The sequence below is a fragment of the Elephas maximus genome, chromosome 4, assembly GCF_024166365.1.
Source record: "Elephas maximus indicus isolate mEleMax1 chromosome 4, mEleMax1 primary haplotype, whole genome shotgun sequence".
Taxonomy (NCBI): domain Eukaryota; kingdom Metazoa; phylum Chordata; class Mammalia; order Proboscidea; family Elephantidae; genus Elephas; species Elephas maximus.
The window spans coordinates 182,474,298-182,603,790 of record NC_064822.1 but is presented as its reverse complement, the minus strand read 5'-3'; the positions used below and the strand labels follow the sequence as shown (position 1 = coordinate 182,603,790).

General features: G+C 44.0%; 5 protein-coding genes and 1 long non-coding RNA gene across 10 annotated transcripts; 4 read left to right on the top strand and 2 right to left on the bottom strand.

The window, feature by feature from the left end:
• Positions 1-9,035: 9,035 nt before the first annotated feature.
• On the top strand, positions 9,036-23,849 carry JOSD1 (Josephin domain containing 1). 2 transcript variants are annotated; one of them, XM_049884444.1, is made up of 5 exons: positions 9,036-9,128; positions 9,471-10,303; positions 19,111-19,239; positions 19,404-19,598; positions 20,244-23,849. In XM_049884444.1, the coding sequence occupies exons 2-5, from the start codon at positions 10,119-10,121 to the stop codon at positions 20,341-20,343; spliced, it is 609 nt and encodes a 202-aa protein (XP_049740401.1). In that variant the 5' UTR covers positions 9,036-9,128; positions 9,471-10,118; the 3' UTR covers positions 20,344-23,849. The 2 variants fall into 2 exon arrangements, with proteins under 2 accessions (XP_049740401.1, XP_049740400.1); XM_049884443.1 differs by having other exon boundaries at positions 9,041-9,144.
• Positions 23,850-23,955: 106 nt separating this feature from the next.
• On the bottom strand, positions 23,956-25,569 carry TOMM22 (translocase of outer mitochondrial membrane 22). The gene is made up of 4 exons (XM_049884448.1): positions 25,414-25,569; positions 25,081-25,199; positions 24,527-24,644; positions 23,956-24,310 (listed from the first exon to the last, which is right to left on the bottom strand). The coding sequence occupies exons 1-4, from the start codon at positions 25,528-25,530 to the stop codon at positions 24,236-24,238; spliced, it is 429 nt and encodes a 142-aa protein (XP_049740405.1). The 5' UTR covers positions 25,531-25,569; the 3' UTR covers positions 23,956-24,235.
• A 5,713-nt stretch (positions 25,570-31,282) lies between these two features.
• CBY1 (chibby family member 1, beta catenin antagonist) lies at positions 31,283-47,496 on the bottom strand. 3 transcript variants are annotated; one of them, XM_049884446.1, is made up of 6 exons: positions 47,385-47,496; positions 45,507-45,670; positions 37,706-37,825; positions 33,361-33,466; positions 33,158-33,276; positions 31,283-31,934 (listed from the first exon to the last, which is right to left on the bottom strand). In XM_049884446.1, the coding sequence occupies exons 2-6, from the start codon at positions 45,507-45,509 to the stop codon at positions 31,854-31,856; spliced, it is 429 nt and encodes a 142-aa protein (XP_049740403.1). In that variant the 5' UTR covers positions 45,510-45,670; positions 47,385-47,496; the 3' UTR covers positions 31,283-31,853. The 3 variants fall into 3 exon arrangements, with proteins under 3 accessions (XP_049740403.1, XP_049740404.1, XP_049740402.1); XM_049884447.1 differs by lacking the exon at positions 45,507-45,670; XM_049884445.1 differs by lacking the exons at positions 45,507-45,670; positions 47,385-47,496 and adding an exon at positions 43,049-43,168.
• Positions 47,497-47,831: 335 nt separating this feature from the next.
• On the top strand, positions 47,832-57,811 carry LOC126076057 (uncharacterized). The gene is made up of 3 exons (XR_007517408.1): positions 47,832-48,015; positions 53,811-53,970; positions 56,349-57,811. It is a non-coding gene; the product is annotated as an uncharacterized LOC126076057 (long non-coding RNA).
• Positions 57,812-58,122: 311 nt separating this feature from the next.
• LOC126076490 (protein FAM227A-like) lies at positions 58,123-61,224 on the top strand. Its single transcript, XM_049884985.1, has 3 exons — positions 58,123-58,127; positions 58,213-58,348; positions 60,821-61,224. The coding sequence occupies exons 1-3, from the start codon at positions 58,123-58,125 to the stop codon at positions 61,103-61,105; spliced, it is 426 nt and encodes a 141-aa protein (XP_049740942.1). The 3' UTR covers positions 61,106-61,224.
• Positions 61,019-125,602, top strand: FAM227A (family with sequence similarity 227 member A). Of its 2 annotated transcripts, XM_049884440.1 has the most exons (13): positions 61,019-61,053; positions 62,976-63,077; positions 68,311-68,535; positions 69,344-69,467; positions 72,598-72,705; positions 76,547-76,626; positions 89,850-89,928; positions 93,214-93,308; positions 103,969-104,126; positions 106,974-107,126; positions 112,565-112,739; positions 115,022-115,141; positions 122,300-125,602. In XM_049884440.1, the coding sequence occupies exons 2-12, from the start codon at positions 63,033-63,035 to the stop codon at positions 115,094-115,096; spliced, it is 1,317 nt and encodes a 438-aa protein (XP_049740397.1). In that variant the 5' UTR covers positions 61,019-61,053; positions 62,976-63,032; the 3' UTR covers positions 115,097-115,141; positions 122,300-125,602. The 2 variants fall into 2 exon arrangements, with proteins under 2 accessions (XP_049740397.1, XP_049740398.1); XM_049884441.1 differs by lacking the exons at positions 89,850-89,928; positions 93,214-93,308.
• Positions 125,603-129,493: the final 3,891 nt, after the last annotated feature.

Below are 129,493 nucleotides of genomic sequence, written 5' to 3'. Positions count from 1 at the left end.
GCAAATAATCTGAGAAGCTGAACTATACAAAGAAGAATGTGGCCTCAGGATTGGAGGAAGACTCATTAACAACCTGCGTTATGCAGATGATATAACCTTGCTTGCTGAAAGTGAAGAGGACTTGAAGCACTTACTGATGAAGATCAAAGACTACAGCCTTCAGTATGGATTACACCTCAACATACAGAAAACAAAAATCCTCACAACTGGACCAATAAACAACATCATGATAAATGGAGTTGTCAGGATTTCATTTTACTTGGATCCACAGTCAACACCCATGAAAGTAAAAAAAAAGTCAGGAAATCAAATGAAGTATTGCATTCGGCAAATCTACTGCAAAAGATCTCTTCAAAGTGTTAAAAAGCAAAGATGTCACCTCGAGGATTAAGGTGTGCTGGACATAAGCCATGATATTTTCAATCGCCTCATTTGACTGTGAAAGCTGGACAATGAATAAGGAAGACCAAAGAATTGATGCCTTTGAATTACGGTGTTGGCAAAGAATACTGAATATACCATGGACTGCCAGAAAAACAAACAAATCTGTCTTGGAAGAAGAACAGCCAGAATGCTCCTTAGAAGCAAGAATGCCAAGACTTCGTCTCACGTACTTTGGACACGTTATCTGGAGGGACCAGTCCCTGGAGAAGGACCTCATGCTTAATAGAGGGTCAGCAAAAAAGAAGAAGACCCTCAACGAGATGGATTGACAGTGATTTCAACAATGGGCTCAAGCACAGCAATAACTGTGAGGATGGTGCAGGAACAGGCGACGTTTCCTTCCGTTGTACACGCGGTCACTATGAGTTGGAACCTAATAGACAATACCTAACAACAACATCCTCTGTACATATAAGGAGACCTGGTGCGGTCATCTTTAAACCTTAAATCATCTTTATACTTTAAACCTTAAATAAAAAATATCCCCTGAAGTCTTCTTAACACCAAACAATAGTTTAACTTAACCTGTAAAAAAAATTTCTGCCTTGAGCATTATGCTTTTTTAAGAACTATTTTTCTTTTTCTATATGGGATCAAACTGACAACAGCAACTCTGAAGAACAGATAGGAACCTTGGGAAACAGAGTTTATGTTAATGGGGGAGGAACAACGCAAAAAAGGAGGATGATGACAATGGTTCCACAATTAAGCGCTTGGCTGCTAACGAAAAGGTCAGTGGTTGGAACTTACTAGCTGCTCCGTGAAAGATGTGGCAGTCTGCTCCCATAAAAATTACAGCCTTGGGTGAAAAGACAGGCTACTGACTGGGAGAATATCTTCAGTAACCATATATAAATAAGAATTTAACAACCAAAATATATCTAAAACTTTGAGAACAAAAAAAATAAAAAGACAAACAAAATGGGCAAAGGACTTGATTAGACCTTTCACCAAAGAGGGCATTCAAATGGCCACCAAACAGATGAAAAGATGCTCAGTGCAAATCAAAACCACAATGAGATACCAATCCACTCCCAATAGGATGGTTAAGACTTAAAATAAAAAAGAAAAAAACCCAGAAAAGGATAAATGTTGTCAAGAATGTGGGGAAATTGGAACCCTTATCCATTGCTGGTGGGAAAGTGAAATGGTATAGTCCTTGTGGAAAACAGTGCCATGGGTCCTCACAAAACTAAAAATAGAACTAGCACATGAACCTGCAATTTCACTCCTAAGTGTATACCCAGAAGACCTGAAAGCAGAGACTCAAGCAGAAACTGCACACCAATGTTCACTGCAGCACTACTCACAATAGCCAAAATGCAGAAACAACCTAAATGCCCGTCAACAGATGAATAGATAAATAAAATATGGTACATACAATGGAAAAGTACTCAGTCAGTTGGAGAAATGAAATCCTGATATATGCTACAATATGGACAAAGCTCCAAAACATTATGCTGAGAGAAATACATTAATCACAGAAGAACAAATATTGTATGACCTCACTTACATAAAAAGACAAGAGCAGGCAAAAATATAGAGACCAGAGTTTATTAGTGGTTACAAGGGGAGGGCGGGAGGAGGAAAAGGGGGGCTAGTGGTGATGGAAAAATCATATTAAGGGTAGGTTTGCACAGCCGATTGTTGTAATTGCTGTCAAGAAGCTGTACACCTATAAAAGTTGAATTGGCAAAAGTTGTGGGATATAATTACAACAATGACCAAAAAAAAAAAGGGGATGGCTGCTGAGACTGCTTACATACAACCAAACACCTCATGGGAATTGGTTTCTTGGTTTAGAAGTTTAGGGTCATGGTTTCATGGGACATCCCAGTTAACTGGCCTAATATGTTTAGTGCTTCTGATCTCTATCCTAGTTCGTTGAGTACAGCCGGGGGTCTGAGAAGCTTGCAAGTGGCCTTTCAAGGTAAAACAACTGGTCTCTATTCACCTGAAGCAACTGAGGAAGAACAGTCAGAAATAGGAGAAGGATATGGAATGTGTAGCTAATTGCCTACATAACAACTGCCACCTTTGCCATGAGACTAGAGCTGGATGGTGCCCAGCTACCATTACCAAACGTTTTGATCAAGGATTCTGTAGAGGAATCTTGATCATAAGGGGAAAAATACAAACAGAATTTCAAATTCTTATGGACTGCCGACTTTCTGGAGCCATGAAGGCTGGATCAATCCCTCAAACTAATTGCCCTGTTGTCATCTTTAAACCTTAAATCAAAACTATCCCCTGAAAAACCTAGAAGGAATGGATGAATTCCTAGAAACACACTACCTACCTAAACTAACACAAACAGAAGTAGAACAACTAAATAGACCCATGACAAAAAAAGAGATTGAAAAGGTAATCAAAAAACTCGCAACAAAAAAAAGCCCTGGTCTGGACGGCTTCACTGCAGAGTTCTACCAAACTTTCAGAGAAGAGTTAACATCAGTACTACTAAAGGTCTTTCAAAGCACAGAAACGGATGGAATACTCCCTAACTCATTCTATGAAGCCAGCATATCCCTGATACCAAAACCAGGTAAAGACACCACAAAAAAAGAAAATCACAGACCTATATCCCTCATGAACATAGATGCAAAAATCCTCAACAAAATTCTAGCCAATAGAACTCAACAACATATCAAAAAAATAATCCACCATGGCCAAGTGGGATTTATACCAGGTATGCAAGGATGGTTCAATATTAGAAAAACAATTAAGGTAATCTGCTATATAAATAAAAGACAAAAACCACATGATCTTATCAATTGATGCAGAAAAAGCATTTGACAAAGTCCAACATCCATTCATGATAAAAACGCTCAGCAAAATAGGAATAGAAGGAAAATTTCTCAACATAATAAAGGGCATCTATACAAAGCCAACAGCCAACATCCAACATCATGTAAACGGAGAGAGCCTGAAAGCATTTCCCTTGAGAACGGGAACCAGACACGGATGCCCTTTATCACCGCTCTTATTCAACACTGTGCTAGAGGTCCTAGCCAGAGCAATCAGGCTAGACAACGAAATAAAGGGCATCCAACTGGGCAAGGAAGAAGTAAAATTATCTCTATTTGCAGAAGACATGATCTTATACACAGAAAACCCTAAGGAAACCTCAAAAAAACTACTGAAACTAAGAGTTCAGCAGAGTATCAGGTTACAAGATAAACATGCAAAAATCAGTTGGGTTTCTCTACATCAACAAAAAGAACATCGAAGAGGAAACCACCAAATCAATACCACTCACAGTAGCCCCCAAGAAGATAAAATACTTAGGAATGAATCTTACCAAAGATGTAAAAGACCTATACAAAGAAAACTACAAGGTACTACTGCAAGAAACCAAAAGGGACGTACATAAGTAGAAACACATACCTTGCTCATGGATAGGAGGACTTAGCATTGTAAAAATGTCTATCCTACCAAAAGCCATCTATATATACAATGCACTTCCGATCCAAATTCCAATGACATTCTTTAATGTGGTGGAGAAACGGATCACCAACTTCATATGGAAGGGAAAGAAGCCCCGGATAAGTAAAGCATTACTGAAAAAGAAGAAGAAAGTGGGAGGCCTCACTCTACCTGATTTTAGAACCTGTTATACGGCCACAGTAGTCAAAACAGCCTGGTACAACTAGTAGAACAACAGATACATGGACCAATGGAACAGAATTGAGAATCCAGATATAAATCCATCCACATATGAGCAGTTGATATTTGACAAAGGCCCAGTATCAGTTACTTGGGGAAAAGATAGTCTTTTTAACAAATGGTGCTGGCGTAACTGGATATCCATCTGCAAAAAAATGAAACAGGACCCATACCTCTAACCATGCACAAAAACTAACTCCAAATGGATCAAAGACCTAAACATAAAGTCTAAAACAATAAAGATCATGGGAGAAAAAATAGGGACAATGTTAGGAGCCCTAATACAAGGCAGAAACAGACTACAAAACATTACTAAAAATGCCAAAGAGAAACCAGATAACTGGGAACTCCTAAAAATCAAATAGCTATGCTCGTCTAAAGACTTCACCAAAAGAGTAAAAAGACCACCTACGGACTGGGAAAAATTTTTCAGCTACGACATCTCCGACCAGTGCCTGGTCTCTAAAATCTACGTGATTCTGCTAAAACTCAACCACAAAAAGACAAACGACCCAATTAAAAAATGGGCAAAGGATATGAACAGGCACTTCACTAAAGAAGACACTCAGGCGGCTAACAGATACATGAGGAAATACTCTTGATCATTAGCCATTAGAGAAATGGAAATCAAAACTACAATGAGATTCCATCTCATTCCAACAAGGCTGGCATTAATCCAAAAAACACAAAATAATAAATGTTGGCAAGGCTGTGGAGAGACTGGAACACTTACACACTGCTGGTGGGAATGTAAAATGGTACAACCACTTTGGAAATCAATTTGGCGCTTCCTTAAAAAGCTAGAAATAGAACTACCATACGACCCAGCAATTCTACTCCTTGGAATATTCTAGAGAAATAAGAGCCTTTACGCGAACAGATATATGCACACCCATGTTTATTGCAGCACTGTTTACAATAGCAAAAAGATGGAAGCAACCAAGGTGCCCATCAATGGATGAATGGATAAATTATGGTATATTCACACAATGGAATACTACACATCGATAAAGAACAATGATGAATCTGTGAAATATTTCATAACATGGAGGAACCTGGAAGGCATTATGCTGAGTGAAATTAGTGAGGTGCAAAAGAACAAATGTTGTATAAGACCACTGTTATAAGATCTTGAGAAACAGTTTAAACTGAGAAGAACACATTCTTTCGTCGTTACAAGAGGGGGGAGGGAAGGGGGTGGGAGAAGGGTATTTACTAATTAGATAGTAGATAAGAACTACTTTAGGTGAAGGGAAGGACAACACCCAATACAGGGGAGGTCAGCACAACTGGACTAAACCAAAAGCATATGTTTCCTGAACGAACTGAATGCTTCTAAGGTCAGCAAAGCAGGGGCAGGGGTTTGGGGACCATGGTTTCAGGGAACATCTAAGTCAATTGGCATAGTAAAATCTATTGGGAAAACATTCCGCATCCCACTTTGAAGAGTGGCATCTGGGGTCTTAAACAGTAGCAAGCGGCCATCTAAGATGCATCAATGAGTCTCAACCCACCTGGATCAAAGGAGAATGAAGAACACCAAGGAAACAAGGTAATTACGAGCCCAAGAGACAGAAAGGGCTACATGAACCAGAGGCTACATTATCCAGAGACCAGAACTAGATAGTACCCGCCATAGCAGATGACTGCCCTGACAGGGAACACAACAGAGAACTCCTGAGGGAGCAGGTGAACAGGGGGATGCAGACCCCAAATTCTCATAAAAAGACCAGACTTAATGGTCTGACTGAGACTAGAACGACCCCAGTGGTCACAGCCCCCAAACCTTCTGTTGGCCCAGGTCAGGAACCATTCCTGAAGCCAACTCGTCAGACATAGATTGGACTGGACAATGGGTTGGAGAGGGATGCTGATGAGAAGTGAGCTACTTGGATCATGTGGACACGAGACTATGCTGGCATCTCCTGCCTGGAAGGGAGATGGGAGGGTAGAGGTGGTTAGAAGCTGGCAAAATGGTCATGAAAAGAGATGGTGGAAGGTGGGAGCGGGCTGTCTCATTGGGAGGAGAGTAATTAGGAGTATGTAGTAGGGTGTATATGAGTTTTTGCATAAGAGACTGACTTGATTTGTAAACTTTCACTTAATGCACAATAAAAATTATTTAAAAATAAATCCCCTTAAGTCTTAACACCAAACAATAGTTTAGCTTAACTAGTAAAAGAAATTTCTGCCTTGAGCATTATGCTTTTTTCACAACTATCTATATGGGATCAAGCTGACAACGGCAACTCTGAGAAACAGACAGGAACCTTAGGGGGCACAGTGTATGTTAATGGGGGAGGAACAACTCAAAAAAGGAGGATGAGAATGGTTGCACAATTTGAAGAATGTAATTAATGTCACTGAATAGTACACGTAGAAACTCTTGAATTGGTATATGTTTTGCTGTAAATATTCTCAATAACAACAAAAATTACAGCCTTGGAAACCCTATGGGTCAGTTCTACTTTGTCCTGTAGGGTTGCTAGGAGTTGGAATCAACTAGACAGTAACAGAGTTGGTTGGATCCTCTATATGAAGGAGCCCTGGTAGTGCAATGGTTAAGCACTTGGCTACTAACTGTAAGTTTGGAATTCAAACCCACCCAGCAGCTCTGTGGGAGAAATAATCTGGCAATCTGCTTTCATAAAGATTACAGCCAGCTCCATTGTTACACGGGGCCCTTATGAGTTGGAATCAACTTGAAACAACGATCCTCTATATGGAGTCCCTGGGTGGCTCAAACAGTTATGCACTTGGCTGCTAACCCAAAGATTGGCAGTCTGAGTCCAGCCAGAGGGACCTCAGAAGAAATACCTGGCAATCTACAATCATTGAAAGCCCTATGGAACACAGTACTCTGACACACACGGGATCGCCATGAGTCAGAATCAATTTGACGGCAACTGGTTAACCCCTATATTCCTCTATCCAGTTCCATGAAGTAGTTAAAACATTAAGGTTTGCCAGAAAAGTCAAGTATCAAGGATATTTAGCATCTACCCACTAGTTCCCCAGAAAGAGTTTAAGTTCAGAATGTGCTATCTGACACTTGATGGTGGGCTAAAAAACAGGCTTTTTCTCCTCTATAGGGCTTGGCCGAGAAAAGATATTCTCAGAGTAGGTGCTTCCTGAATCAAATAGGGAAGTCCAAAATCACATTTTAGAGGAAATTCCCTACCTATCCTAACATCCCCTTTTCTGAAGACAGGCTAGAGCCGAGGTTTGAATTCTGGATCAGGGGCTATGTGATTTCTGAGGTTTAAATCCATCTTCTAAAAAAATGAAGTACCTACCTCATAGGATATTGTCATGTGCTATAGATCCTGGCTCATGGCAACCCTACAAGACAGAGTAGAGCCTACGCATAGGGTTTCCTAGGCTATAATCTTTATGAGAGATTGCCAGGTTTTTTCTCCTGAGGAGCTGCTGTGTGAGTTCAAACCAAAGACCTTTCTGTTAGCAGCGCAAAGCTTAAGCATTGTGCCACCAGGGCTCCTTACCTCATAGGATAAAACCTGTTGCTGTCCAGTCGATTCCAACACATAGCCACCCTACAGGAGAGTAGAACTGCCCTATAGGGTTTCCAAGTAGCAGCTGGTGGACTGGAACTGCCAATCTTTTGGTGAGCAGCCGAGCTCTTAACCACTGCACCACCAGGGCTCCCCTCCTAGGATAAAAAAAAAAAAACCCACTGCGGTCGAGTCGATTCCGACTCATAGCATTCCTATAGGACAGAGTAGAATTGCCCCATAGTTTCCAAGGAGCACCTGGCGGATTCGAACTGCCGGCCCCGTAGCACTTAACCACTACCCTATCAGGGTTTCCCCCTCCTAGGACAGTAAATGACTCAGCATACGTAAAGAGGTTGGAACAGGGCTTGTTGCACAGCAAAGCCTCAACAACTAATCTTAGGTAAATACAGCTGTTACCCTTTGATGGGTTTGCAAATTACAAAAATTTAAGAAGAGAATTCCGAATTGTCTGCATCACGGCAGAAGACCTCCCAAGCTTGAGCCGAGCGTTAAGTGTTGAGTGTAATGGCGTTAACAGATGTGCTGGAAAAGAATTACAGAAATGACTGAGTTGCAAGTACGATTCCTTCTTTTATTTTTTCAGCTTTGTGTACAAAAATTCAAAAGGGCAGCTAAGATGATTAATGAATATTTGCTCTAATGCCTTCCACATGTCCTAGGGGAAGATAAAGGGAAAAAATTAAACCCACGGGAAATTGCAAGTAGTTCACCTTCCTCTGACACACACAATGAATGCACTTTGCTAGTCCTCCAGCAAACGGAAAAGCTCTGTGGCAACCACGGGGCGACCAGCGGGGAGCCCGAGGTCCAGAGGTCTGTGTGCAAGGAATCGGAATTCGACACCAAGGAACTGAACCGGGACACCGGGCGAGGCACTTACCCTCTGCGCTGACTGCAAGTGCGGGGCGGTGGGGCCCACTAACCAAGACATTTCCGCCCGACGGCGTCAGTAAAGGGCTTTAAAACCACCTAGTGAACGGCACGTTAGACAAACATAAAACGTCAACAGGGGAATAGCGACCCCAGGCTTGCCAAAGCACTTCTGCCCGAGAAGACCGGCCCCGAGCGAGGGGAAGGGTGAAGGAGCCGCGAACGACGGCCGCAGGCGGGTTCCCACCCCAGAAAAGCGCCGAAGCTGCGGGGTGGCCGACCGACCGGCGGCGCCACGCCCCTGCCCAGCCCCGGACGCCGCAGCTCCGCCCCCAGCGACCCCCTAGCCTCCGCACCCACCCCGGCTGCCGGCCGAGGCCGCCCGCGCCCGACAGACGCGTGCCGGTCACCGCCCAGACGCCGGCGCCACTGACGTCAAGCTGACGTCAGACGTGACGCCGCGGCGGGGGGCGGGAGCGGGGCCGACGCAGGAGGGCGTTTCCGGAGCACGCGCTGGGCGAGGGCAGCCGACGTCGGGTCCAGGTGCGCGCGTGCGCGCGCGTTCGCCCGCCCGCCCGCGCGCGCGGCCCAGGTGGTGGCTGGAAGCTCCAGGTGGCGGCGGGTATCGGTGAGGGGGCGGCCGTCGGCGCGTCCGCGAGTTGGCCCGGGGAGTTTGGGGGCCGGGGTGGGGGAGTGGCGGGAGGGCGCCCCGGCTGGCACTCACGTGACGGGCGGGGAAGCTGGGTGGGGGCGGCGAGCCGGGGGCCGGTCCCTCCGCGCCCGGGCCTGGAGGGCGAGGCGAATTGTCCGGCCCCACCCCTCGCGGGCCTGCCCGCCGCCGCGCCGGACCTTCCCTCGGGCTACGGCCGCACCCGCCGCGCTGCGTCCCGGGCCAGCCCGGCCCTAGGCGGCGCCCTGGGCCGCCGGGGCTGACTGGCGTTGTCTCCTCCCCAGGACCGCGTCGAGGGGCCAGAGACCGCGCTTTCCGACGGAGCCACGCCCGCCTCGGCCTGCGCCCGGCGGGGCTCACCGGCCCCGCGGAGATGGAGAGCCGCCCCCGGGGCTCCAGCACGGCCCGTGACCCCGCGCTGGCCGGCCCTCGCTAGCCCCTGGGATTCGGCGTTTCATCCACCACCTAGGCCTTGTTTCCTGGGTCAGTGGTGTTGCGGTTCGAAAGAAATGGAAGAAAAGGAGCGATGTGACCGATTCGGTTCAGTCCACTTGCTTTGAGGCCTGGTTGGCGTTTGCAACGAGGAAAACCCAATAAGAAAATCGTGGTTTTTGGAGGGGAGTTGGAGGGTAGGGTGGGGGAAAAAAGAAACAAAGTCTTAGATTTTGTATTTTTTTTTTAACTCTGCGTTTTGGCAGTAGTAACGAAATAAACTAATCCAAAGAATTATTTTTTCTATTGAGAAGAGAAAAGGGGATTTTTTTTTTTTTCTTTGGATTCCAACCTCTTCTCTCAGTGACAAAGCATAAATCATGGACACCAGAGAATAAGGTGGACCTCAGGAACCCTGAAAAGACCGAGAAGATTACATTCTTCCTCGGGGGGTGAGAGTGGGGTATTTTCAGCCCTCTCTGGAATCTAAAACGAAAAACATGAGTTGCGTGCCATGGAAAGGAGACAAGGCCAAATCCGAATCATTGGAGCTGCCCCAGGCAGCACCCCCACAAATCTACCATGAGAAACAGCGCAGGGAGCTTTGTGCCCTTCATGCCCTCAACAACGTCTTCCAGGACAGCAACGCCTTCACCCGGGAAACACTGCAAGAAATTTTCCAGAGGTAGGGGACCGTTCTTGGCGTCTTAATCCTTAAGATTTCGGAATTTCTGTGGGTGGGGCCTGTCTCAGTTTCATATACCTACAGACCAACAGGCGTTAGTAGCCAAATGTTATTAGCAGCTATAAGTGACACACACAGGGGTGGGAAGGTAGTACTAATCACTACCGTTTATTGAGCACTCACTATGGGTTAGGTACAATGCTAAGAGTCTCACTTGTGTTATCCCACAGGATCCCCCAACAGTCCAATGGAATCCATTGTATGTCTTGTTTCCATTTTAGAGGTAAAGACAGGGCTCAGAGGGGTTAAGTAATTTACCTAAGGTAACACAGTAAGAGATGGAGCTAGGGTTGAATGCAGGTTTGTATCTGGGCTGTTGACCACTATGCTATAATGCTTTTCGCCCTGCGCCCAAGGAGGTTATGCTCTAGAAGGGGGACAAGTTATGTACTCAGGCATCTGTATTGAAAGGTGGAATGTGGTGGGGTGCCACAAGAAGAGTATATACACGGCGCTTAGCTTCTCTGAGAGGCCGTGTGCTGGCCTGGATGCTTTTCATACATTGTTTTGTGTAGCCCTTTCAACATTCGTTTTACTGTCATACCATAGAAACAGGCGGAAAGGTCAGGTAAATTGTCCAAATGGCTTTAAAGTAGCAAAGATGTGATTTAAAGCCAACTCCAGATGCTCCTCCCATTTTTACTTTATTCTAGATGACCTTTCATATCCACTAGAAAGCCAGATGTCACCCCACAGGTTGATAGAAATTCAGGTTTTTTTCCTCTGCTTTGATTTCTTCTCAAATTTTTCATCAAAGGGTTTGAGAATTAGTGCTGCAGTTTCTGGATGGACACAGCTACATGTCTGTAGCAACTTTGACTGTGAGCTTGTCTGATCATTCCAAGTAGAAAGGGTTGGGCCTGCTCAGCCCTCAGTGCAGAGAAGGCCACAGAAGGGCCCCAGCAGCACATGTTGGCAGTTCCAGAAGACTTTTCTGACTCCCTTCACTCGGACGTGAAATGATTGCCCCACAAAGACCTGAATTACAGCAGGAAGCCACCTGTTTTGGGTGCTGTCTGAAGCACAGGCGTGGACCATTTACCCTGCAGGAACTGTAGGCTTTCTCTCAAAGGAACGTGAAGCCCAGTGTGCTGACAAAACTAATGGGAGCAGTTATTTTCACATGCCAGTAATAACAAGTGATAGCCTTAGCCGGGCAAGTGTGGCCCGTGCATTGTGGTCGTTATCAGGCAGTGAGTAGAATTAACTCTCTTCAGGAAATGGGGCCCTGGGAGGCAAGAGAGTTGGTCTCAGGTAATCAAGTCATGTTAGCTGAAAGGAGTAGGAAGGAGGACCCAGTCCATTAAAAGAAGGAAAGGATTCACAATAAGTACTTAAGTGTGCTTGGTACCTTGTGATACGTAACAGTCTTAGAACAGCACTATCAATGATGGCTCCCTCTCTCCGCGTTTTGCATTGAACGAAACTAGGATTTGGTTGAAGTTGATTTGCCCAGTTTGACTAGTAAATCAGTGTCAGGCAAGATTCTGTGTATCCAGTTCTGTCCGGTAGAAAAGTTTCTCACGTCTGGAAAATTGGCCCCTGACCTGACAAGGGGGATAATCACGACGATGACTAACACACGTGAACACTTACTCAATCCTCACGCCACTCTTAGGAAGCAGATTCTGTTATTTCCCATTTTCCAGATGAGGAAATCATGGCCCAGAGAATTGATAGAGCTGTTAATCGCAGGATTTGGATGCAGGCTTTGTGAGTCCAGGGCCTGCCCCTCGGAGGGCTCTGCAGCTCCCTGAGTATTGCAAAGATTTGTCAGAGCCCTTTTACCGTCAGTAGCCATTGACCCTGCTAATAACAGCAAGTTGGGTGCAGGACTGAAGATCTGGGCTGTGATCATGAAGCATTTGTGGGTAACAGCAGGAGTCTTTCCGCCTGTTTTCCCTGGACAAAAGAATGCTAAATATTCGCTAAACACCCACGTGGAACCAGGGTTCTATTCCAGGCTTTTAAAAGCTTTAGCAAATTGTTTTGCTCTCAATCCCTATCTACAAAATGTAAAAATCCCCTTCAAAGTAAAAGCAAACATATGTAAGAGATACTCTGTCCCAATCCAGAGTGTTTTGTATGGACAGGTAGGAATGAAAAAGGAGTGGGGAAGGGATCCAGAGGACAAAGGAAAGGGAGAAGAGGGGAGGGAGAGAAGATGGAATTTTTTAAACGTTTACTAGCTTCCGCCAGTGTGCCAGGCACTGCTAGGCTCTGTAGGGAAAACAAGCTGAACAGGACTCAGCCTCTGAGAAGTGTATTTCAGGGCTTTGTATTGGTTAGGCCTGGAAAATTGATTTAAGTGGAGTTAAAAACCCAGACCAAACCCAGTGCCGTCGAGTCGATTCCGACTCATAGCGACCCTATAGGACAGCATAGAACTGCCCCATAGAGTTTCCAAGGAGCGCCTGGCGGATTCAAACTGCCGACCCCTTGGCTAGCAGCTGTAGCACTTAACCACTACGCCACCAGGGTTTCCAAAGTGGAGTTAGAACCATGGAATTTGCAGCAATTTTAAAAGTGAAAAGATGATCAGTTTGGAGCTTAACAGAAGAGCAATGCTGGCAAGCTTAGAAAATTTTAAATTCCCAGAGCTAAAGTTTGATGATTTTATGAAAATGTGACTGATAAATGGTAAGATGGGGAGAATAATGATGATTTGCGCCACTGGTTGAGAAGAAGTTCATTCTAGCAGTTGAATTTTAGCCAGATTAGAAAAAAAAAATTTAGCCAGGAGAAATACAAAAGCAGGGTGGAGTTTCAATACAGTTGTGGATGTGAGATGACTCATGCTTGGAATAGAAATGAATAGGAACTTAGAAGCTGACAGACTTGGTAGCAACAAAGAGATAGGGAAGGGAAAAGTTAGGTGTGACAGAGGCTTTTGAAGATAATGGTCACTTCTGCAGTAATAGCGGAAAAGGTCATTGGTTTGAAAGGGATCAGTACTCAGCATGTGAAATTGAAGAAAAGACCAGAGAATCTGGGCAGGCGTCACAGAGCTTATTCCAACTCTCAGTGACCCTGTAGGACAGAGTAGAGCTGCCCCATAGGGTTTCCAAGATTAGTCTTTACGGAAGCAGGCTGCCACATCTTTTTTCTGCTGTACCCTGCTGGTGTATGGGTAAGGATGTTTTATCTCATACGTTTTATCCTGTGTATATGTCTGTCAAGGACCCCTAGTGGCACAGTGGGTTAAGCACTCTGCTGCTAACTGAAAGGTCAGCAGTTCAAATCCACCAGCCACTGGTGGGAGAAAGATCTAGCAGCCTGCTTCCATAAAGATTTACAGTCTTGGAAAGTCTATGGGGCAGTTCTCCTCTGTCCTGTAGGGTCGCTGTGAATCAACAGCAACGGGTTTGGTTTGGTTATATAAGTTGGAAAACCAAGGGGACTTAGAAGTCAAATGATACAGTAGCAGCTTTGTTGGGTTGTTTTGGAAAGCCTCAGGCCCCAAACATTTTCACTAGACTCATCCTAGTTTTTCAGTGACAAAATGTTCTTGTAGCCACCTAAGTGTTCCTCTCCCAAATAAAATAGCTATTAAAGCCTAATTAGAAGAAAATTAGCTTGGTACCAGGGGAAAAAAATCTGATTAGCATGGGAAGAGATGAAGGGATCACGGATGTTAGTGAACAACCAGCAGTTGGCTACGGAAGGGAAGTCCTCCAGCCTCCCCATTAAAAGGTCACTGAACAAGTAGATGGGGGGAGTTGTGGTTCAGTGGTAGAATTCTTGCCTTCCGTGTGGAATACCCGGGTTTGATTCCTGGTCAGTACGCCCCATGCACAGCCACCGCCCATTTGTCATGGGAGGTTTGTGTGTTGCTATGATGCTAACAGGTTTCAGCAGAGCTTGCAGACTAAGACTGGGAAGAAAGGCCTGGCAACCTACTTGGGAAAATCAGCCTTGAGAAACCCTATGGATCACAATTGTCGGATATACAGCCAATCAGTGGGGATGGTGCGGGACTAGGCAGCATTTTATTCCATTGTGCATTGGGTTGCTGTGAGTCAGGGGCTGACTCAAGGGCCACTAACAGCACTACAGTGAGCAGGTAAACCAAACCCATTGCTGTTCAGTCGATTCGGACTCATTGCAACCCTGTAGGACGGTAGAACTGCCCATAGGGTTTCTAAGGAGTGGCTGGTGGATTCGAACTGCCGACCTTTTGGTTAGGAGCTGTAGCTCACCATAGCTCGTAACCACTGTGCCACTAGGGCTCCAGTGAGCAGGTAGAAGGGTCCAGATTTAAAGGTATGGTGGTTGTTAATTGAGAAAAGGTATATCAGAGTATTAGCCTCTAAGATGTGAGTTCTCGTGTAAAACATGTAGTTATGGTAACAATAGCTGTACCTGCAGAGTGCTCACTGTGTGCCCAGCTCGGTGAAGCCTGCTTTGCCTGTATTAACTGATTTAAAAACATGTCTGGAAGTTCTGAGCTATATTTCCATGTTTTTTAATGTCACAATCTCTTCAGATCTGATAAAAAGGAAAATCTTTTTCTGGGGGAGAGAGGAATCTTGATGAAATGTCTCCCCATCTCCCTTTTCATTGAAATCCAAAACCATCATCGTAGCCAGACAGTGGTAACAACAAGAGAGGAGCAGGACTTACTTGAGGGCATAGGCATTAGTGGAGAGACCCAGACTGAGCCTGTCTTCTCACTTTTACATCACTTTGCATCTCGTGGTCCCGACCTCTGGCTGTAATGACAAAGAGAAGAGGCTCCACGTAGCCCGAGATGTCTATGGAAATGACTCAGGCAGCCCTGCACAGGAGTTTGCTAGGGAGTCTCAAGAAAACCTTCCCCTGGAATCAGTAGGGTTCCTTGAAATTTCACAGGGACAGGTCATTGTGCTGAAACCTCCAAGAGACTGCCCAGTCTAGTCTTAACCAGCAGTGTGACTGCAGTTTGCTGTAGTGCCTCTGCACCTCAGGTTCCTGATGTATAATACGGGCCTAATAGCTGTGCAAGATTGATAGGAGGATTAAGTGATAAAGCCCAGAAGAGTAGCTAACACAATGGGTACTTGATAAATGTTTAATTAAAAGCAAGTCCTGGGGTATTGGGTGTGCTGGATTGAGCCCACTTATGGAAATGATGACTCCTCTACAAATGAGATGAATGGAAGTTACTCTCAGCTTTTCCTCAATTGATCACAAAATGCTATGGGTTGTCAGCACATGTTATTAAGTTGCCAGTGCCTAGCTGTGAGGGATACAGAGTAGAAAAGCCATCCCCTTTTGCTTAAGGACTTACTGTTTGGTTGGCCATCTATGAAGTAACTGAGCTCTTCAGTGGGCCTATAAGGAAGGAATCATTCTCATTTTTATAGATAAGATCACAGGCATAAAACTTAAATCTCACAGTTAGTGATGGTGGTGCTTGGATTCGAATTCAGATTTGTGTGGTCTTTCAAATCTCCCTCCTTTTTCTGTTACACAGAGGAATCAGGAAAGATTCCATGGAAGACATCATATGTGAGGTTGAGCTTGAAGAAGCTACAGGATTTGGCTTGGAATAGGAGATAGCATAAAAGAATAAAGGCCTAAATGATCATGGTCCCCTGAAGTACACTGAGCCTAGAGAGAGGAAACAAGGCAGGCCAAGTGAGTGGGGAGGTTTGGGGGGTGACCCACCAGGCAGTTGGCCCCAGCGTCAGTTCCTACATAAGGAAGTAAACTGATGCCTGTGTGTTTGGGGAAGGTGAATGTGGCAGGAATGTGTAGGTTGAATTAGTGGAAGGAGTTTGGAAGCGAGGAGATCAACCTGTTTCAAAAAGTCCGGGTGTCAGGCGAGGGACTCCAGCTAGGGAAGAGGTAGTAGGAATAGACAGGAAAGGATCTGAGATGAAAGATGAAGGACAGGGAAGAGAGATCCTTGGAACACTCGTCCTGTCAAGGGCCCCTCAGAAACATGTTTATGTGGTCAAATATGTTTGGAAACTGAAACATATTACAGCCCCCCTCCCGGAGACTCAAAGTGAATATTAACATACTCAGGACTTGCAGAATTGCTGCAGGAAACCTGCTTGATTACTTAATTCCTTCAGCCATTATACTAATGCTTTCTGTGGCGCTCTGTAAAAGTGCACAGAGCCGGTCTCTCTGGGAACACACTTGAGAAAGTGCTACTTCAAGGTTTAGCCTGGCGTGGGGAGTTACATGGTGAAAGGAGGTGGAAGACTCCGAGTTTTCATTGTAGGAGCCTTCAGGCATGTATTGGTCCAAGACTTGATTGAAGATAATGGGAAGCCACTGAAAAGGTGTTGAAGGTAAGTTTGCTGTATCTTGAGCTAGTGTTTTTTTCATACGCTTTCTCATTTAATCCAAGTGGCCAAGAACCCACTGAGGGCCTTTGTCCTATTAAGCCACTTTTTAGGCCCAGGCCCCAGGGACTCAGCTGTTGCTTCTGGCCTTTTCCTTTATCATCCTGCCGTCCCCACCCACTCTGATTTGTGGGTCGTCGCCATAGGCAGCAAACACAACTTTGGACTCAAACAAAGCTAAGTTTGAATCCTAGTCCTGTCTCATGTAAGGTAGGTGATTAAGAGCACATTGTTTAACATCACCAAACCTCAATTTTTACATCCATAAAATGGAAGTAATAATCCCTACCCTCATAGGTTTATTGTGAGGAGTAAATGAGATGCACGTGATGAAAACATCTGCCAGCGTGCTTGGCACAGAGGTTTTCAGTAAGTGGCAGCTATTATTACAGGTAAAGTTTGGTGCAGAGTGGAGTTTAGTGTTCTCAGATCACCCTCCCTTGCTAGTTGTGGAGACAAGCACATCTTTTTCATTTTAAGGGTTTAGTATTAATATTTACAGGCAAAGAAATAGAATAGCAAAATAAACATGAGTAACATTTTAACAAGCATCCTTTGAGCACCGATCACATACCAGGCCCTGGTGATACTAACAAGGTAGACAAGTCCCCTGCTGCCATTCTGGTGTGGGAAAACAGACATGGAAAAACATGTCTGGTAGTGACAAGGTCTGTAATTCACTCGAAACAAGTTGACGTAAGAGGAAGTGAGTGGGAAAAACTTAAGGCTGGGTGGTCAGAAAAGGCCTGTCTAAAGCAGTAACATTTGAGACTCAAATACTACGGAGCAGAGCAAGCAAAGATCTAGGGAAAGTGCATTCCAGGTGGTGGGAACAGCTGGCGAATGCAGAGGCCCTTAGGTGAGAATGAGGTTTGTGTGTTCAGGAACCAGAAGGAAGGTCGGTGTGGTAAGAGGTAACAGAGGAGTCAACAGGCTCCCCAGCAGCGTTGCCAGCCAGGGGAGGGGATTTAGATTCTACTTAAGTGCTTTGGGAACCATTGGAGGGTTTTAAGCAGTGGCAGGAGTATGTTTTGTGTTTGAAAAAGAATCAGAATGGCTGCTGTGTGTAGAGAAGTTTAAAAAAAAGTGCTCTAAATTCTAAAGTTTTCTTAAGTTTTTAGGAGCCCCGATGACCCTATGGGGCAGTTCTGCTCTGCCCTACAGAGTAGCTGTGAGTTGAAATCGACTTGACAGCCATGAGTTTGTTGTTCTTTTTTGGTGGCACACTGGTTAACAGCTTTACTGCTAACCAAAAAGTCAGCGGTTCGAATCTACCAGCTGCTCCTTGGAAACCCTGTGGGGCAGTTCTACTCTATCTTGCAGGGTCACTATGAGTCAGAATCCACTTGAGGGCAGTGGGGTTTTTTTTTTTTATCCTTGGCCTGAAGCCATGATTCTCCTCCAGAGATGGCATTTAGTAACCTCCTGGACATCTGCCCTCCGCTTTTATTCCTGAGGGAACTCATAACATCTCCCCTTCGCACGAAGGTAAACGGCACGCTGACCCTTCTTCCTTTGGGATGGCCTTTCCTTAGACGCTGGGCTGATAAGTCCATGAAGGCAAACAATAGAATTGGAGTTGTCCTCAGCATACACCTTGTCTTGAGATGAAGCGACTTGGCAAAAAATGTCTCAAAGCCGGGTAGGCAAACAGGACCGCAGTTGAGTTCTGTGTTGCACAAAATTTTTTTTCAATTGATCATGTGTGTGTTTAATTTTTTTTAAATATCGTGTAAGTATTATACGAACACAGACATACATGTGTATGTTTGGAGCGTCTTTAGGTGGGTCGTGCATTTTCAGTTGACATAGGCCTCGCCAGTCTTTATTGCTTTACTCTGTCCCCAATTCATAGATGTGTATTACCTGCCTTAGGCCCCTCTAGGCCTTGGAGTATTTAATGATCACAAGCGTGCAAGCCTTAAGTAGGAAATGCTTAAACTGTAAAAAAAAAAAAAAAAAATGGGAGTAACAGCATTTGCTACCCGTGCAAATGAAAATGTCAAGTGCTATTTTCCAGTGTTTAAAAAAAAAAAAAAGGCTTATATCAAAGGCAGGAAGCTAAGCAGTTGGGGGAAGAAGACTGTAGAAATGGATAGGCTGGGGATTTGACAAAGGAGACTCCTCCATGGTACGTGCTGTGTGTCCGTTGACTGCACTGTAGACACGCTGAATGGCAGGCAGATAGGCCCCACCCATACTGAGGTGTGTTGCATAAAGAGAGGTAATTCCAAGAACAGCTGGAGCAGACTACGAATTACTCTGATACAAACTAGTTAAATGGCACCTGAATGAGGGGAAACTAGCTTCTAGGGGTAGTGGGATATGTGCTGCTTCTGTCCTGGTAGTGCAGGGCCAGGAGGGGTTACACAGACCAGTGAGTCTCAGTCCTCTTTTTTTCATGTTTAGGTTGTCTCCAAACACGATGGTGACACCCCACAAGAAGAGCATGCTGGGAAATGGGAACTACGATGTGAATGTCATCATGGCGGCACTTCAGACCAAAGGCTATGAGGCCGTTTGGTGGGACAAGCGCAGGTAATTCAAGCCAGGCTTGACTTGGAGCACGGTATGGGTGTGGTGAAAGCCTTCAGTACTGGAATTCAAGGCATGAGTGGGGAGGTAACTGATTTGTAGCTTTACAGCCAGGGAACCTTGGGCAGTGGACTGCCTTGGAACCTAACACCCTTCCTCCTCTTCAGGGATGTCAGTGTCATTGCTCTCACTAACGTCATGGGCTTCATCATGAATCTGCCCTCCAGCCTGTGCTGGGGTCCATTGAAGTTGCCTCTGAAAAGGCAGCACTGGATCTGCGTGCGAGAGGTGGGAGGTGCCTACTACAACCTCGACTCCAAACTCAAGATGCCTGAGTGGATCGGAGGCGAGAGTGAGCTCAGGTAGTCTCCAGTGCTGTGGCTAATGTGCTGGGCTCCTTCATTTTGGTATTCTGAGGAAGTTGAGGTCATCTTTCATTTATTTGACAAAAGAGAGACAGTAATGATATTTCTGTCTCCTTGGATCATTTCCCTACCTTAGAATCGTAGGGTCTCAGACTTAAAAGACCCTCATCTTAGATGGACCATTAAGACTTTAAGTCCTTTTGGTAGGAAAGTTCTACAGGGCTTCTGGTCTGGTAGGACTAGTGTTGTAATGTTCTCCGCACTTAAACAACTGCAGCAAGATAGTTGCCAGTTCAGAGAAAGGAAGACTTATTCAGGTCAGAGCAGACTAATTCTCCCAGTGACCAAAGAAGGAACTTTTTTTGTTCGTTTCAATTAGAAGTCCTTCACTTTAGAAGACTTCGAGCTCTGTTCTTCACAGAACCAGTTACCATTGGCAAAAATTCAGATTGGAAATCTAGCTGGATAGATTGGGTGTTAATCAAATGCAGAGCCCGGCAAGAAGAGATGGACTATTAGAGTGTTTTTAGGAGCACAGTGGGGCATAAATAATGGAGTTTCTGCTGAACACGTAGCCCTGAGTGTGGAATTCTCAGCTTCACCAGCATTTCCTTTTCTCTTCCATCTGCCTTCTTCCCATAGGAAATTTCTAAAACATCATTTGCGAGGAAAGAACTGTGAACTCCTGCTGGTGGTACCAGAAGAGGTGGAGGCCCGTCAGAGCTGGAGGGCTGACGTGTAATGCAGTTCTACCCAACCTGCCCCTCACCTCAGCCCCTTAAGCCTCCGTGATGTGCTGTGGCCTACACAGCCTGCCTGCCCTTGCCACTTCCCCAAACATCTCGTCGGGATTTCCCCCCCAGATTTGACAGTGCAATAGGACAGAAGTGTGGACTGTTAGAAGAACCACCACCAGCGTTACTTGTTCCTGGGAAAGGAAGGTAGGAGCTTTGTGTGCTTAGGGCAAGCCATTGAAGACCCTTGGTTTCAAGACAGAGAAAGAAAGGTGGGTCCTAGTTTATTTTCCCCTTTCCTGTGAGGACTTGACACAGGTTCTGCTGGAGTTAATCATGGCTGCTCCAGACCCACCTGGAGATGCTGCCTCCACTTTCCCTTTCCTGCCAAACCAACGGGTCTGAAGACATAGTACATCCATAGCCCATGTGACCAGCTCAAAGGACCTAGAGCATTGGGGTGTCTCAGGAAGCCATCTCTAAAACCCTAGCCGTGGTACAGCATGCTGTCTCCAACCCTTAATGCCACCCCCTTTTTATCCCTTAACGGGACCCCCATGTTTAAGGGTCATTTATGGCCATCTTTGGAGTTCTATAAAAAAAGTTCTCCAATATTCTAAGCCGGGTGGTTGAATCCTGCAATATTCTAGCTTGACAGAGGTGAGATAGATACCTAAGAGGACATGGCTAAAGCCAAACTGGGGCAGGCATGCACGGGACAGCTTGTTTTCAATGGCTCTCAGTCCGGTTTTGTTCCTACCATTTCACTACATTGATTTAGAGGGCCCTAGGGCAGAAGAGTTGGAATCAACTCGACAGCAGCAGGTTTGGTTTCAGGTTTTTTGGGGGAGAAGACAAGGCAAAAGAGCACTTTTTCCCGTTGACCCACTTTGGGAAAATCAGAAAAACGTATGTCTACCTTTGAGACCAAATTCCACTCCGTTGGGACAGTAGGGTGAGGGAAGTATCGTGAAGATAAGCCCCTTAGAGTTTAAGAGCAGATAAAATTGGTAGAAGTCCTAGGCTGAGGAGGTCGGGCTCACTTTAGTGACAAGAAGCAGAGTCCTCAAGTTGGATGGTTATGTGCATTGTTACAGGACCTGGGTTTGTCATCTTTCTGGAGGTTCCTTTGCAAATCAGAGAATTGACCTGCCCCCTACCTCTTTAAATGTTGTAGGCCGCTGTTCCTGTAACTTTGGAAAACAAAAGAGATGGGGAAATAGGTATGGCACCACTGTGTCGCCAGCGGTGTGGCTGCATCAGGCAGATAGGCAGGCAGGCGGACCTGTCCAGTCCTCACAAATCAATGGTCTTGCCAGGTCTGGGAGCTGTCCCACTGGCCAGACTTCTTGTCAGCAGCAGAGCCAGCCCGGGGCTTGCACGTCGAACCTGAGCAAGATTAGTGGGACAAAGCTGAGGCTTTCTCCCCACTGTGACTGGAGTGCATGTTTACACCAGCACTTTTTCTGCACATGTTATCTTCAATCCAACGAGGCCGTTTTTTATGCTGAGTAACAGAAGCCACCAAGCGGCTACTGCATTACGTCCTCCCAGCAACTGGCCGCAGTCTCTTCTGTACCATTTTCTATACCAGACCTGCTTGGCACCACAGGGAGCTCTCTACCCCCGCACAATGACATTCCAACCAGCACCGGCCAGAAGTTACAGCCAACCTTGCTGATTGTCACAAGCAGGACCTTGGGTCCATCGGCACTGTATGTGATAGCAAGCCATTTCTGGGTCCACTGGCACTGTATGTGATAGCAAGCCGTTTCTGGGTCCATTGGCACTGTTCGTGATAGCCATTTCCTGGAAAGAGGAAGAATTTCCTCCCCACAAATCTGCTTGGGCCTGTGTAAACGGCACCTCAATGGAGTTCCACACACTTGGAGTCCACGAGTCAGTGGGCTACGCAAAGACACTTAAATGTTTCAGGGCTGGTTTCTCTGTTCATATCCAATTCTGGTGCTTAGGAACAGGGACCCATGCTGATGCCCACGGGCAAAAAGCCCCACTTCCTTTAAGGAATGGAGCAGGCCTGACCCTGATGCCCAAGAAGGGGCCACCCTAGGCTTTTTGTTTTTCTTGCTTTTATTCCTGTTTTTGTTGTTGTTGGCCTTGTGCTGGGTTTGTTTACAAAAGATGTATTTTGTTTAACCAAATATTAAAAATGGAAAATTCCATACATAAATCTCCTTCCTTGTCTGCCTGAATTATGTAAAGAAAAAAATAAATGTTAGCATGATACTGCTTTAAAAAGAACTCACTACCATAATAAGTCGTCTTTTGTAGGCTTATTGGACTTTAATCAGACTTTTCACCTGAAAAATCCAGAGACAAAATACTTACTTTGACTCTTAAGAAGCCTCTGGGGCATTTTTCAGTTTGCTTTTATTTACAAAAATGAAACCTGACATTTGAAGACCCCATCTACAAGTTGACTACCAGCTTTGGCTGGTGACTAGTTGTTTTTCCTTAGTTAACAAGTGCATCTGAATGGAGGGCCTAGATTATCCCAGAACCCAGGTATACAGCAGGGCCTTGTGACTGTACCACCTGGATTTGAATCCACATCCAGCACTTACTGTGTGGCCTTATGCAAAGTACTTAACCTTTCTGTGGCTGTTCTGTCATCTCTGAGATAGGACTACTGCTAAATTGTATTGTCCTGATACATCACCTACATAAAAGGCTTAGCACTACTCCTGTATGTGCTCAGTGAATGTTACGTTAAATAGACCGTAAAATTCAAAGATAACGGCTACAATTGGATTTATCAGTGGCTCACCTCAGCAGTTATTTTAATAAACTAGGTCACAACAAAGTTCTACTGGCAGGTCCCCCAGACTAGAAATCAGCACTGTCCATCATTCTTTATAAGTACATTATAATTGTGCCATGTCATTGTAGACTACACAAGCACATGGACTCACTCAACTCTCTGTTTTAGGCTAGTGGGTCTAAAAGTGATCGCCTGAATTCAGGGCAAAAATTATTAGAGGAAGTTCTTGGCTAACAATTTTCTTCAGAGATTTTACTTTTAGGAACTTAACTAACATGGGCCTCAAGGGCCAATGATGTTAAGATGGTGGTGCTGGCTTTGGTGAGAAGAAGTACAAGAGGCAGTGCAGGTCTTTGCCCTCCAAAGATGCTTTGTGAGCTAAAGTGGCAGGAGCTGGTTGGTCTAAGTAACACTGAGGCATGTACCACAAGCATATGGATAACACTTTCAGTTGGAATCGTTTTTAATATTTAAATACAAAAAGTGAGCACTGACTTTTTTTTTTATACACACACACAGTTTGAACAGCCAAAATGTGCAGGGGAAACCAGCTCCTGCTGTCCCTGTCTCCATCCTGTGGTCCAGGCTGCTGCTGGCCCTCCCTCCACCCCAGCACACAGAAAGATGCCCAGTGGCTGATTTGGCTACACCTATAATGCATTTTGTCTGTTCATACTGTGTGCGTGTCCTTCCCCAACATCTCCATTCTGGGGAAAAAAAAAAAAAAAAGAACAGTCACCAGTGGTCAGGAGTACACTCCTCCCACTGGCATCAGTTTCTACTGCACAATGGGAGAGTGAGGGGCTCTTCCAGAACAACTAGGAGCAATTTAGTGAGGGGTGGGGTGGCGAGTAACCGTCTGCACCGCTGCACTCTGGTGTCAGAGTGAAGGCAGAAGAAGTAAGTCAGGACAGAGTGAGGGCACAGTCAGGACAGAGTGAGGGCACAGTTGCAGATTGGGAGTCCGTGAGACAGTAGGAAGCATTCTTCCCATCAAGTTTAAATAGATCAATGTGCCAAAGTTAAAAAAAAAAAAAAAATCCAAATAATCAGCAGTTCAAACACTATTGAATTGCAAACTTCTCCCACCAAGACAGCTCAGATATAGCAGTGACAATCTAGATTTTTCCAGGAAGTGAAGGTAGAGCCCCTGGCATTCCTCCTGACAGGCCTGTGTTGGGCCCTAGAAGTATCTGTAAAAGAAGAGGAGGGGAGTTAGTGGATTGTACAAGTCTAGGAATCTCACTTACAGCACAGTAGATGCAAGAACAACACTGAGAGCAGAGGCAGGTACTTAAAAGAGCACGAATGGTCTGAATCCCAGCCCCTACCCACACATTACCCAGATGCTGGAGAAAGAACCGATTTGTTTCTCCACCCCTGGCAAACAGCCAGGGTTCTGGGCTCACCTGTCGCTGCTGCAGTTGCTGCTGTTGCTCCATTTGCAACTTCTCTGTTTCAAAGACAACAGGAAGAACCAGGATCATAAAGGAGGTGGTCCCGATCCATAAGGCTGCCCTAGAAAACCTGCAGAGGGAGGGTAGCATGATGGAGAAACACAAAAACTAGTAACCAAACCTCTCACACCCTACATACTCCAATGTTTTTGACAAGGTCTACACGCCCCCTGGCACTACACTCCGGCCATAAACAGGAGGAGCAGTTCCAGTAGCATATAGTGACAGCAATTAACATTCTGTGTGCTTCTACTTAAAAAGCTACTTATAATCAGCTCTGATAATCTGAAATGATCCTAATAATGATCCTGCCAGGTAAGAATCCCCACCCTTACAGAAGAAGAAATTGAGACCCAGGAAGGTTACGATACCACCGGTCCAAGGTCAATCAATCAAAGGGAGCAGGCTGGTCTCGAACCGAGCTCTGCTGCCTCCAAAGCCCGTGTTCTTCATCAGCACCAGTTACCCCATGCACACCCCACAGTGTCTTGGCCTTCGTCCCTTACCTGTACATTTTCTGAGCCACAAAGAGGGAGAGATCAAAAGTGGCTCCGGCCGCGGACCGGACCCTCTCCGGGAACATCTCCGTCAGACCCCATAGTCTCTCCGACAGGGTCTCATCTAGCTGTGGTGGAGGAGGCGCGGGTCTTGGCCGAAGCAGCGGCAGCCGCCCCTCGACCCCAGGGGGGGCCCTAACCCCGCCTCCGCTCCGACCTCTCCGGGCTCAGCGACGCGCCTTCGCCCGGATCCGGCAGCACGCGGAGCCCACATCCCCGGGCGGACCGGCTCCCCGCCCGTCCCCTCACTCCTCGCCTTGCAGTCCCGCGGGGACCCAGTACCTCCTCGTCGTCGTCCTCTTCCAGATCCTCCTCAGTCTTCTCGGTGTCGCCTTTCGGGAGCAATTCGTCCGGGGACACTGGCACCCCAGGGCCAGCAGCAACTGCGGCGGCGGCCATGGCTCTAAGGGACACCGGAAGCGGAACATAGGAGACGAGCGAGGAGGGAAGCGCGGACAGAATTGCCCTTCCGGGAACCGAGAGGCGGGGCGGGGAGACAGCGCCGCCGGAGGTCTTCAAACTTCTATTAGCCAATTGTGACAGCTGCCTAATCGGTGAAACGGGAAAAAAATTTTTTTTTTTTTTATTTTACCCAGTGTCTCAGATTTAATTAGGCATAAAACATACCTCTGTGAGTCAGAATGGACTCGACGGCACACACCAAGAAATTGCCGGGTCCCTCCCTCAATAATTCTGTTCAGTGAGTTTAGGGTGGGCACAGAAAAAAAATTTTTTTTAATTGGGCTTTAGGTCTGCTTTTTAACAAGCCTCCCTAGAATCAAACTTTGACATTGATCCAGTTTCATTTTTCTGAGGGGTGTGTTTACTGGGAGGAATACGTAAGATCTGGAGGCTTATTGGTCTTTTAAGAAGCCCTGGTGGCCCAATGGTTAAGTGATCGGCTGCTAACTGAAAGGTGGAGGTTCCAACCCACCAGCAGCTCCAAGGGAGAAAAGACCCCGAGACCTGCTCCTGTAAAGATTACAACCTAGGAAGCTCTATGGGGCAGTGCGACTCCATCACACGAGGTTGCTAGGAGTGGGAATCGATTCAAGGCACACAACACGGGTCTTTTGGGAAAACAAGCAAGCAGTCCAATGTACTGAAAGGTAGGCTCTAATACTTAAGTACTTCTGTATCAGGCACTTTCTAAATGTGGGTGTGTGTGATGCTCATTTAATCCACAAAGCAACCCATTCGGTAGGTACAATTACCGCTATTTTACAGACTAGGAAATTGAGGCACAGTACAGGGTTGCTGCAAGTATTTCTGGTTGATTTCTAGAAGTGGGTTTATTGGCCAAAAAGAATGCCCATTTAAAATTCTGCTAGGTATTAGCTAATGGCCTTCACAAGAATAATGAAATCATAGGCTTTCACAATAATACATGAGAGTCCTTTTCCCCACACCTTGCATTGGATATTACCCATTATTTTTACCTTTTGACTATATGATAAATGGAAATGCATCTTTTTATAATGTACCCCCATAAATTGTTGACATACACCTTTAGCTAACTGACCATGGATCAGAGGATCTCAGAGTTAGCCAGGCCAAATCCTCATCAAATGTGTGATGGTCACTTAGCAGGGAGTCTCAATCCTCTGTTCACACACCTTGGAGGTGACTGAGGGTGTGTGCACTTCCTCCTGATATAGTCCTTTTCATCTTTGGACAGGGCAAAGTTATATAAAGCTCAAAAACATGCAAAATCAGTCTATGGTGTGAAGTCAGGATAGTGATTACCTTTGAGGAAGAGGCAAGGGGTAATATTTCAGAAGGGGGCAGGAGAGTAGCTTCCAGGGGGCTGAAAAACTTTTCTATGTCTTACCCTGGGTGATGTTTACATGGGAATGTTCATTTTGGGTAATCATCAAACTGTACGTTTATGAATTATGCTCTTTTTTGCACATGTTAAATTTAAGATTTTTTTTTTTTTTTTTAATGTAGGCTAGCTCTACATAACACAGTGGCTGCAGTACTGGGCTCAAACATACCAATGATTGTGAGGGTGATGCAGGACCAGGCAGTGTTTCATTCTGTTGTTTATAGGGTCACTATGAGTCGGAACCAACTCAATGGCACCTAACAGCAACAGCTCTACATAAATGCAAGGGCAGCTAAAGGGTCCAGCCTTGTAAAAATGGTGGCAAGGGGTCATCAAACCTCCTCCAACCTCAAAAGGGGGAAAGAGAATCAAGATCACCAGCCCAAGGCTGATTCCTATGAGGCAAAGGTCAGACATACCTCCACCCTCCAAACTTTTTACCAGTCCTGACACCAACTGTCCCTCCAATGGCACTCTCTACTTCTCTGCTGGGTTTGCTAATTCGTTGCAAAGGCCACACAGCACTCACAGATCATACTCATGATTATGGGGTTTATTTAGGAAGTAACAAGTTAAAATTGAGGATCAGGAATGACTGAAGATAACAGTTCTTCAATCAGGACAGCCTCTTCTCAGTCATGCTCACAGGCAGGCCTCTCTCTGGCCCTCCACTCCTTGGCTTGGGCTCTGCCCTCATCAGTCAAGTGTTACAGAGCTCTTTAGCTCCACCAATAAGTGCTAAGGGGCACTCCACTCCACCAATAAGCCTTGGCCAAAGACAATCAGCTCTCCCACTCTGTGAGTCAGCACACCTACTGTAACCACCTTGCTCCATGGGCCAGGAAGCCCACTGCACTGTCTCATGCCTGTCTCCTTGCTCTGTTGCCGCCACTTCTCTACCACCACTTCTCACCATCTTGCGTCGTCTCTGGTGTTACAGCTGTCTAACTTCTAGGTCTAGGAGGTTCTCAGTGCAGGGACCCCATGTCCAATGGACATGCTTCACTCCCGTCTTCTTATTGGTGGTAGTGAAGTCCCCTCTTTTGGCCTCTGGGATGATGTCACCCCCACAAGGGTGACATGGACCTTATTTGCACTATAAGCAAACCATCTAATCCCCTTGGTGGGCCACAAACACCTTATTTGCACAGTCCCACCCAATGATTCTGTGGAAGTTACAGGACCATAGCAAGAAAGGCCATACAAAAGTGATCAATCATACCACAAACACCCGTGGCTTTTAGTTCTTTTGTGGGGTCTTTAAAAAACTGCTGGAACATCAACACTTATGAAGATAGAGAGGGCAATCTTACGTGGAAAGCACAGACATCATGACTTCAAGTGCAGAAATCACACTATTAACGTGAACAAGCACTGGGAAAACCTTAGCCAATTAATTTTCTTTATATTCACTGGGGATTGGAATGTGAAAGTTGGCAATAAAGAAGAAAGATTAATAGTGGGAAAAGATGGCCTTGGTAATGGAAATGACACCAGAAACTGCATGACAGAAATTTGCAAGACCAACGACCTATTCATTGGAAATACCTTTTTTCAACAACATAAAAAGCGACAATACACATGGACCTCGCTGGGTGAAACACACAGGAATCAAATAGACTACATCTGTGGAAAGAGATGATGGAGAAGCTCAATATCATCAGTCAGAACATGGCCAGGGGCTGGCTGTTGGATGGATCATAAATTGTTCATATGCAAGTTCAAATTGAAGCTGAGGAAAATTAAAATAAGTCCACAAAAGCCAAAGTACAACCCTGAGTATATCCCACCTGAATTTAGAGACTATCTCAAGAATAGATTTGACACACTGAACACTAATGACCAAAGACCAGACGAGTTGTGGAACATCATACATGCAGAAAGCTAAAATGGTCATTAAAAAGACAGGAAAGAAAGCAAAGACCAAACTGGATGTGAGAAGAGACTCTAAAACTTACTCTTGAATGTCGAGTAGCTAAAGCAAAAGGAAGAAATGATGAAGTAAAAGAGCTGAAGATTTCAAAGGGCGACACAAGACAACAAAGTATTATAATGACAAGTACAAAGACCTGGAGTTAGAACACCAAAAGGGAAGAACACACATGGCATTTCTCAAGCTGAAAAAAAATTCAAGCTTCGAGTTGTAATACTGAAGGATTCTATGGGGAAAACATGGAACAATGCAGGAAGCAGCAAAAGAAGATGAAAGAAATACATAGTCACTGTACCAAAAAGAATTGGTCAACAGCCGGTCATTTCAGGAGGAAGAATATGATCAAGAACCAATGGTACTGGAAAAAGAAGTCCAAGCTGCACTGAAGGCATGGGCAAAAAACAAGGCTCCAGGAACTGAGATGTTTCAACAAACAGATGCAACGCTGGAAGCACTCACTCGTCGATACCAAGAAATTTGGAAGACAGCTACCTGGCTAACAACTGGAAGAGATCCCTCTTTGTGCCCATTTCAGAGAAAGGTGAGCCAACAGGATGTGGAAATTATCAAACAATATCATTAGTATCACATGCACGCAGATTTTAATTCAAAAACCACTGCACCAGTATATCGACAGGGAACTGCCAGGAATTCAAGCCAGATTCAAAAGAGGACGTGAAACCAGGGATATCATTGTTGATGTCAGATGGATCCTGGCTGAAAGGAGAGAATACCAGAAAAATGTTTACCTGTGTTTTATTGGCTATGCAAAGGCATTTGACTGTGTGGATCATAACAGATTATGGATAACATTGCAAACAATGGGAATTCCAGAACGCTTAATTGTGCTCATGCAGAACTTATACACCAACCAAGAGGCAACCGTTTGAACAGAACAAGGGGATACTGTCTGGCTTAAAGTCAGGAACGGTGTGGGCCAGGGTTGTATCCTTTCACCATAACAATTCAATCTGTATGCTGAGCAAATAATCCGAGAAACTGGACTATATGAAGAAAAATGGGGCATCAAGATTGGAGGAAGACTTATTAACAACCTGTGATATGCAGATGACACAACCTTGCTTGCTGAAAGCGAAGAAGACTTGAACACTTACTGATAAAGATCAATGACCTATAGCCTTCAGTATGGATTATACCTCAACATTAAAAAAAACCAAAAATCCTCAAAACTGGCCCAATAAGCAACATCATGATAAACAGAGAAAAGACTGGAGTTGTCAAGGATTTCATTTTACTTGGATCCATGATCAACACCCACAGGAGCAACAGTGAAAAAATCAAACATATTGCACTGAGCAAATCTCCTGCAAAAGACCTCTCTACAGTGTTAAAATGAAATGATGTCACTTTGAGAACTAAGGTGCACCTAAGCCAAGCCATGGTCTTTTCAATCGCCACATATGCACGCGAAAGCTGGACAATAAATAAGGAAAACTGAAGAAGAACTGAGGCCTCTGAAATATGGCGTGGACGAAGAATACTGAATATACACACCATGGACTATTAGAAGAATGAACAAATCTGTCTCGGAAGAAGTACAGCTAGAATGCTCCTTAGAAGAGAGGATAAGGAAACTTAATCTCATTTACTCAGGACATGTTATCAGGAGGGACCAGTCCCTGGAGAAAGACATCATGCTTTGTAAAGCAGAGGGTCAGCGAAAAAGAGGAAGACCCTCAATGAGATGGACTGACACAGTGGTTGCAACAACGGGCTCAAACATAACAATTGTGAGGATGGCACAGGACCAGACAGCGTTTCGTTCTGTTGTACACAGGGTCGCTACGAGTCAGAACCGACTTGATGGGACCTGACGACAACAAAAACAAGGTCAAGGGCAGAGCTACAATTATTCTTTTCTTCTGCCCAGCCCCCTAGTAGCCTGTAAGCATGGACTACAGCAGCAGCTTCCATCTGAGGCTGTCACCCAGCTCCTCTCTTCCCTGTGGGCTGTGGAATCAGACAGGCTTCCACTCCTCACCCTCAGTGCCCATTGACTTTGGGCCCTTCTTACTGACTTTGGCAGACCCTCTTCTCCAGCCAAGAAAGTCCACTCACACTGACTCAGGCACGTATTCCCAGTCTAGGATCCAGCCCCAACCCAGCCTCTCGGTCACCACCACGTCTGGGTCAGTCCCAGCTCCCCGCAGGGGGAGGGCAGGGGAGTCTAGGCAGAGAGCACCTATTTCTGTACCAGGTCAGCCTGTGCTATGGGCCAGGATGCTGGAACATTCTTCCACGAGGGCAACGTTTCTCCAAAACCTTGAAATTCTGTCTTTACATGGAGCAACACAAGCTTGGACTCCAGGCTCCATTTGCTTCTTCATGAACTGAAACTTCTTTTTTCACTCACTTTGGTGACAGAGAGATTCATTTAATTTCATTTAATAGAAAAGAAATATCATAAACAATAAAGTAGCACAAAAAAATATAGTTGCCATGGAACGCTGGTGCCTACTGAAACAGCAGAGCCAGAGGAGGTCGTGGATCTGTGGAACAAGTATTCAGCCTGCGGGACTGAGGACCGGAGGCACCGCCCATACGACACCTCCTGCTGTACCCCAAGCACCAACACAAGGGGTGATATGATGAACTCCAGCTGCTTCTGCCAATGGGGTCTGTCCAATGTGGGTGAGTCTGGGGAGCACCCGAAAGTTTAACATCACCCCTGACATCCCTGATCCCTACACAGTGCACTGAGAACACATTTCTAGTTATTGCCTGGCCTAGAATCTTGGTTCCTCAATTATGTTATCACCTTTCCATTGCCAACTCAAGGGTACTGGTGCCTTTTGGCCTCATTATAAGATACTCTCTCCCAGGACCTACTCCACTAGTCTGGCTTAAAAAACAAAAACAAACCCTCAGCCCCTCAGCTACATCCTACTTCCCTGATCAGTGGGTTTCTCCCCACATTCCTAACAAATCTCTTTGGGGTCTTCATTTCCTCCTCCGGCTGACACTCTTCAGTTCATCCAGTTCCTTCTCCATCAGGTGGGATTCAGCAGTGGTCTCAGAGAGCTGAAAGTAAAGCGGAAGGCTGTTATGAAGAAGGACATTTCTGGGCTGTGTTTTGGGTTGCCGAGGCCTTCTGGCATTTCGCTAGCACTGGCAGCCTCCATGATGGGGAAGCCCTTTGTAACTGGGCAGAGTGTAACCACCTGGTGACCCAGGGCCACAGTACTTGAGAACATTGACAATCTACCCCTTGACATTTTCATCACCTACTATTTTTTTTTTTTTTTTTTTACTATTGCATGGCTCTGCATTAAGGAGGCCTCGGAGGGTCAGAAAGGCAGACGTTGGTGACTCTAGAACTAGAGGATTACAGTCTAAGTTGTTCTGGGCTACAGCTCACACAATCGCCATTATACGATTAGGAAAAGAAAACGCTTAAAAAAGAACGTCACTTTCTCATCGGGATCTTTCAGTGGACTTTGGAGTAGAAGGTGGATAACACTAAAGAGAAGGATGGGGAGACATAAAATAGAAGTCAGCTTACTGGGAAATACGAGCTATGAACTGATTGAATTCCCATGTAACATTCCCACAAAGTGACTATGATGCCCATTTTATTGCTGAAGAAACTAAGTCAGAGAGCAGTGAAGTAATTGCCTAAAATCACAGTCAATCAGTGGAGGAGCTGGGCTGGGCACCCAGGCAATTTAAGTTCCAGAATGAATACCCCTAACCACGGCAATGTACACTGTCAATCAACCTTAGCACACCTCTAGGCCCAACAGGTTGCTGCATTTTTTAAAAGCTTCAAAAACCACCACGAATGCAGAGCGTGCCCTCCCACAGATCTGTGCCAGGTATGAACTCATGCCTACATGGTATGGGACACCTGCAGTTCTTTAACAGACTGTACCCTCTCCTTGGAATTCCGTCCTCCCAACCTCCATTCCTGCCTTTATCCTTCAAAAGTCTGCTCAAATATTCCTTCCTCTGTGAACCCCTTTTCGGAATTAACTTCTCTCTATCATGGGCTTACACCAGACCCTGTACAGACTCCAACTGTTGCCCTTAATACAGGCATTAGAGTTATGCTACTGTCCACCTCCCCACTAGGCTATGAGCCCTTGAGGACAGGGACTGAGTTTTACCTGTTTTTGTATCGTTGGATTCAGAGTACAGTGCCTGGGCAAATGGACACTCAAATGGATAGCAGCTGAATGAAATGACTCAAGGTGGGCCTTCCCCAGAAGAAAAGCCCAGGCGTCCCTTCCCACCCACCTCCTCACCATGTCTAGCAGGATGTCCACTTTCAGCCGCAAGAGATTGTTCTCTTCCTCCAACTGCTGGTTCCGCCTGCGAAGGCGCTGAGCCTCCCTCCGGTCCACACCTGCACTAATCCCAGTGTCTGCAGGAAGGCAAGAACTGGGAGTGACAAAGGGGATTTCATTCCACAATCTGCTTTGACAAAAGGGCAGGAAATGGAGCCCACCTGCTATCCACTGGCCATTCTCAAACTTGAGGCTTTGCCCTGCCAGGTTCATGGTGGGTGTTCCGTAGTCAAGGCCCAGTTCAACCTCCCGGGTGGACCGGTCCAGCTGTGGGGAGACACCGCGTGATAGCTTCCAAGGGCCAGAACATGGGCTGTGTCCAGCTCCTTTTGTCCTAACTATACGATCCCAGAAACACATTCCTTTTCTCCAATCACTATTTTGCACATTGAACAATTTTTTTAGAAGGTCAGGAAATCAGATAACGCACAAAAAAACTTTTAAACTATGTGAGAGAAGAAATGTACCATTTTATATAACATATATTTTCCAAAAAAACTATACATACTGACATTTGTAGAGTGAATTATTTTGTATCTACTGGACAGTTTAAGGGATCCAAATCTATAATTTTAAAAAGTGAAAATCTTTTTGAATGTAATAGGCCCTTAAATTATCACTTGCTTAATATGATGCAATCTGTGTGCTGAACAAACAACCCGAGAAGCTGAACTATATATGAAGAACGGGGCATCAGGACTGGAGGAAGACTAACAACCTGCCTTATGCAGATAACACAACCTTGCTTGCTGAAAGTGAAGAGGACGTGAAGCACTTACAGAAGATCAAATATGACAGCCTTCAGCATGGATTACACCTCAACATAAAACAAAAATCCTCACAACTGGACCAATAAGCAACATCATGATAAACAGAGAAAAGACGGAAGTTGTCAAGGATTTCATTGTACTTGGATCCACAATCAATGCCCATGGAAGCAGCAGTCAAGAAATCAAACAATGTATTGCATTGGGCCAATCTGCTGCAAAAGATCTCTTTAAAGTGTTAAAAAGCAAAGATGTCACTTTGAGGACTAAGGTGCACCTGACCCAAGCCATGGTATTTTCATATGTATGTGAACGCTGAACAACGAATAAGGAATAATTGACACCTTTGAACTGTGGTGTTGGTGAAGAATATTGAATATACCATGGACTGCCAGATGAACAAACCTGTCTTGGAAGAAGTACAGCCAGAATGCTCCTTAGAAGCGAGGATGATGAGACTTCATCTCACATACTCTGGACATGTTATCAGGAGGGATCAGTCCCTGGAGAAGGACATCATGCTTGGTAAAGTAGAAGGTCAGCAAAAAAGAGGAAGACCCTCAATGAGATGGACTGATACAATGGTTGGGACAATGGGCTCACGCATAACAATTGTGAGGATGGTGCAGGACTGGGCAGTGTTTCGTTCTGTTGTACACAGGGTCGCTATGAGTCGGAACCAACTCGACAGCACCTAACAAGAACATGAAGTGGCAAGGGCATAGAGCTCTGAAGCCCAACTAGTAGCGGCTATTGCTTTTTAATATGTATCAACACAATTTACATATTCATTTACACAACTTCCTTGCCACCACCTCAATCAGGACCAGGTACTGTGGATATAGAGCTGGCTACAACCACCTCTGCCTGCAAGGAGGTTTCACTCCTTCAGGTTAGACCTGGGCATCTCAAAAGGAGGAGCCCTTCAGGTATGTGTGGGATGTAAGGCCTTCTCTAACCATCCCATTTAAGATGAGGACACCCTTCCCATCTCCCTACCCCAGACCTACGCTTTCCTTTTCTCCATAGCAGTTATTACCATTTGATGTAAAGTTACTTGCTATTTAATATATATTCCTATTTGAATATATAAATTTTCTGTCTCCTTCCATTAACATATGTGCATCACAAATGCAGGGATTTGATTGTTTTTTCCTCTCTCCTTAGTCTACTTCTCTATATTCAGTGCCTCTAAGGGTGCTTGGCACATAGCAAGTTATCAGTTAATACCTTCTGAATTAATGAAGAGGGAAAAGCATGGTAGGCAGAGGGACTAGCATGCACGAAGGTGGGAGAGTATGATGTCCCTGTGGCTGAAGCTTAAGGTGTAGAGGGTGGGGGCAGGAAGGAGAGCTGGGAAGAGCCTGTGAGGGGCCTTAGGACCACCTTGTTATGGATTGACTCGTGTCCTCCAAAAAGGTGTGTCAACTTGGCTAGGCCACAATTCCCGTATTGTGTGGTTGTCCACCATTTTGTCATCTGATGTGATTTTCCTATGGGTTGTAAATCCTACCTTTATGATGTTAATGAGGTAGGATTAGAGGCAGTTATGTTAATGAGGCAGGACTCAATCTACAAGATTAGGTTGTATCGTGACTCAGTCTCTTCTGAGATATAAAAGAGAAAAGGGAGCAGAGAGACAGGGAGACCTCATACCACCAAGCAAGAAGAGCCAGAAGCACATGTCCTTTGGACCTGGGGTCCCTGCGCTGAGAAGCTCCTAGGCCAGGGGAAGATTGATGACAAGGACCTTCCCCTGGAGCTGGCACCCTGAATTCAGACTTCTAGCCTCTTAGACTGTGAAAGAATAAATTTCTCTTTGCTAAAGCCATCCACTGTGGTACTTCTGTTATAGCAGCACTAGATGACTAAGACAACACTCAAGATCAAGGACCTTGTCCCATAGTAATGGGGAGCTAATAAAAACCACTGGTTACCATACAAGGCACTGTAGAGGTTTATTCCCTACCATGGTATACACCTACCTCTGGGGATGTGTCAAACCCTCTAGATGGAGGGCTGACTTCATGCCACTGCTCTTACACTCTGTGATTAGGACATGGGATGTCTCAGAGGGACCATCAGGCACCAGAAATTGAGAGCCTGGGCCTCTGCCTGGCCTGCTTCACTGGATGCCCAACATGGTCACAGTGGGGCTTCCCCCCCATGATTTTGACTAGGGACTGGAGACGATGGGCTCAAAGACCGAAAGGCCTGGGTGAATGCTCAGCCCTCACAGCCCCACGCCCCTCACCTTCTGTTAAGGACTTCTAGAAAACATCAGGGAAACCAGGCTCCATGACTTCTTGGCTTAGACTGACAGCCTGAGTGTGTGAGAGCCACATGGGCAGGTAGGATCACAGCGAACATAAAGTACCCAGTACTTGGTCACAGCTGCTCTAAAGACGTCTCTGTGTGTGTGTGCACGCGTGCTCATGCACGCATGCATGCATCAAGGGGTGGAGATGGGGGGGCCATCTCACAACTAGGAATGGAAATTGATTTGGATGTGGTCTAACTTCAAACTCCTAATTTTTAAAATTTATAGAGACTGTACATTCAAATAGACAGTAGGTCGCTTTGGAAGGCTATCATTTATCCCAATGCTATTGCCATTGCTCCAAACACTGCTGTAACATCTCTTTTGCAACTACCTTTGAAGCCATGGAATATCCTCTGGAATGCCCTTAATGGTGGCAAATTACCATCCTTTGAGAATAAATTTGATTCATGGAAGTAACTAAAATTAATTCCTGGCTAAGCCTTGAGAATAAAGTAAAAGTCAAATTGGATATTGTTTGGGGCCAAAAACCATAGTGAAATTGACTCTCTTATTAGGTTCTTGCACTGGGTCTGGGTATTAGGTTCTTGAACAATGTTGTTGTTGTTGTCAGGTGCTGTCGAGTCGATTCCGACTTATAGCGACCCTGTATACAACAGAACGAGACACTGCCCGGTCCTGTGCCATCCTCAAAATCATTGCTATGTTTGAGCCCATTCTTGCAGCCACTGTGTCAGATCATCTCATTGAGGTCTTCCTCTTTTCCCTGACCCTCTACTTTACCAAGCATGATGTCCTCCTCCAGGGACTGGTCCCTCCTGATAACATGTCCAAAGTATGTGAGACATAGTCTTGCTATCCTTCCACTTAAGAAGCATTCTAGTTGTACACCTTCCAAGACAGATTTGTTCGTTCTTTTGGCAGTCCATGGTATATTCAATATTCTTCGCCAACACTGCAATTCAAGGGCATCAGTTCTTCTTCAGTCTTCCTTATTCATTGTCCAGCTTTCGCATGCATACGAGGCGACTGAAAATACCATGGCTTGGGTCAGGCGCACCTTAGTCCTCAAGGTGACATCTTTGCTTTTCAACACTTCAAGGAGGTCTTTTGCAGCTGATTTGCCCAACGCAATGTGTCTTTTGATTTCCTGCCTGCTGCTTCCATGGGTACTGATTGTGGATCCAAGTAAAATGAAATCCTTGACAACCTCAGTCTTTTCTCTACTCATAATGTTGCTTATTGGTCCAGTTGTGAGGATTTCTGTTTTCTTCTTGAACAATAAAAAACCAGTGCCGTCAACAGGTCCTGACAATTTCCAAATTAGAGTTCAGAAATATGTTTTCACCGATAGCAATGAGATGAGTTAAAAGGATGCCCTGAGGACCACACTTTGCACCACAGACCAGGCCTGCCACTGCAGGCATCCACTGTGCTGACCACAATTCCAATACTCACAGAGTGAAGGTTGGAGAGAGAAGCTGACTTCCGAGGAGGCGTCTTCTTCGGACTGAACGTATTCCCAAAGAGAGGCATCTTTGGCCTGATGAAGGAAAGGTCAATCACTGCTCCCTTCTCCTAGAGTCAAAAAAAAAGTCAAGGATGGAAAAAACTGGATTAGTGACCTTGTGCCATTTTCCTCAAATCATGGAGACATATACATTTTGCCTCACGGCTTTGTCTGAGTATAAACTATTACCAATCTTGACAATATCTCAAGTGTGTTGACTGCTCACTATGCACCAGGTGGTATGCTAAGACCTTTACATGCAATATCTCATTTAATTTTCATGCAACCCTGTGATTAGTGCTTATTATTATCCCCATCTGACAGGACATGTGACATCTCATCTAATCCTCACATAACCTGGTGATTAGTGCCGGTTATTACATCCATTTGACAGATGAGGTTTAGAAAGACTGAGATCATAAGTGCGAGATGGATTCGAACCCAGGTCTGTCCAGCTCTACCGTGTGTTAACCACTATTGTCCAGTGCCTACCCTGCCTGTCTTAAGTTTTGTCACGGTTGGCATCAGCAGATGTGTAGTCTACAGCAGTCAATGCAATCCCTCCTATTCCTGCACACCATAAAAATTACACCTGGAGCAATCGCCCTGCATACAGTCCATTTTAAAGAAATGAAGCCTTGCTGATATTTCACTCCAGACTGCTAACAGTGCCCCTCACTAGGTCATATGTCAGAAGGCTGCCTGTCCCGTATGGTGAGGTGTCCGGAGGAAAGGGGGAGGTTCACAACGTGGCAGAGCTGACAATGGCTCCTCATCTATACATCTGCTTTCTGCATACTGCGACCTAGTGCAATTCACGAAGGCACAGTTAAATAAATTTACTGACATCACCCAGTTTTTCTCGGGGGGTGTGGGGAGGTAAACTTTTTTTAAATCAGTGTTAACAGACCTACAGAAAAGTACACAGATCTTAAGTGTGGCTTGAGGAGATTTTACTACACGCATATACACATACACCTGTGTGATCACCGTCCAGATCAGGATACGGAACATTTCAGCACCCCACAAGCCTCGCCCAAGCCCTTTGTGTCCATGGACTTGTATAATATGTCCTCTTTTACTTCTGGCTTCTTTGATTCAACATATTTGTGAGATTTCTTTCTTTTTACTCAACATCATGTAGTTGTAGTTTGTTCCTTTGCACTGCTGTAAAATATTCTACTGTTTAAACACACCACAATGTATTTATCCACTTTACTGATGACGGACGTTTGGATGGTTTCCAGTTTTCAGCTCTTTTAAATAGTGCTGCTATGAACATGATTAGCCATGTATTTCAGTACACACATGTACACTTTTCTGGTTCTCTGTGTAGAATTGTTAGTCACAGGGGATTCATACATTCAGATTTAGTAGATACTGCCAAACAGTTTTCCAAAGTCATTGTACCAATTTGTACTTCTACAAGCACCGTGCAAAAGATCTTGTTGCTCCACAACCTTGTTAACTTTTGGTATTTTCTGTCTTTTCCTTTTATCCATTCTGGCAGGCGTGCAGTGGTATTGCACTGTTTGTTTAATCTGCTTTTCCCCGATAACTAAATTGAATACTTTTTCACATACTTATTGGACATCGATAAAACCCTCTTTTTTGAAATGTTCAAGTATTTTATCATTTTTTTTTTTACCTATTTGTCTTTGTTTTCTTATTGATTTGTAAGGGTTCTTTATATATGTTGGATATGAGTCCTCTGTTAGATATATGTACAGCACTGAAAAATATCTTTTCTCAATCTGGGGCTCACCTTTTCTCTTCCTTATTGGTTTCTTTCGACTAAAGAAATTCTTAATTTTAATTAAATCTAATTTATCTATTTTTTATAGTGTTTTTGTGTCCTATTTAAGAAATTTTTGTCTGCCAAAGAGCATAATGGTATTATATTAACTTTTAGAAATGTTATCAACTTTCACATTTAAGGCTATGATTCATCTGGAATTTTTGTATATTGTGTGAGATACAGGTCAGGGTTCTTTTTTCCCATATATTACCCAATTTTAACTTAAAATACAGAAATAGCTTTAAAAAATAAGTATATTTTACTTTCTCTTCTAGAGCCACCCTTTAAAATCCTCTGTTCAGCTCTTTTACATCAACATTTCTTCCATTCGTTTTAGCTACTCTACGTTCAAGAATAAATTTCAGAGTCTCTTCTGACATCCATTTTGGTCTTTTTTTTCTTTCCTGTCTTTTTAATGACCTTTTGCTTTCTTCAGGTATGATGTCCATGATGTCTTACCACAACTTGTCTGGTCTTTTTGGTCATTAGTGTTCAATGTGTCAAATGGGATATACTCAAGGTCATACTTTGGCTCTCGTGGACTTGTTTTTTCTTCAGTTTCAACTTGAACTTACATATAAGCAATTGATGGTCTGTTCCACAGTCGGCCCCTGGCCTTGTTCTGACTGATGATATTGGGCTTTTCCATTGTCTCTTTCCACAGATGTAGTCAATTTGATTCCTGTGTATTCCATCTGGTGAACTCCATGTGTATAGTCGTCATTTATGTTGTTGAAAAAAGGTACTTCCAATGAATAAGTCATTGGTCTCGCAAAATTCTATCACGTGATCCCTGGTGTCATTTCTATCACCAAGGTCGTATTCCAACTATTCGTCTTTTTTCCAATTTTTACATTCCAATCACTAGTAATTACCAATGCACCTTGATTGCAGGTTTGCTCAATCTCAGACTGCAGAAGTTGGTAAAAATCTTCAATTTCTTCATCTTTGGCATTAGTAGCTGGATTATAAATTTGAAGAACTGTCGTATTAACTGGTCTTCCTTGTACTGTGTGGATATCATCCTATCACTGACAGCACCGTAACTCAGAAGAGGTCTTGACATCTTCTGACAGTGAATGCCATATTGTCCCTCTTCAATCTGTCATCCCCGGCGTAGTGGACCATATGATCGTCCAACTCATAATGGCAATACCAGTCTGTTTCAGCACACTAATGCCTAGGGTATGGATCTTTATGCGTTCCATTTCATTTTTTATGATTTCCAATTTTCCTAGATTCATACTTCATACATTCCACATTTCAATTATTAATGGAAGTTTGCAGCTGTTTCTTCTCATTTTGAGTCATGCCACATCAGCAAATTAAGGTCCCGAAAGTTTTACTCCATCCACATCATTTAGGTCTACTCTACTTTGAGGACCCCCACGTGCCTGTCAAGTTTGTTGTACTAGGGGGGCTTGCGTGTTGCTGTGATGCTGGAACCTATGCCACTGGTATTCAGATACCAACAGGGTCACCCATGGCGGACAGAGTTCAACTGAGCTTCCAGACTAAGACAGACTAGGGAGAAGGACCCAGCAGTCTACTTCTAAAAAGAATTAGCCAGTAAAAATCGTATGAATTGCAGCAGGACACTGTCTGATATAGTGCTGCAAGATGAGCCCCCCAGGTTGGAAGGCACTCAAAAGACAACTGGGGAAGAGGGTCCTCCTCACAGTAGAGTTGACCTTAATGATGTGGGTGGTGTCAAGCTTTTGGGATCTTCGTTTGCTGATGTGGCACAACTCAAAATGAGAAGAAACAGCTGCAAACATCCCTTAATAATCAGAATGTGGAATGTATGAATCTACGAAGACCTTCAACGAAATGGAGCGATACAGTGGCTGCACCAATGGGCTCAAGCATAACAACAATTGTGAGGACGGTGCAGGACCAGGCAGTGTTTTGTTCTGTTATACATAGGGTCACTATGGCTTGGAACTGACTTGATGGCACCTAACAATAATAACAACAACATACTTGAGAATTAAAAAGGAAAAAGAGCCAAACCCATTACCGTTGAGTAGATTCCGACTCATAGCAACCCTATAGGACAGAGGAGAACTGCCCCATAGAGTTTCCAAGGAGCACCTGGTGAATTTGAACTGCCAACCTTTTGGTTTGCAGCCATAGCACTTAGCCACTATGCCACCAGGGTTTCTTAAGAATGGACTGCCATAAAATCTATCATATTCAAATACATACAATGGTTTGTAATAATGAATGAATACACTACTTTGTGATGCTCATGGCAACACTGCGTGGTTCAGAAGTGTTTCTTAAGTGTTTTATATGCATAAAACTAAAAAACCAAACCCAGTGTTGTCGAGTCGATTCCGACTCATAGCGACCCTATAGGACAGAGGAGAACTGCCCCATAGGTTTCCAAGGAGCGCCTGGTGGATTTGAACTGCCAACCCCTTTGGTTAGAAAGGTAAAATATATACTGTATACTAAGACAAACATTTGACTAATTGATACTAAATAAGAACCATATGTACCTGTTCTGTTGTTGTTGTTAGGTGCCTGTTCCAACTTACCTACCAATTTGCCTTAAAGACAGATTTAGGAATGGATCTCAATCGTAACCCAGGGACTGCCTGTACTGTGCCCCTGATCAGAATGATTAGTAGTGGTAGCTGGGAACCATCTAGTTCTTCTGGTCTCAGGGTAGATGAGGCCATGGTTCATGCAGACCACCTGTAGACTAGTTTCTTCTTTGAGTATGGGTTTCCTTCTTTCTCTTGCTCCAGATGAGTAGGGACCAGTAGTTGTATCTTACATGGCTGCTTACAAGCTTTTAAGACCCCAGTCACCAGTCAACCAACCAACTCATTGCCATCAAGTCGATTCTGACTCATAGCGACCCTAAAGGACAGTAGAACTGCCCCACAGAGTTTCCAAGGAGTGCCTGGTAGATTCGAACTGCCAACCTTTTGGTTAGCAGCCATAGCTCTTAACCACTACACCATCAGACACTACTTACCAATGTGGAACATGAAATCAGGTTTTATATCAAATATTGTTAAAGATAACTCATAGAATGAATCCATCACTATTAGCAAAATATGTATCCAACAAGAAAATGAAGAAAAACTAGTATGCTGTTTTCAGTTATGCCAAAATTAATTTCACTAAAATTAATGACAGACATTTAGAAGCTCTTTTAGGGATTTTTTGTGGCGCAGTGGTGAAAAGCTTGGCTGCTAACCAAAAGGTCGGCAGTTCGAATCCACCAGCTGCTCCTTGGAAACCCTATGGGGCAGTTCTACTCTGCTCTATAGGGTCGTTATGAGTCAGAATTGACTTGATGGCAATGAGTTTTTTGTTCTTTTACATTATACGGCACAGAAATATACGTATATATGATTTGTAAATAAATACAAGGATACTGAGGGCGCGTGTGCTCATGATATTTTTATCAGGTAGGTATGTGTTTATAATTAAAACAGTTTGGCCCTGGGCACAACAATTCGGGGCTTGAACAAACCAGAATGCTTCCAGCTTGGTGGTGGAGAAGACAGGGGTGGGGACCAGGATGTTGCAGGAGTTTGAAGTGTGCCACCATGTCATCTGAAACACACAGGAAGGCCCTGGGGCATAGTTTCTGCTGGAGAGGAGAAAGGTGGTGGTCATACAGAAGATGGAGGAGAATTACCTTATATCTGTAGAGGACAAAACAAGAATGAAACAGAACAATACCCAGGGAGAAAGATATTAACTCAAACAAGAAACGGCAAAGTACCAAACACTAATGAATATCACTGCCTGTATACCCATCATGGGCTGGGCCCTATGTTGTACATATTTTATGTATTTCTTTTATTCCTCGCAGCAACCCTGCAAGTAGGTATTTTCCTATTCATATTAAAGATGAGAAAACTAGGGCTTGGAGAAGATAACCAATTTTCTCAAGGTCCACAGCCAGTGAGTAAAGGAGCTAAGCAAGACTCCTAAGCCCATTAAAAAAAAAAAGACTCCTAAGCCATCCTTCTTCCTAGGTACCATACCACCTCAGGAAGAACTTTCTTACATTCAGAGCTAGCCTGTCCAAAGATGAAAAGGGCTGTATTGAGAAGGAGGTGTAACACCTACTCCCAGAAGTAGTTAAGCAAGTGGAAGACTCCTTGCTGTGTTGCCACAGGGTAAGGATTTAGACTGTCCAATCCCAAGATTCCTTGATCCCATGGTCAGTTGGCTAAAGCAGTATACCAAATTACCCTTGTATAAAAACTTGAAGGGCATGTGATAAGAAGCACCATTTTCATGCTGGATATTGGCAAATTTTTTTAAAAAAGGGTACCATTCAATGCTGGTGAGGAGGTAGGCCTTAGGAAGGCCTGCTTGCAAGGTTAGTCCTTGGCTGGTTCTGGGAACTTGAACTTCAGGAAGGTCCTTGCCATTCCCAGAATTGATAAGAGTGCTCACCGTGCCTAGACTGTACAAACAGCGGTTTATGTTGAACACCTGCTTTCCTTCTGGGAGTTTGGAATCCTGGTATGTGCTAGGCAGAGGGTGCCTAAGGGACCAGGCCCCAGTTAAAATTCTATGCACTGAATTTCTAATGAGCTTCCCTGGTAGAGATTTCACCCGTTTTCACAACTCATTGCAGAGGAATTAAGTGCATCTTGTATGACTCCTCTTGCCTGGTTTCCTCCAGACTCAACGCACCTTTTCCCGTTGCTGACTTTTCTTTGTGTCCTTTCACTGCAGTAAATCGTAACTGTGAGTGAGATGATATGTGGTGTCCTGTGAGTCCTCCTAGTGAATCATCAAACCGGGGTGGTCGTCCTGACCCCCGACATAGTGGGGAAAAGACACTTTCATTTACCATTGGTGGAAACATAAGACGTTATAATTCCTTCAAGGGCAATTACACAAAAAGCCTAGCAAAATTTTAAATATGCCTACTTTCTGACCAGCAAATCCATGTCTAGAGATTATTCTTCAGAAGCACTTGTGCATGTTCACACAAATGTTCGCTCTTGTTAATAATACTGACAAACAAGAAGCAATGCAAAACGTCTACACCAGTGGTTGGTGCAGCCAAATAAACTGGGATACATTCTTATAATGGAATACTAAACAGTCATTAAAAACAATGAGATAGCTCTATATGGACTGACCTGAAAAAACCTACAACATACGCCCTAACTTTAAGAAAATGAGGGGTGCAACAACGTATATAGTATAATTTCATACGAGAAGACACAAAGACAAAAGTGAGAATTTACACATGCGCATAAAAACAACAAAGACCTGGAAGGATGCACCAAGCTGTTTATAGTGGTTAAATCCAGGAAGAAGAGTAGGATAATGAAGTCCAGTGGGACTGCCATTTTTATTTTTATTGTGCTTTAGGTGAAAGTTTACATCTCAAGTTGTTTTCTCACACAAAAATTTATATATACATTGTTATGTGACCCTAGTTGCTATCCCTATAATATGACAGCACACTCCCTCTTTCCAGCCCAGATTTCCCATGTCCATCCAATCAGCTCCTGTCCCTTTCTGCCTTCTCATCTCACCTCCGGAAAGAAGCTGCCAATTTAGCTAAGAAGCACACTCTTCACGAGTATCATCAAATGAAATTGCCATTTTTTATAGGTAAAAGATGGTCAAATAGTGGGAATTTCATAAAATATAATATAATGCTAAATTATTTATATTAAAGAAATATACTGGTAAGATAATATTTCATAAGTGCGTTCTTGATCCAGAATGGAGGCCCTGGCTAAACACTCTCTGGTCTCCTTCTTCGGCAGTTGGCTAAGCCTACTCCAGCTCCTTTCTTATCACTGCTGGGCTCCAACAACACATACCCAAATGCCAGAAGCCCCGAGATGCCTAACACTTAGGGATGACACTTTCTTCTTGGGTCTGAAGAATTATTCAAAATACCCAATTCCAAAGAAATCCATGAAACCTAGCTAACCCACCCTGCTTACCATACATAAGCCGTCTCCTACAGCTCCAGCTTGCTGTTATCCTGTCCCCAGGTGCAACCGCCCGTGTGGCCCTGTGTAGCCCAGCGTGGCAGCCTTCTCTCGTTTGGAGCTTTAGTAGCCAAGAGTTCTCCCTTTCATCTATCCGAGGGACTCTGTGTTGCGTCCTGCCATCCAAAGAATCTATCATCAAACCTTGTAGTTAGGTGCTATCGAGTCAATTCCCACTCAGAGCCACCCCACGTGATAGAGCAGAACTGCCCCACAGGATTTTCTAGGCTGTAATCTCCGCAGGATCAGATTGCCAGCTCTTTCTCCCAGGGAGCCACTGGGTGGGTTTGAATCACCCACCTATTAGATAACAGCTGAGTGCTTAACCGTTGTACCACCAGGACTTCTAATATAATTATAAAATACTTCCGGATTTAATGACTTTATTATAATGACAATATATTCACATATTAGTTACGAAAACAAAACAAACAAAAAAGAGATAAAAAGCAGCCCCTCCAAGCATTTGGAGACACTGGAAGAAGAAAAAATAAGCCAAGTTGTTCCTGCCCAAGCCTCCGATGATGCTACAAGCACTATGCCTGAGCACATCACCTGGACACAAGAGACCAGGTTCTAGGCCTGGTTCTGCCCATCAGTTGCTTGCTAAACCTTGGCCAAGTTGCTTTATTTCTCTGGGTTTTAACTAAGGCACTTGACTCATGACCTCATTAATTCTCATAATCTTTAAACCAAGAATTGTCTTCCATGTATCACAGTTGAGGAAAAGGAAGGTCTGGGACTCTGGGGCCTTAGTGTCCCTGGGAGTCCCTGGGTGGTACAAACGGTTAAATGCTTGACTTCTAGCCAAAAGGTTGGCAGTTCAAACCCACCTGGAGGTGCCTCAGAAGACAGGCCAGGCAATCTGCTTCCGAAAGGTCACAGCTTTGAGAAAACCCTATGGAACAGTTCTACTCTGCACACGTGGGATTGCCAGGAGTCAGAATTGATTAATGGCAACTAACAACAACAACGAAGCATGGGCCTGAGGGTCCCAGCTATTTAAAAAGGGCCCAAGGCAGCCTTCTTTTGGTGAAACTCCCTGGGGAGAGAGGGCTCAGCACAAAGGATGTGAAGGCAGAGGAGAACACCTGGGTTCCAACCATTAGTCTGCCGCTCAGACTCCAGCACCTATCATCTCTGGGCCAAGGCCTCTTCACTTGTAATCAAGGATACTCATAGACCTGACTCACAGGTTGTCATAGTGCTTTATAAAAACCTGTGGCATTTAATCCTCACAACCACCCTGGGATGCAGGTCAGGTAAATATTCCATTTACACATCAGAAAACTGAGGCTTAGAGAAGTCAAATAACTTCCCCAAATCACACAAGAAGGTCATGGAATGAGGCTTCAGCCAAGGTCTACTCCTATCCTCCGAGAATAATAATCACTAACGACAGTGACCCTTTACAGTTTGCAAAGGGTCACAAAATGCATTGCCTTATTTTAATTCTAATAAGAAGGCAAAGGAGTAGTTTTTGATTTTCATCAAATTCTCAAAGGGATACGTGTCTCGCAAAGGGTTAAGACCAGCCAAGCACATGCCTCGGGTCACCCAGGGCTGTCGGACTCAAGGAAGGTTGTAAACAAACGTTCACGTACAATCGGGGGAGGAATTACCGTGCCATTTTACAATCGAGGAAACAGACCTAGAAAAGGGAGGTGATGGGACCCGGCCTCCGCCCCCTTCCTCACGTTCCCCTGGCCCTCCAGCTGCGGGGAGGCCCTAGATAAACTGAGGAACCTTCTCCCGCGGTGCCGGGGCGTCCCACCCCTCCTCTGCCCCTCCGGCCTCGCTGCCCCGGCGGCGCCGAGCTCGGAGACGTACCTGACGCTGTACCAAACGCCACGGTCGAAACCCAGCCGAGACCTCGCTCGAGGACCCCACCAGGGTCCCCCATCAACCGGCGCTCCCACGGCTGCCCGGCCTCGCCACCGCCCGCCCACCGCGCCTGCGCAGCCTCGACCATCACAGAAAGTGGGGGTACCCGGCGCGGCGGGGTCTCCGACGCGTGCCTGCGCGAGGCACCAGAAACTCCCGCAGGCTCCCCGAGACGTATTAAACGGCGTATACAAAGGCAGTGCCTCGCGGAGGCTTTTACATGCCCCATATTATAGGTCGGGACGAGGAGCCATCCTCGCCCTCCCCACAAATCCATTGGTCTGGTCCCTACAGCCCGCGGGGCGGCCCGTCACCGTGGTAACGGCGTCTGGCGGACGCCACCGTGGCGCCGGCGGGCCCATTGTTTTGGGAACGTGGCAGTTGCGCCTGCGTTGCCTTGAGAACGCCGGGACTCACAATAGCAAAATGGGCCTCTCCCTGACGCCTCCCCTCCTCCTCATCCTCTCTGACCAAAAAGCAAAGGGCACCAGCCCACTTTCCAGAAGTTTGCAGGGTCCCCTGAGGGACCTGTGGCAGAACCGGCCCCGAGGTCGTCGGATCCCGCCAATGCTTTCAGGTAAGACGGCTGCACTGACGGACGAGGACCCGCCTTTCTGCCTTGGGCAGCGCGCGGGCTGCCCGCGGGCCTGCCCCCTCCCTGCGCCCCGACTCGTCGACTTCTACAGTCTGGGGAAACTGAGGCACAGGGGTCGTTTCAAGGTCGCATAGTGAACAAACAACAGAGAACTAACTACTCAAGGATCAGCTCCAGAACTCCTAAAGCCTAACAATGTGTATTAGTACCGTCTGATAAATAAACTCAGGGTCATTTATTTTTTCGTTCAAAGGATATTTACTGGGTGCCTAGTGGATGCACCAGCTCGTCCATCCAGTGAGGGACAGAAGCCCAGAGTCTCCTGGTTCCACGTGCAACTACAGCACACTGCACTGAGGAGAACGTTCCACGTCCTGGAACCAAAATCGGCATGGCCCAGCCAGTGCTGTCCCGTAGAAATGTCATGTGAGCTGCCAAAAAAAAAACACCAAACCCACTGCCATCAAGTCAATTCGGACTCACAGGGGCCCTACAGGACAGAGTAGAACTGCCCTGTTGAGTTCCCAAGAGGCGCCTGACAGATTCCAACTGCAGATCTTTTGGTCAGCAGCCTTAGCACTTAACCACTACACCACCAGGGTGAGCTACAGGTCATTTAAATTTGTCTGGTAGCTACATTTTAAAAGGAAAAACAAAAAAGAAACCTAAAAAAAACAGGTGAAATTAATTTGAATAATGTCAAATCAGCCCCCAACGCATGGCGACCCCGTGCACAGTGGACTGAAATGCTGCCAGGTCCTGTGCCCTCCTCATGGCCGGTTGTGGATTGGACTGTTGTGATCCATAGGATTTCCGTTGGCTGATTTTTGGAACTAGATCACCAGGCCTTTCTTCCTAGTCTGTCTTAGTCTGGGAGCTCCACTGAAACCTTTTAAGCACCACGGCAACCACAAGCCTCTGCTGACAGATGGGTGGTGGCTACTCGTGAGGTGCGGTGGCCGGGAATCGAATCTGGGTCTCCTGGTTGGAAGGCGAGAATTCTACCACTGTGCCACCACTGCCTGCTCAGGCAGCTTCTAATAGGGGAGGCTGTAGGACTTCCCTTCTTTGGTAGACTGCTGATTGTTCACTTAACTGGGTCAAAATCCACTATTATGTCATCTCATAGCACTGTGTAACTTCGAAGCAGTGGTCGCAGTTATAATTGCATAATGATTTGTATAATTTTTGATTATTGAACGTCTCACCCACTAAACATAGCTCCATCAGGGCAGGGGTCATGTGTGGTACAACTCACCCTTCCTTCCCCAGTACCAGCACACTGCTGGCATCTGGAAGGCACTCAGTTAATACTCATTGAATGACTGAAAGTTAAACTAGATACAAGCGAATTCAAACCCAAGTCTGTCTTTAAACAGGGGACACTTGACCATCAGCTGCCAGAGTGTGTGTGCTCCTTGAGAGCAGAAGGTGTCTTATTCTTCCGCTCATCTGCCCCTGGCATTTAGCACAGTGCTTGGCACAGGGTACCCAGACCCGCACAGAGTAGATACTGTTGCTTTACACAAATAACGCATGCCTTCTATGTTTGTTTGCCAACCGTCCTCCCCACCACCCAGGTACTTTCATAAGCCCTGCTATGCCAATTTTTTTTCTTTTTTTACATGTTGCTGTAGAAAATTGGCATAGCGCACTTACGAAAATACCTCGAGGGGGGAGGGCACAGCTGGCAAACAAACATAGGAGGTGCACATTATTTGCATAAAATACAGTATTCAATGAAGGTTCATTTTCTCCCCTCTTCTTTCCCACCCAAGTAGTGACAATAAAAACTTATCTTTTTCAAAGAATAACCAAAAAACCAAACCCAGTGCTGTCGAGTCAATTCTGACTCATAGTGACCCTATAGGACAGAGTAGAACTGCCTCATAGAGTTTCCAAGGAGTGCCTGGCAGATTCGAACTGCTGACCCTTTGGTTAGCAGCCGTAGCACTTAACCACTCTGCCACCAGGGTTTCCTTTCAAAGAATATTTATCCTAAAATGATGTGAGGAAAAATTCAGAATGGAACAGAGTGTGCGTTTTAAACACTTCTCTCAAAAAAACATGATATTTATACAAATGGCCAATAAGCACATGAAAAGATGCTCAACATCATTAGTCATCAGGAAAATGCAAATCAAACGCAGTAAGATGCCACTTCACACCCGCCAGGATGGCTATTATATTAAAAAAACGAAAAATAACAAGGGTTGGTGAGGATGTGGATAAAGTGGAAGCCTCCTCCATCGCTGGTGAGATTGTAAAATGGATTAGCCACTGTGGAAAACAGTTTGGCAGTTCCACAAAAAGTTAAACGTAGAACTACCTTATGACCTGTATATTGCACACCTGGGTAAACACCCAAAAAATTGAAAGCAGGGACTCAAACAGATACTGGTACACCAATGTTCATTGCAGTGTTATTCACAACCCAGGTGTCCACTAACGATGCATGGATAAACAAAATGTGGTATATCCATACAATGGAATATTATTCAGCCATAAGGAGAAATAAAATTCTGATATATGTTACCACGTGGGTGAACTTTGACAGTATGCTAAGTGAAATAAGTCAGACACGAAAGGACAAATATTGTATGATCTCACTAATATGAAATGTCTAGAAAAGGCAAATGCATAGAGACAAAATAGATTAGTGATTTCCAGGGGCAGGAGCACTAGGGAAATGAACAGTTATTGCTAAACAGGTACATACTGAATTTTTGCTTGGGGTGATAAAAAACTGGAAATAGTGGTGATGGTTGCTTAACGTTGTGAATGCAATTAACGTCACTGAATTGCACACTGAAAATGATTAAATTGGAAAATTTTATATTATAAATACTTTACCACAGTAACATTTTTTTAAAAGCACAATATTTAATTCTTCCATACTTGGTATCGTTAGTGCCATCGAGTCAGTTCCGACTCACAGAGACCCTTTGTACTATGGAATGAAACACTGGCCAGTCCGGTGCCACCCTCACAATTGCTGCTGTGTTTGAGTCCGTTGTTGCAGCCGCTGTGTCAGTCCATCTTGTCAAGAGTCTTCCTCTTTTTTCCAGACCCTCTGCCTTACCAAGTATGATGTCCTTCTCCAGAGACAGGTCCCTCCTGCTAACATGTCCAAAGTACATGAGACAAAGTCTCGACATCCTCACTTCCGAGGAACACCCTGGCTGTACTTCTTCCAAGTCAGACTTGTTCAGTCTCCTGGCAGTCCATGATATATTCAATATTTTTCACCAACACCACAATTCAAAGGCGTCAATTCTTCTTCAGTCTTCCTTATTCATAGTCCAGTTTTTGCATGCATATGAGGCAATTGAAAATACCATGGCTTGGGTCAGGAGCACCTTAGTCCTCAAAGTGACGTCTTTGCTTTCCAACACTTTGAAGAGGTCTTTTGCAGCAGATTTGCCCAACGCAGGATGTCGTTTCATTTCTTGACTGCCGCTTCCATGGGCGTTGATTGTGGATCCAAGGCACGAGTAACAGCATCGAGCTAAAGCAAGAGGCTTCTCAGCCAGGTAGCCCTAAGCCTGGCTTTTCGGGGAATGCTGTAGCTTTGGGGTCCTGCTGGGGAGTGAGGGAGAGGAAAGTGAGGAGCCCTAAAGAGCTCCTGCCTCCTTTTTACTCCCAGCCCCCTTGCCTCTATGGCTAAAGGCTAGGAGCAGGAAGGAAGAAATGATACTGAGCTGGGTCTGGGCCAGGTTTTGCTATAATCCAGCAAGCTTGGGACAACCCAGGATGGATAAATAACTTCTTTGGACTAGGAAGGAATGAGGTGAATGAGTCTTTGAGTCAAATATGGAGTGAACCTAGTCCTTAAGGAGTACTTTGCTTAGTGGAAAAAGAAATTGTTGTTGTTAGCTGCCATTGAGTTGACCCCCAACTCATGGCAACCCCACCCACGACAAAATGAAGCGCTGCTCGGTCCGGTGGACCAGGGTGTTGTGATCCATAGGGTTTTCATTGGCTGATTTTTGGAAGCAGAAGCAGGTAATTCCAATTTAATATTGTAAGTGCTGTAATAGAGTGATGAAAGCAGAATCCTGGACTTGCACAGAGGGAGAGTTGGACTAATGGCCTAGAAGAATTCAAGAGGGCTTTCCAGAAGATCTCTCACCTGGGCTGAGCGTTGGATAGAAGTTTATAGGGTAGGGGAAGTAGTGAGGAAGGGCAGTCACAGCAGAAGGAACAGCCTGTGCAAAGGCATAGAGGAATGAAGAGCATGGCGTGGTCAGGGACTAGGAAGAAGTTCACTGGGGCAGGCATATGGGATGCATGGCTGTGGAGAAGAGGGCAGAATAGAGGGCATGACCCAAAGGAGGAAAGGAGAGTGTGGTGAAAGGGCAACTCAGTTAATTTTGCTGCTCAATCTGCCTTCTCTCTCTCTTTCCATTAGGGGCTTCTTCAGGGCAGGATCTAAGTCTTTTACTACACTATAACTAGGCCTGTACCCCTCTGGCTGTGGACATGTAGGGTCCACAAATGCTGATGGACTCTCAGTCCATAAGCAAGACCCCAGAAGGGCAGTCGGGCCAGAGTGTTCTAAAGCCAGGGAGGAAGAGGCATGATGGGGCCAATTTTCTGAAGCCAGCAGAAAATCTCAGGTCGATCAGGAGCCTCATGCTGAGAAGATGAAGTCAGTATCATGGAATCACAACACCTCAGAGCTGGAAAGGGCCTCGTTGTTGTTGTTAGTTGCCATTGAGGCAGCCCCTGACTCGTGGAGACCCTGTGCACAATGTAATGAAACGCTGGCCAGGAATTGGACTGTCGTGATCCATAGGGGTGTCATTGGCTGATTTTCAGAAGTAGATCACCAGACCTTTCTGTCTGGTCCACTTTAGTCTCGAAGCTCCGCTGAACCCTGTTCAGCATTGTAGCAACGTGCAAACCTCCACTGACAAATGGGTGGTCGCTGCATTTGAGGTACTTTGGCTGGGAATCACACCTGGCTCTTCCATGTGAAATGTGAGAATTCTATCACTGGTCCACCAGTATCCCCAGAAACGGGTCTTAGGGTCGGTCACCTGATCCAAATCTCTTACTTTACATTTGAGGCCCAGAAAGGCAAAGAGATTTCATTTCTAGTTTGGAAACTGGCTTACTGGGTAGTCTAGAGCCCTGGTCTTTTCAGGACTCTAGTCTCATTAAAATTTTCTTTTTTAATTTTATTTTGGTAAATATATATAACATACAATTTTTTATTTTTAAGTGTACAATCCCATGATACTAATTACATTCGCCCTATTGTCCAACTATCACCGCTATCTGTTTCCAAACGTTTTTCATCACCCCAAAAAGAAACTCAGTACCCTTTAAGCGATAACCCCCCATACCACCCTCCCTGCAGCCCCTGGTAACCAGTAATAAACTTTTGTCTCTATGCATTTGCATATTCTAGGTATTTTATATACGTGGGATCATACAATATTTCTCCTTTTCTGTCTGATCTAGACTCCTTATTTTTAAAACTAGGAGAATTTTCACACTGCAGGGCATTAGCAGGTAGAAAGAACAGGCATCTATGCCTTGAAATTCTCAGTTAAGAATGGCTTCCTCAGACAAAAGCCTTTATTCTCCATATAACATGTGGCATCCATCTTGCCGTCAGCCCCACTTAGCAGGTGGGAGTGGTTGGTCTTTTCCACGCAAGTTTTCCAAGAAGGTTCTGTGCTATTTGTGATTTCTCAGGACTGATTGAGTGCACAAGGTGGGAGTGGGAAACGAGAGGTTTTTAAAAGTGGAATCTTTTTGTTTGACAGTTCACAAGAAATTGGACGAGGGCACATTTCAAGAAGATGGATATCATCAATGTCACCGCCTTGCCCATGATACCAGTGGAGGAGAACTTGGCTGTCTCTCACACTGTGCAAGATGCGATGAAGAATGCTGTGAGGAAGGATTTAGAGAAAAATCCACCCTGTATCCTTTCAGTGCTACCATCTGCAATCGAGACCAGTACACCTAACTCACGTCATAACGTGTAATCAGTGCTCAAGTTTGTACTTTATTTTTCCAGTTGCTGCTGAGTCTATTCTGACTCTTGGTGACCCCATTGTGTCAGAGTAGAACTGTGCTCCATAAGGCTTTCAATGGCTGATTTTGTGGGAAGTAGATCACTAGGCCTCCAAGGTACCTCTTGGTGGACTCGAACCTCCTGCCTTTCAGTTAGCAGCAGAGTGCTTTAACCCTTTGCGCTACCTAGAAAAAAAGGGATTCCATTAATTACTAACCCACTCCTTATACATTTATTAATGTGTTTTTACCTTATTTAAGCCCTACCTAGCCTCTAAAAATAATTTTAGAGACTGCAAAGGATTATTTGACTTGAGTTCGTTTTACTAAGATAATCAGAAAGCACCCAAAAGAAAGATGTCTTGGAACTATTTGTTGAAAGAATGAGAAGGAAAAAATGCTCTTTTTTTCATTGTCTCCCCTTTCCCTTCTACCTTGCAAAGAATTATATAAATAGCAACTAAGAAGGCACAGTTCAGCCCTCTGCCTTCAGACAAGTGAGCTTAAGACCCAGCTTTTTTGTGTTTGCTTGACCGTAGTTGACCTCGTCTGTTTTCACCTCCCAGCCCCTCTGCCTGGGCCAAGAGTTTGCCCCTTCTGGCATTATCCAGGCTCTACCAGCATCTTTCTGCCCTGCCTCCGCTGATTCTCATCTCATTTCTTACCCTGAATCGTATCCCAAGGACCCACAGAATCCATCTCTGGAGGACCTAAGAGCCCATCCAGCAAATACCGCTCTCAGGTTGTAAATGATGCCAGGTCTTTCCAGCTCATATAGAGCCCATTTATTTGAAAGTCACACTGCTGCCAGCCAACCTGAAGGTATCGCTTCACATCGCTTCACCTCCCCCTGCCTCTCAGGAACCCTTCTCAAGAGGAGGCAAGGTGTCATCCCACCAGGGTCCACTTCAGATCTCACTTTGCTGGACCTTTTTCTAATGTCTTCTCTTTCTTCTTAATCCCACACTCATCTCAACCTGGTTGATCCATTTCACTTTCTATGATTGCTCATCTTCCTTCTTGTTTTCTTCATTTTTCAAGTATCCTCTGATTCGTAAGAACACTTAAGGTAATGGAAGTAAGGGGAACCTTGCTTCATGTGAAGGGAGTGAGAAGTGATAGGATTATGAGCTTTTGCAAAGGATTTACTCCAGACCAGTTGAGGCTAAGACAGAAAGAAATGCAAAGGTAGAGAGGGGCCATAGAACTGAGCGGAGATTTCAACAGTGACAGACAAGGTCAAGATACCCTTTGACCCAATAATCCATCACCTGAAAATCTTTCTTAAAGAAATAACCCAAATTAGGGAAACAGCTCTCTGCTTGACAGTGTCCATCACAGCATTATTTATAATTGCAACAAATTGTAGACAGGTTACATATTCAGTAGTCAAAGGACCATTAAGTGCATCCAGGTGCATTCTTATAATGGATTATTTTAATGTCATCTAAATAAATTAATTAATTATAACGCCATTTTCACTATGAAGATTATTTAGCGACATGGAAAACGCCCATAATAATGAGTGGACGAGAAGTCAGAGTATTAAAATAGGCATACACTGGGATTATAATTATGTAAAAAAGCATATGTATTAAAAAAAAAATTCTGGAAGGAAATGTCCCCAAATCCTACAAGTAGTCATAGTATTATGTGCGGTACTTTTTTTTTATTTTTACAGTGAAACCTGTGAGAGCTGGAACTTGACAGGACTGCCTTGTTTTTCTGGGTCTCAAGTTTTCCACCTTTGACAGGGTGCAGTCTTACCACTTTTCTATCACTCTCTATTAGTGAAAATACTTGAGATTTCCTTTTCTGACAGGTTTCCACCTTATACAGGTACCCGCTTTACTGTATATTTTCCAGAGTGTCTATGTTGTTGCTGGATGCTGTCAAGACAATTTCAACTCATAATGACCCCCTGTGACAGAGTAGAATTGCCCCATAATGTTTTCTTGGCTGTAATCTTTATGGGAGCATATCACCAGGCCTTTCTCCTGAGGAGAGAGAAAGGTGGATTCCAACTGCCAACCCTTTGGTTAGCAGCCGAGTGCTTAACCATTGCACCACTAGGGAAAGTGTCTATAATATGGCTAAATTTAATTTAGGGTTTGTAAAGTAACTGATTTAAAACAAGATAAAAGAAATATGAGTGTTTACAAAGAAATAACTGAGTAGAGAGGCAGTGCAGAAAGGGAATGGGCCCCCCTCCTGGGCAGGCAAACCCCATCCCTGTTCTGTGTGATCACCATCCAGAGAGTTTCCTGAGCTGGCCCACCTCCCAGCATGCATTATTGGTTCCATGGACCAAGTGAACCAAAGGATTGCTGAAGTACATATGAGTCCCAACCTGCTGGCCACCATCCTGGTGAGTTATGGGAGCTGGGGCTGAGGCAAGGCTTCCTGGAAGAACAGGGGGGAAATCTGTTGGTCCAAATGAGCAAAATCTCATCTCCCCACCCTTGGGATCATCAAGGTGTTGCGGTGCCCTGGAGACCTTCCATTTATTTAAAAGTATGTTTGCACAATTGACATCTCAAAGTGAACTTTGATTCACTTCTATGAAAAATATAAAACAAACACAACCCTCCAATAATTAATACACACACATCCACCCATTTGTTGGAAGACAGGAGTTACAAAGGTTAAACGAGTAGTAGTTGTGTAGCACAGCTCCCACAAGGTGGAAGAACACTGGCATGGATCCTCTGTACATACCTTTTTGGCTGCCTTGGGTTTTGGCAACAGCATGTATTTGATTTTTATTTTTAATTGCACTTAAGCTATCTGAGGCATAAGTCGAAAAATCTCCAAGATAACAGTTGAGAATGAGAGCCACAAAGCAATGCCAACCAACCCACAAGTCATTACTAAGGACTGCCGGTATCATGATCTGTTGTTCAGAGGGTCAGTCCCAGGATTGCTCCAATTGGAATGGACTTTAAAACTCAGCTAGTTGCCCTACCTCACTCCTGTAGTAGAGGCTCCCACACATGGCAGCTGTGAGGATAACAGTTATAATGATGAAGAGACCATAGGCAAGTTCACTCTCTAACCTGTGTGGGTTTTTCATTTACTCCCGAGGTCCCTCACTGGCAGTCTGTGGGCCAGTTCTGGGCTTGCTGTGTGTTTGGTTTGTTCTGCACCTGCTGGCCCAAGCAGTCTTTGGACTGGGGTCTGCATTTCCACATGGGAGTCATGAGCTGGAGCAGAAGAGCAGTGGCTCTCTTTATCAGAGCACAAGCTCTGGAGTTTGCCACAGTCTCCACCACTCCCTGTTGCTTCCTAATATAGAGGTAAAGTGTTGGTTGCCATTTTCATCTTAACATCCGGTCGGCTTCACTCATTTTTGTTACCAGACACAATGAGAGGAACTCAGACTAGATGAAAACAGTCTTTTGGGCACCAACCAGAGAAATGGCCTAGTCCCCAGGCCCCACCCCTCCTCCAGGATTTGCAGTAATCCCTAATGCCCCGTTTCTTTTTGGTTTTTGAAGGCAATTGAGAGATTTGAAATGGAGAAGAAAGCTTTAAGAGAGAAAAGTCGTGGCATCTCGGGAGACAGAGGCAAAAAAACCTTTTTCATAGCCTGATGGTGTTTTTGTGAGATTTGGGGTTTTCTTTTAGATTCTAAAATGTGATTGAGTAGGAATCCAAAAAAGGGCGGAGGGTGGATTTTTGTCTTCTTCCGAAGGAGTCTTAAATCTGACTTCTTGACGTTGAAAGAGGGAGACTTCTTGACAGAGGAAGGAGGGAAGGACAATAACATAGACCACCTACTGTGTGCCCACGTTGCACCAGGTGGTTTCACACACGTAGCCTCATTAAATCTTCATAATATCCCTGGTGATAGGTATCACTGAATATATTTTATAGGTGAGGAAAAGTGTATTGGGGTGGGGTGGAGTAACTTGCCTAAAGCCACGCAGCTTGTTTGGCGCAGGTCCTGGGTTCAAACCCAGCTCTGACTCCAAGGCCCATGTTGTGCCAACCCTCCTTGCTGCCTCTCTGGATCAAGCAGTATAATCCAATAAAGACTGGAATCTTAATAAGTCAGTAATGTAGTTGGGATCTAGTCAGACTAGTGGTCCGAGTGTCCTCCGGCAGCTCAGGCCTAATGAAAAATTTTTAGTTATAATGACCACACAGCAGTGAGCAGACCCTGCGGTTACTCACATCTTACTTCCTTCTCCGTTCTTCTGCAGACAAGATTGTCAAGAGTCAAATAAAGCTGCCCCGTGGAGGTTCAGAAAACAAGATTGCCAAGTCTTTCATTGGAAAGAGAGTAAGAGATCTCTTCCAGCATCTGTTTCTGACTGGTTTCTGCTGGGCATGAAAGACATTTTATTCCTGGGGATGGGATACTCGGCTGGAGATTGTGCGGGGGAATCACAGAGTTCCCTTTTTAAAGGATCTTCGTGTACTTTAATAACTCCAGAATTTCTCAAAAGGGCATCACTGACCTCAGCCTCAGAATGGGGTATGTTCCAGTAGTCATTTGTCTGTGGATCTTTAGAACTTGGTAGGTGTTTCCCCTTAGAAACCATGAGTTCAGAATCGGCTCACACAGAGCCACAGTGCTGCCCAGCCCGGGGGCCAGGTTCACTCAGTACTTTCCTAAGCAGCTTTTCCAAGTCACGCCCAGTGATGGAGACATCCGTCACTGCAGATGCTGCAGGTAGCTCAGAGTCAGGAGCAGTTAGATGGTTCGTCCGGTGTCATGGTCTGTTTTTGCCAGAGCCTGGCTTCCTGGGAGCCCAGGTCCTCAGCCTGCAGGGCCAGGCTCTCTCCTGCAGCAGGCTGGCCCCACCTGCCAGTCACGCAGTTACGATCTTCCTAAGCTTGCTTTCAGTTTTAAAGGGGAAATAAACTTGTCACCAGGTCTTATGTATTCAAACCTTTGAATGCAAGAGACTATGAAACAATATACTATCGTTATTCTTTTTTCACCTTTTAGTCTAGGAGATACCAAAACTACATAAAATCTAAGGGCTGAGAGTCTGTCTTGAAACTGTCATACTCATCCACTGATTGTGGCTGGGGACGTTTACATGTCCCGCCCAAGGTGGCACAGCTAGTAAGTGATGGAGCTGACGTCTGAATCCAGGTTGTCTGATTCGGAGTCCATGCAATTAATCACTGGAAATGATTCTTCTGTTGTCAACTGCCATAACCCAGCTAGAAAGTAATTCAGCATATCCAGGTGTTTCCTTTGGGTGCCTTTGGGTGATGGTAATTGGTTTCCTCTTTCTACTTTTCTGTATTTTTAGATTTTTATAGTCATATTTTAAAAAATAATTAATTTTTTAATAAATTTATTTTTTGTGGTTGAAAATATACATACATAGCAAAATCAATTCAGCATATTCGACATGTACAATTTGGTGACACTGATTACATTCTTCAAGCTGTACAACCATTCTCACCCTCCTTTTCCAAATCTTTCTTCTAACATTAACATAAACTCACTGTACCCTAAGCTTCCCGTCTAACCTTTTGAGTTGCTGCTGTCAGTTTGATTCCATACAGATAATTCTTTGAAAGAACACAATGCTCAAGGCAGAAAGTCTTTACTAATTAAGCTAAACTATTGTTTTGTTTAAAAAAGTATAGTCATATCTTTTTATTCTAAAATCAATTTAATGATATACATCAAGAACCATAAAGACGATCATAACTTTTGACCCAGTAATACCATTTTGAGAAATCCATACTAAATAAACCAAAAGAAGGACAAACTCTATGCTCCAAGTTGTTAATGGTGGTAATATCAACTGGAAGAAACAAAAGTTGCTTTATCAATTAAAAAATTGAAAAAAAAACTGTTGTTGTCGAGTCCGTTCTGACTCACAGCAATCCTATAGGACAGAAGAGAACTGCCCCATAGGGTTTCCAAGGTGCAGCTGGTGGATTCAAACTGCAGACCTTTTGGTTGGCAGCCATAGCTCTTACGCACTGAGCCACCATAAGTAAGCGAGTAGTTAAATTATAGCACATCTTAACAGGATATTACATTATTCTAAATGATAATTTTGAAGGCAGCGTAGCTACATGAAACATCTAAGGTTAAGTGGATAAAGCAGGATGTGAAATACATGTATATTTAGATTGAATTGCATCTACGGATTTGTATGTATTTGTTCAAAGACTGAGAGGGAAAATACAGTAAAACCTGCAAAAGCTGGCATCTATGAACTCTGTTGGAGAAGGAAAACTCAAATATTTTCCACTGTTAGAGAGTGCTAGGAAAGTGATAAGACTGCACCCTGTCAAAGACGGAAAATTTTCAAGACCCAGAAAAACAAGGCAGTCTCGTCAAGTTCCAGCTCTCGTGGGTTTCACTCTACAAGTTTGTAATAGAATCAGGTGTTTGGTCAAGTGCTGGGGCCATGATCGTCCTCTTATGTTCTAAACGTTCTGTTGTTGTCAGGTGCTGTCGAGTCAATTCTGACTCATAGCGACCCCATGTGACAGAGTAAAGCTGCTCGGTGGAAACCCTGTGGGGCAGTTCTACTCTGTTCTGTAGAGTCGTTGTGAGTCAGAATTGACTCGCCAGCAATGGATGTGGTTTGGTTTAATCTTCCACAGGAGCAAATTGCCAGGCCTTTCTCCTGTGGAGCTTCTGGGTGAATTTGAACTGGCAACCTTTTAAGATTGTTAAATTGTCTCCCTAATAAAAAGGGGAAGATACCTTATCGTTTGAAACGGTCAAAATGATGGAGCCCATTTTCAGATTCTTCTTCTTTGCTTCCCTTAGAAAACAGCAGATAAAAATCTGCTAGTGGAGCTGTACCAGTATCCTGAATTTAACAGCTCCAGGCCAAACGAGCTTCCGAATGGGGTGCAATTCTGTAACATGATAAGCAACGTGATCCGGGCTGAGAAGAACCCCCTTACTGGCAAGGCAAGCAAAGAGAAGAGACAGCAGAAATCTGCGAAGCGCCAGCTGTGGGCCGGGCTACAACCTGGCTTTACAGCAACCCGGGGCAGGTACCACCGTCCCAGTTTCATACCCGAAGAAACTGAGATTCAGAGCAATTGAGTCAAACTTCCCTGTGGCCACACGGCTTGCAAGGCACGGAGTTAAGATTAGAGCCCAAGCCTGGGTGCACTCTGCAATGTGTGCACTTTCCACCAGGGCAGTGGTTTGCAGGCTGTTCTGACTGAGTGTCCCGTTGTTGTTGTTGTTTTTGTTGTTAGGTGCCATAGAGTCGGCTCCAACTCCTAGTGGCCTTGTGTGCCACAGAAAGAAACATCGCCCAGCCCTGCCCCACCCTCCCCATCGTTGCTATGTCTGAGCTCACTGTTGCAGCCACTGCACCACTCCACCTTGTCGAGGGTCCCCCTCTTTTGGGCTGACCCTCAGCTTTACCAGGCCCTTCCGATCATTCACGGGTATTTATAGCTGCTGCTTCTCGTTTTGAGTTGTGCTGCATAAGCAGATGAAGGTCCAGAAAGCTTCACTCTGTCCCCATCATTAAAGTTGGCTCGACTTTGAGACAGCGTCTCTTCCCCAGTTGTATTTTGGGTGCCTTCCAACCTGAGGGGCTCATCTGGGAGAACTATATCAGGCAGTATTCTGTTGCGATCCATAAGGTTTTCATTGGCTAATTTTAAGAAGATTACCAGACTTTTTTTCCTTGCCTGTCTTAGTGTGGTAGCTCCACTGAAACCTGTCCACCGTGGGTGACCCTACTGGTATTTGTAATACCAGTATCATAGCTTTCAGCATCATAGCAACACACAGGCCACCACAGGTATAAGTAGGAATAAATAATGAATAACTAGCACAGTTTATCTAGTATTTCCTACGTGCCTGACACTATTCTAAGCCCTCTGCATGTATGATTTAATCATCACAGCAGTCCCTGAGGAAGGGACTATTTTCAGTGTCTCCATTTTCTGGATGAGGAATTTGAGCACTGAGAGGTTCATTAACTTTGCTCAGGGTCACACAGCTAATAGGTGAAAGGGCTAGATTTGAATCCAGGCAGTCTGGTACCGAAGTCTATGCTCTTAACCACTCTAGGGCACTGCCTCTCCAAAGAAGCTTGAGGAATGGTGACAAAGACAAAGCCGCTTGCTAGTGAGGGCTACATGCTTATCCATGCAGGGTGCCCCAGCTTCTCCAGGACCCCAGGGGGTGCCAGGGAGTCTTTCCCCTTGCATCCAGGGGGATGGTGAGAGCGAGATCTCTTCGTCTTCCTAGTGGTAAAAGGAGAAGCAGCCTGTGTGGTGTCTCTGGAACCAGGCTGCCTGCATTTGAACCTCCTAGCCAGTGGCAAGTTCATGATAATCACTCAGTGAATGTAACATCTTATTACCCTGGTAGTTTTAGAGTCTTAAAGTCTTAAGACTCCAAATCAGTCTTAGAAGAAGTAAAACTAGAATGCTCCTTAGAACCGAGGATGGTACGAGTTTGGGTTGCCTCCTTAGGACACACCATCAGGAAAGAACATTATCATTGTTAAATGACATAAGTTTGTTGATGTTAATTGGCTGTTAACTAAAGGGTAGGAGGTGAGAGGTAGAGGTAGCTGGCCTGGAGCAGCCGTACAGAATTATGGCTTCTGATCCTGGCCCTGCCACTTGCTGGCTGTATTACTTTGGGGAAGTTCCTTCATCCCTTTGGTCCTCAGTTTTCTCGTTTGTGAAATGGAGATAATACATGCGAGTATTGTGGGAGTTAGATGAGATTATGTAAAAGCTTAGGTTGTTTGTGTGTTTTAAGTGGATTCCACAGCATATTGACCCCAAAGATGGCTAGCAGGAAGATGGTATGAGTTACCAAGTCACGGGACACAGAAAGACAGGGTTTGAGGGCAGATGATTATGGGTCTGACTGGGGCTCCAGGTGAATTTTAGAGAATGAGCAATAACAACAATAATAATGTGAATTTTTTTTTTTTAAGTCTTTCTGTGCAGATAAAGAATTAGAGAAGTTTCTCTCTTCTCCTTCCCCACGAGCCATGTGGCTGGATAGCTTCTGGTGGGTCTTTCATGAAAGGTACCAGGTAAATGCAAATCTGATTTTCTCTCCATTGGTTAAGCTACGCTTCTACAGAACAAATTCCATCCTCTATAACGTGGGCTATAAGCCCTTCTGATCCCATGGACCACCGCAGCAACCTCATCTCCCACCCCGCTCCCTCCCCACCCTTGCCTCACCCGTGCACCCTGTGCTTGAGCCATTCCACAGTGTCCTGCAGCTCCTCCCATGTCCCATTCTCTCCTGGCCTCTACACTGCTGTACACACCGTCCTTTTGACCTTTCATCCCCACCCTATCCCTGTTCACCTTCAGAACTCAGGCCAGATGTCAGGCCCCCTCACTCCCCACTGGGGTATGGGTTCCCCTCCCCAGCCACCACCCTAGTCAGTCCCTGACCCCTCTAATGTGCTTTCACAGCCCACCCTTCTTGGATAACAACCACGACCCTCTGCACCTGCTGCTATAATGGTTGTCGTCATTGCCCCTTTCTCCAACTTGACTGTGAGCTTTTCAAGGCTAAGGGACCATTTCTTGTTCATTTTGTTTTTCTACCCTTGGTGTCTACCTCAGGTTCTCTTGTGAAAACTGCCATAATGTGCTCACTGACCCGTTCTATAAGGAAGTCAGGGTGATGGCATGCTGGGTGGAGTCAAGCTGAACCCGTTCTGCAGAACTGTGCAGTGCTTTCTTCATTCCCGGCTCTCTCTCATCAGCTTCTTCACTGTAACTCAGCCTTTCTTCTCCACGTAGGAGAATTTCTTCCTTGCCTAGGAACCACTGAGCTTCGTATTTAGATCTTCTGGAATCAAGCTGCCTTGTTTTCATTTTATTTGTGCATGACAACACTTGGATTATAATATCATACTTTCCCAGCAAATGTCTACCAAATCTCAGTTTTGGAAGAGACTTTAGAGATCTATTTTCTAGCTGTCTACCCAAGGGCCAATAGATATATTTTTTTATGACAGTTCCCCATCACCCACCTTTTTTCAGCTTTCTTTCCTAGCACAGATATTTATTAAATGCCCAGTGTATGTAATGGTTAAGAGCTTGGCTGCTAACCAAAAGGTTGGCAGTTTGAATCCACCAGCTGCTCTTTGAAAACTCTATGGGCAGTTCTACTCCGTCCTGTAGGGTCCATATGAGTCAGAATTGACTCGACAGCAACAGGTTTGATTTTTTTTTTTTGTATATGCCAGTAAGGCAGCTGTAATCAAGACACGCAAAGTCCTTGCTTTCATAGAACTGAGTAAATAAGATGATTTCTAATAGTGGAAAGAGCCTGGAACTAAGACTGGTTAGTGTGTGTCATGGATTGAATTGTGTCCCCCAAAAATATGTGTCAACTTGGTTAGGCCATGATTCCCAGTATTGTGTGGTTGTCCTCCGTTTTGTGATTGTAATTTTATGTTAAAGAGGATCAGGGTGGGATTGTAACACCCTTACTAAGGTCGCATCCCTGATCCAGTGTAAAGGTAGTTTCCCTTGGGTGTGGCCTGCACCTCCTTTTATTTTAGAAGAGATAAAAAGAAAAGGAAGTGGGCAGAAAGGGAGTGTCTTAGTCATCTAGTGCTCCTATAACAGAAATACCACAAGTGGATGGCTTTAACAAAGAGAAATTTATTCTCTCACAGCCTAGTATACTACGAGTCCAAATTCAGGGCGTCAGCTCCAGAAGGCTTTCTCTTTCTCTTTCGGTGCTGGAGCAGGGTCCTTGTCATCAGTCTTCCCTTGGTCTGGGAGCATCTCAGCACAGGAACTTCAGGTCCAAGGGACGCGCTCTGGTCCTGGCGCTGCTTTCTTGGTGGTATGAGGTTCCCCAGCTCTCTGCTTGCTTCTCTTTCCTTTTATCTCTTGAGAGGTAAAAGGTGGTGCAGGCCACACCCCAGGAAAACTCCCTTTACAGTGGATCAGGGATGTGACCTGGTAAGGGTGTTACAATCCCACCCTAATCCTCTTTAACATAAAATTACAATCACAAAACGGAGGACAAACACAGAACACTGGGAATCATGGCCTAACCAAGTTCATACACACATTTTTGGGGAGACATAATTCAACCCATGACGGGGGGGGACCTCATACCACCAAGAAAGCAGTGCCGGGAACAGAGCCCATCCTTTGGACCCAGGGTTCCTGTGTGGAGAAGCTCCTAGTTCAGGAAGATTGATGAGAAGGCCGACAGAGAGAGAGAAAACCTTCCTCTGGAGCCGATGCCCTGAATTTGGGCTTGTAGCCTACTGGACTGTGAGAGAATAAACCTCCCTGTGTTAAGGCCATCCACGTGTGGTATTTCTGTTGAAGCAGCACCAGATGACTAAGACAGTTTGGTGGTGAACGAGTGGGCAGCTTCTTTGAAACCTGAACAGAAGTGACCAGCCGTGTGAAAATCTTTGGGGAGAGCGTTCTAAGTAAGGGAAACAACAAGAGCAAAGGCCCTGAGGAGGGAAGGAGCTTAGCATTTTCAAGGAGCAGTTTAAGGAACTCCCTAGGGACTGCCAGTATGGGTAAAAAGGAGAGTGGAAGGTGAGGTAGACAGGTAGGCAGGTGCTGGAGGCTGACAGGTGGGCAGATGCTGGCCAGAGTGGGGAGCTGGGGTTTTAAGTTTGTGTGATAAGTAAGGGGCAAATCCTGTCTTTGTCGCCAGTTGCACAGTAAGAACAGCATGAATCCCGTCTTCAGAATGTGGATCGGATTGATCCAGCCTTTGTATTCCCACTTTTCCATCCTCATCACCAGCTGCCCCATGGCACTCTCTCTCTCTCTCTCTGACCCTAGCCACCCGAAGCCAAGTCAGAGCCCACAAGTTAAAAGGACACCGTCCTTCAGACTGCCAAATAGGCAGATGATACCAGCTGTAAGTTTGGGGAGTCCATATGATACCCCAACCTTCTGACCTGCTGGTCACAATTTTGGGGCTGGTTTCTCACTACCTGTTCAGGATACCAGCCACAAACTCAGGAGTTCACACTATACTCTTACTTTCTGACATCCTGGCTCCCACTGCCCCTTTGGGTTCAATAATTTGCTGGAACGACTCACAGAATTCACAGAGAGTGTATCATACTTAAGGAGCCCTTGGGGGTGCAGTGGCTAAAGCACTCAGCTGCTAACCAAAAGGTCAGCGGTTCGAACTCACTAGCCACTCCATGGGAGAAAGATGTGGCAGTTTGCTTCTATAAAGATTAAAAGCCTTGTTTTTGTATGAGAGACTGACTTGATTTGTAAACTTTTACTTTAAGCACAATAAAAAAAAAAAAAAAGATTACAGCCTTGGAAACCCTATGGGGCAATTCTACTCTGTCCTATAGGAGCACTATGAGTTGGAATCGACTCAATGGCAGTGGGATGTCATGTATACGACTACAGATTTATTATAACCAAAAGGGATGCCAATGAAGAGATGCATAGAGTGAGGTCTGAGAGGATTTCCAGCGTGAAGCTTCCATGTCCCCAGAGACACACAACCTTCCTGAGAACAGATGTTCTTGCCAACCAGGAGGGCCTCCCCAACAAGGAAGCTCTCAACCAGGAAGTTGATCTGAGCCTTAGGGTTCAGGGCTCTTATTGGCCTTCCACGGTTATGATAGATTACATGATACCCCCTGAGGCTACTCAACATTGGGTCCCCAGGTGAGCCCCCCACTCGTCAGCCTCAGGTGTGGTCTGGCTCTCAGGAACCCAGAACAAAGGCCAAATTGCCTTCTGTACCTCGCAGTATGAGAAACCATTGGAGGGTTTTTCCAAGTGATATAATCTAATTAACATTTTAAGAAGATGACTCTGACTGCTCTGGGCACCAGCAAAGACAGAGAGGACAGTTAGGGATTGACTCTTGGGGTCCAGCAGAGCAATGCTGGTGGCTTGGATTAGGGTGGCAGTAGTGGAGATAGCAGCTAAACCTTATATAGCACTCACTGTGTACGAAATTCTATTCCAAGTACTAAGATATTTCTGAATACATCAAATCTGCCACTAACCCCATGAAGTAGGTTCTATTTTGCAGATGGAAGAACATACAAAGGAGTAAAGTAACTTGCCCAAGGTCATAGAGTTGGGAATTGAACCCAGGCTGTCTGGCTCTGAAATCCATGCCCTCAAGTATCATGCTATGCTGGTCTGCCTCTTGCTCACTGTAGCCATCAGTTTGGGGATATAGCTTGGGGGTAGAGCCAACAGGACTTGATGACCCATGGGCTGTGGGGATAGGGAAGTGGAGTGCTCTAGGTTTTGGCCTGAGCACGCACTTCTTTCTCGGGAGCTTTGGGAGCTGGTCCATGTCAAGTGGCTGGTTAAGGGCAGGACTAAGAATAGAAAACACAGAATCTTATGACCCAGAGTCAGGGATCTTTCTTCAGCAATATTCTGCCTCTACGTACATTCTTTATAAACTCTATAAAACAAATGAGTATATTATTTCATAAAGCGTAAAAAGTTAAATATCTTTTTTTAATTGTGCTCTAAGTGAAAGTTTACAATTCAAGTCAATTTCTCATACAAAAACCTATACACGCATTGTTATTTGACCCTAGTTGCGCTCCCTACCATTTGACAGCACACTCCTCTCCACCGTGTATTTACCCAGTCCATTCAACGAGCTCCTGTCCCCCTCTGGCTTCTGGTCTCTCCTCCAGACAGGAGCTGCCCACATAGTCTCATGTGTCTGCCTGAGCTAAGAAGCACACTCCTCAGCAATATCATTTTATGTCTTATAGTCCAGTCTAATCTTTGTCTGAAGAGCTGGCTTCGGGAATGGTTTTAGTTTTGGGCTAACAGAGAGTCTGGGGGCCATGACCTCTGGGGTCCCTCCAGTCTAATTCAGACCATTAAGTCTGCTCTTTTTATTAGAATTTGAGGTCTGCATCCCCCTTTTCTCCTGCTTCATCAGGGATTCCCTGTTGTGTTCCCTGTCAGGGTGGCCAGGCATCATCTAGTTCTCCTGGTCTCGGTCTGATGGAGTCTCTGGTTTATGTAGCCCTTTCCTGTCTCTTGGGCTAGTATTTTCTTTGTGTCTTTGGTGTTCTTCATTCTTCTTTGCTCCAGGTGAGTTGAGACCAACTGATGCATCTTAGATTGCTGCTTGCTGGCTTTTAAGACCTCAGACACCACTCACCAAAGTGGGATGCAGAACTGAGTTTAAGTATCTTGAGAATAAAATTCCTAAAAATGAGAGAAATACCAGTTTAAGAACCCCAGCCCCTTGGCTGTTTCCACAAGGGACAGTAGTAACTCCTTTCCCATTTTTATTTCCGGTAGCCAAACAAGGAGATCCAGAAGAAGCTGTTTGACCGGATAGCCAGAAACTACGCCCGTCTTTTATTTAATGAGCCCAGGTCCCACTACGAAGAGGCTCTCTTAAAAGTGAGCATCAACCACTTTAGAAAAAGAAATCACATTAGACGTCTACTTGCTCTGGCACCAGTGGGTGTCCTTTCTAAAGAACAGCACCAACAGAAGCTCCTTTCCAAAAAGGAGGAGTTAGTAAGTTGTGATTTAAATGTACACTAATGTGAAATGCAGCCGTTCCAAAAAAATCAGGTAGATCTATATGTTACTGATTGAGAAAGATGTAATCATATCATTTGGATGGAAAAAAGCCATTTACTCAATTCTATGTTCACTCATCCCTCTTTTGAAAAAAATATAAATATATGTGTAAATGTATATGTATATATGTATCTGTGCCTACAAATAGAAAAAAATTTACCAAACTCTTAGCAATGGTTATCTCTGGGGAGATAGGTGGCCTCGTCAGGGAGAAATTGCTTCCCTTTAGAACAGGAAGCAGCATGGTGTTGGGTAAAGTTTGTCAGACAACAAATCGCTATTGAGTGCTTACTGTGTGCAAGGCACAGACCTAGAAAGAACAAAGATTTTGGAGTTAGATCAACTTGGGTTTTGAATCCCAAAAAACGGAATGGTAACTACGAAATAAGATAGCATTTGTAACGACCTGACACATACTAAACCAAAATATAAATAAATAAAACCAACCCTGTTGCCGTCGAGTTGATTCCAACTCACAGCAACCCTATAGGACAGAGTAGAACTGCACCATGCAGCTGGTGGATTCGAACTGCTGATCTTTCAGTTAGCAGCCAAGCTCTTAACCACTGAGCCACCAGAGCTCTTGGCACATAGTAGGCTTCCAATAATTGTTAGAATTGTCCCTTTGGTTGGTATTTTATAAGAAAGAAGAATCTTACCACAGATCCTTTCTGAGGTCAGGGGCTCTTTTCCTTGGTGTAGAAATATCAAAAACCTTGATTGAGCTCTGCTTGCCCCCCAGAGGTTGCCGAGCCTCCTGAGCAAAGGCTTGTACACCAGCTTCTGCTCCTGCTTCCCACAGTCCTTGTTCAACACACACGAGTTCAAGACCGACATCTGTAATACGATGAGCCTGTGGATTTCAGGTGAGAGGTGATTTCTTTCTACTGGGGAAAGCAATTCTGGAAACAAGTTTTCCAGCTGAGCCCGGGTACGTGATTGCCTTCATCAAAACAATCTTCCTTTTCTCTCCTTCACATTAAAGAAAGTGAAGTGTGTAGTAGAGCCCCAATTTTCTACTACTTCAGTTTTGAGACATTTCTTCCCAGTCCCCCTTTTGCACCCGGAGACATCTGCAGGGAGCCGGGGTCCTCTACTAACAAGATCTTGGTGTTTTAGCACAGCCTCCTCAGTTAACCATCTGGTGGGGTCTGATGGAACCAGAACCCAGGAACTCAAAAACAGTATGCTGCTTGGATAATCCCACCCTTCCACCTCCACGTGACCCCAGGTGGCCCAACTGTAGTCACTCCCCTCACTTGGTGCCAGCTTGACGTTTGTTTTTACTACTCCCTTCCAGTCACTGTCCCTGCATCCCCCTTCTCAAGTTATTAAAAGCTATGATTAAACGAACAACCCAATTAAAAAGTACACAAAAAACCTGGACAGATACCTCACCAAAGACATACAGATGGCAAATAAGCAAATGAAAAGATGCTTCGCCTCATATGTCATTAGGGAATTGCAAATTAAAACCACGGAGAGAGAGCACTACACACCGATGTGAATGGCTGAAATCTGAAACACTGACAACACGAAGTGCTGGCAAGGATGTGGAGCAAATAGGAACTCTCATTCATGGCTGCTGGAAACGCAAAATGGAACAGCCACTTTGGAAGCCAACTTGGCAGCTTCTTCCAAAGCTAAACACAGGCTAACCACACAATCCGACAGTCGCACTCCTAGGTATTTACTGAAACGTGTTGAAAACTTCTGTCCACACAAAAACCTGCACACAAATGCTTATTGCATGATGGCAAAAATTGGAAGCAACCAACACGTCCTTCAGTAAATGAATGGACACACGAACTATAATACATCTATATAAAAAACCATGCTCAATACACCAACTTATAGTGACCCTATAGGGCAAAGTAGAACTGTCCCATAGGGTTTCCAAGGAGCAGCTAGTGGATTCGAACTGCTCACCTTTTGGTTCGCAGCCAAGCTCTTAACCACTGCGCCACCAGGGCTCCGCATCTATACCAGGGAGTATTATTCAAGATAAAAAGAAATGATGAAAAGACATGGGGGGACCTTAAATGCATGCTGCTAAGTGAAAGAAGCCAGCTGGAAAGACTACATATTGTAGGATTCCAACTACATGACGTGGGATGGGGGGAATGGGGAGGGGAGAGGGATGAATAGGTGGAACACGGGATTTCTAGGGCAGTGTAACTATCCTGTGTGAGTCTGTAAGGGTGAGTACATGACATTATGCATTTGTCAGGACCCATAGAACCTGCCAAAACAATGAGTGAATGCTAATGTAAACTATAGATTTTAATTAATAAAAATGTATTATCTGCTCATCAGTTGTAACAAATGCACCACCCAATGTAAGATTTTAATCAGAGGAGAAACTTTGGACAAGGGGAGAGGGAGTATTTGGGAACTCTGTACTTTCTGCCCAATTTTTCAGTAAACCTAAAAGTGCTGTAAAAAATAAAGTCTGTTAACTTTTTTTTTAAGCTTCAGTTTGTTGAGAGGTTCCTGTGTACTAGGTGCTATGCTAAGTAAGTGCTTTTTACCCACCCCATCGTGGCAGGGGTCCCCAAGGCCACCCCCATGTTCAGAGAGTCACTGGAAGGACTCACAGGATGGAGCACACAGTTTTACTCACAGCTAAGATTTATTACCGTGATGTCATAAAGGTACACAGCTGGATCATAAGGGAAGAAGACAGGTGGGGGTCTGGAGGAATCCACGTGTGGGCTTCCTATGCTCTCTTCCTCCCGTGAGGAGCCACGCAGTGCACTCTTCCCCCAGCAACAAAAATCAGAAACATATGCATGATGCTTCTGCCTGGGGGAGCCCGTTAGAGATTCAGCGCCCAAGGTTTTTTTAGGGCCTGGTCACGTAAGCACCTTCTGTCTAGTGTGGACCCAAATTCAGGCTCCCAGAAGGAAAGCAGGTGTTCAGTATAAACCACATCATTTGTACACACAGCCTAGACAGAGTGAGCCACTCTTACCAGTTACAGGAAGTTTTATGTCAGTGGAGGGAACTGCTTCCCAGCCAAGGTTGCAGACACCAGCAAAGGCCAACCTTGTAAGCAGGCTTTTGTTAGGACAGCTGTCTCTGGCCTGCTGTAACTCTTTTCTGCACACCCACTTAATCCTCTTAATGTGCACTCCCTGCAGTGGAAGGAAGGGAAGGTTGGGAGGCTGAGGATCAAAGAAGCCCAATAGCCAACAAATGTGGGAGCAGGTATTAAAATCCAGGTAGTCTGACTCCAAAGGTAGGCCTGTGACCGCTATGTCATCCTGCCTCCTGTTCTGACTCTCTTCTCTTCCTCCTTTTTGTCCAAAGCAGAGCCCCCTTCCTCCAACTCATTCCTGTCTGTTTATTTTGCGCAAGGGAGCCAGCAGCTTTGCACAGCTGCTCATGCTTTTCAAGGAGGCCTTGGCCTTTTCCATCCTAAATAAAAGAACCGAGGGAGAAAGTAGCAAACCTCTAATGTCTGAGGGTCCAGATTCCAAAAAGCCAGAACCCCGAAACACATAATTTCCTTAAAGGAAGAATATTAACACCATCAGATATTCGGGGGAACCTATTGCAGGCACTTAGCTAAATGTGATAATACAGTCAAAAAACATTTATTAAGCATCTGTTTATTATGTACCATGTCCAATACCAAACCCTGGAGATAAAGAGGAAGAAGACCCAGCCCCTGCCTTCAGGGAGCTCAGAGTCCAGCAAGAGCAGAGAAGGTGGATAGGAAAATAAATAATTACAATGCCTTCACATTTGTATAGCACAGATAGGCAGGCAGGCATCATTATCCCCATTTTCCAGATGAAGACGCCAAAGCGCTTTATAGAGGAAGTGTCTTGCCCAAAGCCACAAGGCCAAGGTGGGGCAGAGCTAATACTGAAGCCCAATCCGACTAGGACCAGCAGGGGGCGTCTCAGAGGCCTCTGCGGTCCTCTGTCCTGTTTTTGCCTCTGTTCTCTTTTGTTTAAATATTCACTATCATTCTTGACCCCCCGTTAGGTATATATCCTTGCCCGCAGAGCTATAACGACTGGGACTACTCGGAACTGGACCCAGAGAGATTCCGGAGAGAAGAATTAATGTTACAGAGAAAAAGACTGATAAAGGGTAAGATACCAGTGTGGACTTCTGCCCCTTTTGCCCCCTGCTGCATCTAACCACTGTCTAATTGAGGCAGGGAAGGACCTTGTAGATAAGTCCTCAGGCCAGGTTCTCTCTCACCTACCCCAAACTAGCCACCAACATAACTGAAATGTAAATGTTTGTGACCTGTAGGTAGAGTCGGCACAACATAATTGTTAGGCTGTCGGGGGTGGAATTTTGTAATAGTGGGTGCCAGGTATTGGGTGTCTACCCTGTGCTAGGCACTGTGCTGGGCTCTTTAGCCTTTCTATTTAATCCTCACAACAACCAGCTGAAGAGCACATTCTTATTAAATCCACTTTACAGATGAGGGAACTAAAGTTCAGAGAAGATAAGCAACTTGCCCAAGGTGACTTGTTTATTTCGCTCAACAAGCACACAGTGAGTGCTGTGTGTCAGGCACTGTGCTGAACGCCAGGAGGCAAGCACAGCTCCCGCCTCGCAGGCAGCACAATTATACTACAGTGGATTGGGCACCGTGACAGGGGACACAGGGTGCTGAGGCAGTCCTGGGAAGGCACCCAATCTAGCCCTGAGAAGGCCGGGAAGTGACATTTAAGCTGAGTCTTGAAGGGTAGGTGTTTTAGGCAGTGACTAGAGGGAAGGATGTCTGTTTCAGCCAGAGGGAACAGCATGTGAGATGGGTAACCATCCCACAGATGTCTGAGCTAAGATTCAAACTCAGGACTGCAAAGCCACAAAGACACACTTGTGGGCTAGACAGGTGTTTTCACTAGCTGGGGGTAGTCTGCCCCTTTTTATGGGGTACCCACGAATGCAGCAAACCCCTTTAATGGCCAATAATCTAGGACTCAGGAGGCAGACAGCATCTGGCTAATGAAACCCCCTAGTGATATACAGGACACTTGGGAGATGGGAGTGAGGGGCTTATTTTTTTCTTAAATATAGTGAAAACAGTTCAAATTGTCAATGAGTCTGAACACATAGCTGTAAGTCTTATTGGCTAAAAAAATAATGCTAATGCATACTGATTTTTTTCCTCTGAGGCAGCCACTGTGTTTGAGGCCCTGTTATGTCTTTTATATCACTAGGTGATTTCATTAGCCAGATGCTGTATGTCCATTTTACAGACGAGGAATTGAGGTGTAGAAGCGTTAATATGCCCAAGGCTGCCTGGCACAGTTGAGGAGCCAGAATTTTGCCCAGACTACCTAATAAACCTCATGCTTTTGTCAGTCTTTGGCCTCTCTGACCAATTAAGCCATTCTTCTCCCTGAGTCTAATATGCTTGGGGAAACTAAGGACAGTCAGCAGGAAGGAAAGACACCCTAAGAGGCAGGAATGTCTCATGCTGGGGGGAGCATTTTCTCTCTGGAAGGGCCCTGGCAGAGCTGCTAGCTTGCTCTCCAGAAGGGCCTATGTTGGCTGGAAGGTTGGATGAGATGCCCCCAGGGTTCCCCCTCTGGAGGGTAGGAACCTATGTCATGAGGCAAGTATGAGCGAGGGTTGCGGAACTGTGAAGACGGACTATGAGGCCATAAGGGAGATGGAAGCTCATGGAAATCTGAGTGCAGAATCAGAGACAGTCAGGCCTGGGGGAATGAGAACTGGGTTGGGGTCCACATTCTCACAACTCTAAGCATCTAGCATCCAGCATTTGCAGATATTCCATTGAGAACTAGGAAGTCAAAAGGAGGAGCACGTCTGGGGGAAAAGGCCACAGGTTCAATGTAGACCTGACAAATTTGAGGTGATGATAAACATCTTGGTGGAGATGTCCACTACACCCTTGGCAATGCCGTAGGAGAGAGGTCAGGGCTGGGAATCTCAATTGGGAATTTATTCAAATAGATATGCTTGTTGGAATTATCTCTAGATGAGAATATCAAGGAGTCAGAGTGTCGAGGAGCACCTACCTTTAGGAGGTGGGAGAAGAAAGAGAAGCCAGGGAAGTGGGAGGAGTCCAGAGAACAGGGCCATGGCCAAGGGAGGCTTTAACAGTGGATGGACAGCAGTGCCAGCTGCTGTAGAGAGGACCTCAGAAGCAAGGCCTAGGAAGAAGCCATGGGATCTTGAAGTTAGGCCATTAGTTTTATATATGCTTGTGTGTATATGTGTGCGTATTTGTATACACACACAGAGCTTCAGCAAGGCGTAATTCACATACCATAAAATTCACCCCTTTAAAAGCGTACAATTTAGTTTTCTTTTTTTTTTTTTTCATGTGTTTACAAAGTTGTATGGAGTCCCTGGGTAGCACAAACAGCTAAGCACTCGACTACTAGCCGAAAGGCTGGCAGTTCAAACCCACCCAGACTCTGTTTCACAGTGACCCTATAGGACAGAGTAGAACTGCCCCGCAGGGTTTCCAAGGCTGTAAACCTTTATGGAAGCAGACTGCCATGTCTTTCTCCCATGGAGCTGCTGGTGGGCTCAAAACGCTGACCTTTTGGTTAGTGGCCAAGTGCATAACCACTGTGCCACCAGGGCTCTTCCAGCTCCTCCTTCATACAAGCAAACATAGCTTGGAGAATGGGGGAGGGGCTGTGACTTCAGCAGCCCAGCCCCTTGAGGCCTCTCCCCTCTCTTGGCTCCCTGGATGAGGAAGCAGGCTGTTGGCCTTCCTCTCTCTGCCCACAGCGTGGCAACCTTCTGCATGCTGAAGACCGTCTGCAGCCTTGCTGCTCAAAGTGTGGTCCATGGACCAGCATCATCAGCCTCACCCCAGATCAGCTGAATCAGACTTTGCAGTTTACCAAGATCCCCAAGTGGTCTGTTTGCACATTCCAGTGTGAGAAGCCCTGGTTGAGGGCACAAAGGAAGAGAAAACCTGGCAACCCTTGGGGAAGAGTATGGCTGCTGTTATTGCCTAGGAAGTATAATGTTGTTTTTGGGGTGGTGGTGGCAGGGAGTCGATTCTGACTCGTAGTGACCCTATAGGACAGAGTAGGACTACCCCATAAAGTTTCCAAGGCTCTAATGGGAGCTGCTGGTGGGTTTGAACCACCAACCTTTCAGTTAGCAGCCAAGCACTTAACCACTGTGCTACCAGGGCTCCTTAGGAAGTATAACAGCCGCTCCTTAGTCAGGGCAGACACCGTAGGCTTTTATATGCTGCTTTTCTAAGCATGCGCCTTTATTGACTCACTTAGTGTGCTGTCCTGGTAGTCACCCTGCGCTGAGTGGAAACAGCCTAACCCATGAATTATTTTTAAAATGTAATGACATTGTAATGAATATTAAATGTAATACCTTATGAGATTGGTAGATTGTTACTTTTAAGCATTTTATCTAACATTTATTCATTTCAGTTTTTCAGCGTTTTGAGTTTTTGTTTTTAAACCCCAAACTTTTTTTTTTTTTTCATGTGGGCCGAGCACAGGCCCTGTGCTGGGGCCCTGCTTACATTATGTCCTTGGCTGCTAATCAAAAGGTCAGCAGGTCAAGTCTACCAGCTGCTCCTTAGAGCAGTTCTACTCTGTCCGATAGGGTCGCTATGGGTCGGAATCTACTTGACGGCAATGGGTTTGGTTTGGTTTTTTCAGCCCTGTGAGGTAGCAAGTGTTCAGTCCCCTTTAACAGGAGCATGAGACTGGATCAGAGAGGTCAGCTCACTTGCCCAAGGGCTCTCGGCAGGTGGAGTCAAGATAGAGGCCCTGGTGTGCCTGAGGCTGGTCCTGCGCCTGCAGCTCTAGCTGTTGCTGGTGTCGCCCTGCATGGTGCAGGTGGTGGGAGGGGGACAGTCTCCACAATGGGAGCATTCCTCCAGGAAGCCTCCTGGTCTGCAGTCGTTGTCATACCTACAGTAAGAAGGAACTGAAGAACAGTCTTTTCTCTTCCCTAGGAAGGGAGTTTTCTTTGTTCATTCATAAAAGACTCTCCTGCCCGAAGACAGTCTGTGGCAAGAAGTTCTGCCGCACTCAGGTAAGTGAGGAGGTGCAAACACAGACCCCATAGAGCCCCGTGAACTCCAGAAATCCTGGGGTCTTCTGGAACTCAGTAACTTCCCGTCGCTTCCACACCTCTGCGCCTCCTTGCTGCCACCATCTTAGCCGCCCCATCAATGCTCACTGGCAGTGCTCCGATGTGCAGTGAGTGAGGGAGCACTAAGGGTGACGGAGAAATGCCCTGATGGGAGGAGAGGGGAGAGAAGCCAGCCTTTAATCGTAGGCTGCAGCACAAGGTGTTTTTATTATGTTTTTTTGTCAGTCAATCCTCGCTCTAAGCCTGAACCCTGGAAGGCATCCCTGACACCTACTTCCTCCTCTGCCCTGTTGATGTTACCTTCTGCCCACCTCCCATACCATCACTTCTCTCCATTCCACGCCCACCCGCCTGGTCTGAGCTCCTGTAACTACTGCAGGGGCTAACTGGTCTCCCCCTTCCTCTCTAGGACTCCTCCAGTCTTTTCAAAATGCAGATCAAATCACACCATCCCATCACCACCTGACCCTACCGTACTCCCTCCACCCTCAGCACCCCCTTCCCCAAATAAAAAAACACCTTCCAGAACGCACCCTGCTGCCTGGAGGACAGACTGACCTGCAGGCCCTGCCTTGTCTGGCCCAGGCCCAGTCTGCCTTCCCTGGCTGTCTGGGCTCCAGCCAGAGGGCCCTTCCTCCTTTCAGTTCCTTGCATGTTCCACACCCCATCCCCGTACATGGCCTCAGTGTCTGCCCCTCTTGCCCCAGGTAAGTTCCCCACCCCACTGCCATCCTCATTGTTAGAGGTTCTTCCCAATTCTGGCTTCAGAGAGGACACACTAATAGCTTGAAATCAGCCACACACTACAAATCACGATTTGTTTTTTCTGGAAAGCGGAAAAACATAAATGGGTGGGGTTTGGCAAAAAAATCCTGTCACCTCTCCTGTCATGGCCTCACCGGGTGAGGAATGCTTGATACCTAGCCCCTGGCATTGCAGTTCACCTGGATAACAGCAGTCGCCTTCCACCAGGGCTCCCGTCCTTGACTCTTGCCCCTCTGTCCCATCTCCACACGGCAGCCAGAGTGATCTTTTAATGTACACCAGATGCGGCTGTTCTCTGCTTAAAACTCCTAGTACCTTCTCCAGTGCACTTAGAATGAATCCACACTCCTTAACCTGACTTGAAATGGCCTGCAGTCCAGCCAGCACCTCTCTCCAGCCTCCTCGTATCCACTGTCTGCCTCGGTACCGGACATCAGCCCAGCAGCCTTTCTTCTGCCTCTTGGACACCCGAGCTTATGCCCTGCTGGGCCTCTGCCCTGGCTGTTGCCTTTGCCTGGAGTGTGTGCTTCTCAGAGTGCCCGAGGGAGTGGCCAGCTCTTTCTTGCCCTTCAGATCCCAGTTTCACCATCCACACCTTGGAGAGGCCATCCCTGACTCCCCAGCCACTGTCTATCATGCCACCTATTTTAATTCTTCTGTAGTCCTGTAGGGTCGCTTTGAGTCGGAATAGACTCAACAGCAACGGGTTTGGTTTTTTTTTTTTTTGGTTTATAGCCCTATAGTGTCTCTGAGCTGGAATCGGCTCGCCGGCAACGGGTTTTTTTTTTTTCTTTTAGTGCTTATCATCCCTAGGTGGTGCAAACGGTTAACATGCTCGGCTGCCAACTGAAAAGTTGGAGGTTCGAGTCTACCAAGCCGTACCTCAGAAGGAAGGCCTGGTGATCTGCTTCTGAAAACTCAGCTATCGTGATCCCTGTCAGAGCAGTTGGTGGTGGTAGCCGGGCATCGTCTAGTTGTGCTGGACTCAGTCTGGTGGAGGCTGTGATAGTTGTGGTCCTTTAGTCCTTTGGAGTAATCTTTCCCTTATGTCTTTAGTTTTCTTCATTCTCCCTTGCTTCAGATGGGGTGAGACCAGTGAATTATCTTAGGTGGCTGCTCACAAGCTTTTAAGACCCCAGACGCTACTCACCAAACTAGAATGTAGAAAATTTTCTTTATATGCTATGTTATGCCACTTGGGCTAGATGTTCCCTGAGACCATGATCCCCACATCCCTCAGCCCAGCAATGTGGTCCCTCAGGGAGTTTGGATGTGTCTATGGAGCTTCCATGACCTTGCCTTGGACAAGTTCTGCTGGCTTCCCCAGTATTGTGTACTGCCTTACCCTTCACCAAAGTTACCACTTATCTATTTAGTGTTTTTCCCTCCCACCCCTTCCCTCCCTTGTAACCATCAAAGATTACTTATTTTTGTGTGTAAACATTTGAGTATAAACCTATCAGTTTTTATAGTAGTGGTCTCATAAAATATTTGTCCTTTTGTGACTGACTTAGCATAATGCCCCTTAGATTCATCCATGTTGTGAGATGCTTTGCCAGTTCATCATTGTTCTTTATTGTTGCATAGTACTCCATTGTACATATGTAATATAGTTTACCCATTCATCCATTGATGGGCACCTAGGCTATGTCCGTCTTTTTGCAGTTGTGAAAATGCAGCAATGAACATGGGTGCGCATATGTCTATTTCATGTGAAGGCTCTTATTTCTCTGGGATATATTCCTAGGAGTGGGATTGCTGGATCATATGGTATTTCTATTTCTAGATTTTTAGGGAACCACCATATCATTTTCCAAAATGGCTATACCATTTTGCATTCCCACCAGCAGTGCATAAGAGTTCCAGTCTCCCCTCAGCCTCTCCAACGTTTGTTATTTTCTGTTTTTTTTTATTTCTTCCAGTATTGTTGGGGTGAGATGGTATCTCATTGTGGTTTTGATTTGCATTTCTCTAAAGGCTAGTGATCTCGATCATTTCCTCATGTGTCTGTTAGCTGCTTGAATGTCTTCTTTGGTGAAGTGTCTGTTCATATCCTTTGCCCATTGTTTAATTGGATTATTTGTCTTTTTGTTGTAGAGATGTTATATTTTCCTATAGATTTTAGAGATTGGATCTTTGTTCGATATGTCATAGTCAAAATTTTTTTTCCCCAGCCTGTAGGTTCTCTTTTTTCTCTTTTGGTGAAATCTTTTAATGAACATAAGTGTTTAATTTTTAGGCGATCCCAGGTGTCTGTTCACTTATTGCAACTCGAGGCTTGAATTTTTTCTTCAGTTCCTTCAGCTTGAGAAACACCGAGCGTGTTCTTCCCTTTTGGTTTTCCATCTCTAGCTCTTTGCACATGTCATTATAATACTTTACTTTTTCTTCTCGAGAAGCCCTTTGAAATCTTCTGTTCAGTTCTTTTACTTCATCAATTCTTCCTTTTACTTTAGCTGCTTAACATTTGAGAGCAAGTTTCAGAGTCTCATCTGACATCCATCTTGGTCTTTTCTTTCTTCCCTGCCTCTCCAATGACCTCTTGCTTTCTTCATGGATGATGTCCTTGATGTCATTCTACAACTCGTCTGATCTTTGGTCACAAGTGTTCAATGTGTCAAATCTATTCTTCAGATGGTCTCTAAATTCAGGTGGGATGTACTCAAGGTCATATTTTGGATCTCATGGACTTGCTCGGATTTTCTTCAGTTTCAGCTTGAACTTGCATATGAGCAATTGATGGTCTGTTCCACAGTTGGCCCCTGGCCTTGTTCTGACTGGTGATATTGAGCTTTTCCATTGTCTCTTTCCACAGATGTAGCCAATTTGATTTCTGTGTATTCCATCTGGCGAAGTCCATGTGTATAGCAGCCGTTTATGTTGGTGAAAGAAGGCATTTGCAATGAAGAAGTCATTGGTCTTGCAAAATTCTATCATTCGATTGTTTCTATCACCAAAGCCATATTTTCCAACTACCGATCCTTCTTTGTTTCCAGCTTTTGCATTCCAATCACCGGTAATTATCAATGCATCTTGATTGCATGTTCGATCAATTTCAGACTGCAGCAGCTGATAAAAATCTTCTATTTCTTCATCTTTGGCCCTAGTGGTTGGCGCATAAATTTGAATAATAGTCGTATTAACTGGTCTTCCTTGTAGGCGTATGGGTATTATCCTATCACTGACAGCATTGTACTTCAGGATAGATCTTGAAATGTTCTTTTTGACAATGAATGCAACACCATTCCTCTTCAAGTTGCCATCCCAGCATAGTAGACTATATGATTGTCCAATTCAAAATGGCCAAATACCAGTCCATTCCAGCTCACTAATACCTAGGATATCGATGTTTATGTGTTCCATTTCATTTTTGATGATTTCCAATTTTCCTAGATTCATACTTTGTACATTCCAGGTTCCAATTATTAATGGATGTTTGCAGCTGTTTCTTCTCATTTTGAGTCGTGACACATTAGCAAATGAAGGTCCCGAAAGCTTTACTCCATCCATGTCATTAAGGTCGACTCTACTTTGAGGAGGCAGCTCTTCACCAGTCGTCTTTCCAGTGCCTTCCAACCTGGGGGGCTCATCTTCCAGCACTATATCAGACAGCGTTCTGCTGCTATTCATAAGGTTTTCACTGGCTAGTGCTTTTCAGAAGTAGACTGCCAGGTCCTTCTTCCTAGTCTGTCCTAGTCTGGAAGCTCAGCTGAAACCTGTCCCCCATGGGTGACCCTGCTGGTATCTGAATACCGGTGCCATAGCTTCCAGCAACACAGCAACACGCAAGCACCCACGGTACGACAAACTGACAGACACGTGGGATTCTATGGGGAAAATATTAAATGACGCAGGAAGCATTAAGAACGATGGAAGGAATACACAGGGTCATTATACCAAAAAGAATTAGTCGATATTCAACCATTTCAAGAGGTGGCATATATGATCAGGAACCGATGGTACTGAAGGAAGAAGTCCAAGCTGCTCTGAAGGCTTTGGCGAAAAACAAGCCTCCAGGAATTGATGGAATGTCAATTGAGATATTTCAACAAACAGATGCAGCGCTGGAGGTGCTCACTTGTCTATGCCAAGAAATATGGAAGACAGCTTCCTGGCCAACTGACTGGAAAAGATCCATATTTATGCCTATTCCCAAAAAAGGTGATCCAACTGAATGTGGAAATTATAGAAAAATATCATTAATATTACACTCAAGCAAAATTTTGCTGAAGATCATTCAAAAGCAGCTGCAGCAGTGTATCGACAGGGAACTGCCAGAAATTCAGGCCGGTTTCAGAAGAGGATGTGGAACCAGGGATATAATTGCTGATGTCGGATGGATCCTGGCTGAAAGCAGAGAATAGCAGAAGGATGTTTACCTGTGTTTTATTGACTACAAAAAGGCATTTGACTGTGTGGATCATAACAAATTATGGATAACACTGTGAAGAATGGGAATTCCAGAACACTTAATTGTGCTCATGAGGAACCTTTACATAGATCAAGAGGCAGTTATTCAGACAGAACAAGGGGATACTGAGTGGGTGTGCGTCAGGGTTGTATCCTTTCACCGTACCTATTCAATCTGTATGCTGAGCAAATAATCCGAGAAGCTGGACTATATGAAGAAGAATGGGGCATCAGGATTGGAGAAAGACTCATTGACGACCTGCATTATGTAGATGACACAGCCTTGCTTACTGAAAGTGAAGAGGACTTGAACCACTTACTAATGAAGATCAAAGACCACAGCCTTCAGTATGGATTACACCTCAACATAAAGGAAACAAAAATCCTTACAATTAGGCCAATGAGCAACATCATGATAAACGGAGAAAAGATTGAAGTTGTCAAGGATTGCATTTTACTTGGATCACAATCAACACCCATGGAAGCAGCAGTCAAGAAATCAAAAGACACATTGCATTGGGTAAATATGCTGCAAAGGACATCTTTAAAGTGTTGAAGAGTGAAGATGTCACCTTGAAGACTAAGGTGCGCCTGACCCAAGCCATGGTATTTTCAATCGGATCATATGCATGTGAAAGCTGGACAATGAATAAGGAAGACCAAGGAAGAATTGACAGCTTTGAATTGTGGTGTTGGTGAAGAATATTGAATGTACCATGGACTGCCAAAAGAACGAACAAATCTGTCTTAGAACAAGTACAACCAGAATGCTTCTTAGGATGGCGAGACTGCGTCTTACATACTTTGGACATGTTGTCAGGAGGGATCAGTCCCTGGAGAAGGACATCGTGCTTGGCAGAGTACAGGGTCAGCGGAAAAGAGGATGACCCTCAACGAGGTGGATTGACACAGTGGCTGCAACGATGAGTTCAAGCATAACAACAATTGTGAGGATGGCTCGGGACCGGGCAGTGTTTTGTTCTGTTGTGCATAGGGTCGCTTTGAGTCGGAACCGACTCGACAGCACCTGACAACAACAACAACCCATTTATCTAGCTTATCTTCTGGTATTTGTGTATTGTTAGTTATGGTTTGTATTCTGTTAATGTCGTGTATTAGGGCCTCTAGCATTGACCCTATTTTTTCTTCTGTGATCTAAATGGTTTTATATTTAGGTCTTTGATCCATTTTGAATTAGTTTTGGTGTATGATGTGAGATATGGGTCCCGTTTCATTTTTTTGCAGATGGACATCCAGTTTTGCCAGCACCATTTGTTAAAAAGTCTGTCTTTTCCCCATTTGATGGACTTTGGGCCCTTGTTGGAGATCAGGTGAGTGTAGGTAGATGGATTTATATCTGGGACTCAATTCTGTTCAGTGTGTCTGTCATTGTACCAGTAAAAAAAACCAATTCAGTGCTAACAGGCTGTTTTGACTACTGTAGCTGTATAGTAGGTTCTGAGGTCAGGTAGTACAAGTCTTCCTACTTTATTCTTTTTCTTCAATAGTGCTTTACTTATCTGGGGCCTCTTCCCTTTCCAAATTAAGTTAATGATTAATTTTCCCATCTCTTTAAAGAATGCTGTTGGGATCTGGATCAGAATTGCATTGTATTTGTAGATTGCTTTGGGTAGAATTGACATTTTCACAATGTTAAGTCTACCTATCCATGAATGATGGTATATTTTTCCATTTATGTAGATCTCTTTTGGTTTCTTGCAGTAGTGTTTTGTAGTTTTCTTTGTATAGGTCTTTTATGTCCCTGGTTAGATTTATTACTAAGTATTTTATTTTTTTTAGGGGCCATTACAAATGATATTGTTTTCCTGATGTCCTTTTCATAGTTCTCTTTATTGGTATATAGGAATCCAACTGACTTTTGTATGTTTATCTAGTATCCTACTATTCTGCTGAATCTTTCTATTAGTTCCGGTAGTTTTCTCATGGTGTCTTTTGGGTTTTCTCTGTATAGCATCATATTGTCTGCAAATAGGGACAGTTTTACTTCTTCCTTACAAATTTGGATGCCCTTTTATTTCTTTTTCTTGCCTTATTGCTCTAGCTGGAACTTCCAGCACAATGTTAAATAGGAATGGTGATAAAGGGCATCCTTGTCTTGTTCCTGTTCTCAAGGGGAATGTTTTCAAGCCTCTCTCCATTAAGAATGATGTTGGTTGTTGGTTTTGTATAGATGCCCTTTATTACATTGAGGAATTTCCCTTCCATAGCCATTTTATTGAAAGTTTTTATCAGAAATGGGCACTGGACTTTGTTGAATGTAGGGCCCCTACTTATTACAGACTGGGTCATTTATTCATTTAATAAATATTAAAGATCTTAGTCAAAGAAGTCCTCTATAAGGAGAAATCATCGTCAGAGTTCTTCATCGCAAACAGGAGAATCCACCTTAGCTGATGTAAACAGAAAGGAACATCCCAAAGAATATTAGTGGTACACAGCACCCTCTAGAAGCACCAGTCCATTAGTTTCAGAGGCTACGTATGTTGCCCAAACCATGACACTCCTGCAAAGAACACTGCTGTGCACCAATGTCATTGGGAACAGGATGCTAAAAGTTCCACACTGCTTTACTTGAAAAACCAGTTGCTTCTGCAACAGTCTCTCCAAAAACTGGAGTCTGAAAAAAAAAAAAAAAATACTAGAATCTGCATAGTTCCCACTTTTTTACATTGCTCATTTCTATCTTGAAGTCTCGTGCAAGTGCAGTACATTTGAAGGGTAGAGCCTAGGTTGAATGCCTGTACCCCAGCCACAAGGAAAGCTGGAAGAGCAACTTAAGTCTTGTACTGTGAAGCATGGGTCTCATAATATGGAAAAGGAAGAACGTTTGGAACATACATGTGCTAAATATCTACCCCCATTGAACAAAAAACCCACTGCTGTCGAGTCAATTCTGTCTCATAGCAACCCTGTAGGACAGAGTAGAACTGCCCCATAGGGTTTTCAAGGAGAGATCTTTTGGTTAGCAGCTCACCTCTTAACCATTGCACCACCAGGAGGTGACATTTGAGCTGAAAAAAAAAAAAAAAACAAGGAGTCAGCCATCAGAATAGTGAATGGAAGAGCCTCTAGGAAGAAGGAACAGCATGTGCAAAAGCCCTAAGTCAAATAAATAAAAAGCTTGGCCTTGGCATATTCAGAGAACAGAGAAAAGGCCACTGATACTGGATCCCATGGAGCGTGAGGAAGAGAGGCAGGAGTTGAGGCTGGGGAAGTAGGTGGGGCCTGGATCCTGCAGAGTTGTGAAGGTCATAGAAAGGAGTATGGATATAATTTAAGTACTGTGGAAATCCATTAAAATAGATGACATGATCTGAGTTAGGTTTTTAAAAGATCACGCTGGCTTCTGAGTATAGAGAATGTATTGGTGGGTCATAGAAGACCAGTTAGGCTTAGTTTAAATAAGAGAAAGTGGTGGTAGGTGGTTAGAAGCAGACAGACCTGAAATGTATTTTAGAGATAGCTTTAAAATACACTGAGTGGGCTTTGGGAGTGAAGAGGAGAGGCGAGGAAATAAAGGAAGGAGTCAAGAATGAGTCCCAGCTTTGTGGCTTAAGCAGCTAGATGATGCCATTTTCTGAGATGGAATGCACAGAGCTTGGGGAAGGGGAAGGCTGTCAAGGGTTCAGTTCTGAACTTGTTAACTTTAAGATGCCTGTGAGACATGGAAATGGAGATGTCAAGTAGCTAGTTAGATATACAAGACTAGGCTTTGGAGGAAAGGTCTAGGTTAGAGAGAGAGACAATTTCTACCTCAGCGTTATAGATATATGATGAAATATGGGAAATGAGAATGAATGGCTACCGTGGAGCCGTAAGAAAAGGTAGAAAAGTAGACTAGGCTTGGTGCCAGAGACCTAAATCTCCACCTAAGTGATGTTACCTATCAGTTGCGTAGGTATGAGCAAATCTGAGCCTCTGTGTTCTTATCTGCAAAACGACCATCACAACTGGTACTAGCTCTTACAGATTCAATCTCTGTGTCCCATAGATTGTTGGATAGTCATGTCCTGTCATGACGTCTAATAATTTTAACCAGAATTTTGCCAAGTTCCAGAACGTGGGTACGTTAAGGGTCATAACTATAACAACCCAGATTCCTCCAGCTAATTTGTATACCTGTTAATACCAGATCTGCCAAGCCCACTGACCTTCCAGACATTCCTGGGTATCTCACGTTTGCTCATACACAGGTGATATCTCACATTTTGATCAAAAACAGGCTCCCTCTGCTATTCTGCCCCCATCCCACTCGAGCCCTCAGTGTGCCAAATCTGAGCAGTAGGGGGACTGGGTGGGGTAGATTGCTGCTTCTTCTCTGTGCTGTGGTGGGTCAGGGTGTCCCAACCCAGAGATAGCCACCCTTTGCTCACACACCTGTAGGGTGGTTGCTGGTAACAACATGAGAGGATAAATAGGACAATCCTTTGTAAGTTGAAGAGCATAGTCTTCATGAAGAGTCCACCTTATGTAGGCCCTGCTTGTTTTCTTTGCATATATCCTCTTTAGTCCTCATGGAATCGACTCAACGGCAATGGGTTTGGTTTTTTTTTTTTTAGTCCTCACAAAGGAGCCCTGGTGGTACAGTGGTCAAGCACCCAGGTGCTAACTGAAAGGTTGGTGGTACGAATCTATCAGCCACTCCACAGGAGAAAGATATGGCAGTCTGCTTCTATGACGATTTACAGCCTTGGAAACCCTATACATAGTGCAATTGTACTCTGTCCTATAGGGTTTCCATGAGTCAGAATCGACTCAACGGCAATGGGTAGTCCTTACAACATCCCTGCAAGCTCAGTAATTATTATCTTTATTTGACAAATGAAGAAACAGACTCAGAATGGTGAATAACTCACCCAAGGCCGCACAGCTGACTTCACCGGGCATCAGAAAGCTCTCAGTCCAGGCTTTTTATGCATCATCATGCTGCCTCTCCAAATAACAGGATGCCTTGTTAATAAACCCAAGCCGGCCTCCTTGTGTTTATTCTCAGCTGTACTACAGATCTCTCCGAAGCCTGTTAAGAATGAGCATGGAGGCTTCATTGAACCCTGGGAGTGTTTCCTTCTAACAAATCCAGTAACCATCTCACATTTAAAGATCAGTAGCCTTTGGACAACCAGCTGCATGATGTATGGGGAGTCCATTCTGCTTTCTCCTGCCCATTCAAATATCACATTTCTATAAAAGGAAAGCGGTTGTTGTTGAGGCTGGTGGACTGTTTGCCTCCCACATGGTAGGCCATCTGTTTAACAACTGCCAAACTCCTACTCATTCTTAAAGACGGAACCAAAGCGTCTTCTCTCCTTGGAAGCGCTCCAGCTCTCAGAATCAAGCATTCCCCACCCTGGCTTCCCATAATGTTCTGCTCATTCTGCTCTTGTTGTTGGGTGCCATCGAGTTGATTTTTGACTCATAGTGACCCCATGTGACAGAGTGGAATTACTAGTGGCAGAGCACTAGTTCCTCAATATCTACTCTCCCTTTGATCGACAGAAAGAGCACCTCTGTCAAGAATAGGTATACACACAGAAAGCAACATACTTTGATGGTTACCAGGGATGGGGGGGGTCACTTGCTAGATAGTAGACACTTGGATGAGTAGACACTTCCCCCACAATATGGGGGAAGTCAGCACAACCTGACTAAGGTAAATGAAGACACCAAAAGGTATGCAAGAATAAAGGACAATTATGGTCAATGCTAGAATATAGAAATTTTGCAACAGCAGTGATAATAACCAAAAATATGTGTGTGGTTACATAGGTAGATATGTATGCCCTATGTGTATATGTGAGTACCTGTGCATATATAGGTATATCCGTATTTTTTTTTTTGTAGGCATAAGTATATACATGTTTGAGTGTGCTGCATATATATCCTTATATATAATAATATATAATAAAACACAGTTATGGAGACTTCCTAGACATATCCAGACATTTTATAGGATTGGTTTACTGGGTTACAGAGATTGGGACCATAGTTTCATGGGACAACTCGGTCAATTGGAAAAACGTAATATGTAAAGATAATGTACTACATCCTAGTTTGGTGAGTAGCATCTGGGGTCTTAAAAACATGAGAGCGACCAACTCAGGTACGACTATTGGTCTTTTCCAATCTGGAGCAAAGGAGAATGAAGGAAATCAAAGACTGAAAAAAAAAACTAGTCCATAGGACTGATAGCCCACGTGAACTACGGCTTCATCTAGCCTGAGACCAGAAGAACTAGATGGTGCCTGGCCACCACTACCAACCGTTCTGATCAGGGACACAATAGGAGGTCCTAGAGAGAATAAGAGGAAAATGTAGAACAAAGCTCAAATTCCTAAAAAATTCCAGACTTGCTGGGCTGATGGAGACTAGTGGAGCCCCCAAGACTATTGCCCTAAGATACTCTTTTAACTTAGAATTGAAACTACTCCCAGTGGTCACCTTTCAGCCAAATAATAGATTGGCTTATAAAATAAACAGTATCACCCGTGAGGTATATATTCCCTTAAACAGTCAACTATTTGAGACCAAATGGTCAACATTTACCCAAAAACAAAGATGAGAAGGCAAGGAGGGCAGGGAAGCTAAATCAATGGAAATAGAATAAACAGAATAGAAATAATGAGAATACTGACACATTGTGAAAATTTTAACCAATGTCATGGAACAATTTGTATAAAAATTATTAAATGGGAACCTGATTTTCTGTGTAAACTTTCATCTGAAACACAATAAAATGTTAGAAAACAAAGAAAACCAAAGAGCACCTCTGATTTTTAAGTGTGCGTACACATGGCCAGTGTACAGATTACATTTCCTAGCCTCTGCTATATATATGTATGGCTGTGTAACTAAGATCCAGTTAAAGTCCATGTGCCATGTGGCAGTTTCTGGGAATCTTCTTTAAAAGACAGCTGGTATGGACCCTTCGTCTCTTTGTCCTTTCCTCCATCCTGCTGTCTGAAATGTGTGATGACTGGAGCTCCAACTGCTGTCTTGGACCCTAAGGACAAGGGCCCCACCTTAGGAAAGGTGAAACTGTGAGCTGGGAAAAGTCAGAGTCCCAAAGGACTTAGTAGAGTAGAACCAATGTTATGAGCCTGGATTGCCTATCTTCAGGCTTTATGTGGGAGAGAAATTTCTACCTAGTTTGAGCCACGGTTGACTCTCTGTTACTCACATCAAACTTAATCCTAACATATTAATGCTCTAATAAATATGTGATACTTTCTTTTCACACCTTAGTGTGATTGTCAGGAGTCCCTGGGTGGCACAAGTGGCTGAGCGCTCAACTGCTAGCTGAAAGGTTAACATGCCTGGTGATCTGCTTCCAAAAGGTCACAACCCTGAAAACCATATAGTGCAGTTCTGCTCTGCATAGATGGGCCTACCATGAGTCAGCATCAACTCCATGACAATTAACAACAACAATGTGATTGTCTGTTTACTGTGATCTCCCCCTGCTAGTCTGGGAGCTCCTTAGCACGGGGACTAGATGTCATTTTGTGCCCAGTGCCAGGCACCTTAGTAGTTGTTGCTCAATTAAAGGTTTACTGGAGGAGGCATGGTGAGAGATTGCATGAACAATGATAACAACTTTTAAGAAGTACTTATCATGAATAGCCACCCTTCTCGGTGCTTCGGATGCATTAGCTGACTTCATCCTCACAAGAATCTGACAAGGAAACCAAAGCAGTAGAGGGGTTCAGTGACTTGCCAAAGATCAGCAGCTGTTGAGTGGCTGAGCTGGGACTTGAACCCCAGCCTGCTACAGCCCCCGGCCCATATGTTTTCCAAATCAGCTGCTTCTCTCTGCTGTGCTCCCAGGTGGAGGTGGAGTTTTCAAGCTGTGCATGTACTTTGCCATGTACTCTTCAATCTAAGAAATTGCATGTATTACTTTTTTTGTGTTCCTCTCATCCTCTCACTACTAGTTTTACTAAGTTTTTCTTCTTTTTTCTTCCCTTGAGTCTTCTTGTGTGAGTGACAGGGGCTCTTCATATAAGAAGAGTTCAGGAGGAAGCTCACAAGCACAGAAGACTACAAAAGGTACATTGACTACCAAAAAGGGACATGTAGGCTTCTGACTTTCCTATTGTCTCAAAAACTCTGGTTTCTCAGGTGTGTTTGAACATAAAATCGCCACCCTAGTTTCCACAAGTAGTTCTAGTCTGGGTCTTGCCCCAAGGGACAAGGGAGTGTAATTGTCCTTTCAGTTCAGTAAGCATTGATTAAGTTCCATTTTTGTGATGGTGAGTTCAACACAGTACTAATAGCTGTAGGGAAGAGAGGTTGTTGGCACTGGTAGAAAATAAATTTAAGACAGGATTGCTGCTCCCCTCCCCCACCAGAAACCAGCGTTTATTGAGGTAGGAGCTCTTAAGTTATCATTCGAGGCAGTTCACACATGCCATCATTATTCCCCAAAATTAAACTATCCTTTCTCTTGAGGGAGCTATGGAGGAGATTCAGAGAAGTCAGTCACTTCCCCAGAGTTTCCCAGTGGTAAGAGGCGCAGCTGAAATTGGAATTCAGAAGTCCGCTCTGCCTCTCTGCTATCCATTACAACCAGCATCCCAGCCACTTTCTGCATTTCTTAGAAACAAGCACAGAGATTCCTGCTCTTTGAGGAAGGAAGCAGATATCTCAGAAGAGGTGAAGGCCTCATCGGTGGCCTCAGTGTCTATCCACCTGAGAAGTCTCAGGACTATCCTTAACCTCTGGAGACCATGTCCAATCACTCTTCAGTCTGCCTCCCCCAGGTTTCTCAGGGTTGACCCTTCCTCTCATCCACATTGTTTTAAAAGCCACCACTTAGCAAATACTTGATCGTACCGTGTATAATCTCATAGAATCGTCATGACAACTCTCTCAGATTATTGTTGCTGTTAGTTGCTGTTGAGTCAACTCCAAGTCACAGTGACTTTATGTATCTCAGAAGGAAGTGTTGCCCGGTCCTGTACCATCTTCATGATCACTGGTATGCTGTAGCTATTATGTCAGTCTGTCTCATGGAGGGTTTCCTTGTTTTCGCTGACCCTTTACTTTACCAAACATGATGCCCTTTTTAAGTGATTGGACTGAAAGGTACTATTTATTATCCCCATTTTACAGATGGAAAAAATGAGGCATAGAAATCTTCCCCAAGATTACACAACTACTGTCTTAGTCTTCTAGTGTGGCTATAATAGAAATACCACAAGTGGATGACTTTAACAAACAGAAGCTTTTTCTGTCATAGTCTAGGAGGCTAGAAGTCTGAATTCAGGGTAACAGCTCCAGGGGAAGGCTTTCTCTCTCTGTTGGCTCTGACAGAAGGTCCTTGTCATCAGTCCTCCCCTGATCCAGGAGCTTCTGAGGGGTAATATTGTAGATTGAGTCCTGCCTCATTAATATTGTAGATTGAGTCTTGCCATATTAACATAACTGCCTCTAACCTGCCTCGTTAATATCAGAGAGGTAGGATTTATAACACATAGGAAAATCCCATCAGATGACAAAATGGTGGACAATCACACATCACTGGGAATCATGGCCTAGTCAAGTTGACACACATTTTTGGGAACATAATTCAGTCCATGACCTAGGATCTGTTAGATCTGTTTCTGTCTGCACCTGGTGCTCAGTTCTGGACTTTATGTTGCCTCTGAGTTTAGGGGAAACCCTGGTGGTGTAGTGGTTAAGTGCTACGGCTGCTAACCAAAGGGTTGGCAGTTCGAATCTGCCAGGCGCTCCTTGGAAACTCTATGGGGCAGTTCTACTCTGTCCTATAGGGTTGCTATGAGTCAGAATCGACTCGACAGCACTGGGTTTGGTTTGGGTTGGTTGATACAGGAGGAAAATAATCCAGGAAGCTCATTGCCAGATGATTCATATTTTGAGTTCTGGTTTCCTTCTTCAATTCATCTGTTACCATTTACTTTTCAGAGTCTTCAAGTAGCTACTCCACGTAGTCTGTCTAGGGTTTTCAGGTGCATTCAGTGGGAGATAGGGTGGAATGTGCTTACTCCATCTTAATTGGAACTGCAGCTCTGATGAGAGTTTTTTGGTCCCCTCTTTTTTTCTTATTTTTACTTCATTTTATTCTATATTTTGAAAGTTATATGTATAATTCGTTGTAGTGGTTCTCAACCAGGGGCGATTTTGCACTGCCCCCCCCCCAACCCAGCAGACATTTAATAGTGTCTGAAGACACTTTTGGTTGTCATGTCAAAGGAAGAGTTTGCTACCGACATGTAGTGGGTAGAGGTCAGAGATATGGCTAAACATCCTACAATGTACAGGACATCCACCCGCAACAAAGATTATTTTATAATCTCCTTTAGCATTCCCTTTATCACAGGTCTCTGGGTAAGTTTCCTTGCTGTTGTTTTAGGTGCCATCAAGTCAGTTCTGACTCATAGGGACCCTGTGTACAACAGAACAAAACACTGCCCCACCCTGCACCATCCTCACAATCATTGTTATACTTAAGCTCATTGTTACGGCCACTGTGTCAATCCATCTCACTGAGGTCTTCCTCTTTTTCACTGACCCTCTACCAAGCAAAATTTCGTTAGTTTTTGTTTTTCTGCAAATATCTTTATTTCATCTTTATTCTTGAAAGATAGTTTTGCTAGGTACACAAATCTAGCTTAACAGTTTTCTCTCGAAATTTTGATTATACTGTTTGATTCTCTTCTGTCTTCCACTGTTGCTGCTGAGAACTCTGCTGTCATTCTAATTGCTATCCATTTATAGGTGACTGTTGTTTTCTCTCTGCTTATCTTTAATATCTTCTCTATTAAGCCTTTCTTTTAGATAAACCAAAAATTGTGTAAGAGTTGGGTCCTTTTTTTTTTTTTAATTGATGTGGCTCAGCGTTTTAAAAACCTTTTGATCTCTCCTTTCTGTTCATCATCTATACTGTATCCTGTAGAGAGTTCTATCATGGCACCTGAGTCAGTGTTCACTCACTATTTACGTGTCTTTTTCTCTCTCATGAAACTGTGAGTTCCCTGAAGTTAGTCTACTTCCAGCACCTAGCATGGACCCAGCACATAGTAGATGCTTAGTAAATGTTTGTGGATGAATGAATAGATGGATGGATAGATAGAAGAATGGACAGATAAATAAGTAAAGGGACAAATATATGGTTGCAGGTGTATGTCTGGTTAAAATGCAAGTGATATTGTATGGATTTACCTGCACTGTTTCCTCTAGCATCTTCCAGTGATCTGAATACATTTTCAGACTAATGGGAAGATGAGATCTACCTAATGCTTTTTCCCATCACAGCTGGAAAGCTCCAATTGCCTTTGTTTTATTTATTTATTGCTAATATTCTCTTGACAGAGCATCACCGTCAAGCAATGATCTTGAGGAAAGTTACAAATCAAGTCAAGAGAATATCAGAAGCAAGGCAACATGAGGCTATGTTATCTAAACAGGTGAGGACACGACTGGAAATTTAAGAGTGGAGGTAATTTAAAAGAGGACTGATGTGGCTAGAAAAACTAGCTCTGTAAAGACGTCAGGGTAAGAATTGGGGTATTGCTGATAGTAGATGCAAGGCAATCTAAGAGTAATTCCTAAGGTAGGTACAAGTCAAGAGAGCATTTTGTCTGGATTTCTTCAGAGGTTTAAATTTACCTGCTTGAAACTCAAAACCCAGGGTGCGATGGAGAGAAAGAGAGCGCTGCCAACTTCTGTCACTCAGTTTCTTTATTCCTCTGAGCCTCAGTTTCCTACTCTAACAAAATGGGACAGTAATTCCTAGATGAGTCAGTTTGTTTTACTGTGGGGGCTTGTGTGTTGTGATGCTGGAATCTATGCCACTGGAATTCAAATACCAGCAGAGTCACCCATGGTAGACAGGTTTCAGCTGAGCTTCCAGACTAAGACCGACTAGGAAGAAGAATCTAGTGGTCTACTTCTGAAAAAAAAATTAGCCAGTGAAAACCTTATGAATAGCAGCCAAACATTGTCTGATATAGTGCAGGAAGATAGTCTCTCAGGTTGGATGGCACTCAAAATACAACCAGGGAAGACCTGCCTCCTCAAAGTAGAGTCAACTTTAATGACACGAATGGAGTCAAGCTTTCGGGACCTTCGTTTGCTGATGTGATATGACTCAAAATAAGAAGCAGCAGCTGCAAACATCCACTAATAATCAGAAAATGGAATGTGTGAAGTATAAATCTAGGAAAATTGGAAGTTGTCAAAAATGAAATGGAACGCATAAACATCAATATCCAAGGCATTAGTGAGCTGAAATGGACTGGCACTGGCTGTTTTGAATCAGACAATCATATAGCCTACTATGCCGAGAATGACAACTTGAAGAGGAATGGTGTTACATTCATCGTCAAAAAGAACATTTCAAGATCTATCCTGATGTCCAACGCTGTCAGTGATAGGACAATATCCAAAAGCTTACAAGGAAGACCAGGTAACGCGACTACTATTCAAATTTACACACCAACCACTAAGGACAAAGACGAAGAAATTGACTTTTACCAACTTCTGCTATCTGAAATTGATCAAACATGCAATCAAGATGCATTGGTAATTACCGATGATTGGAATTTGAAAGCTAAAAACAAAGAAGAAGGATCAGTAGTTGGAAAATATGGCCTTGGCAACAGAAACAACACTGAAGATCGCATGATAAAATGTTCAAGACCAATGACTTCTTCATCGCGAATATGTTTTTTCAACAACGTAAATGGTGACTCTACACGTGGACCTCACCAAATGGAATATATAGGAATCAAATCAACTATATCTGTGGAAAGAGATGATAGAAAAGCTCAATATCATCAGTCAGAACAAGATCAGGGGTAGACTGTGGAACAGACCATCAATTGCTCACATGCAAGTTCAGGTTGAAGCTGAAGAAAATTAGAACAAGTCCGTAAGAACCAAAGTATGACCTTGAGTATATCCCACCGGAATTTAGAGACTATCTCAAGAATAGATTTGACTCACTGAACACTACTGACCAAAGACCAGATGAGTTGTGGAATGATATAAAGGACATCATACACGAAGAAAACAAGAGTTCATTAAACAGACAGGGAAGAAAGAAAAGACCAAAATGGATGTCAGAAGAGACTCTGAAACTTGTTCTTGAACATTGAGTAGTAAAGCAAATGGAAGAAATGATGAAGTACAAGAACTGAACAGAAGATTTCAAAAGGCAGCTCAAGAAGACAAAGTGAAGTATTATAATGACATGTGCAAAGACTTGGAGTTAGAAAACCGAAAGGGAAGAACACTCTCAGCATCCCTCAAGCTGAAAGAACTGCAGAAAAAATTCAAGCCTCAAGTTGCAATGGTGAAGGATTCTATGGGGAAAATATTAAGTGACACAGGAAGCATCAAAAGTGGATGGAAGGAATACACAGAGTCACTGCACCAAAAAGAATTGGTTGACATTCATCCTTTTCAGGAGGTAGCAAATGACCAAGAACCAATGGTACTGAAGAAGAGGTTCAAGCTGCACTGAAGACACTGGCAAAAAGCAAGGCTCCTGGAATTGATGGAGTTGATGTTTCAACAAAAGGATATAGCACTGGAAGTGTTCATTTGTCTATGCCAAGAAATTTGGAAGAGACTTCTGGCCAACTGACTAGAGGAGATCCATATTTGTACTCGTTTTGAAGAAAGCTGATCCAACAGAATGTGGGAATTTTTAAACAATATCATTAATATCACATACAAGTAAAATTTTGCTGAAGATCATTCAAAAGCAGCTGCTGCAGTACATCGACGGAGAATTGTCAGAAATTCAGGCCGGATTCAGAAGAGGACGTGGAACCAGGGATATCATTGCTGATATCAGATGGATCCTGGCTGACAGCAGAGAGTACCAGAAGGATGCTTACCTGTGTTTTATTGACTATGTAAAGACATTTGACTGTGTGGATCATAACAAATTATGGATAACATTGTGAAGAATGAGAATTCCAGAACACTTCATTGTGCTCATGAGAAGCCTGTACCTAGATCAAGAGGCAGTTGTTCAAACAAAACAAGGGGATACTTAGTGGTTTAAAGTCAGGAAAGGTGTGCATCAGGGTTGTATCCTTTTACCATACCTATTCAATCTGTATGCTGAACAAATAAACCAAGAAGCTAGACTGTATGAAGAAGAACGGGGCATCAAGATTAGAGGAAGGCTCATTAACCACCTGTGATATGCAGATGACACAGCCTTGCTTGCTGAAAGTGAAGAGGACTTGAAGCACTTGATGATGAAGATCAAAGACTACAGCCTTCAGTATGGATGACACCTCAACATAAAAACCCTCACAACTGGACCAATAAGCAACATCATGATAAACGGAGAAAAGACTGAAGTTGTCAAGGATTTCGTTTTACTTGGATCCACAATCAATGCCCATGGAAGCCACAGTCAAGAAATTGATGCATCGCATTGGGCAAATCTGCTGCCAAAGACCTCTTTAAAGTGTTGAGAAACAAAGATGTCACCTTGAAGACTAGGGTGCACCAGACTTAAGCCATAGTGTTTTCAGTCACCTCCTATGCATGCATAAGCAGGAGGATGAATAAAGAAGACCAAAGAAGAATTGACGCCTTTGAATTGTGGTATTGTGGCAAAGAATATTGAATATACCATGGACTGCCAAAAGAATGAACAAGGAGAGGCAGGGCCAAGATGGCGGAGTAGCCAGATGCTTCTGGTGATTCCTCTTACAACAAAGACCTGAAGAAAACAAGTGAAACGATCATATTTGTGACAAGCTAGGAGCCCTGAACATCAAAGGCAAAGTTAGAAAATGGACTGAGCGGCAGGGGGAGGAAGAGACAGTTCAGAAGCAGAGAGGAGTTGCCAGACCTGAATTGCCGGGAACCCTCAGGCATCATTCCCTGGAGCAACCGCAGCAGCGCTGGTGGTAGCATCCTGGATGCAGTTTCCTCGGGAGAGACAGCCAGCTGCACAGCCTGCTCACACCTCCGGAACCGAGAAGAACAGTGCTCTTGGCAAAAGCTAAGTACTTGCATATATTTTACCGTCCCCCAGCCCCCAAGCCGTCTTCAGTGGCCGTGGATTTTCCTGGGCCTGCTGAGCGCTCTGAGCCATTCTCCCGGCCTTGGAGAAGGAATAAATTCACAAATGGGGGAAAAAGATAATTTGCCAGCTCCACTAACCTGGGGAACTCAGGACAGAATTGGCTCCTGTCCAGGCATAAATGGTCCATGGACTTTGAATACCTTTCCCACCTGCATGGACCTGTGTGGGCCTATTTCAAGAGAATAGGCCCTTGTTGACAGACTGCAACTGTTTCTCCATTCTCGACCTTGGGTTCTCTATTACCAGATTTCCTGTTCCCTCCTGCCTTCTAGTCCTTGCCCCTGGGCTGGTGTGCTGCTTCAGTCTTGTTTTGTTTTAGGGCCTCTGTAATCTTTGGCTGAAGGGTGACCCTCAGGAGTGACTTCATTACTGAGCTGTAAGGGTGTCTGGGGACCATACTCAGGTTTTCTCCAGCCTCTGTCATCAGGCCAGTAAATCTGGTCTTTTGTGTGTGTGTGTGTGTTAGTTAGCATTTTCTTCTATGTTTTTCCCTAGTTCTGTCTGGAACCCTCTATCCTGATCCCTGTCAGAGCAGTTGGTGGTGGTAGCTGGGTACCATCTAGTTATGCTGGACCCAGTCTGATGGAGGGTGTGGTAGTTGTGGTCCATTAGTCCTTTGGACTAATCTTTCCCTTGTGTCTTTGGTTTTCTTTATTCTCCCTTGCTCCAGACGGGGTGAGACCAGTGGAGTATCTTAGATGGCTGCTCACAAGCTTTTAAGACCCCAGGCACTACTCACCAAAGTCGAATGTAGAACATTTTCTTTATAAACTATGTTATGCCAATTGAAGTAGATGTTCCCAGAGACCTTGGTCCCCACAGTCCTTAGCCCAGCAATTCAGTCCTTCAGGGAGTTTGGATGTGTCCATGGAGCTTCCATGACCCTGCCCTGGACAAGGTGCACTGGCTTCCCCAGCACCGTACACTGTCTCACCCCTCACCAAAGTTACCACCCATCAATTGTCTGTTTACTGTTTTTCCATCCCCGCCCCTCCCCTCCCTCATAACCATCAAAGATTCTTTTTGTGTGTAAACATTTTCATAAGTTTTTATAGTAGTGGTCTCATACAATATTTGTCCTTTTGTGATTTGATTTATTTCACTCGGCATAATGCCCTGCAAGTTCATCCATGTTGTGAGATGCTTTGCAGATTGATCATTGTTCTTTATCGTTGCGTAGTACTCCATCGTGTGTATGTACCATAGTTTGTTTATCCATTCATGTGTTGATGGGCATCCAGGTTGTTACCATCTTTTTGCTACTGTGAACAATGCTGCAATGAACATGGGGGTACATATATCTATACGTCTGACGGCTCTTATTTCTCTAGAATGTATTCCTAGGACTGGGATTGCTGGATCGTATGGTATTTCTATTTCTAGCTTTCTAAGGAAGCACCAGATCGTTTTCCAAAACATTGGTACCATTTTGCATTTCTACCAGTAGTGCATGAGAGTTCCAGCCTTCCCGAATTGGCTGTATTCTTTTTTTTCTTTTTGTCGTTGTTGCCTTTTTTTAAGTTGTACTTTAGATGAAGGTTTACAGAGCAAACTAGTTTCTCATTAAACAGTTAGTGCACATAGTGTTTTATGACATTGGTTAACAACCCCACAACATGTCAACACCCTCCCTTCTTGACCTTGGGTTCCCTATTACCAGTTTTCTTGTCTCCTCCTGCCCTCTAGTCCTTGCCCCTGAGTTGTTGCACCCCTTTTTAGTCTCATTTTATTTTATGAGCCTGTCTAATCTTTGGCCAAAGGGTGAACCTCAGGAGTGTCCGAAGGCCATACTCTTGGGGGTTTCTCCAGTCTCTATCAGGCCAGTAAGTCTGGTCTTTTTTTGTGAGTTAGAATTTTGTTCTACGTTTTTCTCCAGCTCCGTTTGGGGCCCTCTATTGTGATCCCTGTCAGAGCAGTCAGTGGTGGTAGCCGGGCACCATTTAGTTGTACTGGACTCAGTCTGGTGGAGGCCATGGTAGATGTGGTCCATTAGTCCTGTGGACTAATCTTTCCCTTGTGTCTTTAGTTTTCTTCATCCTTCCTTGCTCCTGAAGGGGTAAGACCAGTGGAGTATCTTAGATGGCCACTGACAGGGTTTTAAGACCCCGGAAGCTACTCACCAAAGTAGAATGTAGAACATTTTCTTTATAAACTGTGTTATGCCAATTGAGCTAGATGTTGCCAAGACCATGGTCCCCATGGCCCTCAGCCCAGCAATTTGGTCCCTCAGGGAGTTTGGATGTGTCTATGGAGCTACCGTGACCTTGCCTTGTACAAGTTATGCTGGCTTCCCCAGTATTGTGTACTGTCTTACCCTTCACCAAAGTTACCACTTATCTATTATCTATTTAGTGTTTTTCCATTCTAGCCCCTCCCCTGCCTTGTAACCATCAAAAATTGTTTCTTTTTGTGTGTAAACCATTTCATGAGTTTTTATAGTAGTGGTCTTATACAATATTTGTCCTTTTGTGATTGACTAATTTCACTCAGCATAATGCCCTCCAGATTTATCCATGTTATGAGATGCTTCACAGATTCATCGTTGTTTTTTAGCGTCGCATAATACTCCGTTGTGTGTATGTACCATAGATTGTTTATCCATTCATCTGTTGATGGGCATCTAGGTTTCCATCTTTTTGCTATTGTGAACAATGCTGCAATGAACATGTGTGTGCATATGTCTGTTTGTGTGATGACCGTTATTTCTCTAGGATATATTCCGAGGAGTGGGATTGCTTGAGCGTATGGTATTTCCATTTCTAGCTTTTTAAAGAAATGCCATATCACCTTCTGTAGTGGTTGTACCATTTTACATTCCCACCAGCAGTGCATAAGATTCATTCCTAACTTTTTTTTTTTAGGGGCTATTATAAATGGTATTGTTTTCCTGATTTCCTTTTCATCATTCTCTTTATTTTATTGGTGTTTAGGAATCCAACTAATTTTGTATGTTTGTCTTGGGTAACCCAGTCTCTTAAAGTGTAAACAGCAATTCTTTGGTAGGATTTACAGATTTCAATAGAAGAACAAATTCTAGATAAAACTTATTAACTTGCCAGAGTCTCAGATGGAAGAATCTCAGACCCTCTGACAAAACCTGACCACCAAACAAGAGTTCCCCAAAGAGGAAAGAAAAGATAATGCAAATATTAACTCATTTTCCCAAAGTCATCATTGACATTCCAAATTACTTTTGGTATATTCAGTTTACTGCATTTTTTGAAGATGAACCCCAGACCAGCATCCCAGTAGGGTGAAGCTCCATGCCCACTTCTCTTAGATGCCAAGGTTTCTATTCCCTTAGGTTGAAACTTCGGTTTCTGAAATTCCTAGCAGGGAGTCTGCTGTGGGGTTCGGTCAGTGTACCTACGTTGCATGAGAGTTTTCTTGTGGCTGGTGCACAGCCTAACGCTCTGGTCCATCTCATGTCCCAGCTTAGCCTTATATGAGCTTCTTCTGTTGGTAGTAAGTACCCTAGATGTCCTTAAAGTGCCCAGTTCATGCCCACACATTTTTGTGGCTTAAAAAACTGGATTACTTTGTAAGAACCATACAAAACCTAGTTTCATTCTTTCTGAACCTAGTTCATTCTGCCGGCTAGAGATCTCATCTCTTATAATTTACAATGAATTTCAATTAAGCAGCCAAGCTGCAAGACAAAATGTGGAGCTGAAGACCTGAAAGTTCTTACCACGGCTGCATAGAGACTGAAGAGAAACAGGGCACAAAAAAGAATGCTCTATGGTATGGGACCAGTTCCTGATTTTCTCCAAAGATTTGGGGGATGTGGAAAGATGTCTTCAGGGTCCTGCCTCCCTTTTATTGTAAAGCAGTAGTTTCATTAAGGAACTTAAGGTTACTTTCAGCGAATTTTTGATACAGTGTCTTTCATTTGTGGCTGTAATTTTATGTTAAAGAGGATTGGGGTGGGATTGTAACACCCTCACTAAGGTCACATCCCTGATCCAATGAAAAGGGGGTTTCCCTGGAGTGTGGCCTGCACCACCTTTTATCTAAAGGTGGTAAAAGGAAAGGGAAGCAGGCAGAGAAGGGGGACCTTATACCACGAAGAAAGCAGTAGCCGGGAGCAGATTGTGTCCGTTGGACCTGAGGTTCCTGCGCGGAGAAGCACCTAGTCCAGGGAAAGATTGATAAAAAGACCTCCCTCCAGATCCAGCAGAGACAGAAAGCCTTCCCCTGGAGCTGACACCCTGAATTTGGAATTCTACCCTACTAGACTGTGAGAAAATTAATTTCTCTTTGTTGTTGGCTGTACTCTTAATGGAAGTAGATCACCAAGCTTTTCTTCCATGGTAACACTGGGTGGATTCGAACCGCCAACCTTTAGGTTAGCAGTAACACACAAACCGTTTGCACCACCACTTACATCCCCTCAGTGTTTAAGCAGTGAAGCTTTTGAGAAGCACTGAGGCATGGTGGGAAAGACAGACAGACACAGGTTCAAGTCTTGGTTCTGCCTCTCACCAACTGTATTGCTAGATTAAATTGTTTAACTTTTCTGACCTTCATCTCGGTGTGGGGAAAATAAAGCCCAACAGTGTTATGGTCCTTAATGCTGAAACCGCTGGTGGGTTTGCTGTGGAGATAGGAAGAAAGGAAATGGGTGATTGTGTACTATTCCCGTCTTCTAGAGTGGGAATCCCAGCAGTAGAGTAGAGGGTGGCTGCTTTTAACAGGAAGGGGAAGCAGCTGAGAGCCTAGGGCCTGGCAGGAAAAAGTGGAAGGAAAGTGCCAGAGGGAACTGGCTCAGCCATTGACCAGCCCCCCTGAGCTGTTCCTCCCCAAGTCCTCCCACCTGAAGAAAATGCCACCTAAACCCTGGTACTTATTCCTGACTCCTTGCATTCTCTCATACCCACATCCTGTCCATCGACAAATCCTGCCAGTCCTGTTTTCATCATTTATTGTAAATTTGATCACTTCTCACCCTCTCTGAAACTCCTAAGCCTTAGGCCCTGTCAGCTCTCCCTGAGCAACTACAGGGGCCTTCTAACTGCTCTTGCATCCACTCTTACCCATCGCGCTCATTTCTCCTCACAGCAGTCAGAGGGGTCTTAAAAAACTTAATCAAGTTATGTGTTACCCCTGCTCAAAACTTTCCAGTAACTTCCCATCACACTTAGAAACAAGCCGTAACTCTACCATGGCCCATGAGCCTCTGGCTTCCTCTGCAGCCTCATCTCTCACTCCCAACCTTCCACAACCAGCTGAACCACGCAGGACTGTTTCTGTCCTCAGACACACTGAGCTCATTTCTGCCTCAGCCTCTTTTGCGGTTGCTGTTCCCTTTGCCTAGAACATCTCCCCACAGATTTTCACTTGGCTCCCTCCCCTCACGTCATTCAGGATCTGCCAGGATCTTAACTTCCCTGACTACCTCATCAAAAACATTACCCTCCTCGCCTCTCCCATCCTACCACCCTTCATCACCTGCTTGATTCTTAACTGTAGCACTTATTATTCCATGATTTTGTTATTCTTTTATTTGTTGATTTGTTTGTTGTATTCCTCTCAACTCTAACACAAGCTCCATGAGGACCAGAATTTATCTGTTTCCCTACTGAACTCTGCAGAGCTCTCTATCGTCTAGAACAGTGTGCATGCATAGTCCAAAAAAATTTAAAAAACCCCAAGCCCATTGCTGTCAATTCGATTCTGACTCATAACGACCCTATAGGACAGAGTAGAATTGCCCCATAGGGTTTCTAAGGCTGTAATCTTTACCGAAGCAGACTGTCACATCTTTCTACCATGGAGCAGCTTTTGGGTTCAAACTGTGGACCAGGCATTTAACCACTGTGCCACCAGGGCTCCATAGACATAGTAATTGCTCAATAAACATTTGCTGAACTAATTGTTAGTATTTAGGTAAATGTCCTTCCAGTCTCTCATCGTTTTGTTTTGTCTTGTTTTACTTATTTCATATAATAATATTTATTTTATGTAAAATACATATACCATCTACCCAATTTTCTGGAGCCCTGGTGACGTAGCAGTTAAGAGATTGGCTGCTAACCAAAAGGTTGGCAGTTCGAATCCACCAGCCACTCATTGGAAACCCTATGGGGCAATTCTACTCAGTCCTATAGGATTGCTATGAGTCGAAATCGACTTGATGGCAATGGGTTTTGACCCAATTTTCTATCTTGATTTTTTTAATTTGTTGTTTGCAATGGCTTGAATTGTGTCCCGAAAAATGTGTGTCCACTTGGCTAGGCCATGATTCCCAGTACTATGTGATTGTCTACCATTTTTTCATCTGATATGATTTTCTTATGTGTTGTAAATCCTACCTCTATGATGTTAATGAGGCAGGATTAGAGGTAGTTATTTTTGTGAGGCAGGACTCAACCTACAAGATTAGGTTGTATCTTGAGTCAGTCTCTTTTGAGATATAAAAGAGAGAAGCTAGCAGAGAGACAGGGGACCTCCTACCACCAGCAGCCCTGGGAACAGAGCACATCCTTGGGACCTGGGATTCCTGCACTGAGAAGCTCCTAGACCAGGGGAAGATTGATGACAAGGACCTTCCTCCAGAGTTGACAGAGTGATAAAGGCTTCCCCTGGAGCTGTCACCCTGAATTTGGACTTCTAGCCTCCTAGGCTATGAGAGAATAAATTTCTGTTTGTTAAAGCCACCCACTTATGGTATTTCTGTTACAACAGCACTAGATAACTAAGACACTGCTATATCTGAAACATTTTTGAAGTTATCAATTCTTCATAAACATCTTAATAGCGGCATTATTCCTTTGGCTAGACATGTCATCGATAACTTCTTCTTGGACATTTAGGTCATTCTAACCTTCTGTTATAGTAAATATCTGAGTAGTGAACATCTTAGCACCTGAACTATTTTCTTAATTTCCTTTGATTGGCATTCCTAAAACTGGAGTTACTGGATCACAGGATATGAGCGCCCTTATCCTTCTTAATATGTGCTACAAAAATGACAACGTCCTTTTTTTTCCTCTTTTTTTCATACCTAGTCTCACCCTGCTTGCAAGAGCCCTGAGATGATCGCAAACCACTTCAACATTTATGGGAAGAGCCCTCTGATTGTGTACTTCCTCCAGAACTACTCCATTCTACGGCAGCACGGCCAGGACATGTTGATGGTCAGGAGGGAGAAGACCAAGAGCATTCCATATCCTTGCCACCTGCCAGCGGGACCCATGCTTCTCCAGGCCCTGCTTCCCCTTCCCAGAAGCCAGAGCTGGGGAGAGAAATCCAGCCCTCAGCATAGCACCTGGCACGCAGTGGGTGGCAGTTAAGGGTGGCCATCGCTAGGAGTGTAAGGGTCAGAATCTTGCTCATTTTACTTCCAAATCTGCTTCATGACCTGGCTGTGGGACCCTGGGCAGGTAAAATTTCTGTCTAGGCAAAGTCACATTTTTCCCATCTCCTAGAAGGAGTGGGCTAATTTGGCACTCTAACATAGTGTGAAACTAAATAATTGCTTCCTACTAAAAAAAAAAAAAAAAAGATACTCAGAATCACCCCAGAGTGAGTATTGATCAGGAATTCCAGTGTCCGCATGTATATACTTCATGTGATACCCTCTTCATGCATACCCCTCCTCCATGTTGTTGTTGAGTCAATGCCTATAGGACAGACAACTGCCCCATAGAGTTTCCTAGAATGTAATCTTTTTTCTTTTAATTATTATTTTGTGGTTGTTGTTGAGAATATATACAACAAAACATACACCAATTCAACTGTTTGTACATGTACAATTCAGTGACACTGATTATCTTCTTTGAGTATGTGTCCATTCTCACCCCCCTTTTCTGAGTTGTTCCTCCCACATTAACCTACACTCACTGCTTCCTGTGGTTTCTAGCTAATCTTTTGAGTTGCTGTTGTCAGTTTGATCCCATATAGTTCTTAAAAGAACATAATGTTCAAGGAAGACATTTTTGCTAGTTAAGCTAGATTACTGTTTGGTATTAAGAGGATTTCAGAGGATATTTTTGGTTTAAGGTTTAAAGATTTTCTCAGGGCAATAATTTCAGGGGTTCATCCAGCCTCCATGGCTCTAGAAAGTCTAGAGCTCCATGAAAATTTGCAGTTTTGTTCTGCATTTTTCCCTTTTGATCAGGATTCTTCAATGGAATCTTGGATCAAAATGTTCAGTAATGGTATAGTAATCTTTACAGGGACAGATTGCCAGGTCTTTTCCCTGCGGAGCTGCTGGTAGGTTCAAACTGTGGACCTTTCGGTTAGCAGCCGAATGTTTAACCACTGTGGCACATACCCCTCCTTCATACGTATCAGCAAGTTCCTGGCCCTGGTAGCATTTATGCTGAGGATTTAGAAAAAAGCTCAAATCTCAAGGCAGCAGGTATAGTATGTGTGGGTGTCCTGAGTCTTGAAATAAAATCAGAGAAATCTGAGGATATAAGCAGGTTACCATAGGGAGTGTTAACATGGGTTTTAGAATCAAATAGACCTGGACTCAGGAGCCAGCTCTACTGCTTACCAGGTGAATGATCTTAGAAAAATTCCATATTCTCTCTGGGCCTCATTTTTCTCATCTGTAAAATGGGGATAACAGTACCTGCCTCATAGGACTGTTACACAGATTACAGAGACAATAGAGAAAGGCCTAGCACAGTGCTTGGCAGGTAATGCGTGCTCGAATATCTTATGTTTGCAGTTAGCTCCCCATCAGGAGCCGCATCCATAACGGACTAGGTAGGACTTTGCATCACCTGCACTAAAGAGCTTCATACCCACAAACTTCAGATAAGCAGAGGATACTAATAGCTCACATTTCATAGGACTTTACCGGCTATAAAGTGCTTTCTTGTCCATCACCTCATTGGTTCTCTAAAGACAGTGTAGTATAATGAAAAGAGCCTGATTTGGGGATAGACAGCCCTGGATTTGAATCCCAGCTCATCAACCCACTGACCTTGAGATCTCGTACACATAGCTTAAGCTCAGGGCTCAATATCTTTATCCATTCCTAAAAGGTGGCACAGTAGTTAAGAGCTCGGCTGCTAACCAAAAGGTCGGCAGTTCAAATCTACCAGCCGCTCCTTGGAAGCACTATGGAGCAGTTCTACTCCATCCTGTAGGGTTACTATGAGCTGGAACTGACTCAATGGCAACGGGTTTTGTATACCACACTAATAGAGTTGTGACTAGGATGTAATGGCGTACAACTGGTACTAAAATAAAATGTATCGTTATTATTAACACCATATAAGGTCAGTATTATTATCCCTATTTTATAGATAAGGAAATAGAGATATGCAGGGTGACTTATATCTTGTCTGAGGTTCCGCAACTCCTGACCAGTGTAGATGAGATCCTAACTAAGTCAAGGAAACTTGGGAGATGGGAGGGAGACAGAATTTTTCGAGGTATAAACATTAGATGGGTAAAGAGGCCTTGGGCCTGAAAGGAAAGGGGAGTTGAAACTCCTTCCTATTTATTCACCACTGTGATTATTATAGAGAAATTTTGATAACAGTCTAAATGAGTATTTCCTAGCCCTTCTATCAAGGAGCCATGGTGGAACAAACAGCTAAACGCTCGGCTGCTAACGGAAAGGGTGATGGTTCAAACCCACCCAGCCACTTTGTGGGAGAAAGACATGGTGATCTGCTCATGTAAAGATTACAGCCTAGGAGACCTTATGGGGCAGTCCTACTCTGTTACATGGGTTGCTAGGAGTGATAATCGACTCAACACCACCCAACAACGACAGCCCTTCCATCAGCAGGAGGAGAGAAGGGCTTTATTAAAAGGTGGGGAACAGCCTAGCCAGAGAGGGTAGCCTCTTCCTTTCCAAAGCAGGCTGAGGTCAAAGAGCAGAAGGCATCGTTTCCTGCTCAGATGCCCATCACTATCCGGGAACACGGGTCATTTTCCCCACTCCCCTATCCCTCTCTTCCCTTTCTCACGCAGTAAGCACATTCCACTAATAATGCAAAGGGCCGGCACCGTCAGAGAGTGTGGGGTTTTCCTTGACGATGAAGACCACTGAGTCCACCATGAGGTACGCTGACATCATCACCCAGGCCCTGAACAACATGAAGAAGCGAAAGGACAACCTCTGCCTCTTGAACAGGCTTCACTGGAACGAATGGAATTATTTTGATCAGTACCTAAAGGAGCAGCAAAACCACTTCCTCAGGTATTTAAGGGGCTTTGGAAAGTGGCATCGTTTCAGCATTTGTTGTAGGACATCACAGTAATTTTTAATCAGGGGCGTCTAGTCCCATAATTATTTTAAGCACAATCAGCTTGCTTGTGGTCACAATGTAAACTCCACGGTATGGAAACCTGATCTTTAAAAGAAATAACAACCTTTTTAACTACAAAAACATTACATAGTGAATGAAAGCAAACAAAAAACATGCAAACCCGCAGAAAAGCACCTAGAGATACACATTGCTAACATTTTTCTGTAAATCCAGTCATTTTTCTGGGCACATGTACCTGTATTTCTAAACAAAAGTAGTAGCCTCATACTGTAGCTCTGTTTTGTAGCCTTGTTATTTTCCCACTTAGCAGCATATCATTGGAATTTTCCTGTGCCTGATGCCTTCTTCAATATTTTTATTTTGTTTAGAAAAATTCCAGACCTTTGAGAAAAGTTGGAAGGTTGGTCCAACAAACACCCATATGCCCTTCACTGCATTTACCAAGTATTCACATTTTGCCACATTTGCTTTTTCTAGTATCTAGTGCAAACTCAGATTTCCCCAATTGTGCCCGAAGAGTCTGTTTTGGATTTCTCTTCTGCTTAAAGATCCAGTCAAGGATCAGGAATTGTATTTTGTTATTATATGTCTGTCATGTCTTTTAATCTGTAACAGTCCTGTTGCCCCCCTGCCCCCCCACACACACCTTTTTTTTTTTTTAATTTTAATTGCGTGGACTTTTTTGGCTAGTTGAAGCCACATCCTGGATTTTTCCAATGATTCCCTCACGGTATATTGTTCCAATATACCCTATATCTCTTATACATTTGTCTGGGGGCAGAGCATCCAGAATTCAAAATGCCCTTTGCAGAACCCTGTGAAATGTTTCAACATATCATTCTGTCACACAAGCTAAAGATTCTTCTCCAAGTGAGAAATATGAGCCTGAGACATGTATGTAGGCTTCAACATCTCAAGGAATGGTAAGACAGAAAATAGTATCAAAGAATTTCCTCTGAGTTTTTCTGTTAGAAAATGTGACATCTACAATTTGCAACTTGTTCTTTGTTTATGCATTGCAAAGCAGAAACAGGCTTCCAAGGATAAGAAAAAGTTGTACCAGAAGATTCTAACAGCAGGAATGTTATGTCAATGCAATTTTTTCCTTTGAGTTGGGAAAAGACTCCCATTGTTGGAATGACTGTTGATTTAGGCCGAGTTCAGTGCTAGTGTTTTAATACCAGCCCTCTTGCATCCAGCCTACAGTGGATAGGGAAGTATCTGATAGCATTTCAAGTTACTTGTTGTTGTTGTTGTGTTGTTAGGTACCGTCAAGTTGGTTTTGACTCATAGTGACCCTTTGCACAACAGAACAAAGCCCTGCCCCAGTCCTTTGCCATTCTCAGATCATTGCTATGTTTGAGCCCATTGTTGTAGCCACTGTGTCAGTCCATCTCCTTGAGGTTCTTCCTCTTTTCGTTGACCCTCTACTAAGCATGGTGTCCTTCTCCACAGACTGGACCCTCCTGATAACATGTCCAAAGAATGTGAGACAAAGTCTCACCATCCTTGCTTCTAAGGAGCACTCTGGCTGTACTTCTTCCAAGACATATTTGTTCGTTCTTCTCGCAGTCCGTAGTATATTCAATATTCTCCACCAACACCATAATTCAAAGACATTAATTCTTCCATCTTCCTTATTGACTGTTCAGCTTTCACATGCATATGAGGTGATTGAAAATACCATGGCTTGGATCAGGTGCACCTTAGTCCTCAAAGTGATATCTTTGCTTTATAGGACTTGAAAGAGGTCTTTTGCAGCAGATTTGTCCAATGTAATACATTATTTGATTTCTTGACTGCTGCTGCCATGGGTGTTGATTGTGCATCCATGTAAAATGAAATCCTTGACAATTTCAATCTTTTCTGTGTCATGATGTTGCTTATTGGTCCAGTTGTGAGGATTTTTGCTTTCTTTATGTTGAGGTGTAACCCATATTGAAGGCTGTCATCTTTGACCTTCATCAGTAAGTGCTTCAAGTCCTCTTCACTTTCAGCAAGCAAGGTTATCTGCATATCGCAGGCTGTTAATGAGTCTTCCTCCAATCCTAATGCCCCTTTCTTCTTTATATAGTCCAGCTTCTCATATTATTTGCTCAGCCTACATATTGGATAAGCATGGTGAGAAGATACAACCTTAATGCACACCTTTCTTGATTTCAAATTATGTAGTATTCCCTCATTCTATTCAAATGATTGGCTCTTGTTGGACGTACAGGTTTCTGATGAGCACAATTAAGTGTTCTAGAATTCCCCGTTTTCACAATGTTGTCCATAATTTGTTATGATCCACACAGTTGATGCCTTTCATAGTCAATAAAACACAGGTAAACGTCTTTTTGTTATTCTCTGCTTTCAGCCAAGATCCATCTGACATCAGCAGTGGTATCTCTCATTCCACGCCCTCTGCTGAATCCAGCTTAAACTTCTCTCAGTTCCCTGTGAATGTACTCCTGCAACCACTTTTGAATGATCTTCAGCAAAATGTTACCTGTGTGTGATATTAATGATATTGTTCGATAATTTCTGCATTCCCTTGGATCGCCTTACTTTGGAACGGGCACAAATATGGATCACTTCCAGTCGGTTGGCCGGGTAGCAGTCTTCCAAATTTCTTGACATAGATGAGTGAGCGGTTCTACTGCTGTATCCAATAGTTGAAACATCTCCATTGGTATTCTGTCAACTCCTGGAACCTTGTTTTTTTTTGCCAGTGCCTTCAGTGCAGCTTGGACTTTTTCCTTCAGTACCATTGGTTCTTGACCATATTCTACCTCCTGAAATGGTTGAATGGTGACCAATTCTTTTTGGTGCAATGACTCCGCGTATTCCTTCCATCTGTTTTGATGCTTCCTGTATCATTCAGTATTTTCCCTGTAGAATCTTTCACTATTGCAACTTGAGGCTTGAATTTTTTCTTCAGTTCTTTCAGCTTGAGAAATGCCAAGCATGTTCTTCCATTTTGGTTTTCTAATTCCAGGTCTTTGCACATTTTATTATAATACTTTACTTTGTAGTCTCAAGCTGCTCTTTGAAATCTCCTGTTCAGCTCTTTTACTTCATCATTTCTTCCTCTTGCATTAGCTACTCTGCGTTCAAGAGCAACTTACAAAATCTCTTCTGACATTTATTTTGGTCTTTTCTTTCCTTCCTGGCTTTTAATGGCCTTTTGCTTTCTTCATGTATGATATCCTTGATGTCATTCCACAACTTCTCTGGTCTTCGATCATTAGTGTTCAATGCTCAAATCTATTCTTGAGATGGTCTCTAAATTCAGATGGAACATACTGAAGGCCGTACTTTGGCTCTCATGGACTTGCTCTAATTTTCTTCAGCTTCAAGTTGAACTTGCATATGAGCAACTGATGGTCTGATCCACAGTCAGCTCCTGCCCTTGTTCTAACTGATGATACTGAGCTTTTCCATCATCTCTTTCCACAGATGTAGTCAATTTAATTCCTGCGTTTTCCATTCGGTGAGTTCCACGTGTATAGTCGCCATTTTTATGCTGTTGAAAAAAGGTATTTGGCAATGAAGAAGTCGTTGGTCTTGCAAAATTCTATCATGTGATCTCTGGCATCATTTCTATCACCAAGGCCATAATTTCCAACTACCTATCCTTCTTTTTTGTTTCCAACTTTCACGTTCCAATCACTAGTAATTATCAATGCATCTTGATTATGCATTTGATCAATTTCAGACTGTAGAAGTTGGTAAAAATCTTCAATTTCCTCATCTTTGGCATTAGTGGTTGATGCATAAACTTGAATAATAGTCGTATTAACTGGTCTTCCTTGTAGGCTTATGAATATCTTCCCATCACTGACAGCACTGGATTTCAGGATAGATCTTGCAGTGTTCTTTTTGATGATGAATGCAATGCCATTCCTCATCAAGTTGTCATTCTGGCATAGTAGACCATATGATTGTCTGATTCAAAATGACCAATACCAGTCTAATGTCTAGGATATTGATCTTTATGCAGTCCATTTCATTTTTGGTGATTTCCAATTTTCCTAGATTCATACTTTTGTACATCCCATATTCCAATTATTAATGGATTTTTGCAGCTGTTTCTTCTCGTTTTGAGTTGCACCACCTCAGCAAATGAAGGTCCCGAAAGCTTTACTCCACCCTTGTCGTTAAAGTCGACTCTACTTTGAGGAGACAGCTCTTCCCCAGTCGTATTTTGAGTGCCTTCCAACCTGAGGGGCTTATCTTCCAGCACTATATCAGACAATGTTCTGTTGCTATTCATGAGATTTTCACTGGCCAGTTTTTTCAGAAGTAGACTGCCGGGTCCTTTTTCCTAGTCTGTCCTCATCTGGAAACTCCACTGAAACCTGCCCAACATGGGTGACCCTGCTGGTATTTGAATGCCGGTGGCATACCTTCCAGCATCACACCAACGTGCACGCCACCACACACTATGACAAACTGACAGATGTGTGGGCAAGTTAATTGAGTATATACTTACTGCTGAATGCTTGTAGCCTGCTTCATTGTGGAGTAAACGTCTACTCACATTTCAAAAGCCAGCTAGCTGGTGTGTTACCTCCTCTGGAGGTCTTCCACTGCCATCTCAGCATTCCCATTGTATATCCTGAGCTTGTCAGAACACATTCCACTGTAACCTTCTTCTGTAATAATGACAGCAGCGGTGACAGCCGCAACCAACAGTTATTGAGCACCCTATTTTTTTTACTATATACCGGGCACTTTTCCAAGTACTTCAGCTATAATTCAGTCCTCACCACAACCCTAGGTTCTGTTATCACCAGGTCAAGTAATTGGCCCAAGGTGGCAGAGCCTGAACTTGGATTCAACTTGTATTCCAAGCTTGTGGATTTCCTCACCTGTGTCCCTGGTATGAGTATATATGCCTTGAATTCAGGGACTATGTCTTATTCCTCTCTGTATGCCCAGGGCTGATGTGACACCTGGCATACAGCTGGCACTCAGCAAGAGCTCGGTGCCTGAGTCACTGCTATGCATTCAGCTCTCTGCTCCAGTTGGTTGCTTTTGACAGATGTAATTAATGAATTTGTAAATATTTGCCTCACTATACATACAAGAGAGTTCCTGGGTGGCACAAATGATTAAGCACTGAACAACTAGCCAAAAGGTTGGAGGTTCAAACCCACCCAGTGGTGCCTTGGAAGACAGGCCTGGCAATCTGCTTCCGAAGGTTACAGCCTTGAAAACCCTATGGAGCAGTTCTACTTCGCACACATGGGGTCACCATGAGTCAGAATTGACTCAATTGCAACTGACAACAACAAGAACATATAAAAATGGGAGGGAAACCTCTGAAGAGATCACACTGACTTTTAGTCTTTTTCTGTATGTCCTTGTGGTTTCTCCCCAGGGAGGTGAAGAACATCAATCAAAAAGCGGCAGATAAAAAGAAGGCAAACCACACTTTCATTCCACCTTCAGCCTTCAGTGAAGAATACATTGACAAGAAATCCAGAGGAGGCCAACAGAAAGAGACAAAATTTCTTTTACAGTTTGTTCAGTCCAAGACCATGGAAAAACCAGAAGTGTGTACCATTTAAGAATTCCTAGTATATACCCCTGGACACTTTTTTTTAACTCAGTACTGAAATCACCCCTGAGGTTCACCCTTCAGCCAAAAATTAGACAAGCTGATAAAACAAAATGAGAGTAAATGGGCACACACACACTGGGACAGGGATGAAAACGCAGAAGGGGACAGGAAAGCTGGTAACAGGGAACCCAAGGTCAAGAGGGGAAAAGTGTTGACACGTGGGGTTGGCAACCAATGTCACAAAACAATATGTGTATTAATTGTTTAATGAGAAACGAATTTGCTCTGTAAACCTTCACCTAAAGTACAATAAAGAAAAAAAAAATTCCTCATACGTAAACTGAGAACAGTTAATCGGAAGCACAGATGAGAACTTTAAGGGGCAGAGAGCCCAAATTAATGGTGATGAAACATATGGGTAGTGATAGTGAGAATGGTGACACAATGTGAAGTCTCTAACCAGTGTCATTGACCTGTTCATGTAGAAATCGTTGATGGATGTATGTTTTGGTTATGTATTTTGCCACCAAAAATAAATAAAATATTATTTAAAAAAAAGAATTCCCTAGTACGTAGGAAAAAGCACATAAAAGTTCGCTCACAGTCTGGTGTCGGGGGGTTGTATCTAGGCCACTCCCTTCATTCACGCAGATACTCAACTGTCATATTACTCTTATTGTTCTTAATGGTAGTAGCAAGAGCTGCCAGGGATTCTCTGCTCCCTCGGTGCCAAGCATTGGGCTAAGTACTTTGTGAACTGTATTAGTCAGAGCTCTTTGGTTGCAGGTACTGGAAAGGCAGCTAAAACTTGTTTAGGCAGAAGGAGAATCTAGTGGCTTAAGTAAAGAGGAAGGTCACAGAGAGGCTGACTACAGGCATATTTGGTCCTAGGGGCTCAATGATATTGTCCAATTCTCTTTCTGTCTCTATCCTCTTTCCCTCTGTGTCCTGGCTTCTTTTTCAAGCTGCCTCTACCCTCAGAGAAGGAGCGAGGGCCACAGAGAGCCTAAGCCTATATCTTTATAGCACATAATCTAAAAGAGAGATCTCCTTCCTGGCCTCCATAAACCAAGCCTCATAGGAGTTTCTGATGGCTCTCATCACCCTGTCTGGACCAGTCACTGTGTTCAGGAGGAAGGAGGGCTATGAGTGACTGGCCAGACCTAAGTGATTCCGTGGCCAGAGAGAGCAGGACACCGCCAGTGACATGGATGAGATGCCAGCAGACAACATGCTCACTTTATTTTATTTATATTGCAGCAAAGCCCTATCAGATATCATCACCCTGTTTTACTAAATAGGCAGAGAAGTCAAGTAAACATTCACTGACAACCTCCTTTGCCAGGTAGTAGGGATACAAAGAAACGAAGAAGTTGCAGTCCTTGCCTTTGAGGACTCAAAGTCTAGAAGGAAGCAAGAAATATATAAACAGAAAACATGTGGTAAAGTCTCATAGGTTATGAGAGAGAGCTTCAAAAGGGAAAAGACCAGTTGCTGTTGAGTTGACTCTGAGCCATGGCAAGAGTTCCACAGGGTGGAACTGTGCTCCATAGGGTTGAATAACTGATTTTCAGAAGTAGGTCACCAGGCCTTTCTTCCAAGGCCCCACTAGGTAGACTCAAAGCTCTAACCTTTACACATTAACCATTTATACCACCCAAGGACTCCTTCAAAAGGGAACAGAGTAGGAAATGTTCTTTCTGTCTACTAGGCAAGGTAAGGTTGTTGATGTTAAGTGCCTTCAAACCAGTTCAGACTTATAACTACCCCATGTACAACAGAAGGGGACACTGCCCGGTCCTGCACAATCCTCACAATTATTATGCTTGACCCCATTGTTGCATCCACTGTGTCAATCCATCTCATTAAGGGTCTTCCTCTTTTTCGCTGACCCTCTACTTTACCAAGCATGATGTCCTTCTCCAAGGACTAATCCCTCCAGATAACATGTCCAAAGTATGTGAGACGAACTCTCACCACCCTTACTTCCAAGGAGCATTCTGGCTGTACTTCTTTTAAGGCAGATTTGTTCAGTCTTCTGGCAGTCCATAGTATATTCAATATTCTTCTCCAACACCATAATTCAAAGGTGTCAATTCTTAGGTCTTCCTTATTTATTGCCCTGCTTTTGCATGCATATGAGGCAAGGTGGGGGTCCCTGCCAACGTTATTGATCGATTTGTAAACTCTTCCTCCCAACACCTATCAAGATTGCAGTGACACCTTTGAAATCATGCTGAATTTTTGAGCCAATTTTTTGTTGATGTCTTTTAGGTTTTCCCACAGGAGGGAAAAGGAGGAGAGGGAAAAGAAACATGGGTTGCACACCACTCCCCTTTCAAGCCTTGAGGATCCAGAAGATTCCTACAAAGTCTTTGAAGCCGCTGCTACCAGGTGGGGTGGGATAACAACAGCAGAAAAATAAAGCTGTGGCCAGAGACTAGGAAATAAAAATACCTCTTCCCAGAATAGGGGGAAGATTCCATTACAGTGTGTCCTAGGCTGAGTGAAAAGCAAGAGTGGGGAGTTTTGTACTTGGGTCACTACGTTTATTTATGTGTTTACTCATTTTATTTAAAATATTATCAGTAATGATGCCAACTTATAATGTGACAGTAATGACTACCATTTATTGACTGTTTGGGCTGAGCATCAAGCTAAGCACATTACAAACATGACCTCGTTTCTTTTTTTCTTTTTTTTTTAATTGTACTTCAGATGAAGGTTTATGGAACAAACTAGTTTCTCATCAAACAGTACACACATCGTTCTATGACATTGGTTAACAACCCTACAACATGTCAACACTCTCCCTTCTCAACCCTGGGTTCCCTATTACCAGCTTTCCTGTTCACTCCTGCTGTCTAGTCCTTGTCCTGGGGCTGGTGCGCCCCTTTAGTCTTGTTTTGTTCCACGGGCCTGTCCAATCTTTGGCTGAAGGGTGAACCTCAGGAGTGGCCTCATTACTGAGCTGAAAGCGTGTCCGGGGGGCATACTCTCAGGGTTTCTCCAGTCTCTGTCAGGCCAGCAAGTCTGGTCTTTCTTTTTAAGTTAGAATTTTGTTCCACATTTTTCTCCAGCTCTGGCCGGGACCCTCTACTGTGATGCCTGTTAGAGTAGTCAGTGGTGGTAACTGGGCACCATCGCGTTGTACTGGACTTCTTCTGGTGGAGGCCATGCTAGAAGTGGTCCATTAGTCCTTTGGACTCATCTTTCTCTTGTATCTTTAGTTTTCTTCATTCTTCCTTGCTGCCGAAGGGGTGAGACTAGTGGAGTATCCTAGGTGGCTGCTCACAGGCTTTTAAGACCCCAGACACCAAACAAACATGACTTCATTTAACCTTCAAAGCAGCTCTGTGAGATAGGGATTGTTGTTGTTCTGTACTGCGGAGTTGATTCTGACTCATAGTGACCCCACGTGACACAGTAGAACTGCCCCATAGGGTTTTCTTGGCTGGGTGGGTTCGAACCACCAACCTTTGCATTGGAAGCCGAGCACTTAACCATTGTGCCACCACGGCCCCTGAGATAGGGGTTGTGCACTGCATTTTACACAGCTGCAAACCTAGGGTTAGAGGCTACAAAAGCTCCCTGCAATAGACCCTGGGGAAATAAGAGGATAACACGCTGTCTCTCTTCTCAGTGGGCTCCCAGCCTGGTACAGGAGAGGCAGAGGCATCGACAAATGTGCCTCCAGACACCTCTTTCAGAAGTCACTAAGGCCTGGCGACCCCAGACCTTTTAGAGGTTAAAGAAGGGCAGACCTACTCTTCCCTTTGCAGATACTGGGAGGGAAATGAATGGAAGTGACCTTTGCCCTGTGCCAGGCATATTCCATAGGTTATCCCATCAAATTTGCAGAACAGTCCTGGGAGGTAGGTTTTATTTTCCCTGTTTTTCAAAGGTGGCAGCTGAGGCCCGCTTGAGGTCAGGCTACGTCTCTCAGGCCCCTCACGGTGTCTCCCACAATGTCCAGAGGATCTTTCAAAAATCTGCGTCTCATCATGTGCCTCGTTTTCTTTAAACTCCATACTTCCTCCTCACTGCCCTGAGGATCCTAAGGGTAAAATCCAAACTCTTAGACAGGAGGCCTTCAGAGGGTGGGCCCTGCTCCCCTCTCCTCTGCTGTCTCTCTCCATCATCCACTCCCACCCACCACTCAAGTCACAGTGAGCCCCTGCAGCAGCCTAAGAGGCTGAGCTTTCTCTGCCTCCAGGCCTTGCTTGAACAAGCTCCTTCCTCTGCAGGAACTGCTCTTATTCCCTCTGCCCATCCCCACCCTCCTTCCCGGGCCAGCTCCTCCACCTTCAGTCAGTGTGGGTGTCTCTTCCTCCAGGAAGCTTTCCTTGACAGGCACAGAGAAGATCAGGGTTAAATGCTTCCCCTCCAGGCTGTCAGACTTTTTATAGCATGAAAACCAGCTGAGAAGTTTGGGGCAGACCCATTTTGGAGAAAGCAGCCCAGCCGTGGCTCTAGGGTAGAGGAAGAGCCCGGCTTCCAATGCAGATGAGCTAAAGGGTGAAGGCTCAGTGGTTTCCTGAGCTCAAAGCCCTGATTCTCCCATCTGTTGGGGGCAGGACAGCCAGGAGCCATAGTGCTCTTTGCAGATGCCCAATACAAATACCATTTTAAATTTCTGGCACCCAAATAAAGGACTATTTACTAGTGTAAAATGTGCATCTTGGATATATCTGCAGAGTTCAGTACCTTAAGATAATACATAATATGTTAAGAAGTGCACCTAGTTTTTTTCTTAATTATAATTTTTGCTTAATCGGTTTTTTTAATAATTTTTATTGAGCTTTAAGTGAACGTTTACAAATCAAGTCAGTCTGTCACATATAAGCTTATATACACCTTACTCCATACTCCCACTTACTCTCCCCCTAATGAGTCAGCCCTTCCAGTCTCTCCTTTCGTGACAATTTTGCCAGTTTCTAACCCTCTCTACCCTCCTATCTCCCCTCCAGACAGGAGATGCCAACACACAGTCTCAAGTGCCCATCTGATACAAGTAGCTCACTCTTCATCAGCATCTCTCTCCTACCCATTTAATCATTTGTTTTTATCACCTTGAGCAGTGGCGCTCATTTCCCATAGCTAAAATTTATTAAATGCTTGTTTTGGCCAGGCCCTTATTCTGTTCTAAGCACAATACTTGTTATCTTTCACTTAATTCTCACAGTGCCCTGTGAGATAGGTGATGTTGTCATCCTCATTTTACAACTGAGGAAATCAAGGCCTGGACAGGCTCCATGCTGTTGCCTAGGCTTTCCCATTTGGTAAGTGGCAGAGACAGGATTTGAGCCCCACAGTCAGACTCCAGAGCCTGACCTATTCTTAAGAAGAGGTAAACTTAATATGGAGAAAGTTCTGTCAATTCATTTTTCCTTTGATTAGGGAAACAACTGCCGATATTGGGTTCTAGCAGCGTGGTTTGCACCCCGTGGTGTAGGTTATAGACTCTCCCAGGTGAAGAGAGGCTTACGGTGCCACTGTTTCTGTTTTTATACTGAGAAATGTTCATCAGTTAACATAATACAAACTAGGTAGTTCAGAAAATTTAATGCTCTAAAAGCCCTTTGTAACTTTTATATTGTAAATTCATACGGGCTGTAGGGTGATGCTATTCAGCTATACACATCCCCTCCTAATGCAATCAGCTTTGCTCTTCCCTGAAGCATGCTGGGAGTGAATACAGGATGGACTTGGGCTTAGGTACAAGGCCTGGAGTGGCATGACTGGGCCAGCAGCCAAGGCCAAAGAATGCCTCAGCAACAAGAAGGAAAACATCTGGGCCTGGACGTGAAGTCCCTGGGAACACTGACTGCCCAAGGACGTGGGAGAAAAACGATGAGCCTTGGTCCCAGTCAGAATGGTATATATGTTTGGGTCCCTTGCCAGGTGGTTGCGGAAAATACTCCAGCCGGCCCCCACTGGAGAGCAGCTGCTTGCCCCTGTCAGTAAGTTTCCCTGAACTCATGAATCTGGAAAGGGCTATGTGTCAGTTCTTCAGATTATCTGCCAGGACGCACAGTGAGGGTCTTTCCTTGCTGGGGCCGTCCCCCAACACGGGCTTGTATGTATCATACAATTTCAGAAATTCCTTTGTTCTTAAGTTTTTTTTAATGCCTTTTTCCCCGTTTTAATAATTTATTTTCTTTTTTGTTGTTGGTGAGAGTATACACAGCAGAACATAAACCAATTCAACAATCTCTACATGTACAGTTCAGTGCTATTGATGACATTTCTCAAGTTGTGTAGCCATTCTCACCCTCCTTTTCCGAATTGTTCCTCCGCCATTAACATAAACTCACTGCCCCCTAAATTTCCTATCTAATCTTTTCAGTTGACTCTGTCAATATGATACATTATAAATAGGGGCAGATTACCCAATAAGCAAGGTAAACATGGGTTTACTTGTGTTTATTTCCTAATCTGTAATGAACAATTTCACATGGGTTTCACCATAATTTTGATGGTGTAAAAAAATCAGGTGAAATTGTTCACTACAGATTAGTAACCAAATACAAGTAAGCCCATGCTTACTTTGCTCACTGGATAATCCATTCCTGTCAGGCATTGCCAATTTGAAAAGAATCTTTGATTCTATAGGAAGGTGCTGTGGGTTTGGGAGAGCGACAGATGCCAACCATATCTAGAAGCAGAATCTTTGATGTGGTGAAAAAATGTGAAATTATTCAGTACAGATGATCTGGTAAGCAAGGTAGGCATTATGCTTACCTTGCCTATTGGATAATCCACCCCTGATTAGAGATTGTTGTTGTTGTTAGGTGCCACCAAGTCAGTTCCAACTCATGTACAAAAGAATGAAACACTGCCCAGTCCTGCTTCATCCTCACAATCGTTGCTTTTTTTGAGCCCATTGTTGCAGCCACTGTGTCAGTCCATCTCGTTGAGGGTCTTCCTCTTTCGCTGACCCTCTACCTTACCAAGCATGATGTCCTTCTACAGGGACTGGTTCCTCCTGATAACATGTCCAAAGTACATGACACAAAGTCTCGCCATCTTTGCCCTCAAGCAGCACTCTGGCTGTACTTCTTACAAAACAGACTTGTTTGTTCTTCTGGCAGTCCGTGGTACAGTCAATATTCTTCTCCAACACCACAATTCAAAGACATTAATTCTTCTTCAGTCTTCCTTATTCGTTGTCCAGCTTTCACATGCATATAAGGTGATTGAAACACCATGGCTTGGGTCAAGAGAACCTTAGTCCTCAAAGTGACATCTTTGCTTTTTAACACTTTAAAGAGGTCTTTTGCAGCAGATTTGCCCAATGCAATACATCGCTTGATTTCTTGACTGCTGCTTCCGTGGCTGTTGATTGTGGATCCAGGTAAAATGAAATCCTTGACAACTTCAGTGTTTTCTCCATTTGTCATGATGTTCCTTATTGGTCCAGTTGTGAAGATTTTTGTCTTCTTTATGTTGAGGTGTAATCCATCAGTAAGTGCTTCAAGTCCTCTTCTCTCTCAGCAAGCAAGATTGTGTCATCTGCGTATCTCCAGCTGTTAATGAATCTTCCACCAATCCTAATGCCCCGTTCTTCAGCTAGTCTGATTATAGTTTTTTTAAAAAAGCACAATGCTCAAGGCAGGCATTCTTTATTAAGATAAACTTTTGTTTGCAATACCATTGTTTTTGACACCATTTTAGAGTGGTAGAGAAGTAGACCCATAATTCAGTTTACTTCAACAAGTACTCACTGCTCTTTCCTCTTTCTTGAACACACTTTAGACATTTTTTCATCTGGCTAACTTCTACCTGACCCTTAAAACCCAGCTCAGGCATCACCTCCTCCAGGAAGTCCCCTGTGTCTGCCCTAGTGCTGCCTATTTTGTATTCTGTGCTTCCCCAGACATATTCCACCAAATATGTCCTGTTGTCGTCATGGAGCTGACTGTCTCTCTGTCTACACAGTATGCCTCTCAGGTTCAGGGACCTTGTCTCATTCAGCGCCTGCTCCTGCGAGTGACGCGTAGTTGGTACTCAGTGAATTCTTGGTGAAGGAATATAATGAGTAGTTAATGTGTGCTTATTAGCGTACTGCTTTCAGTTGTTTAGAGGAAAAGTAACTGATTACATCTTAGAACCTTGCCTCTCTGTATTCATGAAGTTAGGAATAAATCCACTTAAAAGATGTACTGATTTTTTTTTTTATTAAATTAATATGTATTCATACTTCAAAGAGTCAAATAGACAGGTCTGGAGTCAAACCACCTGGGTTTAATGCCAGCTTCATGACCTACTAGCTGTGTGACCTTGAGCAAATAATTTCTCTGTGTCTCAATTTCTAAAAAGGGGATAATAATAGTATGTATATCATAGGATTGTTATGGGGATTAAATTGCTTAATATTTGTAAAGCATTTAGACTAATGTCTGATGCGTGTTGTTGTTACTGATGAGTCTGTTCCAACTAATGGCGACCCCATGCGTTACAGAGTAGAACTGCTCCAGAGGGTTTTCTTAGCTGTAATCTTAATAGAAGCAGATCTCCAGGCCTTTTCTTCTTTGTTACCACTGGGTGGGTTCAAACCCACCCAGTTAAGCACAAACAGTTTGCACCACCTAGGGGCCTTGCCTAATGCAAAGTAAACATAATGTTGTTGTTGTTACCTGCCGGTAAGTCGGCCCGACTCATGGTGACCCCAGGCACAACTGAACAAAACACTTTCAGATCAGACCGTTGTGATCCACTGAGTTTCCATGAGCTGAGTTTTGGAAGTAGATCACCGGGCTTTTCTTCCTCTATCTTAGCCTGGAAGCTCCATTAAAACCTGTTTAGCATAATATTAAAAACCCAGTACCATATAATGTTTATTAAATAACTGATAACTCTACAAAGATTGTTACAAACAATTGCACCCATGTGGGCCCCGTTTCCCATTCCCCAACAATGACACTTTCCCATTTTTTAACTGATTGGATATCTGCTTCCCTACATGTATCTGAATAACATGCGGCTCTGGCTACTTCTTGATTTTTCAGTGGCACACCTGGAAAGATGGGGAGTGGGCTCTCTCACATACACACACTTCCTATCCCCCATCCTCTTAATGTGTTTATATTGTCGTTTTGATTGGGTCATTAATCAGCATTATTTTTTTTTTATTATAATGACACCATCAACACTATCGCCAGCTGAGCTATGGAGTATTTCATGGTATATATATATATATATTTTTTTTTTTTTTTTTTTTTTCCCTGCAAAACCTTTGTTACCCCTGGAACTAAATCTTTTTTTCTTTTTTTTTTTTAATTTATCCATTTTCTTGTTTTTGTTTTTTCTTATGTACTTCTCACAATTTATCTCAGATTTTCCATTGGCTGTATAAATCTCCTCCCGGTACATTCAGACACTTTAGATAGTCTGTCAATTTCACCTTCATTTTCCAGCCTTCTGACCTGCTTCACTCTCGGTGGTTGTTTTCTAGATTGTTTACATAATCCTGGGGATTCCCTTCTTCATTCTTGTGACCTCACTGGTCTTTTAACCTGTTTCTGTCTGTGTCTTTCTGGCTTCCCACAGAGACGGGATGTCCACCAAGAAGCCAAAACCAGTGCAGAAAAAGGAGGCACCCATCTTTTCCCTGCCATCTTCCAGCTTACCTGAAGGAATCCTGGCCAAAGAACTGGAAGAAGCCTTATAGGTGAAGCCCACACATGTTGTCAAATCTAATCTCAAAAAGAAACAACAAAACAAAACAAAAAAGTAATATTGCAAGTAGGGGCAATTTAGTCATTCCCAGTCCATGGGACAAGGAATATTAAAGTTCACTCCTTTTGCTGTTGTCAGGTGCCATTGCATCAGTTCAGACACATAGCGACCCTATGTACACTGCCCAGTCTTGCGTCATCATCACAATCATTCTTATGCTTGAGCCCATTGTTGCAGCCACTGTGTCAATCCATCTCCTTGAGGGTCTTCCTCTTTTTCACTGTCCCTCCACTTTACCAAGCATAATGTCCTTCTTCAGGGACTGGTCCCTTCTGATAACATGTCCAAAGTATGTGAGATGAAGTCTCATCATCCTTGCTTTAAATGAGAATTCTGGCTGCACTACTTCCAAGACAGATTTGTTCCTTCTTCTGGCAAAGGCATCAATTCTTCTTCAGTTTCCCTTACTCATTGTCCAGCTTTCACACGCATATGAGGCAATTGAAAACACCATGGCTTGGGTCAGGCGCAGTTAGTCCTCAAACTGACATCTTTGCTTTTTAACACTTTGAAGTGGTCTTTGGCAGCAGATCTGCCCAGTGTAATGGGTCTTTTGATTTCTTGGCTGCTGCTTCCATGGGTGTTGATTGTGGATCCAAGTAAAATGAAATCCTTGACAACTTCAATCTTTTCCCCGTTTATCATGATGTTGTTTATTGGTCTAGTTGTGAGGATTTTTGTTCTCTTTATGTTGAGGTGTCATCCATACTGAAGGCTGTAGTCTTTGATCTTCGTTAGTAAGTGCTTCAAGTCCTCTTCACTTTCAGCAAACAAGATTGTGTCATCTGCATATCACAGGTTCTTAATGAGTCCTCCTCCAATCCTGATACCACATTCTTTTTCATATAGTCCGGTTTTTTGGATTATTTGCTCAGCATACAGATTAAATAAGTATGGTGAAAGGATACAACCCTGACACACACCCTTCCTGACTTTAAACCACGCAGTATCCCCTTCGACTCGACGGCACTGGATACTGGGGTAGTATCCGCTTATTCTGTTCAAACGACTGCCTCTTGGTCCATGTACAGGTTTTTCATGAGCACAATTAAGTCTTCTGGAATTCTCATTCTTCGCAACATTATCCATAATTTGATATGATCCACACAGTCAAATGCCTTTTCCATAGTCAATAAAACACAGGTAAACATCTTTCTGGTATTCTCTGCTTTCAGCCAGGATCCATCTGACATTGGTAGTGACATCTCTTGTTCCGTGTCCTCTTCTGAATCCGGCTTGAATTTCTGGCAGTTCCCGGTTGATGTATTGCTGCAACCACTTTTGAATGATCTTCTGCCAAATTTTACTTGTGCATGATATTAATGATACTTTTCAATAATTTTCACATTCTATTGAATCACCTTTCTTTGGAACAGGCACAAATATGGATCTCTTCCTGTCGGTTGGCCAGGTAGCTATCTTCCAAATTTCTTGGCAGAGTTGAGTGAGCACTTCCAGCACTGCGTCCGTTTGATGAAACATCTTCAGTTGGTATTCCATCAATTCCTGCAGCCTTGTGTTTCGCCAATGTCTTCAGTGCAGCACTGAAGTTCACTCCTAACCTGGGCCAAAGGCATGATTTAAATCGGAATTAAGTCACTTCGTTCCTGCTTTTACTTACTAATTCTTTCATTCACTTATTTATTAATAATAACACTATGGAATATATTAAATTATTAGATAATAGTAGTAATCATAAGAGATATCATTTATTGAGGACCTACTTGGTGGGTGCTCTGCTAAATCCTTTTTAGACATTATCTCATTTAACCCTCCTGGTGGCCCCCTGAGTGGGTATTGCTACCTCCATTTCTCATAGGAGGAAACTGGGGCTTGAAGAGGTTGAGCAGGCCCCACAGAGGGGAACCTATGGATTTATTCTGTACCATCTGTGTACTATACTAAACCCTGTGGGTACAGAGATGAGTAAAGACATGATCTTCGACTTTAAGGGGCTCACAGCCTAGAAGAAGGAAGGAGAAGGATGTGTAAACCAATAAACACATTAATACTCTGCTAGAAACCTGTATGGAATCTGAGAAAACCCGAGGCAGGTGAAGCCAGTGTGCCCAGGAGCCCTTCGGGATAGACTTCACTGAGCTGCAGCTGTACCGGAGCCAGTTTGTAGAAGGACCTGTGCCCTAGCTGAGGGGCCTGGCCTGTGTCATCTGGGCCTCAGGGCTCATAGGAGTGACCTGGTCTGATTTAGAACAGTCCATCTGGCACAGCAAAGAGGGAAGGAATCCTGTGGATGGTTGTTTACCCAAACCAAGGAGCAAATAAGTGCATCCTGGAGACACATAGTGCCTCCCACAGGTACACATCCCCATGTGAACCCTGAGTATAACCCTAAGTGACCCTCTTGGAAAATATGACCCAGGAAAAGAGGAAGCGTGGCAGGGAAGGAGCCCAAGCTTTGGCACCAGAAAATTCTTGCCTTTGTATCCCTGCCCTGCTCCTTAATAGATGTAGGACTATGTGCTTAGTAGTCGTGTGACTTGACCTTTCTGTTCTTATTTCTTAAGTGCAGAAACAGAGTGCCGACCTAGGAGGGTTGTTGTGATGGTTAAATGAGGTGATTTATGCAGAGTTCCTGGCACAGTGTATTTTACTTGGTAACTGCCACCAAAACCAAAGGAACCCATTGCTGCTGAGTCAATTCCGACTTATAGTGACCCTATAGGACAGAGTAGAACTGCCCCTAGAGTTTCCAAGGATTGCCTGGTGGATTCAAACTGCTGACCTTTTGGTTAACAGCTGTCACTTTTAACCACTGCACCACCAGGGTCTTCATAACTGCCACCAGCTATTATTGTTCTTGTTAGCACTGTTATAAAGTATATCCTTCTCCTGAAACCAGGATGTGTTGAGAACCTACCATGTGCAAGGTGCCATAGGGTTCAATAAGCAGAACACTCTCTCCCCTTCCCAGCTGCAATCAGCTCTTTTTTAATAACTTATTTTTGTTGTTGTTGAGAGTATACACAACAGAACATACACCACATCAACAGTTCCTACATGCACAATTCAGTGACATTAATTACATTCTTCGACTTGTGCAAATATTCTGACCCTCCTTTTCTGAGTTGTTCCTCCCCCATTAATATAAACTCACTGCCCCCTGAGATTCCTATTTAGTCTTTCAAGTTGCTGTTGTCAGTTTGAACCCATACAGATAGATCTTAAAAGAGCACAGTGCTTCAGGCAGACATTATTTACTAACTAAACTAAACTATTATTTGGTTTTAAGAAGACTTCAGGGGATATTTTTGTTTAAAGTTTAAAGATTATCTCAGGGCGGTAGTGTTGAGGGTTCATGCAGCTCCAATGGCTCCAGAAAGTCTGGATTCCATGAGAACTGAAATTCTGTTCTGCATTTTCTTACCTTTTGATCAGGATTCTTCTATAGAATCTTTGATCAAAATGTTCCGTAACGGTAGCCAGGTGCCATCCAGTTCTTCTGGTCTCTTGGCAAAGGACGCAGTTGTTCATGGAGACAATTAGGTAAACATTCCATTTCCTCCTATCCCTGACTCTCCTTCTGCCTCTATTGCTCCAGGCAAATAGAGAACAATTGTTGTACTTTGTAGGGCAGTTTGCAAGCTTTTATGATCCCAGACTCTACACAATGAACTAGGAGATAGAACAGAAGCGCTAAACACATTCTTAGGCCGATTAACTGCGGTGTTCCATGAAACCATGACCCTAAACCTCCAAACCAAGAAACCAAATCCCACGAGCTGTTTGGTTGTACATAAGCAGCCTCAGCAGCTACTCTTTTTGTTTGTTTGTTTGTTTGTTTCACGGTCAGCTCTATATTTGCAGTTCTTCAAAGGATCCATTCCCCCTCCTGTTTCTGGGCCTTTTTCCTGTTGCTTCTGTACTTGAAAGGCCCTTTTCCTCCCTCTTCTCCATTAACTCCCAATGTCACTAATTCCTGCTCCTCTTTCAGGACTCCCCTTAGATGTCTCCTCCTCTAAGAAGTCTTCCCTGACATACCTCCACCAAGGATGGCACATGTGTTCTCCCAGGGCATTTCATGCACCCTCACTGTGGTAGCAATGATCATAAACCAGCTGCCACCAGGTCCATTCTGACTCATGGCTACCCCATATGTGTCAGAGTAAAACTGTGCTCCATAGGCTTTTCAGTGGTTGGTTTTTTTGGAAGTAGGCCACCAGGCCTTTCTTCCAAGGCACCTCTGGGTGGACTCGAACCTTCAACCTTGCCGTTAGTGGCCAAGTGCATTAACCTTTTGCATCACCTGGAGACTCCTAGTAATTATCATGGTAGATTTTAATTGCCCTTCAACAAAATAGGTTGGCACAGTGGCTGCAACAATGGGCTCAAGCATAATGATTGCGAGAATGGTGCAGGACCAGGCAGTGTTTCGTTCTGTTGTACATAGGGTCGCTGTGAGTCGAAACTGACTTGGAGGCACCTAACAACAACAACATTTACTCATCTACCTCTACCACTAGCCCACACCCCGAAAAAAGGTCTCCTAGTTTTCTGGGCCCAGCGCAGCCTGCATTGCCATTCTTTGCACAGCTTGGGTCTGGACAGACCTTTTCCAGAAATTACTGAAGACTCATAACCACAGGCCTCTCAGCAAGTTAAAGATGAAAAGACCTGTCTCTACCCTTTGTAAGTATTAGAAGGGAAAATTATGGGGAAGAAATATTTTGCTGTTTATAAGGGGAGCGGGTAGAACATGGAAGGGAACTAACATTTAAAAAGCATTTACTGTAATGTGGGATAAAGCAAATGAGTAAGTGCATAATATTCTAATTCTATGATTCCCCATGTTGCCAAGAACTAGTATCAGCATGGAAGAAAGGAAATCCAGATGTTAAACTAGAAGAGATTAGATTAAAATCCTGCAGTCCTGATTTTTTTAAATTATGGTCAAATACATATTATAAAATTTACCACTGTAACCATTTTAAAATGTAGAACTCAGTGTTACTAAGTACATTCACAGTGTTGTACAACCTAGAGCTGATGTTGCATGGATGGCTTTAAAGAACAGAAGTTTATATTTCTAGAGGCTACATGCCCTTCTGAGGGCTCTGAGAAAGAATCTCTTTCATGCCTGTCTCCTAGTTTCTAATGGCTCCCAGATATCCTTGGCATTCCTTGGCTTGTGGCTGAGTCTGCCTCCATAGTCCCATGGCTATTCTTCTTCTGTCTCCCTCTCCATGTCCTCCTGTTTTATAAGACATCACTCAGATGGGATTAGGACACACCCTATTTCCAAGCAAAGTCACAGGCACCATAACTTTTTGAGGGGTACAATTCGATCCATAACAGCTACCATAACCACTATCTCGTTCTGGAACTTTTTCATCACCCCAAACAGAAAACCCATACCCATTAAGCAGCCATTTTCCCCTTCTACCTTCTCCCCAGCCCCTGAAAACTACTAATCTATTTTCTGTCTATAAACTTGCCTATTCTGGACCTACAATATGTGCTCTTATGTGTCTGATTTCTTTTACTTAGTGTAATATTTTCAAAGTTTATCCATGGAGCAGCATGTATAGGTCCTTTTTTCATTTTTGCAGCTGAAAAATATTCTATTGTGTGGATATATGACATTTTGTTTATCCATTCATCAGTTCATGGACATTTGGATTGTTACCACTTTTTGGCTATAATAAATAATGCTGCTATGAACATTTGCATTCGAGTTTTTCTGTGACCATATGTTTTCAATTCAAAGATACATTAAAGTCCTAACCACTGGTACCTGTATATACCTAGAAATGGAATTGCTGAGTCATCTGGTAATTCTGTGTTTGACTTATTGAAGAACCGCCAAACTGTTTTCCACAGTGACTGCACCATTTTACATTCCCACCAGCAATGCAGGAAGGTTTTAATTTCTCCACACTCTAGCCAACACTTGGTCATTTTATTTCTTTGTTTGTTTTTATTATGAACATCCCAACGGATATGAAGTGGTTTCTCATTGTGGTTGTATCTTGACTTTGGATCAGATGTATCAATATGAATTCGAGATGTATTTTATCTAACAAAAACAGACAGGTTTAAATTATACAGTCCGATATACTATTAGATTATACTGTCTGGTGATGTTTGTCTTTAGTGGCAGGGAGTGTGGTCCAACAATTACTTGCTGAATACTTAAGGGAGTAATATTTCATACTAGTGGTAAGATCTCAGAGGGAAACAAAGCTGGAGGGCCACAACTTCTCTGGACCACATCAAGAAACATGAACACCAGCTTCTGGCTCTCCCAGATTGTTCCAGGCCCTTATAGTATCATCAGCCATCAGTGAGTGTCTTGAAGGCTCCTGGGGGTGTTTCTCAGCTCCTAGAATAGTAACTGACACAAAGTAGGAACTCGATAAAAACTCGCTGAATTATTATTGTAGATGGAATGACTCACACCTGGGTGGAACATACTGTGTTGTAGAGAAGTACATATCCTGCAATAAGACCGATATCTTTTTTAGCCTGGTGTAAGCTACCCAAAAATGGGTAGAGATTCATATGGCAGAGGCTAAAAAAAGAAGGAAACATCATTTAGTAGGAAACACCTGAGATCAGAAGAACCAGATTAGGAACTGGGATGTTTTCACAAGAGGGCCCCAGTGAAAGGTTGAACTTCTCAAATGATTCCCTGTCAGACTGTGGGAAAAATCACATTTGGTGAGCAATTTAAAATTTGAGCACATTCTGTGATGTGTGTGTGTGTGTGTGTGTATGTGTGTGTATATATATATATATGTATGTATTAAACAAAAAAAGGGAGGAGGTAGCTGTTGAGGCTTCTTAGGTACAACAGAACACCTCATGGAATTTGGCTTATTGGTTTGGGGGTTTAGGGTCATGATCTCATGGGACATTCCAGTTAATTGGACTAATACTATTTTTAGCACTTCTTTTCTACCTCGTGGTTCATTGTGTAGTGTCTGGGGTCTTAAAAGCTTTCAAGGAGCCATCCAAGGTAAAATAATTGGTCTCTCTTCACCTGGA

Coding starts and splice junctions, on each gene's coding strand:
- JOSD1 (XM_049884444.1), top strand. CDS start 10,119: ATGAGTTGCGTGCCATGGAAAGGAGACAAGGCCAAATCCGAATCATTG. Junction 10,304..19,110: donor CTGCAAGAAATTTTCCAGAG/GTAGGGGACCGT, acceptor TTTCATGTTTAG/GTTGTCTCCAAACACGATGG. Junction 19,240..19,403: donor GTTTGGTGGGACAAGCGCAG/GTAATTCAAGCC, acceptor CCTCCTCTTCAG/GGATGTCAGTGTCATTGCTC.
- TOMM22 (XM_049884448.1), bottom strand. CDS start 25,530: ATGGCCGCCGCCGCAGTTGCTGCTGGCCCTGGGGTGCCAGTGTCCCCG. Junction 25,200..25,413: donor AAGAGGACGACGACGAGGAG/GTACTGGGTCCC, acceptor CCTCCACCACAG/CTAGATGAGACCCTGTCGGA. Junction 24,311..24,526: donor AGCAACTGCAGCAGCGACAG/GTGAGCCCAGAA, acceptor CTTCTTTTACAG/ATACTTCTAGGGCCCAACAC.
- CBY1 (XM_049884445.1), bottom strand. CDS start 43,126: ATGGTGGCACACTTCAAACTCCTGCAACATCCTGGTCCCCACCCCTGT. Junction 33,467..37,705: donor CTCTCTCCAACCTTCACTCT/GTGAGTATTGGA, acceptor GTCTCCCCACAG/CTGGACCGGTCCACCCGGGA. Junction 33,277..33,360: donor GAATGGCCAGTGGATAGCAG/GTGGGCTCCATT, acceptor GCCTTCCTGCAG/ACACTGGGATTAGTGCAGGT.
- LOC126076490 (XM_049884985.1), top strand. Junction 58,349..60,820: donor AGTCTTTCATTGGAAAGAGA/GTAAGAGATCTC, acceptor TGCTTCCCTTAG/AAAACAGCAGATAAAAATCT.
- FAM227A (XM_049884440.1), top strand. CDS start 63,033: ATGTGGCTGGATAGCTTCTGGTGGGTCTTTCATGAAAGGTACCAG. Junction 107,127..112,564: donor CAGCAAAACCACTTCCTCAG/GTATTTAAGGGG, acceptor GTTTCTCCCCAG/GGAGGTGAAGAACATCAATC. Junction 112,740..115,021: donor AGACCATGGAAAAACCAGAA/GTGTGTACCATT, acceptor GATGTCTTTTAG/GTTTTCCCACAGGAGGGAAA.